The 144,179-nt window shown below is 37.2% G+C and overlaps 5 protein-coding genes and 1 non-coding gene across 8 annotated transcripts; 2 read left to right on the forward strand and 4 right to left on the reverse strand.

The window, feature by feature from the left end:
- Window positions 1-28,427: 28,427 nt before the first annotated feature.
- On the reverse strand, window positions 28,428-28,499 carry TRNAP-AGG (transfer RNA proline (anticodon AGG)). The gene has a single exon. It is a non-coding gene; the product is annotated as a tRNA-Pro (tRNA).
- A 31-nt stretch (window positions 28,500-28,530) lies between these two features.
- LOC107808588 (uncharacterized) lies at window positions 28,531-30,769 on the forward strand. Its single transcript, XM_016633114.2, has 2 exons — window positions 28,531-28,689; window positions 29,912-30,769. Exons 1-2 carry the CDS (start codon window positions 28,548-28,550, stop codon window positions 30,562-30,564), a joined length of 795 nt encoding a protein of 264 aa, XP_016488600.1. The 5' UTR covers window positions 28,531-28,547; the 3' UTR covers window positions 30,565-30,769.
- A 4,764-nt stretch (window positions 30,770-35,533) lies between these two features.
- On the forward strand, window positions 35,534-39,995 carry LOC107808595 (double-stranded RNA-binding protein 2). Its single transcript, XM_016633116.2, has 3 exons — window positions 35,534-36,060; window positions 37,058-37,277; window positions 38,810-39,995. Exons 1-3 carry the CDS (start codon window positions 35,815-35,817, stop codon window positions 39,760-39,762), a joined length of 1,419 nt encoding a protein of 472 aa, XP_016488602.1. The 5' UTR covers window positions 35,534-35,814; the 3' UTR covers window positions 39,763-39,995.
- A 545-nt stretch (window positions 39,996-40,540) lies between these two features.
- LOC107808596 (mRNA-decapping enzyme subunit 2) lies at window positions 40,541-54,552 on the reverse strand. The gene is made up of 8 exons (XM_016633117.2): window positions 54,256-54,552; window positions 51,247-51,398; window positions 50,482-50,609; window positions 48,749-48,844; window positions 44,922-45,074; window positions 43,897-44,000; window positions 43,751-43,818; window positions 40,541-40,937 (listed from the first exon to the last, which is right to left on the reverse strand). The coding sequence occupies exons 1-8, from the start codon at window positions 54,333-54,335 to the stop codon at window positions 40,753-40,755; spliced, it is 966 nt and encodes a 321-aa protein (XP_016488603.1). The 5' UTR covers window positions 54,336-54,552; the 3' UTR covers window positions 40,541-40,752.
- A 19,287-nt stretch (window positions 54,553-73,839) lies between these two features.
- On the reverse strand, window positions 73,840-78,124 carry LOC107808597 (GATA transcription factor 8-like). 2 transcript variants are annotated; one of them, NM_001325825.2, is given in 3 exon segments: window positions 73,840-75,038; window positions 76,520-76,768; window positions 77,976-78,121. In NM_001325825.2, coding segments are annotated over 2 exon segments (1,032 nt in total). In that variant the 5' UTR covers window positions 76,742-76,768; window positions 77,976-78,121; the 3' UTR covers window positions 73,840-74,228.
- Window positions 78,125-116,374: 38,250 nt separating this feature from the next.
- Window positions 116,375-124,702, reverse strand: LOC107814825 (dolichyl-diphosphooligosaccharide--protein glycosyltransferase subunit 1B). 2 transcript variants are annotated; one of them, XM_016640291.2, is made up of 9 exons: window positions 124,497-124,702; window positions 122,231-122,275; window positions 121,214-121,845; window positions 120,612-120,759; window positions 120,308-120,487; window positions 120,120-120,188; window positions 119,434-119,523; window positions 116,671-116,825; window positions 116,375-116,581 (listed from the first exon to the last, which is right to left on the reverse strand). In XM_016640291.2, exons 1-8 carry the CDS (start codon window positions 124,611-124,613, stop codon window positions 116,691-116,693), a joined length of 1,416 nt encoding a protein of 471 aa, XP_016495777.1. In that variant the 5' UTR covers window positions 124,614-124,702; the 3' UTR covers window positions 116,375-116,581; window positions 116,671-116,690. The 2 variants fall into 2 exon arrangements, with proteins under 2 accessions (XP_016495777.1, XP_016495776.1); XM_016640290.2 differs by having other exon boundaries at window positions 116,375-116,587.
- Window positions 124,703-144,179: the final 19,477 nt, after the last annotated feature.

Consider the following 144,179-nt stretch of genomic DNA (forward strand, 5'->3'; position numbering starts at 1 on the left):
ATTGTTCAAATGTGTTTTTTAGATTGATTAGCCAAACACAAACTGTTTTTTCTCCAAAAGTACTAAAAAGTACTTCTTAAAATGAGCTGATTTTTTCACTATTAGGCTAAGTTGTGCTTCTTCTAATTTGGGGAGAGAGAAATGAAAAATAACAAGGGAAAAAATCCAAATAGTGACATGACCTAAAAAGTTAAATATTAGAAGGAAAAAAATAATTGTGGCATTTTAAAACCGACTAAAATACTTAAAACCGTTGTAATTACATATGCTAATTATGGCACTCAAAACCAACATAATATGATGTGTATTGTGGTTTAAAAGCCATTTTGACTTAAAAGTCACTTAAAATAAACTCATCCAAACGGGTTCTAAACCAATCTTTTATTAAGGCATTGGTTTTCTTAGAATGTGTGTCAAAACTCAATAATGAAACTCAAACTTTTTATACATTTTCTTAGTACTTCTTATACATTGAACATGTCAGTTATGTAAATTTTCTTAATTATTATTAACAAATATTTCACACTTCATCCTTTGTTATTGTTCTTTTCATCTTCCACTATAATAATATTTTTGCACAATCTTTTTGTATGCGTCAAAATCTATCTTTAGAATACTTAAGTCAAAATAGTATTGGTGGAACATTCTCAGATGTCACTTGCCAAAGTAATCTAAGAAATGGTGAAGTCTGTGGTCGAAGAGTCAGCAAGGGCTTAAGTCGAAGAGTCATCAAGGATTGAGGCGAAGGTCGAGCACCCTTGACAGAGTTATAACGGCTAGTTTTAAGATAGGACATAAAAGATAATATTTTAGTAGATATTCTCTACACTTGTACTGTTAGGGTTTTAGGAACATGTTCCCGATAAATAGAAGAGACACAATGATACGGGACATGTGATATTCATTTGTAAAATTACACTTTGATTTTAAAGGAGAGAATCGGATATTATTGCAAGCATTCAAACACAACCTTTTCACTAAGATTCATGCCTACACTTTTCCACTAGATCCGAGAATAACTCGGATATTTAAAGTATTGTCCATCACTCATCATTGTCAGAAAGAACATTCACCGATTCCATCTTTTCTTGGGTGACTCATTCATTCTATTTACTTAAGTGACATTTATTGATATTCATCAATATTTAATGCTACATTATTTCCTTTGACTTCTTAAATATTGGTTGTGTGTTGCCGCTACTATTAAAATATATCTATGTAGTATTCATTACACTTCTGAGAACTTCATATTTGGGATATTACTGTTAACTAAGATTAACCATCCTTTATATAAATTTAATTAGTTGAACCAAGATCTATATTTTTTGGTCAAACAATTTGGAGTCGTCTGTGGGGATATTTTAGTTAAATTTTTAGTTTTCTCTAGATCTGCAGCTACTGCAAGTCACTGACCACACAAATCCTGAGATATTCTCTCTTTGTACGTACAAAAACAAACATTGCAAGTAACCAAGGAGAAAGGATAAAAATAGTAAGTGATTTCTCTAGCAACCTCATGACCGCTATCAACGAGAGCTGCGAAACAGTAGGCGAGGACGTGACACCCAATGCTTTCCCTAGGCGCGAGAGGTCACCCCACTCACTGCAGCATAACAAAACACAGTGGAAAAGGAGCCTCCACGTCCTCAAAAGAAGGGACACCCCCAGCTGTGAAAAAACTCCTCGAAGCATGGTTGACCGACACGCTAGCGAGCATCCTCAACAAGTCCTCCACATGCATGACTATAGAAATCGCAAGAGCTTGCATAATATAACAAACAGACAAGCAACGCAACTGGCCGAGCCCTCCGACGACATATATAACTCACAATATTACTAATAGTGCAGGTGACAGCGCCCTCGCTGCCGTCTTAAAGAGGATGGAACAAATGGAGAATGAAAACAAAGCACTCCGAATCCATATGAAAGCACACCAAGAATGAGTCGACAAGATATCGGACGCTCCTAAGTTGCTGCCAAAAAGGCACACCGACACGTTCATAGAGCAGTCGTACAACGATGACGCAACCATGCATGCCATACCAAAGACCTTCAAAATGTCGCCCTACCTCAGGATATACGACGGAATGACCGATCCTGGGGATTATGCGACTCATTACATCACCTTCGTGATAGGCAACGACCTCGCTAAGGAACAAGTGTCCTCTATTTTGCTGAAGAAGTTTGGCGAAACCCTTACGGGAGGGGAATTAACACGGTATTCACAACTACCAGCCCGATTCATAGAAACTTTTGAGGAAATGGCCGATAAGTTTGTAACTACCCATGCCGGAGCCAAGAAGGCCGAAGCAAGCATAAATGACATATTCGCTATCAAGCAGTCCTTGGGAGAGGGACTAAGGGACTTCCTCTCCCGATTCAACAGAGTAAGGATGACTCTGTCGAATGTATCCGAAGGGATAGCGGTCGCAGCTTCCAGAATGGGTTGAGTAGAGATGGTTCAAGAGCGACTAGAAAACTGTTGAGCCAATTGATGAAATATCCCCTAGCCACTTGGGACGAGGTCCGTAATACTTATTGCGTCGAGGTCCGAGAAGATGAAGACGACCTTAATGGGCCAACTCACCGGCTAATATCATTGCACCTTCCCCCATGAAGAAGGCCCATCCAGACCAAGGACATGGACTCCCCCCCTTCCCTCCCCACCCACACCTTTATTATTTGCTCACAATTTTTGTATGTCACCTACATAAATAGTCTATGCTCTTGAAAAACTCGGAACAAAGGTGAAGTGGCTGTCGAAGATGAGATCAGACCCGAACACCAGGAAATCTGGCGCCCTCTTTGAGTTCCACCAGGAACATCGGCACAAAACAAAAGATTGCATCGCCCTCAGAGAAGAAGTCGTAAACATGTTGCGGCAAGGGAACCTCAAAGAGCTGTTAAGCGATAAGGGGAGAACCAACTTCGCTAGAGGGCGTGAACATCAAGGACCGCCGAAGCTGTCACCGCCAGCTCGTACTATCAACATGATCATTGGCGGCGGCGATGATGCCTCTATCAACTACATGAAATTCACCACCACGTGAATTGGTCTCCAAACGCCTCGAATCTGGTCATAAATAATTCGTTTCAGTCAATAAAATTCATTGGAATTAATTCCACAAGATAATAATGATTTTCCATAAAAATCCGAAAATTAGCTCAAAAATCGCCCGTGGGGCCCACGTCTCGCAACTCGACCAAAGTTACAAAATCCGAAAATCCATTCAACTACGAGTCTAACCATACCAATTTTACAAAAATCCGACCCCAACTCGACCCTCAAATCGTCGATTTAAACCAAGAGGGTTTTCAAATTTACCCAACTCAATTCACCAATTAAATGATAAAAACAATCATGGATTCGGGTAATTTAACCAATATTGAGTTAAGAACACTTACCCCGTTGTTTCCTCTGAAAATCACCCAAAATCGCCTCACTTCCGAGCTCCAAATTGCCAAAAAACTGAAAATGGGACAAAGTCCCATTTTCAGAACTTAAACTCATTGCCCAGACGTTTCTTCTTCGCGAATGCGATCAGTGCCTCGCGTTCGCGAAGTACAAAATAGCTCCCGTCCAAATTCCTCCTTCACGAACGTGACATCACTCTCGCGTACGCAAAGCACAAAAATGCCTCTGCCTCAATGCCTTCTATGCGAAAGCGTTCGAGCCATCGCGAACGCAATGCTTCTTTACCCCTCACTACGCGAATGCGACATCCCCTACGCGAACGCGTAGACCAATTGCCTGGGGTCTTTTGCTGCTTCCTCTCTTCTTCGCGAATGCGCAACACCTCCCGCGTCCGCGATGCACACCCAGTCCACCCTTCGCGAACGCGAAGAGAAAATATTGCCAGCCTCTCAGTTCCCCTTCGCGAACGCGAGGCTCCACTCGCGAACGCGATGAAGAAAACCAGATAGTGCATCAGAAAAATTCCAGCAGAGTTCCAAGTCAAAAATCCAACCCGTTAACCATTCGAAACTCACCCGAGCCCCTCGGGACCTCAACCAAGTATACCAACAAGTCCTAAAACATCATACGGACTTAGCTGAACCCTCAAATCACCTCAAACAATACTAAAACCATGAATTACACCCCAATTCAAGCCTAATGAACTTTGAAATTTCTAATTTCTACATACAACTCCGGAACCTATCAAATCACGTCCGATTGACATCAAATTTTGCACACAAGTCCTAAATGACATAACAGAGGTATTCTAATTTTCAGAATCGGATTCCAACCCCGATATTAAAAAGTCAACCCCCCGGTCAAACTTCTCAAAAAAAAAATAAAACTTTCGGCATTTCAAGCATAATTCCTCTACGAACTTCCAAATAATATTTCGGACACGCTCCTAAGCCCAAAAATACCATACAGAGCTATTGCAATTATCAAAATTCAAATCTGAGGTCATTTACACATAGGTCCATATCCGATCCACTTTTCTAACTTAAAATTTTCAATTATGAGACTAAGTGTCTCATTTCACTCCGAGTTCCTTCCGGACCCGAACCAACTTACCCGATATAACATAATATAGCTGAATAACACAAAAGAAGTAGGAATGGGGAAAATGAGGTTATAACTCTCGAAACGACCGGCCGGGTTATTACATCCTCCCCCTCTTAAACATCCGTTCGTCCTCGAACGGGTCTAGAAACATACCTGGAGTCTCGAATAGGCGTGGATATCTGCTCCGCATCTCTGGCTCGGTCTCCCAGGTGGCCTCCTCCACAGGCTGACCTCTCCATTGCACCTTCACTGAAGCTATATCCTTTGACCTCAACCTTTAAACTTCCCGATCCAAAATAGCCACCGGCTCCACATCGTAAGTCATATCACCCTCCAACTGAACCGTGCTGAAATCTAAAACATGGGACGGATCTCCAATATACTTCCGGAGCATGGAAACATGAAACACTAGATGCACACTCGACAAGCTGGGTGGCAAGGCAAGCTTATAAGCCACATCTCATATCCTCTGAAGCACCTCAAAAGGCCTAATGAACCGGGGGCTCAACTTGCCCCTCTTCCCAAACCTCATAACAGCTTTCACGGGTGATACATTCAGCAAAACCTTCTCCCCAACCATAAAATACACATCACGGACCTTCCTATCCGCATAGATCTTCTGCCTAGACTACGTCGTGCGAAGCAGCTCCTGAATCAATTTCACCATATCTAATGCGTCTTGGACCAAGTCTGTACCTAAGAGCCTAACCTCACCCGGCTCAAACCATCCAACCGGAGATCTACATCTCCTCCTATACAAAGCCTCATACGGATCCATCTGAATGCTCGACTGATAACCGTTGTTATATACAAACTCCGCGAGTGGCAGAAACTGGTCTCATGAACCCCCAAAGTCAATGACACAAGCACACAACATGTCCTTCAATATCTGAATAGTGCGCTCGGACTGCCCGTCCGTCTGAGGGTGAAAAGTTGTGCTTAACTCAACCTGAGTACCCAACTCTCACTGTACGACCCTCCAAAACTACGATGTGAACTGAGTACCCTTATCTGAAATGATGGAAACTGGGACATCATGTAGGCAAACGATCTCTCGAATATAAATCTCAACCAACCGCTCTGAAGAGTAAGTAGTACCAACTGGAATGAAGTGCGCGGACTTGGTCAGCCGATCCACAATAGCCCAAATAGCGTCGAACTTCCTCGAAGTCCGTGGGAGCCCAACTACAAAGTCCATAGTGATCTGCTCCCACTTCTACTCTGGGATATCTAACCTCTGAAGCAAGCCACCCGGTCTCTGATGCGCATACTTAACCTGCTGACAGTTTAGACACCGAGCCACAAAACCAACTATATCCTTCTTCATCCGACTCCACTAATAGTGCTACCTCAAATCGTGGTACATCTTTGCGGCACCCGGATGGATAGAATACCACGAGCTGTGGGCCTCCTCAAGAATCAGCTCTCGAAGCCCATCTACATTAGGCACACATATCCGGCCTTGTATTCTCAGCACCCCGTCATCACCAATAGTCACATCCCTAGCATCACCTCTCCGAACCCTGTCTTGAAGAACAAGCAAGTAAGGGTCATCATACTGACGCTCCTTGATACGGTCATTAAGAGAAGACCTGGAGACCACACAAGCCAATACCCGACTAGGCTCCGAAATATCCAATCTGACAAGCTGGCCTGCCAAGGTCTGAACATCTAATGCCAAAGGTCTCTCTGCTGCTGGAAGATATGCTAAACTCCCCAAACTCTCTGCTTGGCGACTCAAAGCATCGACCACCACATTGGCCTTCCCCGGATGGTACAAAATAGTGATATCATAGTCCTTAAGAAGCTCCAACCATCTCCGCTGATGCAAATTAGGATCCTTCTGCTTTAACAGATACTGTAGACTCCGGTGTTCAGTATAGATCTCACAATGAACCCCATACAAATAATGACGCCAAATCTTCAAGGCGTGAACAATGGCTGATAACTCAAGATCATGGACATGATAGTTATTCTCATGGGTCTTCAATTGGCGCGAGGCATAGGCAATCACCCTACCCTCTTGCATAAAAAAACAACCAATGCCTATCCTTGAGGCATCACAATACACGGTGTAAGAACCTGAAGCTGATGGCAGAACTAACACTGGAGCTGTGGTCAAAGCAGTCTTGAGCTTCTGAAAGCTCTCCTCACATTCATCCGACCACCTGAATGGAGCACCCTTTTGGGTCAATTTGGTCAAGGGAGATGCAATAGATGAAAATCCCTCCACAAAGCGATGGTAGTAACCCGCCAAACCAAGAAAGATCCTAATCTCCGTGGCTGAGGACGGTCTGGGCCAACTCTGCACCGCCTCTATCTTCTTCGGATCCACCTGAATACCCTCACTGGACACCACGTGCCCCAAGAATGCTACTAAACTGAGCCAAAACTCACATTTAGAGAACTTTGCATAAAGCTTCTCCTCCCTCAATCTCTGCAATACAACCCTCAAATGCTTAGTGTGCTCTTCCTGGCTACGAGAGTACACCAGGATGTAGTCAATGAATACAACGACGAATGAGTCCAAATAGGACTGGAATACACTGTTCATCAGATGCATGAATGCTGCTGGGGCATTGGTCAGCCCAAAAGACATCACCAAGAACTTATAATGGCCATATCGGGTTCTAAAAGCCGTCTTGAGAATATCTGAATCCCAAATCTTCAGCTGGTGATAACCGGACCTCAAATCAATCTTGGAGAACACCCTCGCTCCCTGAAGCTGGTCGAATAAATCATCAATACGAGGCAAAGGATACTTGTTCTTGACTGTGACCTTGTTCAACTGCCTGTAATCAATATACACTCTCATGGAACCATCCTTCTTCTTCACAAATAGAACCAGTGCACCCCAAAGAGACACACTAGGCCGAATAAACCCCTTATCAAGGAGTTCCTGAAGCTGTTCTTTCAGTTCCTTCAACTCCATCGGTGCCATACGATATGGTGGAATAGAAATGGGCTGAGTGCCCGGCACCAAATCAATACCAAAGTCAATATCCCTGTCAGGCGGCATGCCCGGCAGGTCTACAGGAAACATATCTGAAAAATCACGTACCACCGGAATAGACAGGAGTTTCTGCACTAACATCCCTCACTAAAGCCAAATAAGATAGGCAACCCTTCTCAACCATGCGGTGAGCCTTCAAATATGAAATCACCCTACTTGGTACATAATCTACAGAACCGCTCCACTCAACCCTCGGAATTTCTGGCATATCCAACATCACCATCTTAGTGTGACAATCTAGAACAACATGACATGGAGATAACCAATCCATACCCAATATCACATCAAAGTCAACCATACTGAGCAACAATAGATCCACTCAGGTCTCCAAACCCCCAATAGTCACCACACATGATCGATATACGCGGTCCACAATAATAGTATCGCCCATAGGAGTAGATACATGTACAGATGAAACTAAGGACTCATGGGACATATCCAGAAAATGGGCAAAATACGAGGAATACGTGGAACCAGGGTCAAATAATACTAAGGCATCTCTGTGGAAAACTGGGACAATACCTGTAATCACATCATCTGAAGCAATAGCATCTGGTCTGGTAGGGAGATCATAGAAACGGGCCTGACCACCCCCTGATCTGCCTCCCCCTCTAGGGCGACCCCTAGCTGACTGACCTCTACCCCGAGCTGACTGGGCGAGTGGTGAGGTAGCTAGTGTTGTAGTCGGAGGCTGACTCCTCTGCTGAGATAGACCTCTATGATGACGAGGACACTACCTCCACATATGCCCAAGCTCCCCACACTCAAAATAACTCCCTGGTGCTTGCAGCGGAAACTGAAGGGAACCCCTGGCACCCGGATAACTGATAGAAGAACCTAGCATGGAAGAGCCCTGAACAGGTGGAGCACGGGACGAACTCTGAACTGGAAGGGCACTAAGTGATGAGTGGTCCTGATGAGAACTATGAGAACCATGGCCAGATGATGCATCCCGATAAAATGGTCGAGCTGACTGAGCCTGTCTGAAATGACGGCCTCTACCGTGCTGGAACTGACCCTCAAAAGGAGCATCGTTGAATCCACCCTGACCACGAGGCCTCTTGGCCTCCCTCTCAACCCTCTCCTGACCGCGAACCATCTCAATCTGCCGAGCAATGTCGACAACCTCATCAAAGGTAGCACCTGAAACCCGCTCCCTGGTCATGAGCAACTATAGCTGATAAGTGAGGCCATCAATAAACCTCATGATCCTCTCTCTGTCCGTGGGAACCAACCAGATAGCATGATGGGCCAACTCGGAGAACCGCATCTCATACTGCATCACAGACATATCACCCTGGCGGAGCCGCTCAAACTCTCTACACAGCTCCTCTCTGCGGGATCGAGGCACGAACTTCTCCAAAAAGACCACAGAGAACTGCTGCCAACTAAGGGGTGCTGCGCCAACAGTTCTACGCCTCTCGTAAGTCTCCCACCATCTGAGTGCATCCCTAGAAAATTGAAAGGTAGTGAATGAGACCCCACAAGTCTCCAAAATATCAGCAGTACGGAGTATCCTCTGACACCTGTCCAAAAAGTCCTGAGCATCCTCTCTCTCTGTGCCACTGAAAGGTGGTGGCTGAAGTCTCCCAAACCTTTCCAACCTACGCTGATCATCCTTAGGCATAGTAGGAACCACATAATTCTGAGCAACAACAACCGGCTGGGCTAATGGTGCCTTTGGTGTCTGAAGTCCCTGAATAACCTGGTCGGGTGTGCAAGCGACGGGAGTCTGAGTGCCTCCCCTGGCCTGAGAAGTAGTTGCGGCCGTCGAAATAGAGACCGCCTGAGCAAGGCCAGTACACGTTGTCAGAATCTGAGCAAGGGCCTCCTGAAGGCCTGGAATCATAGTAGGCACAAGTGGTGCCTTAGCTGGTGCATCAACAACTGGAACTTGATCCTGATCTGGGACAACCGGTGGATCTGTAGGTACTGCCCCAACTGTTGTACGAGCTGCACCCCTGCCCCTACCACGGCCTCTACCTCGGCCTCTCGCGGCCCTGGCTGGTAGTACTGGTGACTGGCCCTCCTGACCGGTAGTACGAGTCCTCACCATCTGTGAGAGAATGAAACAACATATGTTTAATTACTAGAATCAATAAATTCGCACGACAAGAATTCAAGAATGTGAAGTTTCCTAAAGGTTCTGCAACCTCTCGAAGATAAGTACAGATATCTCTGTACCGATCCGCAAGACTCTACTAAACCCGCTCATGACTCGCGAGACCTATGTAACCTAGGCTATGATACCAATGTGTCACGACCCAAAACTAACCCCTGTCATGATTGCGCCTATCGTGGAACTAGGCAAGCCGACTCATTTCCAAAACAAACTGATATTTTTATTTCAAAGATAATTTCAAGGTTATTTAACACACAACCTTCATTTAAAGAGTTCAAATCAAAGAAAAATAGAAGTGCGAAAAAGAAAAGCCTGACATCGAGGTATCACTAGTCATGAGCATATACTACAATATGTCTAACAATATCAAGGCTAACTCAGCCCGGAAAATAGCTAAATACAACTAGAGGAAGATAAGAGGGAGAAGAGCAGAGGCTGCGATCGCCAAACAGCTACCTCGCTATCTCCAAGAAAATTTGCAACCAGAACACTCAATAACCGCTACCGTGTCCAGCTACACCTGGATCTGCACACGAGGTACAAGGAGTAACGTGAGTACGCCAACTCAGTAAGTAACAACAATAAATAAAGACTGAGCAGTAGTGACGAGCATTAAAGCATGTAACGTTCATATCAGGAAATCTCAGTAAAATACCACATGCTCTTAAAAATCAGGATTTGAATCAAACATCTCGTTTAAACCCAGTTCCAGTTAAAATCATTTTTAAAGACATTTTTCCAACAGTTTTCAAACAAAGGCTCAATGCAAAGGAGAGAAAAAATGATTAAATAATGAACATCCCCTCGGGCAAACCTCACAGTCACTCGTGCCACTCGGGCATACCTCATAATCACTCTTGCCACTCGGGAATACCTCACAATCACTCTTGCCACTCGGGCATACCTTACAATCACTCTTGCCTCCCAGTCACTCGGCACTCGGCACTCGCACTTAGTAGGTACTTGCGCTCACTAAGGGTGTGTACAGACTCTGAAGGGGCTCCTTCAACCCAAGCGCTATAATCTGAGAGGATGGTAAGAAACAGCCCCTAAGGGTCCAAACAGCATTGGCGCAAGGCCCAAACATGGCATTCAGCCCAATTTACAGAAATTCCTTCTAAAACATATAAGTATCAAATGGTTTCAACAAAGTATGCAACTTTACAATTGCTATAGGACGGACCAAGTCACAATTCCCCAATAGTGCACGCTCACACGCCCGTCACCTAGCATGTGCGTAACTTCAAAATAGTAGAATGATACGAAATCCGGGGTTTCATACCCTCAGGACCAGATTTACAATCGTTACTTACCTCAACCCACGAAATTCTTATTCTGCAATGCCCTTTCCTCGTGAATTGATCTCCAAACGTCTCGAATCTGGTCATAAATAATTCGTTTCAGTCAATAAAATTCATTGGAATTAATTCCACAAGATAATAATGATTTTCCATAAAAATCCAAAAATTAGCTCAAAAATTGCCTGTAGGGCCCACATCTCGGAACTCGACAAAAGTTACAAAATCTGGAAACCCATTCAACCACGAGTCTAACCATACCAATTTTACAAAAATCCGACCCCAACTCGACCCTCAAATCTTCGATTTAAACTAATAGGGTTTTCAAATTTACCCAAATCAATTCACCAATTAAATGATAAAACAACCATGGATTCAGGTAATTTAACCAATATTGAGTTAAGAATACTTACCCCATTGTTTCCTCTGAAAATCACCCAAAATCGCCTCACTTCCGAGCTCCAAATCGCCAAAAAACTGAAAATGGGACGAAGTCCCATTTTCAAAACTTAAACTCACTGTCCAGACGTTTCTTCTTCGCGAACGCGGTCAGTGCCTCGCGTTCGCGAAGCACAAAATAGCTCCCGTCCAAATTCCTCCTTCGCGAACGCGACATTACCCTCGCGTTCGCGAAGTACAAAAATGCCTCTGCCTCAATGCCTTTTATGCGAATGCGTTCGAGCCATCGCGAACGCGATGCTTCTTTCCCCCTCACTATGCAAACGCGACACCCCCTACGCGAACGCGTAGACCAATTGCCTGGGGTCTTTGGCTGCTTCCTCTCTTCTTCGCGAACACGCAACACCTCCCGCGTCTGCGATGCACACCCCGTCCACCCTTCGCAAACGCGAAGAGAAAATATTGCCAGCCTCTCAGTTCCCCTTTGATAACGCGAGGCTCCACTTGCGAACACGATGAAGGAAACCAGATGGTGCATCAGAAAAATTCCAGCAGAGTTCCAAGTCAAAAATCCAACCCGTTAACCATTCGAAACTCACCCGAGCCCCTCGGGACCTCAACCAAATATACAAACAAGTCCTAAATATCATACGGACTTAGTCGGACCCTCAAATCACCTCAAACAACACTAAAACCATGAATTACACCCCAATTCAAGCCTAATGAACTTTGAAATTTCTAATTTCTACAAACAACTCCGGAACCTATCAAATCACGTCCGATTGACCTCAAATTTTGCACACAAGTCCTAAATACCATAACAAAGGTATTCCAATTTCCAGAATCGGATTCCGACTCCGATATCAAAAAGTCAACCCTCCGGTCAAACTTTTCAAAAAAATAAAACTTTCGACATTTCAAGCCTAATTCCTCTACGGACTTCCAAATAATATTCCGGACACGCTCCTAAGCCCAAAATCACCATACAGAGCTATTGGAATCATCAAAATTCAAATCCAAGGTCGTTTACACATAGGTCCATATCTGGTCCACTTTTCTCACTTAAAATTTTTAATTATGAGACTAAGTGTCTCATTTCACTCCGATTTCCTTTCGGACCCGAACCAACTTACCCGATATAACATAATATAGCTGAATAACACAAAAAGAAGTAGGAATGGGGAAAAGAGGGTTATAACTCTTGAAACGATCGGCCGGGTCGTTACAAGTTTCCTCCTAATTTCAAGTTTACCAAAGGCAAGAGAATTGCAACCAATATAACTACAGAAAGTGAATTTCCCAATGATTCCAACTCAAATTCATCTGGCCTCACTCCTAATGCCAACAGTGGTGTTATTGTGTCTTCTAAGGGTCAAAGGTCTGCAGTACCTGGTCTAACACAACAGCAGTACACTCAATTGATAAATCTGCTTCAGCAATCTCAACTATCTGATTCAATCACTCCACCTCATCTCATGGCATCTGCCAATTTTGCTGGTATATTATTGTCTGATCCTATAGTGTCTGGTTCTAATTCTTGTATGCTGACAAAAACTACCAACTCTACAAACTCTACAAAATTAATCTGATTCTTGTGCCACTGATCACAAGACCTCAAATAAAGTTGTCCTTTTCAATATAATTCCCTTAACTATTCCTTATCTAGTATCTCTTCCAAATGGCTATATCTCTTCTGGGTTCCATCTCACTCTCTTTTGGTCCGAAGCTGATAGGAAGTGAAAGTCGCTGAGGTAAGTTCCGATAGAGCTAGGTTCCGAGTATTCCTATCATTTTTTCTTAAAGGTTACTCTTTGAACTTACTCACTTCTTACCTACTAGACCGATTGCCATGAATGGATGAAGAGGCTTGACTTTAGCTACAGGGCCGGGGGAACAAATAGGCATGGGGAAGAGTCTGCAACAAAATCAATTGAATAGACAGAGAAGTCCGGTAAGCCTATCGATTCAAGCAAGTCCGATTAGTTTAGGCGCCACCTTCCATACTTCTAAAAGTGGGTGATTTTAAGTCCTGAGCCTATTCCGGTTACAGAGTGCGGGTAGCCGACAAGTAGGTTAGCAAACTGGTTAATCAATAGGCAGATGTCACACCTTATCATTCCTAAATATCTTACTAATTGAATTAGGTCAGTTATTAATTTTAATACCTGTGATAACTTACATTCTCAGGTGTAGGGTTTGGGATATACCAAACTTAGCTGATCTAATCATTGATTATTTAAAACACTTTCAATTCTAGATAGTTTTCCATGACCAGTATAGGTTCCTACTCATTAAATGAATCTATCACTTTACACAATGTCCTTTATGTCCCTTCTTTTCATCATAACTTAATATCTGTGAATAAAATGGTACAATAATTGCGTTGTATAGTTCTGTTCACTCATATTGGATATTTTATCCAGGGCCATTTTCTGAAGAAGCCTCTGGAGCTTGGTAGAATGGATGATGGACTCTACAAGTGAGAGTTGCCTTTGACATCTCTCCCACACAACTCTGTTGCTGAAAATTTTAATTCTTGCAGCTTATATTCTGATCTTTCTAATCACACTCCCACCTCTGTAAATACTTCCATTTCCACTTGTAATAAAGCTGCACAAGATGATATGGACATTGTTTGGCACCAAAGACTTGCACATGTTCCTTTGTGAGAATGAAAATTATTTCTGTTATCTATGTTTCTTCTAAACAATGTTTTCCTTGTAATGTATGTCCTATGGCTAGACAAACTAGGTTGCCCTTCCCTGATAGTAGTATTCAGACTAATAAACCTTTCCAACTTATTCATGTTGACACTTGGGGACCTTATCACACCCCTACTTACTATGGCTCTAGATACTTTCTAACAATTGTGGATGATTTTAGTAGATCTACTTAGACTCACTTAATGGGGTCTAAAAGTAATGCATTTTCTATTCTAAAAGCTTTTGTTCTCATGGTCAAAATTCAATTCAATATGAATGTTCAAACCATTAGAAGTGACAATGCCTTGGAGCTTGGGTCCAGTCACTTGGCCATTTCCCTCTTGGGTCCAGTCACTTGGCCATTTCCCTCTTCTCTGATAATTGCATCATTCATCAAACCAGCTGCCCTCACTCACCACAACAAAATGGTGTGGTAGAGAGGAAGCATAGAACTCTACTTGAAGCGTCTAGATCACTTCTCTTTCAGTCCAAACTACCACTTAGATTCTGGGGTGATTGCCTATTAACAACCACTTACATCATCAATAGACTTCCTTCTAAATTACTCAACAACAAATCACCTTTTGAAATATTATATGGGAAAGTCCCATATTATTCTCACCTAAGATCCTTTGGTTGCTGGTGTTATGCAACTGTACCAATTCCACAAAGAGATAAGCTCCAACCAAGGGCCATGAGACGTATATTTCTGGGATACCCTTTTGCCAAAAAGGGATACAAGCTGTATTGTTTAGATACTCACAAATTTTTCATTTCTAGAGATGTTGTCTTTCATGAGCTTGTATTTCCTTTTGATAAATCTTCTCCTTCTCCATCTCCTGCTCTACAGTCCCATACTCTTCCTCCCAGTGTTGTGCTGGATCCTTTTAATGACACTATTAATTCTGCACCTTCTCAGCCACCTACTCTTGTTGTTCATGTCAACAGTCCCTATCCATCCTCTCATGTATCACCCTCTATTACTTATACTATTTATAGTTCTAATTCTCCAGCTGCACCTTCTGCTTATCTACATACTCCACCTAATTCTCCTACTGTTTCCAATCCTTCTTTCTCTATTCAATCCCCAACTTTCAATCCTGACATCCTTCCTCCTATTCTTGTACATAATGCCCCTCCATTAAGGAGATCTGACAAACCACACCATCTTCCATCCTATTTACATGACTATAAATGTCAGCTACCTGCCTCTTTTTCTTGTTCTTCTGCTCAGCCTACTGAATCTGAACCATACACTTATGATCAGGTAGCACCTATTCCAGCCTGGCAAGAAGCAATGAGAAAGGAGTTTGAGGCACTAGATGCCGGTAAGACTTGTGATATTGTTGAACTACCTGCTGGAAAAAAACCTATTGGGTGCAAGTGGGTCTATAAAATAAAGTATAAAGCAGATGGTAGTGTAGAAAGGTATAAAGGAAGGCTTGTGATTAGGGGTGATACACATGTTGAGGGAGTGGATTTCACTGAAACTTTTTCACATGTTGTGAAGTTGTCTACTGTTAAATGTCTTATAGTTGTTGCTATCAAGCAAGGTGGGTCTCTGTTTCACCTTGATATGAATAATGCTTTCCTTCATGGTGATTTATATGAAGAGGTTTAAATGAAGCTTCCTCAAGGTCTTTCCATTTCTTCATCTTCCTCATCCGCCCCCTTAGTTTGCAAGCTAAAGAAATCCCTCTATGGCTTGAGGCAAGCTTCCAAACAATGGTATGCAAAGTTGTCCCAAACTTTTATGTTCAAGAGGGCACTCATTCCTTAAATGACTATTCCTTATTTGTAAAAGGGTCTTCTGGTGATATTGTAATTCTTGCTGTATATGTAGATGATATCATCTTAACAGGGAACAATCTTGTTGAGATTTTTGCTTAAAAGGAATTTTTGGATAATGAGTTTAAAATAAAAGATTTGGGTCTGTTACACTATTTCTTGGGCATTGACGTCAGTACTTCTCCTGATGATGTCTTCCTAAATCAAAGAAAGTTTGTCTTGGATTTACTTAAAGAATATAACTGTTTGGAGGTGACCCCTGTTGTTTCTCCTTTGGATTTGAATTCCAAGTTAAAAGCTGGTTCTGGGGAGTTGTTTGCTCATCCTGAAAGGTATAAGAGTCTAATTGGCAAGCTTCTATTCTTGACTCATACTTGACCTGATCTCTGCTTTGGTGTGACTGTTGCCTTCCATATGTTGGGATACATGAAAGGCACCATTGATGTTGGGCTATTCTACTCTAACTCTCCTGATTGCACTCTCACATCATATTCTGATAGTGATTGGACAGCTTGTCCTGATACTCGCAAGTAGGGATGTTTATAAAAAACTGATATTTTTAGGTTTGGTTTGGTTTTGGTTTTAAATTTTAAAAACTGATCAAATTTGGTTTGATTTTGGTTTTAATCAAAAAATAACCGAAAAAATCGAACCAAACCGACTATATAGGTAGCTATTTAAATTTATTATTACACCTATATATATGTATATTTTTATATAAAGTTTCTAAAATTTTATGGTACATATTAGCCATTTGTATTTTTAGTCTAGTTCTTTGCTATTATAATAATCTAATTCTTTGCCTTCTAGTTTGATTGGTAGTTTTCTTTTACTAAGTACAAAAATTTATTTCATGTTAAAAATAATCGATTTTTAATTGAGTACTTAAGTTATTCATCACTATTTGAATCATTTATCATCAATATATCTTGGTAAATGATGGATTTCTCAAAGAGCAATTGGTTTGATAGCATTACGTTGAAAATGTAGTCGCCGGAATATGCTGTTGGTAGTATATGTCTCATATTTAAGAAAAAAGTCGACAAATAACTGAAAAAACAAATAACCGACAAAAACCGAATCGATAAAAACTGACTTAATTGGTTTGGTTTGGTTCCAATATTTGAAAAACCGACTTACTTGGTTTGGTTTTTTTTAAGGGAAAAATCGACCCAAACCGAAATATGAACATCCTTACTCGCAAGTCTGTTTCTGGTTTTTGTGTTTTTTTGGGTGACTGTTTGGTGGCCTGGAAATCTAAGAAACAACATGTTGTTTCCCTCTCCTCATCTGAGGCAAAATATAGGGCTCTCTAGAAAAAGTGGTGGCTGAACTAACTTGGCTCACTATGCTGCTTCTTGACCTTTCTGTTCCTATTTCTTATCCTGTTTCTGTTTTTTGTGACAATCAGGTTGCCATTCACATTGCTAAGAACCCTGTGTTTCATGAGAGAACCAAGCAAATCGAAATGGATTGTCATTTTGTCAGGAAGAAGTTAGCAGATGGCTTGATCCAGTTGTTTCATGTTTCCACATCGAATCAACTTGCCGACATCTTCACTAAGCCTCTTACTGGTATACTTCATCAGTCCTTCTTGTCCAAGTTGAAGGTGTTCTCCCCCTCCAACTTGAAGGGGGGGAGGGGGATTGGTCTATCCGACTACTTGGCCGCGGGCCCAATAAGGCAGCCTTAATGACTTTGCCAGATACTATTTTATTTGTACATAGCCATTAGTTGATTAGTTAGGCTTCTTTTGTAATGAACACTTATTTGTAAAAGAAATACATATAAATAGAAAAGGGCTGAATGGATAATTCAGTTTTTGAGCCACAAATCACTTTCTCTTATTTTCTTTCTTCTCGAACATTCTACAGAAAACCCTAACCAGCTTCTTCCCAAAATCCCGCTTGATTCAGGATGTTCACAATGTCCAAAACCGAACCGTAACCATTAATCGAACTGCAAAAATGGCTTATTGGCTTATTGGTATCGGATTATCATGGTAATAGTTGGTGAACATATTAAAATTTTATAATTAATGGCTTAACGGTTTGTGGTCGAATTACTCAATTTCCTTATCGGATAAACCGTTAACCCGTTATGAATTTTTATATTTATACTTTTACCTCTATGGTCTTCTACATGGTTGATCAGAGATTTGCTGCCATTGTCTTCTGCATCAATATTCAGCTGGTCATTTTCCCCTACTTGTTCTGCTCATATTTTTAGTCATAATATCCATGTTTGATAAGAGGAAGCAGCTGGTAGTCACATTTCTCAGGTTTTCGTGATCTTTCGTATTCATATAACTGTTAAGCATGGGCGGATTTAGGAGGCCGGATCGGGGTGTGAACCCCCTTTCGCTGAAAAATTACACTGTATATATAAGGCAAAATTTATTTTTTACCTCTATATATTAAGTTTTGAATCCCCTTGACATAACCCAAAAGTGTAGCTTAGTGGTCAAGGGGGTTCAAAATCTTTGAAAGATTCATAGGTTCAATTCCCACTAACCACGATCTTTTTTTTTCTTGAACCCCCTTCGCGGAGATCCTGGCTCCGCCACTGCTGATAAGGTAGCCAACGCGTAGAACATGTTAGGTTCAAAAATAAATCTTCTAACATATTTGCTTAGCTAGATAGCGATAGCTTCATTTGAAGTCTGAAGTCACACAAAATGACAAATTCTCTCGTTCTTTACTTTTCTTTTATTGTCTGTTTTGTTTAGCCGATAAACCGTCCGATAATCATTAATCTGATACCAATTCGTCTGATGTCTTATTGGATCCCTTGTGGATTACTACATTTATAAAGCGATAAACCGATAAGTCGAACTGTTAAGTATAAATAACCGCTCGATCCGTCTGATAAGCACCCCTACAGCATAATGCATCCTTCTCTTTTGGTGGAATTTCAGGAAAAAGAAATTTACGTGGAATAATTCATGTATGATTGATAAAGAGAAAACTTTCAGTTTAATTCTCTATAAATAAATGAATTTCTATGGTACACATATATGATTACCGTCTCTTTAAAATTTGTTATGAATAAATACGATTTAGACATGAGTTTCATAATTTTTTTTATGGGGTACTCATTTTTTTTTTTTATGAATGTAAAATTTATAACAAGTATATTCTCTCTCTTTTTCTTCCCAACTTGACTAGGTGGAAGATATGAGAAACCATTTTTAAAAGTGAAGTTACAAGAGTTTCAAAAAGAGAATAGTATTACCCAAAAAATGGTTACAATATTTTTCTTTCTTTTTCTTTGAGAACTTGAACGTTGAAGTGTTTAAAAAGAAATAACCCTAGAGCAGAACATTTAAATTACCATTACGAAAAAATATATGTCCAATATCATAAATTTATCCAAAAAGTAGTAAAGAATATAGGGCAAAAAGTTGTACTCCGCTGCTAACAAATTTATGATTTTCTTGCGCTTTCAAATAAAGTTTTTCCAAATAACGCAAAAAATTAACTCATCGCACCGACCTAACTAAATTTAATTGTTCAATATTTTAGGTTTAGAAGATGTCTACTCAATTAGCATACAGTAATCAAGTTATTCAAATAATTAAATTGATTGTTCGTCACTTTGAATTAGTAACTTTTCTCTTCAAATTTACTGTTTTACTAATTGACATGGGATTATATATGCAACGCACGTGTTCAGAAACTAGTTATGTGTTAAATGTGTGTAAAAACAAATAAATTTTTATGGGGGGATTTTTTTTGTCCAACTAAACTAATATGCAATTACCAATATTATTATGAGAAATAATTGTTATTGTGTATTAACACATTTCAATATTTCATACTTCCTTAGAGTACGTAACAATATCAAGTGGTTGTAAAATTGTAGTCGTTGTATTGTACAACGTTACCAGATCTCTTTTAGTATGTTCTAAAAAGAATAATATCTTTCAATATAAATAATTTAAATTTAAACCTCTCATCTTATTCTTAATGAAATGATTTATAGCAATATAAATATTTGGACCATTAAAATTTTATTATTGTTTCTTAAACTTTGTGCTCAATCAAACATTCTCACCTAAATTAAAACAAAGAATGTATATGAGTTTATTGTTGGTATTTTAAGTTTGTGTAGCTTAAAAATGGTGAATGAGAAATGGAGGAAAAATGAAATATTTGAGTTTCCCTCCTTGGCAAGGGACATTGTCCCATATTGGAGGAAGAAAAAGCTTTTGATGGGTATATATATAATTGTTCTTCTTCTAGCTCTTAATGAGCTAAGAAGAAGGCAAGCCTTGCGTCGTCGTCGTTCGCTCGGCTTTGGATTTGGATTTGGTCAAAGATTGATTGATTAATCTTTTTGGACAAAATTCCTTTTAATTATTTAATTAATTAATTAAATAATTAACAAAAAATTCAATCCGGAATAACCCGCGACCCGGTCATTTCAGGCCCGTTTTCTTTCCCAAATTATTTTAAATCCGTTTTCCCGCAATATTTCAAACAACTTGTTCCAACAGCCATGGCTGTTTCTGAAAGGTTGCAAACCTTTTCAGAAACAATGCCAGCAACTCTATAAATATACTTTGAATCTCAGAATCTTTCCTTACAAAATTTTCTGATCTTCTTCTTCTTCTTCTTCTTCTTCTTCTTCTTTTGCACAACAATTCCAGTATATTTTACAGCCTTCGAGTGGCTCGTTGTTCACCGGCGTTTTTGGTACCAACACTCCGGTGAGTTAAATCGTTCTATCCTGGAAGGATATATTCCAGCACCTCGGGTACTTGAGGGGAATAATTTCTTTAAGGACACACTGCGTATTCAGTGGGCTCGATTTATTCCTATACTATTTTTCCAGAATTTATTTTGTTAAACAAGTATTACTAACTTTTTGTTTTGTTTATATATTTCAGAAAGTTTAATAGTTTAATTGTTTATTACAGCAATACAGATTGATAACAATCTTAAGAAAATTAGTTTATTATATTCTTTATTTTATTTGTGGAGATTAAAACCTGTGTGTTTTTTACTCCTTCTGAATTTTACTATTTTGATTTGAAGATATAAAAACTTCATCAGAGTATTAAAATTCAGAAAACGATTTGAAGAACATAAAAACTTTATCGTTTTCTATGAAACAGTATATAAAAACTTCGGTTTTATTTATTATACATACTGGTTGTTGTTAATAACAGTATTGTTTACGGTTCTGGTTTTGCCACTAATTGAACGCTTCTATTGTTTACAGTGAGAAATGGCAAATGATAACGGAAATTCTTCTGTGACTGTTGCTGCAACGACGATAGCCTCGTCAAGCCGGACTATTGTTCCACCGGCAGAGAAACCGGGGAAATTTTTCGAAGCCAACTTCAAAGGATGGCAGCAAAGGGTGTTCTTCTGGCTTACCATACTTGGTATGCAGAAATTCACTAGTGAAGAACCTCCAGTGCATGCTGCGGATATGCCGGACAATGAGAAATTCATGATTGTTGAGGCGTGGAAGCAGGCAGATTTTCTTTGCAAATGTTATATCTTAAGCGCTTTAGAGGATGATTTGTACAATGTGTACAGTGCGATGAATACTTCGAAAGAATTATGGGACGTACTTGAAAAGAAGTACAAGACTGAAGATGTATGCTTGAAGAAGTTCGTGGTTGCCAAGTTTCTAGACTATAAAATGATAGACAGCAAAACTATTGGAACCCAAGTACAGGAGATTCAACTTATTTTTCATGACCTTATTGCTGAAGGTATGGTCGTGAATGAAGCATTTCAAGTGGCTGCAATGATTGAAAAATTGCCTCCTTTGTGGAGAGATTTCAAGAACTATCTTAAGCACAAGTGCAAAGAAATGAAGTTGGAAGATCTTGTGATTCGTCTCAATATTAAGGAAGACAACAAAACAGCCGAGAAGAAGTCTCGTGGGAATTCAACGATCATGGGAGCTAATATCGTTGAGGAGACTGCTCCAAAAAGTAAGAAGAGAAAGAGGTCTTCTGGACAGACTAAGGAGAGAACAAAAAGAAATTCAAGGGCAGCTGCTACAATTGTGGAAAAAACGATCACAAAGCCCCTGATTGTCGTCTCCCGAAAAAGTATAAGAAGAAGGGACAGGCCAACATAGTGGAGAAGAATAATGACATTGATGATCTGTGTGCAATGCTTTCGGAATGCAACCTAGTTGGAAATCCGAAAGAGTGGTGGATTGACTCTGGAGCCACTCGACATATTTGTGCTATCAAGGAAGCATTTGCGACTTACTCTACTGCTGGTCCCGAAGAAGAGCTTTCCATGGGAAATACTGCAACAGCCAAGATTGAAGGTTATGGGAAGATATTCCTGAAGATGACTTCCGGCAAGGTGTTAACGCTCAACAACGTTCTTCATGTTCCTACCATTAGGAAGAATTTAGTTTATACTTCTTTACTTATTAAGAATGGATTCAAATGTTTATTTGTTTCTGATAAAGTTGTTGTAAGTAAGAATGAAATGTATGTTAGAAATGGCTACCTCACAGAGGGCCTCTTCAAACTAAATGTAATAGTTGTTGACAGTATGAATAAAATTCCAGCTTCTTCTTATTTATTGGAGTCAAATGATTTATGGTATATTCGTTTAGGACATGTCAATTACAAAACCTTGCGGAAGTTAATTAATTTAGAAGTATTGCCTAAATTCGAGTGTAATAAATCAAAATATCAAATATGGATTGAGTCTAAGTCTGTAAAAAATCCTTATAAGTCTATTGAAAGGAATGCAAATCCTTTATACTTAATTCAGACTGACATTTGTGATATGAAGTCGACACCATCTCGAGGTGGGAAAAAATATTTTATTACTTTTATTGATGATTGCACTCGATATTGTTATGTTTATTTGCTTGATAGTAAGGATGAAGCAATTGAAGCATTTAAGCAATACAAAAATAAAGTGGAGAATCAATTGAATAAAAAGATCAAAATGATTAGAAGTGGTAGGGGTGGAGAATATGAATTTTTGTTTGCAGAAATATGTTCGGAATATGGAATTATCCATCAAACTACTGCACCTTACACACCTCAATCCAATGGAATTGCGGAAAGGAAAAATCGGACATTAAAGGAAATGATGAATTCTTTATTAATAAGTTCCGGATTACCGTAGAGTTTGTGGGGCGAAGCTATCCTTACAGCTAACCGAATACTCAACAGAGTACCCCACAACAAAACACAATCTATTCCATATGAAAAATGGAAAAGAAGAAAACCTAACTTGAAATATTTCAAAGCGTGGGGGTGTCTAGCAAAGGTACAAGTTCCTTTACCTAAAAGGGTTAAAATCGGACCAAAACTGTTGATTGCGTTTTCATTGGATATGCTACAAACAGTAAAGCATGTCGGTTTTTGGTTCATAAATCCGATAATCCCGAAATTCACGTTAATACGATAATGGAATCAGATAATGCTGAATTCTTTGAAAGCATCTATCCGTATAAAACTGAATGTGAGTCGTTAAGTGAAAGACCTAAACGACCTCGGAAAGAACCAAAGAAAAATACTCCAAGTATAGAAGATCCAAGGCGTAGCAAATGTCAAAGAACATTTACTTCCTTTGGACCAGATTTTGTGACATTCTTGCTTGAAAATGAGCCTCAAACTTTTAAAGCAGTTATGTCATCTTCTGATTCAGCGTTTTAGAAAGAGACAGTCAATAGTGAGATTCAATCAATTTTGGATAACCATACATGGGAATTGGTAGATCTTCCTCCGGGAAATAAGCCTTTAGATTCGAAATGGATCTTTAAACGGAAAGTAAAAGCTGATGGCCTTAATAACAAATATAAGGTAAGACTTGTTGTCAAAGGTTATAGACAAAAGGAAGGCCTTGATTACTTTGACACTTACTCGCCAGTAACGAGGATAACATCTATTAGGGTGTTAGTGGCACTAGCGGCCGTGTATGGTCTTGAAATCCATTAAATGGATGTTAAAATAACTTTCTTAAATGGAGAATTAGAGGAAGAGATTTACATGGAACAACCTGAGGGTTTTGTGGTTCCTGGTAAAGAAAAGAAAGTGTGCAAACTTGTTAAGTCGCTTTATGGACTTAAACAAGCACCCAAGCAATGGCATGCCAAATTTGACCAAACAATGTTGGCAAGTGGGTTTGAAATCAACGAGTGCGACAAATGTATTTACATTAAAAATACTCCAGGTCATGAAGTCATTGTTTGTTTATATATTGATGACATGTTGATAATGAGCAAAAACATGGTAGATATAAATGCTACTAAGCGCATGTTGGCTAGCAAATTCGATATGAAAAACTTAGAAGTTGCTGATGTGATCATAGGAATCAGAATTCACAAGACTCCACAAGGTCTAGCATTATCACAATCTCACTACATTGACAAGGTACTTGACAAGTTCTTGACAAGTTCAAGTATTTGGATTTCAAAATTGTCAAGACTCCAATTGACGTGAGTTATGCACTTCAAAAGAATGAAGGTGAAAGTGACTCACAACTGGCCTATGCAAGAGTATTGGGAAGTTTGATGTATATCATAAATTGTACGCGACCAGATATAGCATGTGCTATTAGTAAACTGAGTCGGTTTACAAGTAATCCCAATCACATACATTGGATGGCAAGAAACGAGTTTTGGGGTATCTCAAACATACCCAAAATTACGCTTTACATTATAATAAATATCCCTCTGTGATCGAGGAATATAGTGATGCAAATTGGATCACTGGATCATCTGAAGTTAAATCCACGAGTGGATATGTTTTCACAAATAGGGGTAGAGCAGTGTCTTGGAAATCATCCAAACAAACATGCATCGCCCGTTCTACAATAGAATCTGAATTCATAGCTTTAGATAAGGCCGGTGAAGAAGCTGAATGGCTTCGAAATTTCTTGGAAGATATTCCATTTTGGCCCAAACCTTTGGCACCTATTTGTATACATTGTGATAGTCAAGCGGCAATAGGCAAGGCAGGGAGCATTATGTATAATGAAAAATCTCGTCATATACGACGGAGATACAATACCGTTAGGAAACTAATCTCTAGTGGTGTTATCACAATTGACTACGTAAAGTCAAGAGATAACGTGTCAGATCCACTTACAAAAGGCCTATCTAGAGAGGCAATTGAAAGATCATCAAAGGGAATGGGGTTAAGGCCTAGGACAAGTCATCATGACGGTAACTCTACCTAGCAGACTGGAGATCCCACGAGATAGGTTCAAAGAGATCAAACAAAGTTATGAATGACGGTTAAAAATTATCAAATAACTCAACCCATTCTCGTGATGAAGACAATGTTCAGAAATCGAGGTAAAGTATTAAGACTTTTTGATGAGTCAACAAAGCTTAAAGGTTTTTTAATGATTTGCTAAGTCTGGCAGGATATGACTAGATAGTGTGTCTATAGGATTACACGTTTAGAAATCACCTATGTGAGTGTGAAGTGTAAGCCGCTTCAAGGGGAATGAAAGTAAAGGCCCATTCTCTAAGCACTCATGAAACCAGGCGGTGTTCATGGCTGAAACGAACATAACCGTGAGAACCATGGATGGTTAAGGATTGATTGTGTGACTTATGTTGTCTAGGTATACAACAAAGCTCGACGGTTCAAAGATATCAAATCTATCGATTGACCGAGTATATCCGATATAAGTTCACTACGGAAAGTTCAAAGGGAAACCTACTTATCCAGATGCAATTAATTCTTGCATGTAAAACACACACGCGTCCGTGCATTCCTTTATTTTATAGCCATTCCCCATTCATGTGGGGGATTGTTGGGATTTTAAGCTTGTGTAGCTTAAACAGGGTGAATGAGAAATGGAGAAAAAATAAAATATTTGAGTTTTCCTCCTTGGCAAAAGGACATTGTCCCATATTGGAGGAAGAAAAAACTTTTGATGGGTATATATATAATTGTTCTTCTTCTAGCTCTTAATGAGCTAAGAATAAGGCAAACCTCGCGCCGTCGTCGTCGCTCGCTTGCTCGGCTTTGGATTTGGATTTGATCAAAGATCGATTGATTAATCTTTTTGGACAAAATTCCTTTCAATTATTTAATTGATTAATTAAATAATTAATGAAAAATTCAATCAGGAATAACTCCCGGATTATTTTAAATCCGTTTTCCCGTAATATTTCAAATAAACTGTTCCAACAGCCATGGCTATTTTCTGAAAGGTTGCGAACCTTTTCAGAAACAATGCCAGCAACTCTATAAATATACTTTGAATCTCAGAATCTTTCCTTACGAAATTTTCTGATCTTCTTCTTCTTCTGCACAAAAATTTCAGTGTGTTTTACAGCCTTCGAGTGGCTCGCTGTTCACCGACGTATTTAGTACCAACACTCCGGTGAGTTAAATAGTTCTATCCTGGGAGGATATATTCCAGCACCTCGGGTACTTGAGGGAAATAATTTCTTTAAGGACATACTGTGTATTCAGTTGGCTCGATTTATTCATACACTGTTTTTTCAGAATTTATTTCGTTAAATAAGTATTACTAACTTTTTGTTTTGTTTATATATTTCAGAAAGTTTAATAGTTTAAGTGTTTATTACAGCAATACAGATTGATAACATTTATTGGTCGTAAAAGCTAGTGATATGGAGTACTCGACAATTTTATTTCTTTTTAAAATACCAAACATTTGGTTATCTAACTTATTATTTTTGTATCACTCCTCTATAACTACGTATATAAGGTAAAATCAGATTTGATACCTTAAACTTTTTTCTCTCGAACATTATCCTATAAAACAAAATAAAGAGCAATTAAAAGAAGTGAGATCGTAAAAAGAAACAACCGTACAATAATTTTACTATTTTAATTTCTTTATTCCCAGAAGGTATAATGCAATGCAACATCTTAATTCTTAAACGTTGTTCTATTAAATATTATTTCAAAATGTGACCTAGTGGCCATTGAAGAGGGTAAAAAACATAGGAGGATTGAAGACTAAAATTTAAATCCCAAACAAACACAAGGTGAATTTTTTTTCTTTTTTGGTTAAACGAGCAAAATTTTATTTAACCAAATATAAATATATACACCGCTATCTCATTTTAACTCTAGAGCTAGACCAAAGAAATAAAACAATTCCTCAACGATCAACATGCATTTTTAATCCCGTACTAGGTAGGCTAGTTATTTAAGAGCCCGTTTGGACATAAGAATTTTTTTATTTTTTCGAATTTTTTTTACTTTTACCCATAAAATTTTCAATTTTCACTTGAAGATGAATTTTGAAATTTTTCGAAAATTTGAAAAACTCCAAAAAGATATTTTTCAAAATTTTCACTCACAAAACTTCAAAAACAACCCAAAATTATATTTATGTCCAAACACAACTCTAATTTTCAAATACCATTTTCATGGAAAACTTTTCACTTTTGTTTTGGAATTTTACAATTCTTATGTCCAAACGCCCACTTAGCTTTCCAAAACGGTATGCCATTTCAATTCATTCTGCCCTCGGAGATGTAATCCAGTACAATATCTTTAATTCACTGAGTGCATAAGGTCATTTTCCCTTGAAATCCTCGTTGGAGAACTTCGCCCATATATGGTAGACCGCAGCTGCGAAGAAATACTAGTATGTGAGCTCGAATTATGTAGGTACACCTTTTAGTTAGCCATTCAATTTCCTCATTCCAACTTCCAATCTAGTGTGTTTCTCCCATCTGTTGTAGCAGTGTCGCCCATATGATTCTGGAGTAATCACATTCAAACAAGAGATGTTCCAAGTTCCATTGTCTCCTTGGTATTCCTTCCACGAGGTGATTTATTACCATCATGGACGACTCAAGCACATACTCTAAAGTCAAAGTTTAATACGAAGCCTAAATTTTTAAAAGAAAGTTATAATATATGTTTTTATTTGAAATCTTTTTTTCTAACTTTTTGAGATATAAAGTTATTAATAATTTTTTTTGTAATCGATTTTCTCTAATAATTCTTGCTTGATTGATAATATAGCTAACTTATTTAATCTTTCTTGAGATATTGTTGATCTTAGATAAGATTTTACAAAGTAATAGAAGTGGAGTATAGAAATATTGAAAGTTTAAAAGTATTGCTGAACACTTGAACTAGTAAAATCTTAGAAAAAGAAGGTGAGTAATAAAATTTTGGAGAAAGAAGTGAGTAAGAATATATAAGAGAAACACAAAAGAATATGTAGGGTTTTCTGAAATATGGAGAGAATGAAACAAAAGAAAGATTGACTTGACAAATTAAGGAACAAAAGGCAAAATTTTTAATAGAGTAAAAAATAGAAAACTAAAAGTTATGAAAACTATTCATCTACACATTTTTAAGTCAGTCAAATTATTATTTTATTTATATATCTAAAAAAATTCTTTCCTTTATATTAAAAACTCTAGTTTTGCATTAAAAATACTAAATATTATTTTTTAAATACCTATGAACCTATTAATTTTTTAAAATGAGGCTCCCTAAATTTGGGAGCTAAGGCACAAGCCTTACTCCACATAAGGTTGGAGCCGGCCTGCAGTTACCATGATCTGGACATCACCATAATCAAAATGAAATTACGATTAGAAAATATGAAAGAAATTGGATCGTCTAAAAAAGGAAGGGGCATTCCGAGAATTGAACTCGGGACCTCTCGCACCCTAAGCGAGAATCATACCACTAGACCAAATGCCCAACTCGTTTGTACAAAAAGAAAATAATATATATTGTACTAGCCAACTGATGAAGGAACCCAAAAACCTTTCTGGAAAGCGGAGATTCCAGTTGTGGGTTTTTGCATCAGAATTGACGATGCCAAGAGGAGCCCTTTTTCGCTTGGTTCGATCTCAAGCGAATTATCTAAAATCCAGGAATTTCCAATCAGGTTTTGCGTTTAATCCTCTTCTAGCTCTTTTTACCAGTTTCATTTCTGTATAATTTCCCCTTCTATTTAATTTTTTCTGTGTCCACATATATATTTGGTCACTAGGAAAGAAAATGAATGCAAGAAACACCCTTCTCTTTATCTTTTCGTGCCCTCCCCCATTACAAATGGTTTGATGACTCCAGTTTTTGCTTTTAATAAATGCTGAACTCTTAGTTCCGCATATTTAGGACTTGAGAATTGGGACGGATCATGAGTATTAGATGGCAATATTCATATTTGACTCTAAATTTCTTTAGAAACATATTTGTGGAAAGGAAAGCATGATTCTTTGAGGTGAAACTTGGAATAGCTATAAATGGAACTTCTGGTTTATTGCAGTTTGTTATTGTAGATTCTCAGCCCTAATTCTAACTTATTTTTATTCCTAACAGCTTGTTTGGATGGTTGTTATGTATCGTTTCATAATGTACCGTATCGTATTGTATTATATTGTACTGTGTTGTTTTGATGTATACAATGTATGAATAGATTGTATTGTTTGCCGTTGTTTCACGATGTCATGAACAATAATATGAAGAATAAATTTGCAATTTTATAAAGAAAAAGTAACGTACGAGGTAGAATTACTATATAAAAAGGTAGGGTAAAGGATAAAATAGTATTATTTAATAATAATGAAGGGCAAGATGGGAGAAAAAATAAGGTAACGACGTGACCACACGAAATCGGTCGTTACATAAAGTGGCACTTCTCGTCGTTATGAATGACGAATTTAACGATATGATACAATAAAATTTAAGTAACAACCAAAACAAACTGTGTATTTAAAGTAACAATACAATACAATACAATACAATAGGTAACAACTATCCAAAAAGCTAAATTTTATGTTTTAGGGATGTCAAATGCTGGACTTTGCTCGTTTTCTTTCTGGCCTTTTCTTGTGATGAATTTGTATAGATTGGCCTTTCCTCGCTTTTTTCATACCATTCCTTGGTGAATTTTTATTTTCAGCCTCTCTGTTTATGTTAGAATATCAAATTTTTACCAAGATCTGTCAAATATTCAGATCAATTCGTTAACTACTTATTTTTTGTAAACCTTAGCTACAACATCTCACATCCGTTTCTGCCTCTCGCTTTATTTACTCTATGTTTGATGACTTGTTCATGATGATTGTGCTCAATCGTCTGCTTGTTGCTCCCCTTTACCTTCTCAGGTGGTCGTCGGGCTAGTTATGGAATTTGGCCACTTGTCGGTGGTACCAAAACTAACCTTAATTGTGCGACACAGCCAGCTGCTGTTCATAAAAGGTGGCTATCACTGTCCGCAACAGCACAAGAGGACAATAAGATCAGCATAGGGCCTCGTAAAGGAGGAGAAGCGGGAAATGACGAAAAGGATGGTGGAGTTGTCTACTATGGTCCTATCTCGAACACGATCAAGAAAGTGAAGCTTCTCTCCCTTTCAACTTGTTGTCTCTCTGTGTCTTTAGGCCCCGTCATAACCTTCATGACGTCTACTGATTCGAATGTGATACTAAAGGGAGCAGTTGCGTCTACTGTTATATTCTTCAGTGCTTCTACTACCGCTGCGCTTCACTGGTTTGTGAGCCCTTATATTCACAAACTGACGTGGAAACCAGGTTCAGATTCTTTTGAAGTGGAGATGATGTCTTGGCTGGCAACTTATATTCCAAAGACAATTAAGTTTTCAGATATCAGACCTCCTGAAACCAATAGACCTTTCGTTACATTCAAGGCTAACGGAAGCTTCTACTTTGTTGATGCCGAGCATTGTCACAACAAGGCGCTATTGGCAAAACTTACCCCGCAGAAACCAACTCATGAGTCAGCTTTTAAGAACTTGTGATGATGAGAAGAACATCTAGAATAATTTGAGGTTTGAGGTTTTTAAGATATTGTAATGCATGCGCACTATAAGTTTCAATACTTGGAGTCTTAGATATATAAGCTTAGGTGGCTGTCATCTTTATTATTGTTATTATTATCTTTTTATAATGGTGGTCTTTACACCAGCTTACGTGTACCTAAACTAGCTTTGGTGGCTATTATATTTTGTCATGCTGTTGCAGTTTTTTTTAAGGGGAGCCTTGGAGCAACGGTCAAGTTGTCTTCGCGTGATATATAGGTCACGTGTTCGAGCCGTGGAATCAGCCATTGATACTTGTATCAGGGTAGGTTACATCACACCCCCTTGGGGAGCGGCCCTTTTTCGGACCGTGAACGTGGAATGATTTATGCACCGGAATCGGATTGCCCTTTTAATGCCGTTGCAGTTTTCTTTCATAGTTCCTTTTGCTAGTGTCCAGAAATGGATGAAGAATGGGGGTCAGGGTGGTTGATTAGTCGGATTCATTTGTTTGAAAAACTCAGCATCAAATAAACTAATCTTGAATGCTCGAGAGACTATTGGTAGATAAGATAACTTACACAGGATGTATTTAACCAGTAGCAGCTAGCTGGTTTTTTCATGCACTAAATGCAAAATTGCTCCTAGTGGATAAGAAACGTTCGGTGATATCTTGGCCAAACATGTTGGACATATAATTTTTTGTTTGGTGGAAGACTAAGGTTGTGGCCTAGCGATAAATAACACGGGGTAAAAAATTGTAGACTATATGTCAAAATCCAATAGAGACAAAAATTATTAAGTGATTTCTTTTTATCTGCCTAAGTCTTGATGGGCAGAGTTACTCGATACCTACACTAACGCGAAGTAGCAGTTACTCAATGAAAAAGTCGAGGTGCACAAAAACTGACTCGAAACTTCGTGGACAAAAAGATGGTGTTGAGAAAATCAATGAGGTAGATTCTGCTTACCCATATATCAGCAGCTAATAAGTCACTTTTGAGTTGCTTAAATTGGAAAGTGAAAAAGATCTTGAGAATCTTGTTGGGTCATCGATAAGTTTTATTGAGATAATATTAGGTACTTCTAGAAAACCAAATAGTAAATATTTGAACAATTGAAAAACTATCCAGGAGTCTATGTATTCAAAAGTAGGTGAATCTGCTGCCGTCATGTAGGATTGACCATTAAACGATCTACATTTTTAACTCAAAGTCAACTTAGACCATTTGATTTCTTAAGACATGAGTTTGTTTTTATACTACTAGAGTTGTGGAGCATATGGTCAAATTTTGGCTCCTCAACACCCACCCACCCACTCATTCACCCAAATAAAGAATAAATGTAGAATCTAATTTTTAAATGATAATATAAAAAAATGTTACACTATTAAATTCATTAAATTAAACTATAATATATCTGCTCATAATAAGCATAAATTGGTAAATAAAAAAGCTAGCTTATGAACATATTAAAGATGTACATAAAAACTCCTCTTCTTAGCTTTGATTGTGTATTGGTAAAATCTGGCTTTGACATGTGAGTAGTTTATATAGCGAGATGAATGAACGACAGAAGTCTGTCCCCACAAGAAATATCTTTAATCGGTAGCTTCTTTTTGGGGAGACAGAAGCAATGCCTCGGTGAAGCACTACGAGAACGACCCGGTAAATCTAGTGATGCAGTTGTAACCCAGAGTCTTGCTTGGTTTTCAATCATTTCCAAAATATTCGAGATCTACTTATATCCACTATGCCTGACGCTTATTTCACAACTGGCGAGTACCTCGGTAACTAATAACCATCCAGAGCAACATGTGGGAGTTAAATTAAGGATATGAACGTTAGGCTTAGGCTATAAATACCTCCAACCCGCACTTGTAATTCATTTAGATTCTGCTCTACTCATCCATTATTATAAGCTATTGTATTTCGCTCTTGTCAAACCGGGCAATCGATCTTTACTTTGTAGTACTGTGTCTCGTAAACAATCTCAATAAGATTATTTTTCTTTTGCTTATTCACTTTGACGATCATATTATCATTATCATTTATTACTTATTTAGCCTAGTCAAGTGATTTATTTAATTAAGCTCTAATTTGAACCGATTATTAGTGACCTCATCAAATATAGATTCAACTATTTTATCCTGAAATTATTTTTGGGTTAAACATATTGAAATTGATAGTTGTTGTGACCTTGTAATCTGTAAAATTGTTCTGATATATTGTTAGTATTATATCTCTTAAATTCGTAAAAGGAAAAAGTATAAAAAATTGCCATGAGTTAAAGATTATATATCTATACTATATTAAAAGCACGAAGGCCCTTAGCAAAATATCGTTTGCCTTTTTTACCCTTTTAAAATAGAGTTCACACTAGACAAAATAGTCATTTAATTATTATCCTAATATTTAGGACTTTAAAAGAAACTAAAATTTCGATTATTAAATTTTTCCTTATTGAATTAAGTAAGAAATCCTAATATTAAGGACTTTAAAATAGATATTATTTAAGAGAAGTAAGAGTATTACGTTTCTTTTCCTTATGTATACTCACGGTAATTTCCATAGAAATATGCTCACATTGATTCCTCTTATTAGGGAACCTATAATTCTAACAACATGTTTCTATATATTGTTAGCAAGAGGTTTTGTACCTAATTAAATATTTATTCTAATTATTAAATGTAGTTTTCAATATTACATAAACCGATAAAGAGAATGATATTATGTTCGAGTACCAAAAAAGTTCGAAAATAATTTGTATCTTTTATACTATCATAAAAGCATGAAATCTCAACAAATAATTAAGTCTTTGAATTAATAAAGCAGCAAAAAAGTCAATTCAATTTTGTTTCAAAATTATCATGTAAGTAAACTTATTTGCCAAGTTGATAAAACTCTTAAGGTACACAAATTGTTTTACACGATAAGAGCATTTACCGTGAAATAAATAAGAAAATAGAGCAGAATTTATTATAATATAGTATTAAAAGTTAAATTGATAAAATGCTATGTTGAAGTAATAAGGATATAACATAAGACAAAAAGTATTCAAAAAAGTGCCATTATCATTTTCCTTTCTTTTTATATTCATTTCAATAAATGATAGCTCCCTATATTTTTCATATCGTATTGCATTATTTTTTATAATTCAATATCAGCTACTAAGACTTTATATTGTTATTTATCAATATTTTTCTAGGGGCTATAGTTGTATCTCTTCACTCACAAATTTCTAAAAGACCAAAAGATTCAAATTCTTCAATTTGTTTTATTATCTTTGAATAATTATTGTAAAGTATTTTTTTTGTTATTTGTTTATAGTATTTGGTAATAAAGATAAGAATAATTTTCATAAGATACATATTTCATGTATCATAAATCATAATAAGACACATAAAGACTTATGTGGAGTAGGATTTATTTATTTAATGAGCTAGCTTAGTGAGATTAACATTCATTATATTTAGAAACTTACATTTTTTTCTTTGTTTTTCAATAACTCAAACACATTATTTAACAAATATATATATAATTTTAAAAAAAAATTATATTTATTGCTATAGGTACACGCGCGTACCCTAAAACTAGTTATATATATACACACACGAGGAAAAGCATGAAGTTGGCTGCATTCAGATTAGGAGAATCCCATTTCAACTTTTTCCTCTGTTCATTTATTAAGGTGTTGTTTATCAGTAATCTAACAAATAAAAGGACGGCAGATGAGTTATTTAATAAGTAGTATCTCTTTCCCTCGCTTATCCACTCCCTAGCTTCTCATTAATAACCAACGAATTTACTTTTTATACAAAAAAAAAAAGTTCGGTTTACTGATCTCCTGCTATGCGAAAGGTCCTGGGAAAGGTCGGACCACAAGGATCTATTGTACGCAGCCTTACCCTATATTTCTGCAAGAGGCTGTTTCCACGGCTTGAAACCGTGACTTCCTGATCACATGTCAACAACTTTACCAATTACATTTATAAAAAAAACAAGAAAGAAAACGATCACTTTTTACACTATTAAATTATTTAAAACCAACTACACATACTTTCTTAATGGCAAGTGCAAGTTGACAATAAAAAAAATGGTAACTTGCAATATTCAATTAAACTAAGACAAACCCCTTTTTCTTAGCAAAGTATTCACCGATTCTTCAAAAAATTATATTATATAAAAATTATTTATACTATTAATAGAAATCCACATTTTCTTACCATCATCTCCATTGAAAAAAGTAAATTTTAATTATGCACTTTTGACTTATATAACTTTAAGAGCCCGTTTAGATGAACTTGTTGTAAGTGATTTTTAAATCAAAAGTCATAAGTTAGAAATTCTAATTTTTGGCTTATTTTTATCATTTTAGCTTAAAACGAGTGCTTAAAAGTATTTTTTTACTTTATTCAAACACTACAAAATGGCTTAAAAGCGATTTTGGTTTAAAAACAGTTAAAATAAGCCAATCCAAAGGGGCTCAAAGTCTGTAACAACTCAATTCATTTTGTTCTTATGAATAATTATTGTCACTTCTAGTAAGATCAAAATTATTATTCATGCCGATAAAACTACATTCATCTCGTGGAATAAAATTTTCAACACATATTGCCTTCAATTATTCAACGAATAGTTTTTCAATATCATTTTATGTTGTCCTCTATTTTAATCTGTTTAAAAGAAAAACCATTTGATATATGAAAACTGTTTAGCTTTGAAAAATTTCTATTATGCTCAATATTATATTCTTATAATTATAAAAATATCATTTCACGCTTAAATCACACATTATATGGTGCTTTTAATATGTATTTAACGGATATTGTTTTTGAATTTTATATCCAGTCAACAAACCATATAAAATTAAGCTGATGCAAATTTATCCTTCTGTAACTTGTCATATGGACGCGTGCAGAGAATTAATGCACAATCTAATGAATGCGAACAAAAAGCAAAGGCTACATTTTAATTCTAGCTTACGAAGAAAAAGCTCAACATCTCTCTCCACTCTCTCTCAGTAAAACTTCTGATATTTAGCGTTCTCTCTCTAGAAAATCATTACATACAACACTCACATTTTATACATACAAAACCCTAGCAACTCTCCGATCCTCTTCCGACGATCGTCCTCCATGCCGCCGGCGAGAGGAAACGGAGCTCCGATTCACTTCATTGATCTCAGCTGATTTCATTTTGATCCTTGCTCCTGAGTATTTTTGTGCTTTTGTCTAAGATTCTAGAAGAAATGTACAAAAACCAGCTGCAGGAGCTGGCACAAAGGAGTTGCTTCAACTTGCCGTCTTACACTTGTATTAGAGAAGGTCCGGATCACGCGCCGCGGTTCAAGGCTACTGTTAACTTCAATGGAGAAATCTTTGAGAGTCCGAATTACTGCTCTACACTTCGCCAGGCTGAGCACTCTGCTGCTGAGGTTGCATTAAATGCACTCGCTAATCGCGGTCCTTCCTACTCGCTTGCTGCTAGAATTCTGGTATTTATTTCCCCATTTTAGTGGCAAAATATTGGGGGTTTTCCCCAATCATTTGTTTCAGATGGACTTTTTACGCTTTGCCTTTTGCGATTGATTTTACTGAAATGAATCTCTTTTTTAAGTTTTTAGAATATTTAGGAGGTTTTGCTTGCGAGTATAAAAAGTATTTTACACAATCAGGTCACTTATTAGTTAATTACAGGTAAATCTCTTGATAAGCATTATTTGGTAAGTTGGTGAAAATGATAATTAATCTGCTATCAAAGGTGAAGGTAATTTACACTGTAAGTGTATATAATTGAAATCCTTTGCCTAAATATATATGCATTAGTGACTTTTCGATTATAGTTCCAGTGAATATTGGTCATCTAGATTAAGAAGGTGGAATAAGTGTAGCCGTGTGAGGTAGCAAGGCTATTTTTAAGGGGGGAAATTTAGTTTTTTCTTTCTGGTTTTTATAATTGTAGTGGCTAGGGTAGCTTGCATGGGATACCTGCTATCTTCCAACAATACGGGTACCGGGTAACTCTGCCAACCAAGGTTATGGGAGAATTCACCTAATGTTGCTTCTAACAGGATTCAAACCATTAATGTATTTTCTTGATCACTACTACAGTTTTTCTTTATAAAACTTTTTTGCTAGATTTTTGGAGTCCAGAACTTTTGGAAGATAGTGCCAACTTCTAATGGTCTGTAGGCATTGGGTCTCATCATGTATTGCTGCATCATTTTTGTATCGTGCTCAATTTTGTAGTTAGGTAAACTTAATCCCCAAACAAATCTGAATCCCTGGCCAATATCACAAATATGCAGTAAAAATGACAGTGCAGGTAAGTAAGTCCGACATTTGTAAATCACAAATTGTGGCCTCCATGGATTTTATGTCATGACTAATTGTTTTGACTTAAAATATGGTTCTTACCATTAGTTGTGACAGTAGAAGGCTCATGGTTACTTTGGCATTTTGGTTTCTGATTCTTTAAACACTGATTTGCAGGATGAGACAGGGGTGTATAAGAATCTGTTACAGGAAGTTTCACAAAGAGTGGGAGCATCATTGCCAGCATATACGACTTTTAGATCTGGTCTAGGACATCTTCCTGTCTTTACCTGCACGGTAGAGTTGGCAGGCGTCACATTTACTGGCGAGCCAGCAAAAAATAAAAAGCAAGCTGAAAAGAATGCAGCCATGGCAGCTTGGTCGTCTCTGAAATTATGTAAGTGATTCCAATGTCTATTAACCAACTCATACTTGCTGCATGGATTATTTGGGAACCTTATTTCTTTATGAAGAAGTTATTGTAAAGCTGCATGTATGCATGTGTGTGGTGGCAGGGCTTATGGAGTTGTTATAAATGCCAAATCATGAATTGTGTGTGGATTTAGGGTTTTTTTTTTTGGGGAGGGGGTTACCTTCTAAACTTATTTTACATCTGGTGTGAGACTCTGCATGTAAGATGAATATATATATATATATATATATATATGTGTATATATATATATGTGTGTGTGTGTGTGTGTTGGTTTAATATCAACTTTTAGTTTATCAAGTACTTGAATCTCTAACGGAATTCTTTTAAGGGTAAGTGGTAGATTTTTTAGGCTGACGGAACTGCAAAGATACGCAGAACAATAGCTGAGGTGAAACTACAGCAGAAGCAGAAGAGGGAGGAGCAAGAACGAAGAGACAATTGAAAGAGTGAATTCAGAATCTAGGGCTGGCAAATGGATGTATCTATTTGGATTGTAGTGGAAGCACAGAATATATACCTGATATTATCAGCTCTTTAGAAAATAATAAATATATACCTGCTTATATAAAAGAATTAGCTTGTTGAAAAACTGATGAACAAAATCAGGATGGCTTCCATACAGACTAGCATATAGATGTTTAGATAGATAAGAGGATCAACAGTTAGCTAAGAGCTTAAGGTAAGACCTGGAGAATGAGGCTTCTTGGGAATCATGCAAAAAGTTATACGAGGATGAAAACCGGTCTTATCCTTAAAAAAAATAGAAGAATATGAAGTAGAAATCAGTGAACCTAGTGAACTTGGAAATTTTCTGTGAAGTATTTAGCTAGGCTCTTGTTGATTCCAAATTTACCCCTCCCAACCGCCACCACCCCAATCCAAAAAGGGGCTAGAAATTACATTGACCCAATCCACCACCTGCCTGTTTTTCCTTTGTACAAAGTTGCATACATCACAATTACCACCACCCCAACCCAAAAAGGGGGTAGAATCTTGACCCAACCCACCACCTGCCTGTTTGCCTTTTATATATGGTTGCATACATTACAATTACCCAGACACTTTCTTCTGGTCTTCCCAGCATTGCTGAATATTCGAGCAATTAAAAAGATTAAACCAGATATTTCTCTTCTATCTGAGCTTCGTGACTTTCTTGTCCGGCATATTCATTAAAAATGATAAGCTTAGGAGGTCCAGGGATTTCCAACCTTCTAGTAACGACCTTGTTGAGAAGGATTTAAGTGCTAGAATATCATCAGTGCTGGCATGGCGTATCAAATTTTGGAAGTTCTATGGTACGAAAACTTTCAGTGCTGCAATCTAATGGTTTCCTGAATGCTTGTGCTTGCAAATCATTACATTTTTAGTTTCTATTTTTTTTTAATTAGATAGATATTCACTTTGTACACTGATGATAAGCTTTAATCTGTATTTTACTTTCATGAATTATAAGTTGCACTATTCTGCATGACATTCTTCTATTATTTGTCTATCAGTAGCGCAGCAGTCTGAAAGTTCAAAACCAGACCGAGGAAGAAATGATGAGCAAGAGCATGTAACTGTTGCACGTGCACTACAAAGGTATATTATGAAGGCAAGGCTGGCTAGAATATCATTCCCAATTAAATTTCCAACACCCAATCCAAGACCAAGTGTACAACAGGCTCCATCTACAACGTCAAAACTCCTTCCCCTAATATGTCCTAGAACAGCTCCTCGCAGTAGGCCGGTCAGTCCATTATGTCTAAAACCTGCTACTCAAAGTAGACCCTTTGATACTACAGAAAGCGACACATCATTGAGTCCAAGGACTGCTCAAGCCATAAGTGCCATTTTAAGTGACAGCTTTTCTGTAGATAGCCACAAGGTTCGAGCGGAGAAGTTCCCCGCTGCTAGTGCAGCCCCATATATTCCTGTCAGGCATTTTGGCCCACACCATCGAATGGCTCCTCCAGTGACCATACGGAATGCAATTCATGTTTACTCTGCACCACCGCTTCCTCCACCATCTAGGTCGCCAAGTGTTATAAGGTCTCCGGGTCTGGGAGTGGCACCACCTGTCTGTGTAAGACAGGCAATGCCGGTTTATGCTGCACCCCCTATTCGGGCAGAAAAGCTCCCCACATTAGATACAGCACTTCAAGTAGTGGAGCCTACCTTTTCTAAAGCTCCACCTGTTCAAGTTGAAGAACCAGTAGCTTCAGAGGGACCTGAAATTCCGGTACATGAATTACCAACTTGTAAAGCAGTGCCAGGCAAGCCAGAATTGGCACATGAACATTCTGAAGAGCAACCATGTTCCCAACTCCAACCGACTAAGAGAGAGGAGCCAGTTGACTTTGAAATTTCAAGGAGCGTGACAATACCTGTGGAAGGAACAAAGACTGCAGCTGAGGAGAAGCCACAGGAGTCTCTAGAAATTGAGAATTTGAAACAACTAAAGATATGATGTATTGTCAGGCATGGGATGGTTCGGACTGCAGAACCTTCAATAGGCTTTCGTACTAGGATTTAGTTTGTATGTTCTTATGTAGTCTTTAAAAAAAAGTCTAAATCTGTCAGTCTGCTTTCACAATTTTCATTTGGAATAGTTTTATTGAGATAGTTGTAGCTACCTTTTTACCGCAGTTCCTTTACAGTTCAATACCAGCAATTCTATGAAATTACTTGCAGCTAGTTGGATATATAGTTATAATACCAGTCAAAGGGCTTTATCGAATAACAGTTAGTAGCAAAAATGCCAAAAAAGAGACCTCTCAAAACTAGAGTTTCACCTCATGTGTATATGCTTGTAGCTTCGGTAATCCGTTGAAAATGCAGTATCGTTTCACTTTATTAAAAAGTAAGATGTCGAGTTCTCTTACTGTTCCTTTAAATCCCTCTTTGCTGGCGATTGTAGTAGATTTCATTAGGAACTGTCCTTCGAGCTTCATCCAACTTAAATGTATAGATAAATCGAAAAAGGCCTAAAATTACCCTTATACTATTTGAAATATACCACTTTTGTCCTGCGTTAAATTTTAGTACCAAGAATATTTGCATAAATATCCGAAATTTGCCAGAGTCTGAAAAAATACATAACTCGAGTTTAAGGCCTCCATGCTAGAACTGTCATTGCTCGAGAAGAAAGACAGCAAGATGGAAGTACGGACTCAGTTAGGAGTTCAGGCAACACTGATACGTAGGAAAATATAGTGTCCAAATTAAAAGGAGTGTTTTTGCATCTACTAAAGAACATGCTTGACTATTCAATACAAAAGGTTCCTGTACATACTGTACATGCATCACAAACCTTTACCTGAACAGAACAGCCACAAAAGTACGAACTTGTCTGGCGGATTAACATGAAGAGACCTAGATTTTGTCGACAATTGATGTAGTAACTGAAGCTATATGTGCACATGAAACTTGACAATCGACCGTGACTACACTCTACACTTCAAGAAGAGAAGCCAGCTTCCATTGCACGATATATTGAAGCAGTGTCAAACCGGAAGTTTCTGAAGCTTTTGCCAGGACCTGTGTCTGGGGGATGTGCATCAGCTGCAGGCTTGTTCAATTGAATCTCAGTTAAAACTGAGCTGCTCCCAGTGGAACTATTCTTTGCGTTCCATACACTTTTTCCTACATAAAAGAACTAAACCTTATCAGCAAATTGTATAAAAATTAATATGCTGTGTCCTAAGCACAAGATATTAAACGAAAGTTAGCATTATAACTCCCACTGGACTAATGTAATGCATAAAGCTTAGGCTTTTGATAAAATGCTGACTGAGCTTTTCTTTCTATAGCTAGTTGAATGTATTGGAGGTAAGTGTAACTACTATCATACTTCCCAACTTTTTTCTTTAAGCAACTGAGAGGGTGGGTGACATTTTCTTAATCAGATTAGATTTGGTGAGCTCAATTTAGACCTTATGCAATCACATTCTACTCTTTCCTGTAAGTCATTGACTATTCATAGTTATTAATCCCTCTGTTTCAGTTTATACGGCGTTGTTTGATTGGGCACAAAATGTAAGAGAGAAATGAAGACTTTGAAGGTCGTGGTTTTTTAATTTCTTTTGAGAAAGACTTTGAAACTTGTGGTCATTTTTTATTTCTTTTGAGAAAGACTTTGAAACTTGTGGTCTTTTTTTTTTTTTTTTGAGAAAGACTTTGAAACTTGTGATTTTAAATATGCTTAATATTTCTGTGGCTATAAGACTTTTAAAACTACTAGTCTTAACTCTTAAACATGCCATAACATTTGTGTGGTTATCATTAAGGGTAAAATGGAAAGTTCAAGTTAAATTATTTCTTCTAAATTTAGAAAGGCGTCGCTCCTTTTTAAACAGACTAATAAGGAAATAGTGCCAATCCTTTTGAAGTAGAGGGAGTACCTTTTAGACCAAAGAAGAGTAGATGAACTAGAGGGGAAAGTTGGAAGGAGAACATTCTAACATTCTTTCATTCTGCTTTGTCTTGGTGAGAGGGCTTCAAGTAAGGTTAGAAGTATCATTAAACGACAGTCGACAGCTGGTGTATCTTCCTTCTACTTAGTACATCTCAGGTTTAACGACATGGTGTATCTTCCCTGTACTTATTAAATCTCAGGGGTCCCTAATGAGTAATGAAGTCATCTTAAATAAAATATACCTTGGATCTTACAAAACACCTCACATAAAGAAACAGAGAGGAGAGGGACCATTATCCACTACCATAAGTCCATAACAAACTGAATCATACGATATCCTTTACCAATTAAAAAGAAGGTGAAGGGGCGCTGTGGAGAAGAAAATTGGATCAGTTATGCAATGTAGTCACTGGTTTCATGATTATTGAGATCAACCAACCAACAAAAAAGAAAAATGAACAATTCCCTCTACACCCCACCCCCGTTTTTTTCCTTCAAGGGTGGAAGAGATTTAGATAGATGCATTTAACCCAAGAGAAAGGTTTATTATATTAACAATATAGGGGTACGGAGTAGGGACTTGAGTGGGTGGGTTTGGGGAGGGGGGGGGTGTTGAGGTGGTTTAAATGGTGGGAGAAAGGGAATTAAATAAGGAACCAGTTATGTCAGCTCATAAGTTAGTATAAAAATTAGCCAATTCATAAATTATTACCCATATTAGCCAATTAGCTATTTGTCGCGGAAAAAAATGTCAATCTTTTGCTTTCTTCTGAGTGGGTGTTGTTGGAATAGATTGGATACATCTTAAGGAGTTTAAATCCCAGTTTTGGGATGATTTAGTAGAGTTTTGAGTTGGTTTGAATTGAAAATTCGAAGTAGAAGATGAACATGGAAAAAAATTATGTGTATCACACTGTGTATCATTTGTGTATCACATATGTATCATATTTGTATCAAATGTGTATCACATATATATCCATGTATACCTGTGTGAGATATATGCGTTATACATGTGTCGCAGAAAAAAAATTTGAACTGGATTTTAACTACGAATTTTGATACCAAATCAGTCCAAATCACCTCCAATCTTCCTCAAATTTTGCATATTGACTCATCTATATGTTTTCAATGAATTTCGACCATAGCTATTGAAAAAAGTCCATTTTTGCTTAGATTTTTGGATTTTGTATATATATACTTTTTTGTATTACATCACCTTGTTTGCTACTTCATCCATGAAATTTCCTTTTCGTCTTGCATCTAATGTTGCTGATCACGCTTAAAAATATGGAAGGAGATCTTTGCGTGTGATTCTTGGAGAGAAAAAATCCTTATGCAAGTTTTGTATGTGCTTTGGCAAGTTTTGGTAAGTCTATGATTAATGGCTATAGGTTGGTAAGTTAGAACTTATTTGGGACATTTCCGTATGATTCCCATTAAATAACCCAAGAGAAAGGTCAAGGGACTAAAAGGCAGAGATCCACTTTAAGGGCAGCCCGGTGCACTAAGATCCCGCTATGCGTGGGTCTGGGGAAGGATCGACCACAACGGTCTATTGTACGCAAGCTTACCCTGCATTTCTGCAAGAGGTTGTTTCCACGGCTTGAACCCGTGACCCGCTGGTCACATGGCAACAACTTTACTAGCTACGCCAAGGCTCCCCCTTCAGAGATCCACCTTACCCTATTTATATGTTCCAAACTATTTATAATCTTTGAAATGCGTACTTGGATCATCATCTTAGTTACCTTACTGTCTCATAGTTTGATGCAAAGGGTAAAGTTTCCACTTTATCTTGATGTTAGATATACAAGTAATCTGCAGTAAAATATGACTATTCAACTCAAATGGGAGAAATATAAAATTGGCCAGCATTCTAACCCAACCAACTTGATGTAAATTGAAACTTCATTAAGCTAGTTTCCCGGAGGACAGATAAGTAATCGAATTCAAACAACAGTCAAGATCAACCAGCTAGATGACGTGTTAGCTAGTAGCTACTACAGAAGAGAGGATTTGGGGAAATGGAGAAAGAATGCACCTCTTGAAGGCCTATCCAGTCTAGGTGCTACTGGAGGCTGATGTGCTGAAATCCATGATCTCAAAGATCTGTGAGAAGTATTTGGAATCATTAGCGAAACAACTAAAGGGCATCCTCCAGGTTTACAAACTAAGCATTTCACTCACGTTAAAAATGGAGAAACCATGTAGAGCTTGAGGCCAGTCATCCCACGAGATATGACGTCATTACTTGCTGGTTGAAGTTCATCCAGTCTTTGCCATGCAATTTCCTGAATTCAACATGCAAACCAACAAATTTTAATTCCCAGAGGAAGCAGTCACAGTCGGATTCTCGTATTTGAAAATGAGCTTTGCATATGTACAACCTAAGTGATTATACCATGCCAGCTCCATATACAATCCGTAAATTTTAGAACACATGCACGTGTTTGCATGCAATTTGTGCGTTGTGTAGAGAATGATCATCAATGTTAAAGTAACCAATGGGAGAGCAAAAGAATGTGCATGTTACAAAAACTAACTTATAAAGATTCCTGCAGACATCAACCAATTAAAGAAGTGTAATTCTAGATAGCATCTTAAGTATCAACTTCATGCAAAATCATGAGAGGAAAGACAATCCTTAGCATATCTTTAGTGATCGACATTGCAAGAGTAACTCAATTTTCCTCCGAAAATAAAGTTCAATACTTCATCCAAAAAATAATGGCTATAAAATCCAGCTGAAATGTATCAGCATGACATACCTACATAACATAAATCTCATCCAACAGGTCATCACTAAACTTGATATACATAATACATGTCATATGACACTGAGAAATGTGAAGTTCAATGGCAAGTAAAATTCCATAGGAATCTGCTGCTCCATATAGTCGTATTAAATTAAGGTAGTAAGCTCAGAAAATTATCTATTAGCATGGGCTCCAAAAAAACAAAATTCTTACACAAAATGCTAAAGTCAACAAAGGCAAGCAAATGATATACCATCACTCTAAAAAACAAGTGTGCTGGTAGACCATACAGTAATTCAACATTAGCAATATTTTCATTTAGCTGGGACAGCATAAATCCATCTATTAAAGATAACAAGAAAAGGACATTGATGAACAGATTACACTTTGCCACGAGTGTTTCTGCGATACTGATCTCCTTTTCAGCTTTTAACTTGCACAAAGTATTTCACTTACACTAATTTCTTTTTTAGTTTGTGGGGCAAATGATGTATCCTCTTTCACTCCAGCTATTATGTAAAGCCGCACTCTTTGCTGTCCAAAAGTCATTTCAAGGAATTCATCTTTCTGAAGAAGTTTTGATACATCAAATCCTGTTTCTTCCAAGACCTGCATCCAATACAAAGCATAATTTAGATATTTGAAGTCAAACTGGGCACTGTATAAAGATAAACCATGGAAGGTAATTACTTAAGGTTGTCAAAAGGGCAAGAGAACAAAATAAATAGAAATAAACTGTTGCTGCCAGCTCCTCAAAGGATAATCTTAATCACATATAGTACCACCAAGATTTCATAACAGTTACAATCTTCAATTTGGAGCAGTCAGATTCAGTACCAACTTATTAAATCAGAGTTTCCCTCTCATCTAATCCTAGATCCTATCCATGCATTTATGCTCATTGTATCCTTACTCAACTACTTTAAAAGTAAACTATTGCAGACTTTCGGTGACTCCTAGATAGCTTGTAACTTAGTTTCTGATAAACTGATCCATTCACAATAAAGAAATTAAATCAGTTCCTGCTCTTTTCCCTTTGAACCACAAAGCTCTGATCCAAAAAACAGAGGAACCAAAAATGCTACTCCCTCCGTTTCAATTTTTGTGACACACTTTCCTTATTAGACCGTTCCAAAAAGGATGACACATTTTTATATTTGAAAATAATTAACTTTAAACTTTTCAGTTTACCCATTTTACCCGTAATGAGAAGTTTCATAGCCACACAAATATTATGGCCCCACAAAGCTTTTATCTTTCAGCTTTTACGACCACAAGTTTCATCTTAGGCCATTGCTCCTCCTTTAACCATCATCTTCGGCCATTGCTCCTCCTTTATACCATGATACACCAGTACCACCATGGGACATTAAGTATAAACCACATACTACCCATTCCTCATGTAGAACATAAATTGAATTTTCTTCATGGACTGGTCCAACCAGCTTTCTCCATAATTACAAAATATTTGATGTCTCTTCTTTGCACAAAAGATTCAAATTCAACAAGTCACAACTACCCCTCAATCAATATTGAACAAGTTGGAGTTGGTGGTATGAATCCTCATTGTCCATATTGCTCCATTTTAATCTATCTCAGACAAATGAAAAATTAGTTTCTCTAACACTAGAAGTTATCTACATTTTCAATTGGCACGTAAATCTCTAACAATACTTAAAAACTCCTAGCAACCAATGGACCTGCAGAACGTATTAACATGACTAATTCTTTTTTTGTTTTGGATAAAAGGTAAGGGTATCAAAATATCGATTACTGAAGCACCAACAAGGTGCATGTTTACAAAAGCATATACAAACTGGTCATAAGACCAATTATTTATCATTAACACAGATAGGTAGGGAAATCCATCAATTATCTATGATATTTACATATTCATGTTTTGACCAAAATGACAAGGTATAAACTAAAATGTTTGAGTTGGTGCACAGAATAGCAAATTCCTCTGATGCATCTTTGATTCTGCTCCTCCCATACGGACCCAAATTATACAAAAAAGGAATTGTTTGCCATTGCTTCCTGTAAGTCTTTTGGATCGGCATTCCAGTCCAGCTGCTAAAGACCTTCGTCACCCTACTGGCTATCGCTAATCTGATATTGAACAGCTGTTGGAAAATGTTCCATAACCCCATGCTGTTTTGTAATGCAAAAACAGATGATTTGAAATTTCAACACAGGTAGTATCTGCTGCAGGGGAATAGCCTCTTTTAGCCAAATTTTGATGAGTGAGACGGGCTTCATTTAAAGCTTTCCACCCAAAAACATGCAACTCTAAGAGGAGCTTTTGCTTTCCACAATAATTGCCGTGGCCAGTCAACTATTTCGCCCTCTAAAAGACAGAGCGTCTTTGTAACCAGACTTAGATATCTGCGCCTGCTGTATGCAAGCCAAAACAAAGAATCCCCACTTTCATCAATCCACCTTTCTCCCCAAGTCTTTTGAGCAAATCTAACAAGCTGTCCATTTCGCAATCGTGGCAATTTCTTCCAAACTTTAAATTCCAAGAACTTGGTATCACCTAAAACTCAATTCCCACTAACTGGTAATGCCTATACCAATCTTTTTTCTTCCACTATGCTCTATTTTTTGCTAGGTTTGCATGGATTCAAAGAGATTGTAGGTCTTCTAAGATAACTTCTTTTTATGTGATTTTAGGTCTACCTCGTCCCCATTTAACACCTTCATTCACCATTGTTTTAGGCCTATGGAACGGTCCATCTAGAGGTCGACTTAGTACATGACCAAATTATCTCAAGAAACATCTCAGTTTATCCTCTATATATGCTACTTGCACCTTATGCCGAAGTGGCCATTTTTAATTTTGTCTAATCTTGTATGACCGCACATCCATCTTAGAATTTGCATTTCTTCGACACACATCTTGTGGATGTGTTGGACCTTAGAGGCCCAACATTCACTCTCGTATCACATTGTTAAATCTTACAATTGTTCTATAAAACTTGAATTTCATTTCAATAGGTATCTTTCTATTAACATTCCGGTAGCACTTCTCCATTTAAGCCACCTTAATTTGATTCCATGTTTATATCTTCATCAATCATACCATACCATTTTGCCGGATCATTGAACATAGGTATCTATTTTTTTGCATTTACGCACCACAATACAATACCTCACTTCACTCTTCTTATGTTGGCTAAACTTGCAATGCATCTATTGAATCTTACTTCTACTTATCCTAAAATCCTTACTCTTTATTGTGGTTCGCCATCAAACTTTGATTGACACCCTAGTATCGTCAATTAACACAATATAGTGCGCAAATAGCATACACCATCGGATCTCATCATGTATAGCATGTTAACTTCACTTGTACAGCTTTAAAAGTAAAATTAGGTGACCTTAGTACTGGCATTTACCAGATATGAGGAGACGTACATAAAATTGGATAAACTTTTATCCCAAGTGCGATTAATGTCATTAGGGTTGGCACTGATTTCTGATTAATGCTGTTATAATTATATTAAGCCCCTGAGAAATTACAAGTTAAAATAAAAGTTAAATAAGAAATCTAGGTAAGAAAGGAAAAGAGAGTTGGTAGTAGGTGCAGAAGAACAGACCCCTCGGTGCTTATCCAATCCCCATCACATTTCTTAGGATTGTGTTTCTCTCACGATCTCCTTTTAATGTGATCTTACAATAGTAAGGTCACGTGCTCATAGTTAGAAATATGAAACAATCGACAAAATTTTGGATCACAACTCAATAACTGAAAGACGAACCAAAAGCCAACTTACATCGGCTGATGAAATCCCTCCTAATAGCCCCAACTATATGCAACGAAACCGCCCCTCCCTCCCCCCCCCCCCAAATATCTTTGCAAAAGGTCTAAGATAGTTCGAGCTAAGTAATTTTTGCAAATAAAGATATCTCCTGCATAAGAAGAACTGAAAACGGTACCAAAGAAACATGAATTTTAATGGGAAAAAAGGAATGAAACCTTACTTTAATAATTCAAAGAAGAAGTTCAGCTTTTTATTCAGTAAGATATTTATATGTGCATATCTAATGATGATGGAACTCAGAAAGGTGGGGTGAGCCATTATATCATCGCTACCAAACTTTATCCTTCACTGTCATCTCTTAGGCAAAATCAGTCACCTTAAATCAACTAAAACCAATCAAGTAACAGATAGCCTTGTATGCTTCCACAAACATTTACAAGAATCTTCAATGTCAATTGGAGCATCGTTGAACTAAAGAGAATTTACTTCTTGGTTAAAAATAAGGTAAAGAGAATTTACTTCTCTAACTGCACAAGTGTGGTCCTCTTCATCCTTATTCTTTTTCCCACGTGGAAAACTCCAACTTGAACCCTTCCATCCCTTTACTAACAAGCACTGCATTTGACATAAATAATCTATCAGATACTCAAAATCCAAAAGACACAGTTTGAACAAGAACTTAACAGTACATCAGGAAATAGAACCTTGAAACATAACAACAAAAAGATGACCAAACAAGCACCATGGCCATAAGAGGAAAAAAAAACCTTCTGACATACCAATTATTACGTAACTCAATTTTCAACAGACTCAGGGAATTCAAGGAACTTTTGATGTCATAACAGAACTTCACTAAATTGAAATAGAATAGAAATCGGAGTGGCAAAATCTCGGCTCTTGGTTGCTTCACTGCCTAAGTATATTGTAACACATTTTCACCTGCATAACTATTTCCTTTTCATGAACTTCCAAGATTTTATATTGCTGGTAAAGAAGTATCAACTTGCAGTTTTCAGAAAAATGCTAGGATGCTAAAGGGTGAAGAATTCTGAAAACACAAGTTGGTAACAAATTATCATGTATAATTGGTACTCCCTCCGTCCCAATTTATGTGGTGGTGTTCGGATTTCGAGAGTCAAAGGAGTTTCTTTGTAACGTGATTTTTATATATGCCTTTTAAATATTTTAAAATATTAATTACTGTGACTTATAGTACTTTTTATGTAATTTACAAATATGTAAATTTTATTTCAAAAAACTTAAAAATTCTATGTCCGAATTCACAGTCAAAGTAACTCATTTGACTCTCGAAATCGGTAAATCGCCACATAAACCATGACGGGGGGAGCATAAGATATTAGATTACAGTGCTTCGTTTAAGATGGCATCATGTTTTCCATCGTCACTTGCTGATTTCACCAATTGCCATGATATCGTCAGCAAATAGCATACACCATGAGACCTCATCTAGTATTGTGGTGGATAACTAGGGTTAACAAGTAAAGGCTCAATGTTGATCCCTGGTGTAAACCCACAGTTATGAGAAACTCCTTATATCACCCTATTCTTGTTCTCACGCTAGTAACGGCTACTTCATACATGCCCTTTATGGCACTTATATATTAATATGAATTCCTTTCTTCACCAACACCACGAAAGGACACTTTTTGGTGCTCTATCATATGCTTTCTACAGGTTAAGGAACACCATGTGTAAGTTTTTCTTCCCCGTGCGATAAATTTCCATAGATCTTCTTAGCAAGAATATAGTCTCTGTCGTCTACGACAGGGCAAATCCAAACTGATTCTCGGCCATTCTTGTAATGTCCCTAAATCTATGCTCCCGCACTTTTCCAAAGTTTCATCATCTATGACTCAAAAGTTTAAGGCCTTGATAATTTGCAACAACTTTGAATATATCCTTTGTTCTTATAAATTAGAATAGGGATATTGAGGATAATCATCGGATTAAAAAGAATAGAGAGAGAAATGACTGCAGTTGAATGAATATAGGTCCTCAAAAAGTCAAAGCAGCAATGTTCTAAGTTCCAGTAGCATATTAATCACTGGGTCATACATGAATTTTTTGATAAGGGACTGGTTCATACATGAATATAGGTCCTAAAAGATCACAGGCTTAACAAAGCACAAAATGTTGAACACCAATCAACTATAAGAATCTGACAAAGATGGTATTTATCTCTTAAGGAGAAGGAACTAGAATATGCAGCTCTCAAAGCAAACAAGACTTACCCTTTCAAAAGTTTCATCAAGGATGATGGCCCCAGTTACAGGAACTCGAACCTTGTAAGAGGTAAAGTCCTTGAATATGTCATCTATGTGAGGAACATATGGCTTTAAAACATCACAACTGTTAAACACTGTCATTGATTAAGGAAAGCCAGAATGCTCATATGCTCATCTCCAGATACGCAAGCCAGCATGGAATTAGTAAGCAAAACAACTTAGGAATGGAAGTAAAAAATAGTGACCCTATAATATATGTCCACCTTATACTATCAATATAATTCTTTCTTTAGATAATCTTATAAAAAAATACCCTTACTTATAAAAAGTAATTCTTTCTTTCGATTTTACATTTCCAATCTTCATGAAAATTTTGCATGTTCAAGGAGCTCCTCAAACAAATTTAAAAAAAAAAAAGAAAGAATACAAACAGAACACTCAGCCCTAAGTAAGCGAAACACCTAAACCTTGGCCCAACAATGACCATATATAAAAAAGGAAACAAGTATATATATTTTCCTCTGGAGGACAGTAGCAATATCACAGTTATCCCGCACCCTTCTTTTGGATTAGTAATATCAGCTTCATACTTTGCGATCAAATGGGTGGAAAGCCGGTCAAGTGGCTAATTATATGCAAAGAAAAAGAAGAGAGGCATTCAAGTTCAAAGAAGTAACAGCATGCAAATCCCAATGAAAGAGGTAAGTTGCGTGCAAGATAATACTCTGCATTTAAATAATTGTCGACCTAGGTCCTATCATCAAAGGATACTTAAGGATGTAAATTCCTTGAGAGTGAAAGACTTCAATGATGGATTTTTTTCTACAGAATTGTCTTCATAAAACCAATGTGCATACTCCACAAGAAATAAAATCCTCTCAAATGATTGCTGATCTTCTTTTGGCACGTTCAAAACAAACCGACTGCGTCAAAAGAAAAGGTAACATATTTATCAAGTAAAGATACAAAATGCATAATTTCACAATTATCTACCATAAACCAAGTAAAGTCAAATGATATAACAGGGTATTAGTACTAACTTTAAGTAATTGCAGATGAAATAGAATACACTATATGCCAGGAAAGAATGCATTTTTATTGAAGTCGTAAGCTTTCATTACCATGAGACAAAAAATTAGCTTACCATGGTATAATATTGACCAAAGAAGCAATATGTCTTCCTGTCCAAATAAAATACTGAAAAAATTGCAAACATTCATGAATGATTAATTATGGAAGCATTGTTATTATTCTATTGATCAACCGATCAACCACTCATCACTGCCAAACTATTTGGAGTGATCTATACTGACTACTATATCCATTTTACTCTACTGAACACCTTTTGATTCCAACACTGGATCTCCTTGCCCATTTAACACTACATGCAGGTGTCCTCGAATGTTAAATAGGCGGTACTTGTGTCAATCACGGGTGTGCAAAATCTGCTCTTACGTTTCTACCTTTTCCGTACTTTATCATTACTTGAGTCTTCCGGATGCCAATTTAACCTACCCACTCTCATTTTCATAATTCAACAGATGTCCCAAGCACTAGAGGCTGGCTGAGTGATTGAAACGTGAGTAACAACTTGGAAACTGTAGATCTGAATTCTAATTACAACACTTAGTGTGGGCAGATATCCTTTAGACTTGATGGGCAGAATTAACCAATACATATATTTGGATTATAGCAGGATCACCACTGGATTATTCTAAGTGTATACTAGCTAGTTCGGATGCCAGTCACCAAAAAAATAGATGTTGGTTTCAATGATGCACACCTAGGAGAACACATCTCAATGAATTCAATCATAAGTATAGAAACTATTGTCAGAACCAGTGTTTTAAAAGGCGTGGGCGTAAGGCGAGGCGTTTTACATATGCCTCAGCGAGGTGTAAGCCCCGAGGCACGGGGCGTAAGCCCCATAGGTATTTAATTTTTAATATTTTATAAAATAATATAATAACATAAATATTTATAAACAGGTAAAATTGCATAAAAATTGAAGAAAACTATAAATATGTGAAATATATATATGTGTGTGTGCGCGCGCGCGCGCGCTCCATCCCCACAAAAAACTAGTCAAAACAATCTATTATACGCTACTTACTTACAAGCACAATTAATTTGAGTCTAAAAGAATAAAGTTTTCTACATGGAGGAACAAAAAAGATGATTAACCTGCAATTTAAACTTTGAACTTGCTGCTATGAAGGAGAATGGAGTTCTCTTTGTATTTTTAAAAAAAAAATATTCGTTGCTTTTGGGAGATATTAGCAGACTAGCGTACAAGATAAAAAATTGGGAAAGACCATGAATTAGAGCTTCAATCAATAAAAAAGGTCTTAACTTTTAAATTTAATACTTTTGAGTTCCTTTTTAAACCTTTTAAGTAATTACCAAACTGATTTTTGAGAATTTGGGTATTATATGAAGGACTTATTCAACAAATTTTGTTTTAATTTTAAAAAGTCTCTGGGGCTTACTCCTCACTAAAAAAAACGCGCCACAAACGCCCGGGCGTACGCCCTGAACACCCGAGCGTACGCCCCGAATTGTTGGGCGTACGCCTCTTGAGACTTTCGCCCCACAACATCGCCCCGGGTCGTTTTTCGTACGCCTCGCCCTGGGACTCGCCCCGAAAACGCCTTTTAAAACACTGGTCAGAACAAGCAATAGATCTATAACGCAGTGAGAAAAAAGAGTTTAAAGAAAGTATTTGTTTTAAGCAGGGCACAAAATACTCGAGTAGAATTATATATTCCTTCCTTTATTCAGTCCCAACAGTCTCAGCAACTAAGAAATTGAACTTGCCCTTACATTCAAGAAATTAGAAATTCCATTTCCCACATTTATTAATTTATCTTGGGTAGTCATAATTCTACAACCAAACAGAGAACTCTCATCACATGAAGCTGTCGAATTACATGCAACTAATACGACCCAATCAATCAATAACCTTCAATTCAAATACCAAATTAGTAGGTCATTATATGAATCTACTACTTCTTATAACATCTGCGACCAGGTCAGCTTGCTTGCACTTCGATTATTCCCTTGACTACCTGCATCCCCTAACCTGTACAAGTACCAAATGACGCTAAGCACCAAAACTTACATAGATCTCAAGAATTAACCTAACTTTCCTGCTTTCTCGGGGTTCTAACTCTGATCTCCCATGGTATTCATTCCAACTACATCACTAACCCACATCATTGGATGCTAATCTTCTATATTTTAAATTGAGGTCCATTTCATTCTCTATTGGATCGTCCTTATTTACACTAGCTTTTAACTCTATGATCAACCTACCGGCTACCACAACCATCCTCTTTTATCCTAACTCAAGACCACTAACCATTGGGTAGCTCGCATAGGCAAAGGTAACACTAATATTTTTTTTATGACACCAATGTTCGGGCCAGCTTGCACTCGCCTCGACCATTCCCCAGGATACCTACTACCTCCCACCAACAGAGGTATCCGAGATAATTCTATCCACCAAGGCTATAAGCAAAAATCACCTAGTAGTATTGCCTCCACCGGGATCTGAACAGAGACACCATGGTTCTCTTACCACTTCATTAACCAGGTCACACCCTTGAGTGCACGAAGTTAACACCAATTAACACTACTAAAGCTAAATTTTGAAATTATGATCGCTACAAGTACACTATTTTACAGCCAAGTCCGAAAAATAGCTTGAATCACTAAAAATTGCAACAACAAAAAAGCGTAAACAAAGTTTTGCACAATAACATAAAGAGCAACAGGCACCTGCAAAGATCGTCAAGGAGTTCCTGAGGAGGAAGGCCATTTTTTGAAGGAGCACTAGAAGATCGATGAAGTCCTGACATTTTGAAGACCTAAAAAACTAAAACCCTAACTTCGATCTGGAGATTTTCACGTACGTATATACATATACTACTACGTATTTTTGTATGCTCAGCGTACACGCATATGAGTATACATACGGAGAGAGAGAAAAGAGAGAGTCGGAGTCAAAGTCGAGAGGAAAGAGCTCTTATTATTCTTAAAAATTGAACCCAAAAAGCTCTTCCTCCTGATTTTCCCTCTTTCTGCTTCTGAACTTGTTGAATACTGAGTGATGATGGTGAGGGTATTCTCGGAAATTCATTATCTGTGATTTACTTTCCTTTTTCTTTAATCATCATAATTGACGTTCACTACTAAAATCCAATCGCGGGTATGGCAATAGATAATGTTAACTTGCATACCTTTTTTAATCATAATTAAGTTAAGTACTAAAATCAACTTATGCAATTAATGTTTAAACTTGTAACAACTATTCATGGTATGAGGTCGAAGAATGTGTAATTTGCATACCTTTTTAAATCATAATTTACATATTAATATTAAACTTGTGACACTTTGATTTGTAGTACGATTTGCTTATTGCCATATTTCTTTCCTTTTCTTAATCAAAATTATGGTATACACAAAAATTCAATTGAGTGGTTAAGGTTTAAACTTGCGTTTTATAATTTGTTGTATGACGCCGGAGAATATGTGATTGCCTTCCTTTTTTAATCACAATCAACATTATGTTGTAAATCCGATTGAATAGGCAAGCTTCAACTTGTGAGATTTGATAGATTATCCTACAACAAACAGTCTTAATTATTGGTAGACGTTTGTTCGTTAGATATACTTTGATTCGTTGTATATGTATAGGCCAAAATCTGTCTTCAGAATATTTAGCGTAATATGACATTAAAGAAAGTTATCGGTCGAGCTCGCCCAAGACGCAGCGAGGTCGATGGCCGAGGTGCCGACATAAGTCGTGGTCAAGATATCGACAGAGATCGCAGTCAAGATGTCAACAAGAGTCGCAGTCGAGATTGACTATTGATGATAAGACTTGTAAAAGCTAATTTGTCATGATAGGGTACTAAAAGAGAATATTCTAGTGAATATTCCGTATATTTGTACTATTAGGGTTTTCTAAGAAAAATGCCACATATATATAGAAAGAGGAGACAATGATAGGGGCATGTAATATTGATTTTTGATAAGAACACTTTTGAGAAGAAGACTTTCTCTCTCACAAAAATACAAAGACTACCTTTTGATAAAGATTTTTGTCCGTATTATTCCCACCTTTCCACTAGATCCGAGGATTGTTCATATGAATCTTGAACCTATTTGTCATTCATCTTTGTCAGGAGAAATATTCATTCAACCCACTCATTATTGGGTTAATCTTTCTCTTTATTTACTTAAATGTCATTTATTGCCATTTATTGTTAGTTATATCTCCATTAATATTCAGGCTTTGAGAATATTTCACATTTATTGTCGTCAATCGTTCATGGGGTCTGTCCCGTCTACTGTACGTTTTCAAGATTAGTGTCTAGAGTTATTATCCTTAACTAGATTTAACCTTGTTATATAAATTTGATAGTTTAACCAAAAGTTATACTTTTTGGTCAAACATTTTGGCGTCGTCTGTGGGGATCTTCTAGCTAAGTCTCTTAGTTTCTTCTAGATCTAGAACCGACACTGGTTACTGACGCAAAAAAAATGAGAAGAACCTTCTTCTCTTTGTATGCATAGATCTAACATGGCAGGTAAAAGGGAAGAAAGAACGAGAATAATGAGTGACATCCCAACCAACCTCATGGACATCATCCACGAAAGCTCTGAAGTAGTGGACGAAGACACAATGCCCAATGCCTCCCCTAGGCGAGGCGGATCACATTCTCCACACTGCAGCATCACAAAATCCCATGGCAAGACAGACTCCACGTCCGTGGGAGAGGAGACACCACCAGCGATAAAGAAGCTCCTTGAGGATTGGCTAACTGATACACTGACTAGCGTCCTCCATAAGACCGCTCAGGACGCGGCCGCAGTAAAGGCGAGAACTTGTGCCGCACTATCAGTGGACGAGCAACATGATCAGCCTCATCCTTCACCCACAACGACAGGTATTATTCACAGTGTTGTTAACAATGCAGGCGACGACGCTCTCATAGCTATTCTGAAAATGATGGAGAAAATGAAAAATGAGAACAAGACACTTAGGGATCAAATGAGGGAGCACCAAGAAAGGGTCAATAAAATACCGGGCGCTCCTAAGTTATTGTCGAAAAGAGACGCTAGCCGGTTCATCGAGCAGTCGTACAGTGATAGCGCTGCCCCCACGTGCCATACTAAAGACCTTTAAACTGTCGTCTTATCTGAAAATATACGATGGCACAACCGACCTCGAGCATCATGTGACCCATTACGTCACCGTCGTGAAAGGCAATGACCTCGCCAAAGAACAAGTATTCTCCATTCTGCTAAAGAAATTCGGCGAAACCCTCACGGGAGGTGCATTAACCTGGTACTCACAACTGCCACCACGTTCCATAGAAACCTTTGAGGAAATGGCTGATAAGTTCGTAATGGCACATGCCTGGTCCAAGAAGGCCGAGGCAAGAGTGAATGACATCTTTGCCATCAAGAAGTCCCCGGGAGAAGGACTGAGGGACTTCCTCGCCCGTTTTAACTGAGTAAGAATGACTTTGCCCAATGTATCTGAAGGAATGACGATAGCTGCTTTTCAAAAGGGGCTGAATAGAAATGATTCAAGGGCGACAAGAAAATTATTAAGTTGGCTTATGAAATAACCCCCAACAACTTGGGATAAAATACATAATGCATACTGTACCGAAGTCCGAACAGACGAAGACGACCTCAATAGGCCAACTCATCGACTGACCTTAGTACAAGTAGAATCCAGAAAAGATCAGAGAAGTGATATCAAAAGATATCCAGTGTCCCTACGGCCAAACCGAGAACGACATCTCCCATATGTCAGAACTACCGCGGTATCCTCATCTCGCCATGAAGAAAGCACACTCCGATCAAGAATAGGGACTCACCAGAATGAAAGAGGTATGCCACATTCACTATCCGCTCACAATTTTTGCGTGTCACCTACAGAGATCGCCTACGCCTTGGAGAAGTTTGGACCAAAGGTAAAGTGGCCAAAAAAGATGAGGTCAGACCCGAATACTAGAAAATCAGACGCCCTCTGCGAGATCTATCAAGAGCGAGGACATAAAATCGAAGATTGCATCGCCCTAAGATAAGAGGTTGTAAACATGCTGCGACACGGACACCTCAAAGAATTGTTGAGCGATCAGGGAAGAACCAACTTTGCCAGGAGACACGAACAACATCAAGGGCCGCCGAAGCCTCCCTCGCCAACTTGCACCATCTATATGATCATAGGTGGCGGGGACGATGCTTTCATCAATATCGTGAAGTTCACCATAACCCACAAGCTCAAACAGTCGATCACCCACGAACGGTATAATGAACTCGAAGAAAGTATCATATTTGATAAGTTAGATACTGACGGTTCGACATTCCTTCACTATGACGCTCTCGTTATTAATTTACAAATTTTAGATACCGATGTAAGACGAATTATGGTAGATGATGGGAGCGGCGCGTGTATTATCCATCCCCGAGTACTCACACAAATGAATCTCGAGGACAAGATAGTACTATGCTGCATCACGCTAACAGGCTTTAACAATGCAGTTGAACGAACATCTGGCGAGATCACACTCCTTGTCCCGGTGGGAGGCGTCACTCTGGAGACCACTTTCCACATCATGGACCAAAACACGACATACAACGCCATAATAGGGTGACCATGGATACACACCATGAGACCTATACCCTCCAGCTAGTACCAAGTCATCAAATACCCAACTCCATGGGACATATTCAGGATACGCGGGGAGCAACGCATATCCCAAGAGTGCTACCGCATCGATCTAGATTGCACGGTCACCCAACAAATGAGAGATAGAGAGAAAGAGGCATAGCAATCAACAAGGTCAAGGTCAGTAAGCGATGACAGCGGGGACATCATCACAGATCCCAATACGGTCGAGGCCGCAGGATCGACCATAGAGGGTCGCGACCCCGTTCAACTAGACAGTAATGACGACAACAAGAAAGCTTACATCGGCTGCAAACTTCAAGAAACATGTGAGTTTCGTGAATTTTTAACTACTAACGCGGACTTGTTTGATTTTAGCCATACAGATATGCCAGGTATCCCAAAGGAGATCGCCACACACAAATTAAACGTGGATCCACTCTCCCCCCGGTGAGGCAGGTTCGACGTAAGTTCAACTTCGCAATCAATGATGCAGTGCGCGAAGAAGTGGAAACATTATTGGAAAATGGCTCCGTCAGAGAGTCGAAGTACCCCCCAATGGGTCGCCAACGTGTTCATGGTGAAAAATAAGAACGACAAATGGCGTATGTGTGTAGATTTCATCGATCTGAACAAAGCTTGCCCCAAAGATTTATTTCCACTACCTTATATTGACCAGCTCATCGATGCGATAGCCGGGCACGAGTTGCTAAGTTTCTTGGATGTTTACTCGGGCTACAATCAGATCCTTATGGAGGAAGAGGAAGAGGAAAAGACCACCTTTATCACCCACCAGGGGACTTACTGCTACAGGGTCATGCCTTTCGGATTGAAAAATGCAAGGGCAACTTACTAGAGGCTGGTGACGAAGATGTTCAAAGAACAACTCGGAAAAATGGTGGAGGTATACATCGACGACATGTTGGTCAAATCCAAAAAGGAAGAAGATCACACCGACCGTTTAAGAGAAGTCGTCGGCATACACAAACAATACGGCATGAAACTGAACCTTGAAAAATATGCATTCGGCGTGGACTCAGGGAAATTCTTTGGTTTCCTAGTATCGCAGCGGGGTATCGAGGTCCATCCCGACCAAATCAAGGCCATCGAGGGTATACCAGAGCACTTGATCACCAAAAAACAAATCTAGAAACTAACGGGCCGTATCGCCGCTCTATCAAGGTTTATCTCGCGATCCTCTGATAGGTGCCACAAGTTCTTCGGCATACTCAAAAAGGAGAACGACCTCCAATGGATCCCTGAGTGCGTCCAAGCACTGAAGGAGTTAAAGGTGTACCTGTCCTTGCCACTGTTGCTCTCAAAACTGGAACCAGGATAGCCTCTCCTCGTCTATGTAGCCGTGTTCGAAAGCTGTGAACGCAGTCCTAGTCCAAGAAAATAAAGGTACGCAATCTCCCATCTATTATATTAGCAAGACACTAGTCGACGCCGAGACAAGGTACCCCCACCTTGAAAAACTGGCTCTGGCTTTAGGCGTAGCTTCACGAAAGCTTAGACCGTATTTCCAATGACATCCCATCTCGGCCGTCACGACTTTCCCCTTAAGAAGCATTTTACACAAACCCGAACTATCGGGCAGATTGGCCAAATGGGCCATCGAACTAAGCGAGCATGATATTACATATCGACCGCGAACGACGATAAAGTTTGAGGTCCTCACCGACTTCGTTGTCGACTTCAGTGCGCATATACTGCCCGAAATCGAAAAGAAAGCCGTCCACACTTCTTCCCAAACACAAGACCTCTGGCATCTATACACCAACAATGCATCTAACGCGTCGGGGTCCGGGCCGGGACTCGTACTCGAAGTCCCAACAGGTGAAGTGATTCGCCAGTCCATAAGGTGCCCGTACATGACCAACAACGAGGACGAGTATTAGGCCGTAACTGTAGGACTAAGACTAGCACTCAAATATGGGGCAAATCGGCTAAGGTTACGCTGTGATTCTCAGCTCGTAGTCAACCAAGTCATAAGGACTTTCCAAATCAAGGAGCAAAGGTTACAAAAATACCAAACCAAAATCTGCTAACTACTACCCGAGTTCGATGAATGTCAGCTCGACCAGATTCCCCGAGCACACAATATCGAGGCGGATGGCCTCGCCAAACTAGCAGCAACCACCAAAAATGTCACAACCGGGGACCAAAATTTGGTCCACCTCCTCAACTCGTCGATAGACCAAATCGAGGTAAGAACCATAAACCTGACTTGGAACCAGCGCAAGCGTATTATTACATATTTGCAGGGCGACATACTCCCCAATGATAAAAAAGAGGCCAAGAAGTTACGAATGCAATCGGCCAGGTACAATATCGTTCACAACGACCTGTGCAAAAGGACATATGGCGGCCCCCTGGCGAAATGCTTGGGCCCAAATCAGACGTAGCACGTCTTTGAAGAAGTGCACGAAGGCCACTGTGGAGCTCACTACGGCAATCGAGCTTTGGTCAGATGCCTCATACGAGCAGGATATTACTCGTCCACCATGAAAAATGAGGCTGCAGATTTCGTGAAAAAATGTGAGCAATGCCAGAAGTACGCCCCAATGATCCACCAAGCAGGCGAACACCTACACTCGGTAACTTCCCCTTGGCCGTTCATCAAATGGGGAATGGATATTGTGGGCCCCCTCCCGGCTGGACAAGGTAACGTACAATTTCTCTTGGTTTTAACTGATTATTTATCTAAATGGGTGAAAGTATGAGCATTCACCCAAATACGTGAACATGAAGTAATCACCTTCATTTGGACGAACATCATATGTCGTTTGGTCACCCCAAAGAAATCAGTTGCGACAACGAACCTCAATTTGCAAGAAAGAAGGTTGCCGGCTTTTTTGAAAAATGGCACATCAAAAGAATATTGTCAACGCCTTACCACCCGGTGGGTAACAGGCAAGCGGAGTCCTAGGAAAAGTCAATACTTAACATCATGAAGAAGAAGCTCTAAGACACCAAGGGACTCTGGCCGAAAATATTACCAGAATTACTCTGGGCCTACCGGACAACGCCAAAAATGAGCACAGGGGAAACGCCATACTCGTTAGTCTATGGGTCTCATGCAGTAATACCAGTTGAGGTCGGGGAACCCAACCTAAGATACTCTCGTGAAAGCGAACCCAAGAACGATGACAGTAAAGGGCAAGAACTCGATGAAGTCGGTGAACGAAAAAATATGGCCTACGTAAGAATGGTCGCCCAAATGCAACAAGCAAAATGCTACTATAACAAGAGAGCAAAGATCATGCCACTTAAAGAAAGGGACTACGTGCTTAAAGCTAAAACACGACCAAGCAAAGACCCACGGGAAGGCAAACTAGGAACAAACTGGGACGGCCCTACAAAATCACGGCAGCAGGAAGCAAAGGGTCATTCACACTAGAAACAATGGAAGGAAAGCGACTACCAAACAACTGGAACATTACACACCTCAAGTACTTCAATTTTTAAAGGACGAGGTCCCAAAAGTCGCATTTTTTCCCTCACTCGAGTTTTGTCCCGATTGGGTTTTCTCGAGGAAGTTTTTAACGAGGCGATGACGGGGACACTTTAGGATTGAAGTGCGCACAAACGAAGACACTGGACAACCAGTTCATTGCTCGATCTCTCACTGTTTTTCCATCTCGACCAATGAATGGACTAGATAGACTGGGACTAGGACTGAACTACTAGCCATCGCCCGAAAAATATGTAAATCTCTCCAAGAATATGAACAAAGCACAAGTACATGAAGTTTATTTCTTCTCTCCCCAATTAAAAGTTGCATTCGACCTCGTTCAAATTAACACCTATTCGGCCCACAACCTCAATTAATTAAAGGTTACATTCGACCTCGTTCGAATTAACACCTATTCACCCCACGACCTCAATTAATTAAAGGTTACATTCGACCTCGTTCGAATTAACACCTATTCGACCACGACCTCAATTAATTAAAGGTTAAATTCGACCTCGTTCGAATTGACACCTACTTTGCCCACAACCTCAATTAATTAAAGGTTACATTCGACCTTGTTCGAATTAACACCTATTCGGTCCCACGATCTCAATTAATTAAAGGTTACATTCGACCTCGTTCGAATTAACACCTATTCGACCCACGACCTCAATTAATTAAAGATTACATTCGACCTCGTTCGAATTGACACCTACTTTGCCCACAACCTCAATTAATTAAAGGTTACATTCGACCTCATTCGAATTAACACCTATTCAGCCCTCGACCTTAATTAGTTAAAGGTTACATTCGACCTCGTTCGAATTGACACCTATTCGGCCCACGACCTCAATTAATTAAAGGTTATATTCGACCTCGTTCGAATTAACACCTACTCGGCACACAACCTAAATTAATTAAATGTTACATTCGAATTCGTTCGAATTAATACCTATTCGGCCCACGACCCCAATTGATTAAAGATTACATTCGACCTCGTTCGAATTAAAGGTTACGTTCGACCTCGATCAAGTTAACACCTAATCGGCCCATGACCCTAACTAAATATGTGATGTATTCGACCTTGAACCAACACCTGCTGGCCTTCAGAAATAATCAAACCTAGGCTTCGTTTCAACCTCGTTCATACTACTCAAACAAATTTGTTATGATAAAGGCAACCAAGCAACGAAATTAGAAAAACGCACAAACCCGAACAAAGAAAGAGAATCAGGTACGAATAACAAAACTAACACTTCATACTTTGAATGTTTTTTTACAAAGGCTACATGCATATAAAAAGTACACACAAGCCTACGGCTAAACAAAAAAGAAGAACAACTAATCACCACCTAGCCCAGCAACGCCACCAACTTGATCGCCCAGACCATCTCCACCTAGATCCTTGCTATGGCTATCTCCAGCGGGATATTCATCCTCATACAGGGCATCTTGTTCGATCCGATCCACGCCTACATCCTCTTCGTTGTCGTTGGCTTCCGGTGTAGCGGGATAATAGCCGTAAGAAAATCGAGCTTTACGTGCTTTATGTCATGGGCAGCTTTCCAGCCATGCTCCATGACCCCTTGGACGAGCCTCGTGGCATCCTGGCAAGCCTCCCAATGCATAGCGCCACGGTCGGCCCCGTGGTCTCGGCAGCTCTAAGTGACAAGCACGCATGTGCCTCTGTCGCCCCACCGCTATCTATCGCCATCGCCCATCCACAGGCAGACGCCAACAGCTCCGCGCGCACAGACCCTGATGCTAAAGACAAAGTTGCTACCAACGGACATGTTTCTACCTTGTAGAAGACTAAGTCTTTTTCATTGTAAATATAAAGTAGTTTTACTATATTTTCTTCAAGTGTGCTTTTATAGCTTATTTAGATCAAGTTATGTAACTTTAGTTTATTTTTTTTAAGCATTATTAAGGGGGATCAAGCAATCAAACTTTCTAGCAAGCAAACAATTCTCTGTACTGGTGTCTCCTCCCAACACCGTGTTGCTTTTCTATAATAGCTTTCCTTAATGCAATCAAGCTTTCTTTCATTCTCAATTCTCTTTTCTACTATCTCAGTTTTTCATGACATTGATTTTCCCGTACGTCACTAGCAATCTAGTCTAGCGTACGGAGGGGACTTCAGTTGGCGGACAACAATCACACTAACATCGATTGCTTAGCCTTACGTCGCCCTTCCAAAGAATCTTAGGAAGGCGCTGCGTAACTGTTGGTATCAGAGCCTAGGCACGACATCAGACGAGGGATTACATTGCAATTACCACCATTTCTGACCATGGTGAATCATGGGGATCACATCGTGATCCTTAAAGAGATGGTTGACATATTACAGCCCATCGTGGATATGGTGCCTGACCTAAAGACCAGCCTAGTATAAAGGTTGGATGACCTGGACCGCAGACTGCTCCAAGCCGAAGTTGACATAGAAAATATCAATCGTGACTCTGAAGGAGACCGACAAACGACAACCACAGAGGTAGCCAAAATTTTTAGTAAATTCAAGGTCCTCCAACAGGAGCGTGTAGAGGATTTAGCACATGAGGCAGATGGGGTGACTTCCATGCAACAAACTATATACAACGTGACAGGCTAGTTCAACGTTGTCAATGCTGCTTTACAAGGCCTGCTTCAAGGAGGCGAAAATCAAATCGGGGGTGTTGTGAACCTCGCCCATCTGGCACAAAAACTGAAATTCCTGAGCCAAAGCCATACAATAGAGCTCAGAATGCCAACGAAGTGGAAAACTTCATTTTCGATATTGAATAATACTTCAATGCCGTGGGGGACCTAGAAGAAGCTAAGAAGGTAGCAACTGCTGCCATGTATCTTCAGGGTGATGCCAAACTCTGGTGGCGGGTGAAATACAAAGCCATCATGGCTGGTGAAGATGACCTCGAGTCATGGGCAGAACTGAAGGCAACCATACGCCTACAGTTCTTCCCCAAAAATGTTGAGTACAATGCTAGGAGAAAGCTACGGGAGCTCCGCCAGACCAAATCAGTGCGGGAATTCTCTGCGCTCATGCTGAACATCCGTGACATGGGGGACAAAGACAAACTCTTCACCTTCTTGGAAGGGTTGAAACCTTATGCTCGCATGGAGCTACAAAGACAAAGGGTAGACATGTTACCTAAGGAGATCCAAGTAGCAGAGTGCCTTGGGGATTATCAAGTGGAAGCCCGGAAGGACAAGCCTCAACAGCTTGTCCGGAGAGGATATAAAGGGGGCCAGCCGAACACTGGTGGCCCTAGCAAAAGTGGAGGAGCCCGTAGTGCAACCAACTCTAAGGCCCCCTCCTCAGGCAGTACTAGCACTGGATCTAACAATAACGATCGGGGAGGAAACCCCCCTCAGGATGCCGTCATTGCGGCGAACCACAATGGAATAATGAATGCCCACATGCACAGATGAACACCCATCAAGCTTTTGATTATGGGACGGATGACGACGCAAATGATGCGTGCCAGACTGAACCAGTAGGTGCATTCAATGCAATTGTTGGCTCTATTTTTGAGTCCTTAGCGGGAATCAGTGCTGGTATACGTAAGAAAATGACCCCTGCCCAATCACCAAGAAAGGGAAAAATAAGGCAAATGAGAGGACTCCTCTTAAGAAAGAGAGAACCTTAATGTTTGTCGACGTGAAAGTAAATGGCAAGCCCATTCGGGAGATGATAGACACGGGTGCTACCCACAACTACTTAGCCTCGACTCAGGTAGAGTGCCTTAGCTTAGTTGTAGGAAAAGGCATAGGTCGTGTCAAGGCTATCAACTCATCTCCCCAGCCAGTGGGTGGAATAGCCAATGAAGTACCAGTGAAGCTTGGACCTTATGAAGGAAATTTCAACTTGCGCGTGGTGATCATAGATGACTTTGAGTTGATAGTGGGGTTGGAATTCCTGAGGCAAACCAACACCATGCCCGTACCGTATGCAGACCTGCTACTGATGATGGGAACAAATGGGGCCAATCCCTGTATTATTCCATGCATGCCCATGAAGATGGCCGCCGAGAACATCTCGGCCTTGCAGTTGAAGAAGGGGGTCAAAAGACATGAACTCACGTTCCTGGATACCCTTTGCATTGAAGATATAGAACCCTCCTCGGGTCCCATTCCTGCACCCATGAAGGAGCTGCTACTGGAATTTGAAGACATCATGCCACAAGACATGCCAAAACGACTCCCGCATAGGTGCACTGTGGACCATGAGATTGAGTTGGTGCCAGGTGAGAAGCCTCATGTCCGGGCGCCGTACAGAACGTCACAACCCGAACTCACCGAGCTTCGGAGACAATTGACGGAAATGCAAGATACAAAGATCATCGTACCCTCCAAGTCCCCACACGGGTCCCCTGTGTTATTCCAAAAGAAACATGATGGCAGTTTATGACTCTGTGTGGATTATCTGGCTCTAAACAAAATCACCGTGAAGAACAAGTACCCTATTCTGCTAATGGTAGACTTGTTCGATAGATAGGGTGGTGCGACGGTGTTCACCAAAATAGACCTGAGGACATGTTATTGGCAAGTTCGGATTGTAGAGGGTGATGAACACAAGACGACCTGCGTGACAAGATATAGGTCGTATGACTTCCTGGTTATGCCATTCGGCTTAACTAATGCGCCAACCACATTTTACACCCTGATGAACCAAGTCTTCCGAGAATACATTGATGAATTCGTGGTGGTATACTTGGATGACATTGGAAGAACACCTGGAGCACTTGCGGAAGGTCCTAGCCCGATTGTGGGAGTACAAATTATATGCGAAGATATCCAAGTTCTCCTTTGCTCAAGAACAAATTGACTTCCTCGGACATGTCATCAAGGAAGGGCAGATCAAGTTAAACCAAAAGAAGATTCAGGCCATAACAAATTGGCCGCCACCTAAGGATATACACGCCTTGAGGTCATTCCTAGGCCTATGCAACTTCTATCGGTGATTTGTGAAAAATTACTCACTCATTGCAGTACCACTGACATAACTTCTCAAGAAGGTCACACCCTGGGATTAGGGACCCAGGCGAGTAGAGGCCTTCAACACATTGAAAGCGGTTATGTCTAGTAGCCCCATCTTGGCTCTCCCTGATTTGGCCAAGCCATTCGAGGTACAAACGGATGCCTCCGACTATACCCTTGGTGGATTCTTGCTACAATAAGAGCATCATGTAGCGTACGAGAGCCGGAAACTGAATGATGCAAAGCGGCGCTATACCGGCCACGAGAAAGAATTATTGGTTGCCGCTCATTGATTACGTCTTTGGAGGCATTATCTACTAGGAACCCCGTTCGTGGTCAAGACAAACAACACAGATATTAGCCATTTCATGACCCAGCCGAAGCTGAATGGTCGACAGGCTAGGTGGAAGGAACTCCTAGCGAAATTTCACTTCAACCTAGAGTACCGAAGTGGGAAGACTAATCATGTTGTTGATGCGCTCAGTCAGAGAGCTGATCTAGCATCAGTGTGCCTACTCGCCACCCTAAGGGGGAGCAAAGTAACCACCGCCATAAAAGACCAGATACAGGATCTACTCATCAAGGATCTTGTTACTCAGTATTTGGTTGATTTGGTAGGACATGGAAAGACTCGCCAGTTCTACACAGAAGATGGTTTCCTGAAAGTGAAAGGGAACCGACTTTATGTTCCTAAAAGAGGAGATATGCGAAGGACTCTTCCGGCGGAATGCCATGATACTTTATGGGTTGGTCATCTCGTTGAAGAACGCACCATGGCATTACTTCGTCGTGCATATTATTGGCATCAAATGATAGATGACGTCGCTCCGTATGTGAAGACTTGTCTAGTATGCCAGAAGGATAAGTCGGACCGCTTGACGCAAGTAGGACTCTTGTAACCACTAGATGTCCCAAAAAGACCTTGGGAAAACATTTCCCTGGATTTCATCACCGGATTGACCAAGGTCGGAGATCTCACAACTATCCTGGTTGTGGTGGATTGATTTTCCAAGTATGCTACCTTTATAGCAGCCCCACAATATATATCAGCACAAGAAACAACTCGACTCTTCTTCTCTCATGTCGTCAAATAGTGGGGCCTGCCTAAAGACATCGTTAGTGATTGCGACTCACGCTTCACTAGCAACTTTTGGACCCAGCTCTTTAAGTGTCTCGGGTCAAAATTGAGTCATAGCTCAAGTTTTCATCCGCAATCTGATGGCTAGACGGAGCGATTCAATGGCATGCTGGAGGAATATCTCCGCTACTTTGTAACTGGATTGCAGAAGAACTGGGTGAAGCTTCTGGATGCTGCTCAGCTGTGTTTCAATTCACAAAAGAGCTCTAGTACCAATAAAAATGCTTTTGAAATTATTACCAGACAACAACCTCTACTCCCACACACTGTGAATGCACCGAACATGTCAAAATCACCTCAAGTTGCTAGTTTCTCAAAAGAATGGAAGCGAAATTTGGAGATAGTGCGGAGCTATCTTGTCAAAGCCCCAAAGCGGATGAAGAGGCATGCTGATCAAAATCATTGCTTTGTTGAATACCATGTAGGAGACAAAGTGATGGTCGAAATCCTAAAGCGGTACTTATTTGCAGGGGTCCATGACTCTCGCCTATTGCAAAAATATATTGGACTCTTGTCCATTGAAAGACGCATTGGGAAAGTTGCATACTGGGTGGATACCCCAGCTTGGTGGAAAATCCATCCCGTTTTCCATGTCAATCTCTTGAAACCTTTTTGGGAAGATATGGAGGATCCTTCGCGGAGCCAACTCACATTACCCAGTATTCGAGGACCCAATTTAACCGAGAAAAGGCGTGTTGAAGCTATTCTTGACGATCGAGTGATTCACGCCTCAAGGAAAGATCACCAAGAGTTCTTGGTGAAATGGTAGGGATGTGATGCAGAGGAGAACACATGTGAGAGGGGAACAAACCTCAAAGCCTACAGGAGCCTACTTGATGATTATCTTGCAAGTAAGGCACCGAGGACGTCGCCAACTCAGGTGGGGGAGAATTTCATGGGCGGCTTTCACGCCATGCCCCGTGACCCCTTGGACGCGTCCCGTGGCATCCTAGCAAGCCTCCCAACGCCACGGTCGGCCCCGTGGTCTCGGTAACTCCAAGTGACAAGCGCGCATGTGCCTCTGTCGCCCCACCGCTAGCCATCGCCAGCGCCCAGCCACAGGCAGACGCCAACAACGCCGCGTGCGCAAACCCTGATGCTAAAGAAAAAATTACTGCCAACAGACCTGTTTCTACCTTGTAGAAGACTAAGTCCTTTTCATTATAAATATAGAGTAGTTTTACTGCATTTTCTTTAAGTGTGCTTTTACAGCTTATTTAGGTCAAGTTATGTAACTTTGGTTTATTGTTTTTAAGCATTATTAAGGGGGATCAAGCAATCAAACTTTCTAGCAAGCAAACAATTCTCTGTACTACTGTCTCTCCCCCCGACACCGTATTGCTTTTTTGTAATAGCTTTCATTAATACAATTAAGCTTTCTTTCATTCTCAATTCTCTTTTATACTCTCTCAGTTGTTATTGACATTAGTTTTCCCGTATGACACTAACAATCTAGTCTAGCGTACGAAGGGGACCTCAGTTGGCGGACATCAATCGCACTGACATTTATTGCTTAGCCTTACATCGCCCTTCCAAAGAATCTCAGGAAGGCGCCGCGTAACATTTAGCACGAGCGTCCTCGAAGTCGGCTTCTGAAACAACCCCCGTACCCATTAGATCCTTGAATATATCCAGCTGGGCCTCGACGTGAATCCATTCCTCGTACAAATCCCGCGAAACATCAGGAAAGGCAGAAGTACAGGACGAGGACGGCTGAGCCAACAAGTGCGCCTTCCCAGCCTCGGGAACAATAACTCGGTCACTGAGGCTCGAAACCTCTTTCTCCAGCTCCCCTATCCACTCATCAAGCCGTTTTTTCCTGAGCCTGGCCATCGCCAAAGCGCACTCCCTCTCAGAATGAAGAATGCGGTTCACGATTGCAAAAGCCTCCACCTTCCTCGCAGCTGACAACTGAGCCAACTTCGCCTTCTCTAAGCTCGCCGCCTTATTAGCAACCTTGCCACTCAGAGCGTCCACTTTGAGTTGACACTCCTCAAGCTCGATGCGCAATGAAACCATCCGGGAATGAAGATCGGCACATTGGGCCTCAACCCCCTTGCTCACCTCGAGTTCTTCTTCCTTGTCCCTCAACGCCCCCTCTAGTTTGCTACATTTTCTGATGACCCTCACCAACTCGTCATCCTTCTCCTTCAGCTCGTCTCGGAGAGCCCGGAAATTGCTACTCCCACCAAGCCGCCTGCAAAGCTCACGGTGTTTATCACGGTATTCGCGATACTTTCGCTCCATCTTCTGAAAAATGGCCTTACTCCTCTCATCCCACCAGGCGCTCTCGATCTCCAAAATCACGGTCTGAAAGAAAGACAGAAAATGAGGAATAAGAATGAAACTGAGCTCAACAAAAAAAAAAGAACGAAGAAAAAATCAAAAGGCTTACCCTAAGAACGAGGCCGATTATACTCCTCAACAAAGTAGCATCTTTTAGCTTCTCAAGGGTTTTACCCTCCACATCAGAACAGAGGGGACCAAGAGTAGGGACCACGTCCTCGGTATTCACCAGCAAATCTCGGTCCAAGGGGATCATAATATTCCGCACGGTCCCCTCCAATCTCACCTCAACTCGGGTAAGCCTTTCCCCCATCATCCTCACCTCCTCAGCATCTATATAGGAGCCTGTCTAATAACCTTCTTCGTCTACGCGTTTCCCCTTTGTGTCAACCCGGGAAGAAGGATCCTCGGCTGGTAGCGAGGCCGACGGCTCATCCTGCCGTAAGGTGTCAAGGACTCTCATCGACGACCCCTCAAAATCCATCACGGCCTCAGGGAGAGACGTACCCTCCTCGGCCCCTGATGACGGCGGAATCATGGGTGGTAACTCGACGTCATCTCCAAGATCTATGGTCGCCGTTTCTCGAATGACGAAATACTCTATCATCGAGATCCCCGCACGGACAACTCTTTCTCCGACATCTACAGATCGCCTCTTACGGGGAAGCAAATTATCACCATTCGATGATGATTCCTCTTCATCATCCTCGTCTATTAGATGATGTATAGGACAGGTTGAGAGTCCCGCGGCAGGCGTAGTCGATGACCAAGCAGATCTCACAGCGACAGAAGGAACAGAAGCTTCCTTCCTTTTGCGGAACGCTGGAGCAGGAGCCTTCAGACTTTTCGAAGATCCTCAGGCTGCAAAAGAAAAGTTAGAATGTCACTTTCTGCACAAAATTGTAACGAGCAGGCGACCACGAGGTCAAAACGGCATGGACAAAAGATAACGAACGTATAGATGAATACGGATAGACGAACTCACTGGTCACTGAAGGCGCTGGCCCGAATTTCTTGATAAAAGCCGACCATTCACGAATCCCCACTGTGAGAGGTAAGACCTGGTTGACCCAGTCATGAATATCCTCAACCAAATGAGGGGGAAATGTCTCGGCTGCGCGAGATGTTAGACTACGACTAAAAATGGGCAAAACAAACGCTTAGAAAGAGATACTTACAGGCATAATTCCAAGCCTCAGGGAATTCGCTTGTGTTGGCCACCACTTCCTCGGTCTTGACGAAGATGTAGCTGAGCCAGAACTGACGATTTGCTTTGTCGTCCATCTTCACTACCAAACGTTTACTTCCTCGGTGACGAAGATGCAGCATCGTCCCCCTATAGAAACTAGGGGCGAAGAGGTGCATGAGGTGGCGAAGAGAGACCCCACGGCCAACCAACTCTGTATATTTCATCAATATGCGGATAAGCTTGTAGATGTGAAGGGGGAGTTGGGACGGGCAGACGTCGTAGTAGCGGCAAAGTTCCTCCGCCAATGGGAGGAGAGGAAAGGAATAGCCTACGTAGAACGGATACGTGTAAATCGCGCAATATCCTGGGCGGTGTATTTGTACCACGTCGCATCCTGCCGAAACCAAATCTATGTGAGTCGAAATTTTGAACTTTGCCTTAAATTCAGCGAGACCGACCTCGTTCATCACCGATTTCGAGGCCTCAGGGTCGTCTTCAGGTAACTTTGAAAAGTCAGATCTAGTCTTTTCACTACGAGGAATTATTTCCTCCACCGTAGGAAATCTATCATCTTCAAGGGCAACAAAAACACCGTCGCCGTGAGGAGGCATACGTACCGCCAATGGGGTAGGGTTAGCCGCCATACCGGAGCCAGAGGGTGCGTTAACCATATTCTTGAAGGAGGATGTTTTAAACACAAGAGTTAGAAGCAACGAAGATCGGTGGAATCAGGAGAGTGGACACGCAACGACAAAGAAAAAATGAGACTAGGATTCAGTATGGAGTATGAAGGAAAGAATACATGAGATTATATATTATGAGAATGCAAAACAAACACAAATGGCCTCAGGTCCCTATTTATAAGAGTTCAAGTACCATGACTGAGAAATCAGGCCACCATTACCCAGCGCAGGTATCGAAATGGCAGAGGCGCAAGAAACGACACAAAGCGTCGGAAAAACGCGTCATAATGACACATGATGTCATGACGTCATTCTGAAATAATGCATAACCAAAGTTTGCAACTCACGAAAAGTCATGTTGCCTCCTCGCCTAAAGCGTCGCTACCCAATTTGCTCGCCAAATTTCATCAACTACGACAAACAGAGTCCGCTCATCAAGGCCGTTCGAGCTCGGCCTTAATAAGCGGAGGGACTAACTATATAGGCAAAAATCTGTCTTCAGAATATTTAGCGTAATATGACATTAAAGAAAGTTATCGGTCGAGCTCGCCCAAGATGCAGCGAGGTCTATGGCCGAGGTGCCGACATGGGCCGTGGTCAAGATATCGACGGAGATCGCAGTCAAGATGTCACCAAGGATCGAGGTCGAGATTGACTATTGATGATAAGACTTGTAACGACTAATTTGTCAGGATAGGGTACTAAAAGGGAATATTCTAGGGTTTCCTAGAAAAAAATACCCCATATATATAGAAAGAGGAGACAATGATAGGGGCATGTAATATTGATTTTGATAAGAACACTTTTGAGAATAAGACTTTCTCTCTCGCAAAAATACAAAGACTATCTTTTGATAAAGATTCTTGTCCATATTATTCCCACCTTTCCACCAGATCTGAGGATTGTTCATACGAATCTTGAACTTATATGTCATTCATCTTTGTCAAGAGAAATATTCGTTTACCCACTCATTATTGGATTAATCTTTCTCCTTATTTACTTAAATGCCAGTTATTGTTAGTTATATCTCCATTAATATTCAGGCTTTGAGAATATTTCACATTCATAGTCGTCAATCGTTCATGGGGTCTGTCCCGTCTACTGTACGTTTTCAAGATTAGTGTCTAGAGTTATTATCCTTAACTAGATTTAACCCCTTGTTATATAAATTTGATAGTTTAACCGAAATTTATACTTTTTGGTCAAACCGTATAACCGCCAATTTGTAATTTGCATCCCTTTTAAATCATAATCAATGTTAAATACTAAAATCGGGTTGAGTAATTATGCTAAATAGTAAAATCTAATTGAACAATTAATATTTTAACTTTGACGCTAGAAATATCATGCGAGATTATTTCTTGATAACACGAAGAGTTTGACTAGTTTCTTCACCGTGAAATCCAAAACAAAACATGACAAGTACAAGGGATCAATTTTTTATTTTGTTTTAAGATTTTGGAAATCTAAGAAAAAGAAATGATACCAAACCACTTTAAAAGTTTCTTATAATTTAGACATGTCACTCTATAAAAAAGATAACTTGGATAATATTCGTCGTCTAGATTGATGTTTTTGTCAGAATTCGATGATTTTTTCTGATGTTTTCTCAAGTGAAAGATTATGATTGAAATAGTAGTAATTTATTTTTAAAAGAAAAATATCAAAGTTATTTGTAATTCAATCCTTACTCCTACTCCTCCATTAATCACACAAAAATTCGAAGTATCCTGTTTAATTTCGTGGAGACAAAATTTGTTTAGAGCACAAGACTGTATGATGTTGCCTTGCCATCACTTTTATAAAATTATTATCAAGGATTTTCTATCAAACCAAGGTGTATAATGTCGTTTAAAAAAACCGTGTACTATTATTACAGAATTAGAGTTCTAATTCATTCAATTAATTATTTTAGGAAAGCAATTAAACAAAAACAACACTGACAAAAAAAAAATTACTTAGAAAATAAACCATTACTCATTTCAGAGTTGCCTAATAACAAATGAACTGCAAAAAGAATTCCCATTTAAAGGACAAAGAAAAGAAGGCATTAATATCTAACAAAAAGACCAACACTGACCCCAAACCTAATTTAACTTTAAAAGAAACTTAAGTAACACTGATGCTTAGCCCTTAAATCTAATCTCCATATTTGCTCTCTACCACCTAACATATGATCTTCTATTTCTTCACTATCTACCCATTACAACTCTATACAAACAACAATGAACAAAGAAATGAAATACACAAATAACACTAAGAATTGAAATGCGAAGGCAGGGAGATGACTACAACACTATGGACTAGGGAAAACTGTTCTCTGCTTCTTTCCTTCATTTGTTCTCTTCCTCCACTGAGTCTTCATTACTCGGGTTGAACTCCGGTTGGGTGACTGTTGCTGGTGGCGCGGTCCTGGCTATGGTGGCATTGTTGTCCGGGACAACCTTAGTTCTCATTTCAATAACTTTCTTGTGAGAGTTTGAGTGAATTGCTGGAACAAATGTAGGACTTGCAGCAGGCCGGTATTCAGGAAAGAGTCGTCCTGACTTGTAACGAACACCACACGCGTTGCACAGAGTTTTTGGTCCCATTGGACCTGCCCTCCATTGAGGAGTTTTTGTTATCTCGCAATGCTGGCATTTCCTAATTGTCTGTGCCACTGGATTCTGATTTGTCTTGACCAGAGATGAAGGAAATGACAACTTGAGTTTCTTTTTCGTCTTCTGTTCTGCTACAGCAGGTTTCAGAATCTTCTTCATGGGAGACTCCGCGAAATTCTCCGATTCTGAAGTAATTTTTGGAGCAACAAATGGCTGGGGAATCTCAGTAAAAGATGATGTTGGAGAGATAAGTTGAATTGCTGGCGCGGGATTAAATGTTGCAGGGCGAGGACGCTTGCTACGAGCACGTTGTGGACCTCGATGGCATGGACTACTAAGTGGAACAGTTTTTTCAACTGAACAAGAAGAGGAAGAGCTACTGCTGCTGCTCTCAAGCACAGAGACAGGACTCGAAGTCTGGAATTTGGCTTCGGATGTCTCTTTGTTAAGAGGAAAGTTGTCTTTCCCGAGAGTTAATCCTCCGCCTGAAAAGGAATCCTCCACAAATGCTGAAAGCCATTCAAGCTGGACAATATCCTCATACTGTAACACAAGATCACAAATATATCAGACAAAGAGTTCAGAGTTGTAGTATATGATATCAAACTCAAAACATTATGCTATTCTAAGCAACAATAGTTTGAGAAATATCACTTAATAGATACAATGTCCTTTTCAATGATGACAATGACTTTCAATAGAAAGTTGGTTCAGCTTTGCTTATAGTTGCACAATCATGCTGGTGCAAATTGAATGTTATTATCTGTCATTAATTATGATGGTCATTCCTTGTTATACAACAACCACCTCTCCAACTACCACATGCGAGTGGCAAGGGATGGGAGTCGAAATAGACAGGACTTTCCAACTACCTACACGGCGTGAATCCAGATTACTCGGGCCAGTGGGTTTCCAATACCGGATGCATAAAAAGGACAGTCCAGTACACTAAGCTCCCGATATTTTGAGAAGTCATTTTTCTCAAAAGTGTTTTTTCAAAAGTACTTTTGGTGATAAACAGTTTGTGTTTGGCTAATTTATTTGAAAAGCACTTCTGAGCAGCAATTAGTGTTTGGTCGAGCTTTTACAAACTGCTTCTAAGTGTATTTTTCTCAAAAGTACTTTTCAAAAAAGTGCTTTAGAAGGGAAACTACTTTTTTCTGCTTCTGTTTCTACTCAAAAGCACTTTTTTCATCTAAAAGCTTGGCCAAACACTTTAACTTTGGAAAAAAACACTTTTCAAATTTTTTTTTTTTTTTTTAGCCAAACAGGCTATAAGTCTCATAACTCTAACAGGGATTCTAGTAGTCCCTCTATCTCTCTATCTGTTGCAGGACCAAAGGGGATACTCCTTTTTCAGCTTGAACACAGTTAACAAAATGGTAAATGCTCTCACAATAATACAAGGTTTGAAAATGAGATTGAAATAAAAATTCAAATTAATTCCACCAATCAACAAACTTTTATCTATAGAATGATTGGACAACTGCAAAAAGTTATGATGCGGTCCCAAATGAAGAATTGACTGCAGCTTCAGCAAATTGTTTGAAATGGACTATTTTTTTCCTTCCTGAAATGGAGCAAATTGTTTGAATTTTGAGCATAAAATGTAGTGTACTTCTTTAGCACCGACAGCCCAGCTGGCAGTCAGATACAAAACATATCTTAATCCATCATTAAATAGCCGATCTCTCCAATCATGATACAATTCTTTAATCAAGTACTAAGCAATACATATTTAAAACTCTACGTCCAATTCACGTGATGAGACATAAAAAGAAATCAGCCCCATAGGAATCACTTAAAGTATGAAGTAGTTCGGTGCATAAATTATTTCGCGTTTGAGCAAAATCCGTGAAAGTATCGCATTTCTTGAGATGTAAGGTAACTAGCCTATCCTACACGTAACCTTACAGGAATCACTTAAACTTTGACCATTTTTTATTTAATTATAACGGTAATATATAAATAAAGATTTAAGTTACATATTGTGGGACATAAGTGGCTACAAAAAGAATACTCACCGGAACTGAGAGCTCGGCCGAGAAATCGGAGGCTGAATTCCGGTGGCTGCCTGAGAAAAGTGAGTCGGAATCCGGCAAGGGGTCATTCCAAATGGTTGGAAAATCTTTGCAATCAGTAGAACTAAGGCCAGCACTTTCATTCTCTAGAGGGAAATCAATCAAATCATCAATGTGGTCAAAGAAGCTACCACAGTCTATCTCATCCACCAAATTTGACCCCATTTTTACTCTTTCTTTTTTCTACTCTAACTGCAAAAAATAATACAAACACATTAATAATTACCACCAACTAAGAAAATTCATCAAACTTTCATACCAACAAATGATAACAATTTCTGAGCGCAACACATAGGTACAGGAAGCAAAAATACAAATGCTCATTTAGTCATTTTATAAGGAAAAAAATGAAAATTAATGTGAAGGGTAGGGGCCAACCCCACCAAGTGCTCTAGCTGGAGCCAAGGTGTCAAAAATGAGGCGTGGCACATTTTATTAGAAAAAGGTTGATTTTTTTTTTTGGAATTTTGTCAATCCACAACAAAAAATCAAGATTCTGAGAGTGGGATTTTTGTAATATTTAGCAAATTATTTTAAAAAGAAAAATTGGGAAATTCAGAAGAAGAAAAAAACAAAAACTGGGATGAGAATGAACTGAAGTAGAGCGTTCACACTGAGTGTACCGACACATTGAGAAAATTACAAGAAAAGAAGATTATTTTAAAAAAAATTGAAAACCCAAAAGCAAATGTTAAAAATGCAAGAACTTGTAGACCCAATATGCAGAAAAAGCTTCAGAGTCTCCAAATTTTCTCAGAAAATTCCTCTGCAATTATATTCCAAAATTGTTCAGAAAAGTATAAAAACAATGCAAAACAGCAAAAAGTTGGAGTAAAATTTCAATTTTTATGCCTAGACATCTCTAAGAAACCAAGTTTTTTTTACTTCATTTGAAGCAAAACACAGCAAAAAAGACTCAAAAAAATTTCTCTATGCTTCTCTGTTTTCCAAAAATGTAACTGAAAGTCCAAAAAAATTGTACAGCCTAACACCTTAAAAGCACCAAATACATGAAATTTGAAAAGAAAAAAAACAAACACCGAAAACAGAACTAACACTTAAACCCTCAAACCTCCGGCCCAAATCTGAGAAGAGAGTAACAGGTAACTGGAATTAGTACTAGTACTACTATTTTTGATAGGCTCAAGTCCCAAGGAAACTCTGCAGAATTCCTAGTCTCTGAGAAAATGAACCCAAAAAAAAGACAAAAACTTTACAACACCCACACCAAAAAAGAAAATTACTCCACTTATGAACTATAGCTGGTTGTGAATGTACCTTAAAGAAGACAAAAGCAAAAAATCCACACACAAAAAAAAAGCCTATAGTTTGGCCAGGAATGAGAATGAATGAGAGTAGTATATATGATCAAATAGAAAGAATGAACTATATGTAATACCTTAGAAGAAAGTAGTAGTACCAGAAGAAGAAGAAGAGGAGATATGAAGGGGTTTTAATTAGGAGAGAAATGGAAAGAAGAAAGTTAAAAAGGAGAAGTAGAAGGAGAGAGTGATGGTTGGTAAGGGGTATCTATTGTTTCATTGCTAGCTGTATACTTACTATTTTAGTTAGTTATATCACCACTCCATTGTCGTGATCTTTAAGTCTTCCCTCCTCCCTTCAATACGCTCTTCTCATTGCACTCTGGTCCCACACCTCTCCCTCTGATTTTCTTTATTTTTTTTTGAAAAAAAATTGTTTCCCTCAACAGTACTTAGTTATTAATGTAATTTGATTTAGATTTTCCGGCGTGAATCCGAATATAATCGATCCCAACGTAAACCAGAAAAATATATTTGATTGAGATTTAAGTTATACACAATGTAAGTGTATTTTTAACGTTTTATAGCAAATTATACTCAATAGTATATATACATTTTAGGTTGAAAATCAATACCTATTAAATGTAGCTGATTATGTAAATATCTCTTAGATTATAAGTGCATAATTTAAGTACTATCCAATGTAATTTGATATAGAATTAAGTTTTATATAACGATAGTGTAAAATTATTTATAAGTGTGATCTAACATTGATAATATATATTCTAGGTCGTCAATCAAATTATATTAACGGGTTATTCCATTTAATAAACACTTAATTGGTAGACTATAACTAATAGTAATAAATAATAGTAATAACTTGTTATAGTATATATATATATATATATATATATATATATATATATATATATATATATATATAGTTGTATTGTATGAAAAATAATTCTAAGCTAATAGATATAAGTTTTATCATAAGTACTACTAATAATAGATAGCTTGATAAAGTACAAATTAATAAAGATAAAATTTTACATTGTATATAACTTAAATTCATTTTGATATTGATAAACAGATCTTACGCGTATATGTAACTATATAGGTGCTTTTAGCTGTAATGTACTTGTTTTGTACTTGTTGTGAATGGATTGAGTGATGTATAGTTTGTATGTTACTTGAGTTTTATGTGTTTGCTTTTCACAGATTTTCGTTAAATATAAAAAGGGAAAGTAGGATTCTCAGTTACTTGTATTTTTGCCCCTTTGCTTTTATTGCTACGTATTAAATTAATTAGAGATAATTTAAGAAACCTCCTCACATTTTGCTCCGGCACACTAATTTTCCTTGTAGTTTACAATATTACTCTTATTTTACTTTTTTAAATTTTTTTAATTTTCTTTTACTTTTTTTTTATTAATATAACTATATTGTGATGTGAATAATTTGTCATTTTAAATAGGTAAAAGATTTGTTATACAAAATTAAAATAAGGGAGATAAGAGTAATATTACAAACTACGGGTTCAATTGTTATAACTATAATAATTAACCCAAATAATTATTATTAGTGTATCATATCTTTTTACAATCTTAAAGCTGCTTACTTGCCAGAGAAAGTGTAGCTTTTTTCTTTCTTTTATTTTAGATTAGAAAATATATATAGTAAGAAACTATGAAAGAATATAAGATGAATCAAGGCATAACGGTCAAATCCAGTGATAATTAACTCAAAAGTCTTAAAACGAATAAACCATCTCTAGAAAGCAAAACTATTAAGATACTATACTATCACATAAATGTATTTGCTGATTTAAGATTCCAAGTGTAGTTTAATATTCCTAGAATTTTCCTCTCAAAATCAAAACACTTATATCTTCAAAATGTTCAAAAGAATTTAATTAGTTCCAAAAATACTTTATGTACACTCAATCAAGTATCAAAAAGTGAATTACTTACCACACAGAAGAATAATAATAATAATAATATATATATATATATATATATATATATATATATATATATATATATATATATATATATATCGGACGATTCTCTTTTTAGTTAAGTATTCACGTTATTTACGAGTTTTTGCAACAGTTTACATATGATGCATGCATGCATGCATTTTTCTGTAGGTTCTATAGTTTCTTTTTTAGATTCTTTTTTAGATAATCCTAATTATAATAGTTGAATAACCAGAAAGTTCATTAACCTCAACAATACTTGAGGTGTAGTCTTTATATCGTTCTAGTTCGTGCATATTTGTATGAACTTAAGTTTTTATGGGCTAATACTGTAAAAATATTATAAAACAAACCATTTATAAGGTAATATTACAGATGTATCTTTAAAATAAGTATTATCTGATACATAATCTAAATAGATCTTAAACAAATCTAATCTATATATATATATATATATATATATATATCTATCTATACTATATTAAAATCACGAAGGCCATTAGCGAAATGTCGTTCACCTTTTTTGTCATATAAAAATAGAGTTCGCACTAAACAAAATAGTTATTTAACTATTTTTCTTTTATTTAGCGATAGTAATTTAATTATTTACCTAATATTTAGGAGTTCAAAACCAACTAAATTTTATCTATTAAATTATTCCTTATTTGAACTATGTAAAAAGTCCTAAATATAAATTTTCCCCTTACTTGAATTATGTAAAGTAAATATAAAGTACACATATCCCAAAGAAAATCTTATAATGCATAAATTATGTCTAGACGAATCCAAGGTTTGATACGTTAGATATGCAGAATTATTCATGGAACTGCAAGCTTCGGCTGATATATCTGCCAAACTTGCTGATGTCGGAGAAAAAAATCAAACAAAATATGCAAAAGTTATTCTTTCTTATTAGCCAATATAATTGTGAGTAAATTAGTTGTCCCACAAAATACACCCATCTTCGCCCGGCCTTATTCCGCACAAATCATATCACAAATGGTGCACTCATCTATACTATATTAAAAGCATGAAGGTCCTTAGCGAAATGTCATTCGATTTTTTTACCCTTTTAAAATAGATTCACATTGGATAAAATAGTCATTTAATTATTTACCTAATATATTTAGGATTTATAATCACCTAAAATTTTGTATATTGAATCCTTCCTTATTTAAAATGGTACTATATAAGAAGTCCAAATATTTAGGACTTTCAATGCAATTAAAATAAAAATAATAACTAATACAAATCCTTTCCAAACATGAACTGTGTAACATGTCGACTTAAAAATGTAAAGTTTACATGGAAACTTTACGTCATTAATATGATGGTAAAACTAGAGCATCTTTTATGAGCTATATTTTAAAATTCAAATTTATGTTACATCAATTAGATAATAATATGTATGATTGATTTTTTGTTTTGTTTGAGTATTTAAATGATTGGTTCTTAGGTAAAATATGTCTATTCATTCATATATTAACATTTATTTTACAAATTGAAACTAGATAAAAAGGGAAATATCAGATATATAATTATTAAACCAAACAAAAAGCACGATTGAGTTGAATTTAAAATAACATACCACAAAAATTATATAGTGTTGGATTTAATCTCAAAATTCTTTTGAATCGCAATACCTTGAAAGTTACGGATTCCAATCTCAAGCTACATTAAAAATATAAAAAAAAAACTAATGCAAACACATACATCTTATTGGAAATTTATTTAATATGTCACAACTCAATTTCAACTATAGGTCGTGATGGCGCCCAACACTACAGCTAGGCAAGCCAAATAATTAATCAAACGTACATTGGTTAAACTTTTAATCCAAGAAAATAATAAAATACCAAATTCTACCAATGTGTGTGCCAAGACCCGGTGTCATAAGTGCATGAACATCTAATAGATTATACAAAACTCTGAATACTGTCTGAAATGAAATAGACAGAATGTAAATATAAGAAGAGATACTGGTAGCTGCAGAACGGCTCAGAAAGAAGAGATACACAATTAATTCATGCTTTGAGTTCTAAACTACCCGGACTTTAGCATTAATAGTAACTATGCACGGACTCTCGTCACCTCGTACGTACGTAGTCCCCACAATTAGCAATAATTATTTAATTTTAATCACCTATGAGGTAATTTCCCCCTCAAAAGATTAGACAAGAAACTTACCTCGTCTTGCTCCAATTTAATCCACTAGAAGGCCTTTTCCACGATTATCCAACTCTGTCTCGCTCGAATCTAGCCAAAATAATTCGATACAATCACTAAAAATTATATGAATCAATTCTATAAGAAAATACTACATTTTTAATAAAAATCTCGAAATTAATTAAAAATTCGTCAGTGGGGCCCAAGTCTCGAAATCCGGCGAAAGTTACGAAATCCGACAACCCAATAAATTACGAGTCCAACCATACCAGTTTCACTCAAATCCAACTCCGAATCGATACCGAAATCTCAAAAAAATATTTGTATAAGATTTCTAAAAAATTTCCAAATTTCCATCTCAAAATACTAATTAAATGATAAGAACAATGATATATTTATGTTTATAGACCAAATCCAAATTAGAATCATTTACCCCAATATCTATTCCTTGAAAATCTATCAAAAATCGCATCTCCTCAAGCTCCAATTTGTTAAAAATGGCGAATGGGACGAATGTCCTCTTTTATAAACTGCCCAGGCAGCCTTCGGAATTGGGCCTCGATCGTGGCTTCGATCGTGGCCCTCGAGCCTGTGGCTTCGATCGTGGCCCTCGAGCCTGGGCTTCGGTCATGGCCTCGATCATGTCCTCGAGCTTGGGACTTGGTCATGGCCTCGATCAGGGCCTCGAGCCTGGGACTCGGTCATGGCCTCGATCATGGCATCGGGCCTGGGACTTCGATCGTGGCCTCGATCTTGGATCTTGATCCTGGCCCTCGAGCCTTGCCTTCGATCATGGCCCTCGAGCTAGACCTTCGATCGTGGCTTCGATACTGAACATCGTCCCTGGCTTCGACTCAGGCCTCGATCGTGGGCTCGATATCTGGGGCTCGATCTAGGGCTCGATCACAGCCCAGAATGTACAGCAGAAGGGAAAATTGCAGCAGCTTTTTAAGTCCAACTTTTGATCCGTTAACCATCCGAAACTCACCTGAGGCCCTCGGGACCTCAACCAAATATACCAACAAGTCTTAAAATATCATACGAACTTATTTGAACCCTCAAATCACCTAAAACGATGCTAAAACCACGAATTATGCTCCAATTCAAGCTTAATGAAACTTCGAATTTTTAACTTCTACCTTCGATGTCGAAACCTATCAAATCAACTCCGATTGACCTTAAATTTTGTACACAAGTCATAAATGACATAACGGAGCTATAAAAATTTTTAGAACTGGATTCCGACCCCGATATCAAAAGGTCAACTTCTCGGTCAAACTTCCAAACTTTAAATTCCTATTGTAGCTATTTCAAGCCTAATTTCACTACGGACTTCCAAATAAAATTCTGATCACGCTCCTAAGTCCAAAATCAACATACGGAGCTGTTGAAATCATCAAAATTCTATTCCGGGGTCGTTTGCACATAATTAGACATCCGAACACTATTTGAACGTAAACTTTTAATTTTTCATCGAAATTCCATATCTTGGGCTAGGGACCTCGGAATTTGATTCCGGACATACGCCCGAGTCCCAAATCACGATACGGACCTACCGGAACTGTCAAAATACTTATCTGAGTCCTTTGCTCAAAATATTGAACAAAGTCAACTCAATTGAGTTTTAAAGCTCTAATTCACATTTTAATCCATTTTTCACATAAAAACTTTTCAAAAATCTCTACGGATTACGCACGCAATTCGAGAAATGATAAATAGTACTTTTCGAGGTCTTAGAATACATAATTAATTATTAAATTTAAAGATGACATTTTGGGTCATCACATTCTCCACCTCTTAAACAAACGTTCGCCCTCGAACGGGTTTAGAATTATACCTGAAGTGCTGAATTAGTGTGGATATCTGTTCCGCATATTTTCCTCGGCCTCCCAAGTCACTTCCTCGACTGGTTGGCCCCTCCACTAGACTTTTACTGCAGAAATCCTCTTGGACCTCAACTGGCGAATCTGTTTATCAACAATGGCAATTGGCTCCTCTTTATAACCCAAGCTATTATCTAGCTAAACTGTGCTGAAGTCTAACACATGTGATAGGTCAGCATGATACTTCCGGAGCATAGATACGTGGAAAATCGGATGAACTCCCGATAGGCTGGGAGGCAATGCAAGCTCATAAGCAACCTCCCCAACTCGTTTCAACACCTCAAATGGGCCTATAAACCTTGGGCTCAACTTGCCCTCCTTCCCGAATCTCATAATTCCCTTCATCGGCGAAACTTTCAAGAGAACTTTTTCACCTACCATAAATGATATATCACGCGCTTTCTGATCCGCGTAACTTTTTTGTCTGGATTGTGCTGTACGAAGTCGCTCCTGAAGCAACTTTACCTTTTCCAAGGCACCCCTTACCAAATCAGTACCATATAACTTAGCTTCACCTAGCTCAAACCATCCGATAGGTGAACGACATCGCCGACCATATCCTCAAATGGAGCCATCTCGATGCTGGATTTGTAACTGTTATTATAAGCAAACTCGGCCAAAGGCAGGAAACGATCCCACTGACCTCCAAAGTCGATCACACATGCCCTGAGCATATCCTCCAAAATCAGAATTGTCCGCTCTGACTGCCCGTCGGTCTGCGGATGAAAAGGCTGTGCTGAGCTCTACACGGGTCCCCAACTCACTATGTACTGCTCTCCAGAAATGTGAAGTAAACAGAGGGCCTCTATCTGATATGATAGAAATTGGCACACCGTGCAACCGAACTATCTCCTGAATATAAATCTGGGCCAACCTCTCTGAAGTATACGTAGTCACAACACGAATAAAATGTGCCGACTTGGTCAACCTATCAACAATCACCCAAACTGCATCAAACTTCCTCAAGGTCCGCGGAAACCCAACAACAAAGTCCATAGTAATTCGTTCCCATTTCCACTCTGGTATAGTCATCTGCTGAAGTAGGCCACCTGGTCTCTGGTGCTCATATTTAACTTGCTGGCAATTTAGACACCTAGATACATACTCAACTATATCATTTTTCATTCGTCGCCACCAATAATGTTGCCTCAAGTCACGATACATCTTAGTAGCACCTGGATGAATAGAATGCCGAGAACTGTGTGCCTCCTCCAGGATCTTTTTCCTCAGTCCATCCATATTAGGAACACATAGACGATCCTGGAGTCGCAGAACACCATCCGCTCTAATAGTAACTTCCTTGGCACCACCTCGTAGTACCGTTTCACGAAGAACCATCAAGTATAGGCCATCATACTGGCGAGCCTTGATCTGCTCAAATAGTGAAGATTGGGCCACCACACATGCAAGAACTCGACTGGGCTCTGAAATATCCAGCCTCACAAGTTTGTTAGCCAAGGACTGAATATCTGAGGCTAATGGCCTTTCCTCTGCTGAAATGAAAGCCAAACTACCCATACTCTCCGCCTTCCTGCTCAAGGTATCTGTAACCACATTTGCTTTGCCCGGATGATATAAGATAGTAATATCATAATCTTTTAGTAACTCCAGCCATCTGCGCTGCCTCAAATTTAGATCCCTCTGCTTGAACAAATGTTGCAAACTGCGATGATCAGTGTAAACTTCACAAGACACCCCATAAAGATAATGCCTCCAAATCGTTAGAGCGTGAACAATCGCAGCTAACTCCAAATCATGTATTGGATAATTCTTCTCGTGGGGCTTCAGCTAACGTGAAGCATATGTAATAACTCGCCTTTCCTGCATTAATACACAACCCAAGCCAATGCGTGACGCATCACAATACACTGTATATATTCCCGAACCAGATGGTAACACTAACACGGGTGCTGTAGTCAGTGCTGTCTTGAGCTTCTGAAAGCTTGACTCACAATCATCGGACCATCAGAACTGAACACCCTTCTGGGTTAATTTGGTCAAAGGTGCTGCAATAGATGAAAAACCTTCCACGAATCGACGATAATAACCTGTTAAACCCAGAAAACTCCTGATCTCAGTCGCCGAAGTGGGACGATGCCAATTCTGAACGGCCTCAATCTTTTTGGGATAAACTTTAATACCTTCGCCCAATACAATATGTCCCAAAAATGATACAGACTCTAGCCAAAACTCACATTTAGAGAACTTAGCATATATCTTTTGTTCCCGCAATGTCTGAAGCACTACTCTCATATGCTGCTCATGTTCCTCCTTACTGCGCGAATAGATCAATATGTCATCAATGAAGATAATGACAAACGAATCAATATATGGCATGAATACCCTGTTCATCAGTTCCATAAACGCTGCCGGGGTATTAGTTAAACCGAAGGACATCACCAGAAACTCATAATGACCATATCTATTCCGAAAAGCAGTCTTCGGAACATCTGAATCCTGAATCTTCAACTGATGGTACCCCGACCTCAAGTCGATCTTAGAGAATACCCTAGCACCCTGCAACTAGTCAAATAGATCATCAATATGCGGCAACGAGTATTTGTTCTTAATAGTGACTTTGTTCAATTGGCGATAATCAATACACATCCGCATTGTTCCATCCTTCCTTTTCACAAATAATACTGGTGCACCCCAAGGCGATACACTCAGTCTGACGAACCCTTTGGCTAGTAACTCTTCAAGCTGTTCTTTCAATTCTTTCGGAGCCATGCGATACGGTGGGATAGATATAGGCTGGGTATCTGAAGCCAAGTCAATACAGAAATCAATATCACGATCAGGTGGCATACCTGGAAGATCTGACGGAAATACATCGGAGAACTCCCGAACTACAGGCACTGAATCAATAGCCGGAGTCTCTGTAGTAGTATCCCGAACATAGGCTAGATAAGCCAAACAACCCTTCTCAACCATGTGTTGAGCCTTTATAAAAGAAATAACTCGATTAAATGAACTAACATGCGAACCCTTCCACTCCAGCTTAGGCAATACTGGAATAGCCAAGGTAACAGTCTTAGCATGACAACCTAGAATAGCATGATATGGAGATAACCAGTCCATGCCCAGAATAATTTCAAAATCAGTCATCTCAAGCAATAAAAGATCTGCTCTAGTTTCATAATCACAGAATGTAATAATACAGGACCGGTAGATCCGGTTCACAACAACAGAATCGCCCACAGGAGTGGACACATAAACAGGAGTACTCAAGGACTCGCGAGAAACACCCAGGAATGGAGCAAATAGAGATGACACATATGAATATCTAGATCCTGGATCAAATAATACTGAGGCATCTTTGCCACAAACAGAAATAATACCTGTATTCATGGCATCTGAGGCCTCTGCATCTGGTCTAGCCGGAAAAGCATAGAACCGAGCTAGAACGCCAATTGGCCGGCCTCCGCCTGGCTGACCTCCACCTCTAGGATGGCCCCTACCCACCTGTCCTCCACCTCTCGGTGATCGGACTACTGGTGGAGCAACTGGTTCGGTAAGCATAGGCTGCTGACCCTGCTGTACTGGTCTACCCCGAAGCCTGGGGCAAAACCTCCGCATGTGACTGGGATCCCCGCACTCGTAATAACTCTTCGGTGCGATGGGCTGCTGACTAAGTGTCTGGCCCTGGGGACCTGAATACACACGGGAAGAACCTTGGATAGTGGGTGGGCGATAAGAACTCTCTGGTATAGCACTGAAATAAGGTCGTACTGGAGCACCCCGAGGAGGCTGGGGTACTGGATATGGGGGTCTGCTGGACTGCCCTCTCACGAACTGACCTCTGCCCCCAGACGGAGCACCTCTGAACTCTCCAGAATACCTAAACCACTTATCTCTAGTAACCTGCTCTTGGCTACGCTGACGTACACCCTCAATCCTCCGGGCTATCTCCACGACTAGCTCATAAGAAGTACCCATCTCAACCTCTCGAGCCATAGTGGCCTTAATGCCAGTATGTAAACCCGCAACAAACCTCCGCACTCTCTCCGCCTCAGTAGGGAGTATCATAAGTGCATGGCAAGATAACTCAGAAAACCTTGCCTCATAATCGGTCACTGACATCTGACCCTGCTGGAGCTGCTCAAACTGAAACCTCAACTCTTCCCTCTGGCAGGGTGGAATATACTTGTCCAGGAATATACGGGTGAACCTGTCCCAAGTTATGGGAGGAGAATCTACTGGTCTGCCAAGAACATAAGACTACCACCATCTACGGGCTCTGCCCTATAGCTGAAAAGTTGCAAAGTCTACCCCATTAGACTCCAATATCCTCATGTTGTGCAGTCTGTCCCTGCAACGATCAATGAAGTCCTGTGGATCCTCATGTCGCTCATCCCCAAAGACATGAGGATGTAGTCTAGTCCATCGGTCCAATAATTTCTGAGGATCGGAGGCTACAGCTGGCCTGGGTTCAGGTGTAGCTGCTGCCACTGGCTGGGCTCCACCCACGGGTAGTGCACCATGGGTCTGATATACAATAGTTGCTTGTCCATGAGCCTGGGTGGTTGGGGTCTGTGCTCCCCCGCCCACCTGAGATGTGGCTGGGTCTGCCGGAAATAAACCGGCCTGAGTCATATTGTCCATGAACCGCAACATACGACCCATGACGTCCTGAAATCCTGGTACAGATGTGAAATCCATCGGAGCTGGCTCTGCCACAGGCACCTCTCCCTGCTCCTCAATAATGGGATTCTCTGCTGGACCCACTGGCGGTATAACTGGAACAGTCCTGGGACGTCCTCGCCCTCTACCATGGCCTGGAGCCCTCCCTCGGCCTCTAGCAACTGGGGGAGTAGCTCTTCCCTGGTCTGGAATCTCATTAGAGCGTGTTCTCACCATCTGTGAGAGAATAAGAGAAGGATATTTAGTACTACATCAATTGCACGATGGAATATGAAGAAAGGTAGTTTCCTAACACCATATAGCCTCTCGAAGATAAGTACAGACGTCTCTGTACCGATCCGCAAGACTCTATTAGGTCTGCTCATAACTTGTGAGACCTACGTGAACCAAGTTCTCTGATACCATATTGTCACGACCCAATTTTAACTATAGGTCGTGATGGCGCCCAACACTACAGCTAGGCAAGCCAAATGATAAATCAAACGTACATTGGTTAAACTTTTAATCCAAGAAAATAATAAAATACCAAATTCTACCAATATGTGTGCTAAGACCCGGTGTCACAAGTGCATGCGCATCTAATAGATTATACAAAACTCTAAATACTCTCTAGAATGAAATAGACAGAATGTAAATATAAGAAGAGATACTGGTAGCTGCAGAACGGCTCAGAAAGGCAGCTAACCACTATGCCTCGGGATGACGTGGATATGTGATGATAGGTCCTCCACTAGTACCTGTCTCAGATCCTGCACAAAAAGTATAGCAAGTGTAGTATGAGTACGTAAACAACGTGTACCCTCGATAAGTATCAAGCCTAATCTCGAAGTGGTAGAGACGAGATGGCCAACTTTGACACTCACTATGGGTCAATAATAATAATTAAAATAAGACTAGAATATTTAAATCAGCATGATTCCCAGAATATAACAATAATTTATTTAACCAGCAGAAATAATTAATTCCTTCAAAATGCAATAGTGTGTGTGTATATATATATATATATATATATATATATATATATATATATATATATATATATATATATATATATATATATATATATATATATAATCCTCAATTTCAATAAATTTCCAATTTATCAAATAGCTTTACAAGCTGCAATTCAATTTCAATGAATTTTCAAATTATCAAATAGCTTTACAAGCTACAATAAACCGTCAAAGTATCGTGTAATTATTATTATTATTAAGCACGATTTCTGCCGAGGTCGTTCGGCCCGATTCAGAATATTGTTTACACTGCCGAGGGATGTGCGACACGATCCATAGATGCATCTATCCTGCCGAGGCGTTCGGCCCGCTCCACAGAAAAGGAGGACATTTTCTTATGTACTTCTGTAATGAGAGTATATTTGTTAAAAGATAAATTCAGGAGGAAGAACAAATTCTCTTAACAATTAAATAAATTTAAACAGAACAAAAAAAATCAAGTATATGAGATTTTCATCCTCTAATATTTTTATCTTACAATTCACAATATATATGTATATATATGTCAAATAATATTAATTAAACAAAGAATACAATTTACACAATTAATTTATGCTTTGAGTTCTAAACTACCCGGACTTTAGCATTAATAGTAACTACGCACAGATTCTCGTCACCTCGTACGTACGTAGTCCCCACAATTAGCAATAATTATTTAATTTTAATCACCTATGAGGTAATTTCCCCCTCACAAGATTAGACAAGAAACTTACCACGTCTTGCTCCAATTTAATCCACTAGAAGGCCTTTTCCACGATTATTCAACTCTGTGTAGCTCGAATCTAGCCAAAATAATTCGATACAATCACTAAAAATTATACGAATCAATTATATAAGAAAATACTATATTTTTAATAAAAATCTCGAAATTAATTAAAAATTCGTCCGTGGGGCCCAAGTCTCGGAATCCGACGAAAGTTACGAAATCCGATAACCCATTAAATTACGAGTCCAACCATACCAGTTTCACTCAAATCCGACTCCGAATCGATACCGAAATCTCAAAAATTCGTTTGTATAAGATTTCTAAAAATTTCCCAAATTTTTATCTCAAAACACTAATTAAATGATGAGAACAATGATATATTTATATTTATAGACCAAATCCAAGTTAGAACCACTTACCCCAATGTCCTTTCCTTGAAAATCTATCAAAAATCGTCTCTGCTCAAGCTCCAATTTGTTAAAAATGGCGAATGTGACGAATGTCCTCTTTTATAAACTGCCCAGGCAGCCTTCGGAATTGGGCCTCGAGCCTGTGGCTTCGATCGTGGCCCTCGAGCCTGGGCTTCGGTCATGGCCTCGATCATGTCCTCGAGCTTGGGACTTGGTCATGGCCTCGATCAGGGCCTCGATCCTGGGACTCGATCATGGCCTCGATCATGGCATCGGGCCTGGGACTTCGATCGTGGCCTCGATCTTGGATCTTGATCCTGGCTCTCGAGGCTTGCCTTCGATCATGGCCCTCGAGCTGGACCTTCGATAGTGGCTTCGATACTGAACATCAACCCTGGCTTCGATTCAGGCCTCGATCGTGGGCTCGATATCTGGGGCTCGACTCGATCACAGCCCAGAATGTACAGCAGAAGGAAAAATTGCAGCAGCTTTTTAAGTCCAACTTTTGATCCGTTAACCATCCGAAACTCACCTGAGGCCCTCGGGACCTCAACCAAATATACCAACAAGTCTTAAAACATCATACGAACTTATTTGAACCCTTAAATCACCTAAAACGATGCTAAAACCACGAATTATGCTCCAATTCAAGCTTAATGAAACTTCGAATTTTCAACTTCTACCTTCGATGTCGAAACCTATCAAATCAACTCTGATTGACCTCAAATTTTGTACACAAGTCATAAATGACATAACGGAGCTATAAAGATTTTTAGAACTGGATTCCGACCCCGATATCAAAAGGTCAACTTCTCGGTCAAACTTCCAAACTTTAAATTCCTATTGTAGCCATTTCAAGCCTAATTTCACTACGGACTTCCAAATAAAATTCTGATCACGCTCCTAAGTCCAAAATCAACATACGGAGCTGTTGAAATCATCAAAATTCTATTCCGGGGTCGTTTGCACATAATTAGACATCCGGACACTATTTGAACGTAAACTTTTAATTTTTCATCGAAATTCCATATCTCGGGCTAGGGACCTCGGAATTTGATTCCGGACATACGCCCGAGTCCCAAATCACGATACGGACCTACCGGAACTATCAAAATACTTATCTGAGTCCTTTGCTCAAAATATTGAACAAAGTCAACTCAATTGAGTTTTAAAGCTCTAATTCACATTTTAATCCATTTTTCACATAAAAACTTTTCAAAAATCTCTACGGATTACGCACGCAAGTCGAGAAATGATAAATAGTACTTTTTGAGGTCTTAGAACACATAATTAATTATTAAATTTAAAGATGACATTTTGGGTCATCACATTCTCCACCTCTTAAACAAACGTTCGCCCTCGAACGGGTTTAGAATTATACCTGAAGTGCTGAATTAGTGTGGATATCTGTTCCGCATATTTTCCTCGGCCTCCCAAGTCGCTTCCTCGACTGGTTGGCCCCTCCACTGGACTTTTACTGCAGAAATCCTCTTGGACCTCAACTGGCGAATCTGTTTATCAACAATGGCAATTGGCTCCTCTTCATAACCCAAGCTATTTTCTAGCTAAACTGTGCTGAAGTCTAACATATGTGATAGGTAAGCATGATACATCCGGAGCATAGATACGTGGAAAATCGGATGAACTCCCGATAGGCTGGGAGGCAATGCAAGCTCATAAGCAACCTCCCCAACTCGTTTCAACACCTCAAATGGGCCTATAAACCTTGGGCTCAACTTGCCCTCCTTCCCGAATCTCATAATTCCCTTCATCGGCGAAACTTTCAAGAGAACTTTTTCACCTACCATAAATGATATATCACGCGCTTTCTGATCCGCGTAACTTTTTTGTCTGGATTGTGCTGTACGAAGTCGCTCCTGAAGCAACTTTACCTTTTCCAAGGCACCCCTTACCAAATCAGTACCATATAACTTAGCTTCACCTGGCTCAAACCATCCGATAGGTGAACGACATCGCCGACCATATCCTCAAATGGAGCCATCTCGATGCTGGATTTGTAACTGTTATTATAAGCAAACTCGGCCAAAGGCAGGAAACGATCCCATTGACCTCCAAAGTTGATCACACATGCCCTAAGCATATCCTCCAAAATCTGAATTGTCCGCTCTGACTGCCCGTCGGTCTGCGGATGAAAGGCTGTGCTGAGCTCTACACGGGTCCCCAACTCACTATGCATTGCTCTCCAGAAATGTGAAGTAAACAGAGGGCCTCTATCTGATATGATGGAAATTGGCACACCGTGCCATCGAACTATCTCCTGAATATAAATCTGGGCCAACCTCTCTGAAGTATATGTAGTCACAACAGGAATAAAATATGCCGACTTGGTCAACCTGTCAACAATCACCCAAACTGCATCAAACTTCCTCAAGGTTCGCGGAAACCCAACAACAAAGTCCATAGTAATTCGTTCTCATTTCCACTCTGGTATAGTCATCTGCTGAATTAGGCCACCTGGCCTCTGGTGCTCATATTTAACTTGCTGGCAATTTAGACACCTATATACATACTCAACTATATCCTTTTTCATTCGTCGCCACCAATAATGTTGCCTCAAGTCACGATACATCTTAGTAGCACCTGGATGAATAGAATGCCGAGAACTGTGTGCCTCCTCCAGGATCTTTTTCCTCAGTCCATCCATATTAGGAACACATAGACGATCCTGGAGTCGCAGAACACCATCCGCTCTAATAGTAACTTCCTTGGCACCACCTCGTAGTACCGTTTCACGAAGAACCATCAAGTATAGGTCATCATACTGGCGAGCCTTGATCTGCTCAAATAGTGAAGATTGGGCCACCACACATGCAAGAACTCGACTGGGCTCTGAAATATCCAGCCTCATAAGTTTGTTAGCCAAGGACTGAATATCCGAGGCTAATGGCCTTTCCTCTGCTGAAATGAAAGCCAAACTACCCATACTCTCCGCCTTCCTGCTCAAGGTATCTGCAACCACATTTGCTTTGCCCGGATGATACAAGATAGTAATATCATAATCTTTTAGTAACTCCAGCCATCTGCGCTGCCTCAAATTTAGATCCCTCTGCTTGAACAAATGTTGCAAACTGCGATGATCAGTGTAAACTTCACAAGACACCCCATAAAGATAATGCCTCCAAATCGTTAGAGCGTGAACAATCGCAGCTAACTCCAAATCATGTACTGGATAATTCTTCTCGTGGGGCTTCAGCTGACGTGAAGCATATGCAATAACTCGCCTTTCCTGCATCAATACACAACCCAAGCCAATGCGTGACGCATCACAATACACTGTATATATTCCCGAACCAGATGGTAACACTAACACGGGTGCTGTAGTCAGTGCTGTCTTGAGCTTCTGAAAGCTTGACTCACAATCATCGGACCATCGGAACTGAACACCCTTCTGGGTTAATTTGGTCAAAGGTGCTGCAATAGATGAAAAACCTTCCACGAATCGACGATAATAACCTGTTAAACCCAGAAAACTCCTGATCTCAGTTGCCGAAGTGGGACGATGCCAATTCTGAACGGCCTCAATCTTTTTGGGATCAACTTTAATACCTTCGCCCGATACAATATGTCCCAAAAATGATACAGACTCTAGCCAAAACTCACATTTAGAGAACTTAGCATATATCTTTTGTTCCCGCAATGTCTGAAGCACTACTCTCATATGCTGCTCATGTTCCTCCTTACTGCGCGAATAGATCAATATGTCATCAATGAAGACAATGACAAACGAATTAATATATGGCATGAATACCCTGTTCATCAGATCCATAAATTCTTCAATTTTAATAAAATTTCAATATATCAAATAGCTTTACAAGCTACAATTCAATTTCAATGGATTTTCAAATTATCAAATAGCTTTACAAGCTGCAATAAACCGTCAAAGTATCGTGTAATTATTATTATTATTAAGCACGATTTCTACCGAGGTCGTTCGGTCCGATCCAGAATATTGTGTACACTGCCGAGGGACGTGTGGCACGATCCATAGATGCATCTATCATGCCGAGGCGTTCGGCTCGCTCCACAGGAAAGGGGGACATTTTCTTATGTACCTCCGAAATTAGAGTATATTTGTTAAAAGATAAATTCAGGAGGGAGAACAAATTCTCTTAACAATTAAATAAATTTAAACAGAACAAAAAAAATCAAGTATATGAGATTTCCATCCTCTAATATTTTTATCTTACAATTCACAATATATATGTATATATATGTCAAATAATATTAATTAAACAAAGAATATAATTTACACAATTAATTCATGCTTTGAGTCCTAAACTACCCGGACTTTAGCATTAATAGTAACTACGCACGAACTCTCGTCACCTCGTACGTACGTAGTCCCCACAATTAGCAACAATTATTTAGTTTTAATCACCTATGAGGTAATTTCCCCCTCAAAAGATTAGACAAGAAACTTACCTCGTCTTGCTCCAATTTAATCCACTAGAAGGCCTTTTCCACGATTATCCAACTCTGTCTCGCTCGAATCTACCCAAAATAATTCGATACAATCACTAAAAATTATTCGAATCAATTCTATAAGAAAATACTACATTTTTAATAAAAATCTCGAAATTAATTAAAAATTCGTCAGTGGGGCCCAAGTCTCGGAATCCGGCGAAAGTTACGAAATCCGATAACCCAATAAATTACGAGTCCAACCATACCAGTTTCACTCAAATCCGACTCCGAATCGATACCGAAATCTCAAAAAAATATTTGTATAAGATTTCTAAAAATTTCTCAAATTTCCATCTCAAAACACTAATTAAATGATGAGAACAATGATATATTTATGTTTATAGACCAAATCCAAATTAGAATCATTTACCCCAATGTCTATTCCTTGAAAATCTATTAAAAATCGCCTCTGCTCAAGCTCCAATTTGTTAAAAATGGCGAATGGGACGAATGTCCTCTTTTATAAACTGCCCAGGCAGCCTTCGGAATTGGGCCTCGATCGTGGCTTCGATCGTGGCCCTCGAGCCTGTGGCTTCGATCGTGGCCCTCGAGCCTGGGCTTCGGTCATGGCCTCGATCATGTCCTCGAGCTTGGGACTTGGTCATGGCCTCGATCAGGGCCTCGAGCCTGGGACTCGGTCATGGCCTCGATCATGGCATCGGGCCTGGGACTTCGATCGTGGCCTCGATCTTGGATCTTGATCCTGGCCCTCGAGCCTTGCCTTCGATCATGGCCCTCGAGCTGGACCTTCGATCGTGGCTTCGATACTGAACCTCGTCCCTGGCTTCGACTCAGGCCTCAATCTTGGGCTCGATCTAGGGCTCGATCACAGCCCAGAATGTACAGCAGAAGGGAAAATTGCAGCAGTTTTTTAAGTCCAACTTTTGATCCGTTAAGCATCCGAAACTCACCTGAGGCCCTCGGGACCTCAACCAAATATACCAACAAGTCTTAAAACATCATTATGAACTTATTTGAACCCTCAAATCACCTAAAACGATGCTAAAACGATGAATTATGCTCCAATTCAAGTTTAATGAAACTTAGAATTTCCAACTTCTACCTTCGATGTCGAAACCTATCAAATCAACTCTGATTGATCTCAAATTTTGCACACAAGTTATAAATGACATAACAGAGCTATAAAAATTTTCAGAAGTGGATTCCGACCCCGATATCAAAAAGTCAACTTCCCGGTCAAACTTCCAAACTTTAAATTCCTATTGTAGCCATTTCAGGCCTAATTTTATTACGGACTTCCAAATAAAATTTTGATCACGCTCCTAAGTCCAAAATCAACATGCGGAACTGTTGAAATCATCAAAATTCTATTCTGAGGTCGTTTGCACATAATTAGACATCCACTATTTGAACTTAAATTTTTAATTTTTTATCGAAATTCTATATCTCGGGCTAGGGACCTCGGAATTTGATTTCGGGCATACGCCCAAGTCCCAAATCACGATACGGACCTACCGGAACTGTCAAAATACTTATCCGAGTCCGTTTGCTCCAAATATTGACCAACGTCAACTCAATTGAGTTTTAAAGCTATAATTCACATTTTAATCCATTTTTCACATAAAAACTTTCCAGAAATCTCTACGGATTGTGCACGCAAGTCGAGAAATGATAAATAATATTTTTTGAGGCCTTAAAATACATAATTAATTATTAAATTTAAATATGACATTCTGGGTCATCACATAATATTTCAACTAAATCTTGCGCATTAGATCCTTTCCTTATTTTAATTATGTGATATAATACCAAAAATGAAAATATTCACAGAGAATAAGTAAAACCATAATTATTACTTGCTGTAGGTTAGAATTATTCGTTGTATAAAATTATAATCAATTAAAACATAATATTTCAACTAAATCTTGCGCATTAGATCCTTTCCTTATTTTAATTATGTGATATAATACCAAAAATGAAAATATTCACAGAGAATAAGTAAAACCATAATTATTACTTGCTGTAGGTTAGAATTATTCGTTGTATAAAATTATAATCAATTAGTTTTATATAATTTAATTATCTTTAAATAAAAAATGAAAGTGAAAAAAACTAATTAGTAGGAAGCTATAACTAAATTAGATAGTGCCATCGGCTCTCCTTCGATTTTTTTATTCTTCATTACAGATATATAATCGGTCATAAAATTAAAACCAATTAGTTTATATAATTTAATTATCTTAGTAAAAATAAAAAAATAGAGAAATTATTTTGTGAAAATTTATGTTTAATTGTCCGGGTATAAAATAGTATGTCGTTAGCCTTTAATCAAAGATTCAAACTATAAAATATATGTACCAAAATATAAAATATTATAATAAATTCTATAATTAGATATATTTATAATTATTATACTCTTTAATCAACATCCAATGCTTAAAATACGTTCTAAATGACACTTAACAATTGCAGTTAGGTATACAAAATTTAATAATATTTATATAATTTTTTTTAAACTTCTTAATATGTGGTACACACGCAAAGCGCGTAGGAATGAATTCTTTTAGTCTTTTAGATTGTTTTAGATGTGCCATGTATTTCAAAATTATTCTAATTTTTTTATTGGCATGATGTCATAATCCTATTATTTTATGATCCACACTTTAGTTATTGATCTAAATTCCATGTTGCTTAGTATTTTTTATATTCATCTGTAATTTTATTCATATATTTGATATTTTTTTTATATTGTTCTCATGCCAATTTGGTTTTATAAACTTTTTTGATATAAGAATAAGCAAAAGAATCAAAAGAAGGGAACAAAAAAGGATTGAAATGGTGAGAATAACCCTAAATATTTTTAGATGACTAGATTAATTTTTCTTATTCGAAAACTATAATTTTCCATATTGTTTTTCTAAATATTTTCCCTTTGAAATTACAACAATTGAAAATGTAATACAAAATTAGTCTATATAGAAATTATCACAAATATATCAACGCTAAATTGATAAGAAAAAAAATACAAAATCGGGATGAAACATCTGTAGTCAAACACATTGTTCTTGCATATATATTTACCTGACGCGAGGCACACGTGCAACACACATACACTAAACTAGTAATTCAAAAAATATAAGAATAATATTAGTTAATTTCAAATCCCTAAATATTCGACAAAGTAATCCTAACAAGGGAGAATTATTTGAAAATACCTTTTTGGTTATTTTATTTTATTTGGAGCTCGAAAAATAAATATTCTCAAGGAATAAAAATAATTGTTGACGTTAAAGAAACCTAACAAAAAAAATATAAATATTTACGGTACCCAACAAATTAAAAATATGTACAGTTAATTGCCATAGTCAAAATTAATTGACATACCAACTTTTATAACTTTTGAAAAACAAAATTATTTCTTCAAAAAAATAAAACGTCAAAAAATTGTAGCATTATATATAAGATATTGTCTAACATTTAGTATTAACATAGTCCTTTCAGAACCCGTCAACTGCACGTAATTTTATTATAATTATAGACTATTACTTCTAGAGAAAGAAAATATATGATCATGCATCGAAATGTATGCATGGTTATATGCTTGGCAGAGAAAGAAAGTTCTCTCCACAACACAAAAAGTGTAGATAAATCAAAATATCACGCGCTACTTTTACGGTAGTTCTTTCTAATTTGTTGGAAATAATTTCTTATTGGTTAAATTAATAGAACAATTTGCATTTTCTCACTGAGAAAAAGGAAGACGTCTTCTATCAATTAGTTGATCTTGTTTGTGTCTTCTAGAACAAACTTCTCAAATAAAAATCACGGGAGAACTCTTAAATCTTCAAGGATTAAGTATTCTTACTAAAATTAAAAACGAAGCATGATAACTTGTAAAATTAAAATAATTATACAATAGAATTTATAATGTATTTAAGTTGAATATATATGGGGCATAAATAGCCCCTTCATTAGAGTTAGCTAAATAGGATTAATAATTAGTTTTTCAAAAATTTACACTCCTTCACTTTTATTGTATAACTTAAGCATAAGTTTTAATAATATTTATATAATTTTTTATATATTTGAGATTAGGCACTATATTAAAAGCACGAGACTCTTAGCGAAATGTCGTTCGCCTTTTTTACCCTTTAAAAATTGATTTCACACTAGATAAAATAGTCATTTCATTATTTCATATATTTAGGAATTTAAGATCAATTAAAATTTTTGGTTATAAGATTACTCCTTATTTAAACTCTGTAGAAACTCCTAATATTTAGGAATTCATAATCAATTTAAGTTTTACATTATATAAATTATTTCTTTATTTGAAATACTAACATAAGTATAATTAATTTGTTTCACGTTAATTTTATTACTATTTAGGAGATTAAAATCAACTTGACTTAATTTTACCTCATTACGGAAACAAGTTACGTACAAATATGTATTCACACTTTTTAAAAAGTTAAAGATAATTGTATATATAATATTCAAACTAATTAATCAGTATGTATTAGTTTTGAAGTCAAAATTCACCATCTTTACAAACAGATATACGTAGATATACTATTAAATATTTTGTTCAAAAACGCTATCAACTAATCATTCAGAAATAGTATGCAATATAGTAGAGTGAAAGAAGATATAGGATTTTTTTACATATTATAATCAGATAAACTAACAAAAAAAACTAAAAGGCATATTGCACGTTCATTTTACACTTAACTCAAACAATATCATAGTTTAGAAGTCCTTTTCTGTTACTCATAGTTTAACATGTTTTCATATTAGTTTTTTAAATTAAATTTTAATCGATTACATGTAAACATTTCGCCCACTTTCGGTATCTTTTAGATTTTGAAGTCCTTTTCTTTGTCATATTTTAGCATGATCGTAATTTCTCCCCTTTAGCTATCTAAATAGAAAGTATAATATGTTATTTCCTTTGCCATAAATAATTACTAACTAGTTATATCATTAAGTTTGAGCCATGAAATTCCGAAAATATATGGCATGAACATGAAAACGTTATACGTTTGAACTTTAGATCACAATCTTTTGAACTCCTCGCCTTCTTATCCAGTCATTTTAGTGTTTAAGTTTTTCATATAGTACCTTTATTTTATATGCTGCTTCTTAAAAATATAGAGTTACAATATACTTCTTGTGACTATGTTATATTAATTTGTTTGATACGTACAATATTTATATTATTACATTACAAAACATACTATTGATGTGATACATGTTATCTTGGGGAATATTTTCAATGTTTAGATAAAGTACAAGCACATTAATAATATGAATTTTTTTATAAATAATTGCAAATTAAAAGGGTTTCAATTGTACATGTTAATATATTTCTTGCACATGTGGCATATATATATCCATTACATTGAAGATTAATGGAGCTAACATCACAGGAGCTAATCTCTTCCCAACATAAAATTGGTTAGACATTTTAACTTATACGACCAAAATAAAAATAATTCATATCAAAATATTTTTTAAAAAATAAACATGCAAAGTATGTTTGTACTAACTTATTTCTCATACAAATGTTTTTACAAATATAAAAAATTATTTTTTTTAAAGCAAATCAGACTTACTTTTAAAATTTTCTAATTAAATGAGAACTAATTATGTAGATACAACAAAACAATTTTTTTTAAAAATATGTGGGAATTGGTTGAAAGAATAAATTGCAATCATAATTAATTTTAACATGAGGTTCATATTTTTACTCCTCTAGAGTAGTATTAACTTAGTCTTTTGATTAGAACCCATCAACTGTAAGTAATTTCATTACAATTGTTGTTGCACATGGTTATATGCTTGGATAGACAAAGAAAGTTCTCTTCAAGATGAAAAAAATAGATTAATCAGATGCAGTAGTTGTATTCTATTTTTGCATGATTTGTTCTTTTCTAATCTGTAGGAAACAATTTATCTATTATTTCTTACTGATTGAAGAAATAGAACAATTAGTATTTTTTTTTACGAGAAAAAAAATAAAAGAAGACGTCTTTTGTCAGTTAGTTGACCATGTTTGTGTCTTTTAGAGCGCGTCCAAACCCCGTCCATGATTACTATTTAATTATCATTTTTAGGAACATGTAATTTTTTGTTACTCAGTATTTTTTTTATAAAGCAAATACAACTTTTGAATATTATTTATGTTATTTTTAAAAAGTTATTCTTATCAACACGAGGTACACGCACAAAATGCGTGCTTTATTACTAATAGTCTAAATTATACTTCATAAATAGAAGCTTTTTTTTCAAGAAAAAAAAGGGAAAGAAAATGGGTTTCATGATGCATCCCTTCCCTTTTAACTAACTTGGGTTGCACTCATCGAATCACTTTCTCCTAAAAGACTTTTCCACTTTTCATAAAGTAAATAACGTTTAATTTTATGTTAATTTGTTATTTTTCCTCTTCATGCACCATTACTGCATAATTTCATCGCAAATTTGTTTTGTACTTTCTTTTTCTTGTGATTAATCAATTAATGCAAGAGTAGTATTTTGGACGAATAAGTATATTTTATTGAAAAGAAACCCAAAAGATATACACACGATAGGTTGCTTGGGAATTGAATTTCTTTGTAAATCCAAATGATATACATATCATAATGAGTAATTTTATAAATCACACTATTTTGATAAATTTCTAATTGTTAATAAAATCTTATAATTTTACACAATCACTAAAAATGAAAAAAATGACCAATAATGAATGACAAAGAAAAATTAAAGTAACAGACTTCATACATGTCAAGGAAATTTGGAAAAAAAAGAGGAAGTTCTTTTAATGATCGTTAAGTGTATGAGTGCCTATCAAAGTATATATTATTTTTCTTTTTTGTTTGATAAATACAGTCATTTAAGTAAGCTATCAATCAACATTTTATGTAAATGCATTAGGACGGAGGAGTAGAAGAGAGAAAAAGAAGAATGAATGAATGAAACTAAACCGTGTTTCTATTAAAACAAGAAGAAATTAGAAGAGAACAATGAAGCGCGAATTCGAGTTATAATCAGGGCTCTAATGCAGATACATGCCAAATATTGAAAACCAAAAATAAAAAAGAACCACACGTTAATGTAACAAAGATAAATAAGAATAAGAAGAATGGAGAAGTAGAAATGAAAAAACTAAAACCAAATGATTGCCATTTTTATACCTTCTCTTCAAAGATAAGGAAATAGCAATCAGGTAGTTGTGGCACCCCAATTCTCTAACAAATATAATGTTAGCAAATGAAAATGAATACTTATCTGAAAACTTAACCCCTGTTGGAGTACTATTGTGTTATCTACAAAGTCTAATAACATTTTTGTTTCTTTTTCCTTCTTTTTTTTCCTTTTTCCAAATGAGTTTCTTGTTAAAAAACTTTAAGATGAATTTCAAAAATAATAATAATAATTAAAAGACTAAATGGAGCTCTATTTTAACTTTAAGATTCTTTTTTTCTTACTCTTTCTTTATTCATTTCTTATTTGTTTTCTGTGAACTCCATTCTAACCAAATTTTGGTAAAGCCGTTTCTAATAGTAACCTTTTAATTTATTCGGGGACCAATTTTTCTCCGCTAAGTACTTCTTTATTTGTTACAGACAATTATGTGCTACACGTATGTTGTATCTAATTTTTCATCGTGAAATTTCGAAAGACATGATTTAATCAATAAACAACTTGAAACACGACGTAGGTTGACGTTAAATTACTCAAATAACGACTAAATAAATCAAATACTAATATTCCTTTAACAATTTTACAAATAACATCAATTGTAATATTTTGTACGTATTGTTATATTCTGTAACCTTTTTTTCTGTTTTGTACTACGACGATCAAAATTTTTATATTTATTTGATCTAGTGAATGGAGTATAGAAAGAATAAATAGAAGAATAATGTCAATAGACAGTGAGGTCATGTTCAGAAAATTGGGGGCATGAGCACATGGAATTACATGCAATCAAGGAATAGATTACTCCTTTGCCTTATTGTCTTATTTGACCTTGTTAATTGTATATTATTACTCCAACGCATTAAAAGCGGATCCAAAATTTTAAGTTTTATAATTATAAATACAAATTTATATATTCGAGTTTAAAGTAATGAGTTCACTCACACTCAGTTCGTTATTAAAAAGTTATATTACTTCTGTCTTGGCTAGTTATCTAACTTCAAAGCACTCATAGATAAAGTTTCATTTTCTTCTTCCGTTTAATTTAAAACTAGTATTAGTACCCGTGCGATGCGCGGACACATACCATATTAAAATTACATGAGTTATTTGAAAATATGCAAATAACCTTAAAATATAAACATTCTAGATAAAAGTTAGTATATATAATCATTAGATATTAATTAAGAAGCAAGATATGATATTATTTCTCAAATCTCGTAGTGGCCAACATATTTTTTTCTATATTTGTAACATCCTAACCTCTTGATTTTAGTACTTATATTTCGTTTCGCTGTCAATATTAAATAATACTAAATATATCATGTTGTGATCTGTCTTGTTTGAGCACATTAGATCATTATATTTTAACAAAATTACTACCACTTTGTTTTTCATTTCAAAGTCAATTACGTCTTATTCATCAAAATTTTACACAAATTCTTCTTTTTCTTTTGTTCTTTTCTTATAGTTATTGTATAATTTATTATTTAATATTGTTATACCATCATATAATCTTTTATTAGCTTACTAATTGACTTATTGTCTTTCTTATTACCTTTTTAATAGTCATCAATAAATAAAAAAAAAATATTCTTAATATTTAATATACTTTTATACTTTTATCCTCTTACTCGGTACTTTTTTATCATTTATATATATTAGTAATATTTTTAAGTATTATTTAATTATTTATTTTATTTATTTTTAAATTAATTTAAAGTATAAGTAATCTCACATTATCTTTATTTTCTTCTTTATACATTCTCTTTCCTACTATAAAATTTTAATTAGTTTTTTACATTAATATTTTACCTATAACCAAAATATTATCACATTTTATTTTAAGTTGTAACTTTGAATCAGTCTAAATATTAAAACATAAGTTCTTCGATTATTATGTTCCAAATCTATTGAGTTTTTCTATATTTGTATTACATGTAATTAAATTTTCTTTCTCTTTTAATTTTAAGATACAAATTTAAATTTAAATTTTTGTTAGTAAAATTACCTACCTTAGACATTTATTTTCTATTTATAAAACTTAACTTGTTATCAATTTTTTAAAATTTTTAATAGGGCTTTAATTTTGTGGTCTTATCCATAGTTTGAGCGTTCTCATCATAATTTTGAGAACTTTCTAATCTCAAATTCAAATAGTCCTCCCCTTTCATTTCTAATAGTAAATTATTAATTATTTTCCTTAATTTGGCTATTATATTATCTAATATATAGTATTATCACGTTTTATGTGGCTTTACACTAACTTGTCACTTTATTTAATATTATCATCCATTAATATTCTTTTTAATATAATATAGATTTAATTTTATTTGTGTAAGGTTTATAATTACCAATTTAATTTTTTTGGGAGTAATTGCTCACCATAATCTTAGCAGTAGATTAAGCTTCTTAGTTGTTTTCAAGTAGAATTGTTATGTAACTTGTAGGAGATATGGATTTGTCGTTAGATGTACAATTTGATATTATCATTCACACTTGTTGTCACCTCACTATCTCCTAACTCCTTTGAAATCGGACTTTTAATACTTATATTATTATTTTTTAATTATTACATATGTGATTGTTACATAACTGCGAAGTTGTTTGAGTAATAAGACAGGTAAACTTCAAGTTTTGACCTTGAACTCATTGATTTTTTTAATTTTTTTTTTGGTTGAAAAAAAAAGGCAAATAATTTTTCAGAATCAGAAAGGCTTTTTCAGAATTTCAAATTTTATTGAAACTGAAAGCAATCTAAGTCACGTGAGGAGAGCGTGTGATCAAGCATACTACTATGACCCCACGTTCTTTCTGTGTGGTAGGTCCCACAAAGCACGTTACGGCGTCGGTGATGGACCCCGTTTAAACAATCAGCCACGTGGCAGAACTATGTGGAGCCCACACGGGGAGGAATCTACTGGGATCATGCCAGCTTGGCACTTACCAGTATACTTTAGGACAAGGTCACATGATTTGGCCTTGGCATCCACATCTGATATTTCTTACTCTTTTTTCGTAAAATACATCGTACACACTAGCTTAATTCAGACGAAAGTTTACTATTTAAAACATTTTAATGTTAAATTATTAAGATGTTTTCAGAAGAACCAAATAAGTTTAATCAAGATTAAGAAATGTTATAAGTAGTCTTTGAATTAATAAGCTTTCAGTTGTGGTGGTATGATCGAAATATCTTCATTTTAATCCAAAGTATCGAATTCGATCCCGGGAAGAATAAATAATAGTTCGGTAAATGCAATTTGCCTTTTTTCTTTTTGAAGGCAACAAATTTTATTTAAAAAACCAAGTCAAAATAATGTTACCTCAGGCAAACAATATTAATATTCTCTAAATGAAAATCCTAAGAACAAATAATAGAAGAGCAATCTTAAGTCACACGAGTTGCATACTATAAAGCAACCTAAACAAAAAAATTAGCCATTTTATTAACATCCCGCCTAGTCTAATGAAAGGACAAATCATGCAATTAATTCTTTGGAGACAAATAATATCCAATAATAGTACCAAATTCGGACAAGTTAAGCATAATCGAATTAAGAACAGTTAACACCTCTTGATAATCGAATTCAACCATCACCTTGTCAATATTTAAGCCATTGAGCCATAAAAGGACTTCACCAAGGAAGAAATTTTCTACATTATGGGTATCCAAATAACCAGAAAGATGAATTACTGATTTACCGTTCTTAGTGGTTCTATTCTATGTGAATCTAAATTATTAATTTACATTTAACTTAGTAGAGACAAAACGAAAATAATTATTCATCCATATTATTCACTAAAAAATGAGTTAGATAATAAATTTTTTTTAAAAGTGATCAAATATGAATAAGATATATATTATCCACTTAAAAATGGATAATCAATGTATTTAACTTTTACATTTACAAAGAGACAAAATGAGGGTTCTTAAAGTTTGGGAAACTAGGAATTCTCCCAAAAGTGATCATATCAAAAAATCAGTCGGTTAACTCATTTTTTATCTATATTAAATATTAGTCGGGTCGAATATTTTATCTGTTTTTGCATTATCAATTTTTGACCCGCACATATCTAATGTGAAATACAAAATAATTAAATTTAAAAAGAAAAAGAAAAAGCCCCATGATGACTATTGAGATGTAGGTCCCAAAAACAATGTAGGGTCCAATTAACTATTGCTTTAGAACCTCAGTTTGAAGACTGTATTTTGGACCATACTTTCATGTGGATATCATTATATTTATGTTTTCATGTTCTTTTACCATTTTCTAAATATTTACTCAATTTTTTGTTTGTTGTCTCCTTGTCAGGATATTTTACCTTTTGCGGTATGGTCAAAGAATTTCAACATGATAGTAAGTTATTAATATGTGTCACAATTCGATTTACAGTGTTACGAATTTGAATTTTAACGACTTATTGACCATAGTTGTCTCTTTGTATTTCCAATTTAAATTTATATTAAACACAAAAAATAATATACGCGTGCCTTTCTTAATAGTAATTTTTTGCTTTAATTAGGTAGTGAGATGATTAAAATGCCTCTGACTTTCCATGAATTATACCTAGTTGCATACTTGAATCTCGTTAAGCACTTATATTGCATACTACACAGTTCACAGTAATATATTCTAAGTTTGTCTAGAGTTAATATTGAATTTAAGTTGTAATGAGAATGATATATTATCAGAAAGGCATTAAAGAATCAGTTTAAAAATTAGGGTGTGTTTTCCTCCCTACCAAACACACCCTTAGTCGATCGCTTAACTCACTTGTTAGGATTTATTTTTTACCACGTTACGAAACAACCAGCAGCGGAGTCAAGATCTGAAGTTTATAGGTTTAGAATTTTAGCCAGTTTAAGTTACTGAGTTCTAAATTAATAATTTAAATATATTAAATGAATTTTTAAGACAAATATAGAGTTTGAACCAAAATTACTGAGTTCAGCCGAACCCGCGCTCTGGTCTCTAGCTTCACCCCTGGAAACAACAACAACAACAACAACAACAATAACAAACCCAGTATAATCTCATCATGTGGGGTGTGGGGATGATAGTGTGTACTCATATCTTGTGAAAGTAGAAAAATTATTTCTGATAGACTTTCGGCTCAAACAAATACAAATATAGAAAAATGAGAAAAGCATGAAAATTCTTCTAATATTTCTTTTTCATTAATTTAATAGTTGTATTGTTTGGGTATTAAGTCTTGTTTGATGTGGGAAAAGAACAATTGGGAAAGAATGGACCAATAGTGGAAGAAAGAAAAAAGGGCTTTCAAAAATGAGAAATTAAATGCATGATTTACTCAAAATTATAAAAATTGACAAGTGATTGGTGTATATGGTGGTTCAAAAACGTTCACCGACGCACCAAAAGAGGCGTAACAACATCCATAAAGTGCACATGCCGCATCAAGGAGACTCCTAGCTTTGTCCTCCATACCACTATTCAACATTCTCTGCATTTTCAAGAAAATATTAATGAATAATTAATCTAAATAGGTATTCATGCGGTCATTTAAACTAATAATAGAGAATATATATAAATCATATATAAACCATGTATAATTAACGTATAATCTATGTATACTGGTTAAAAAATTAAATAGTAAATTCGGACAACTATTTGTGTAAAAAACCCAATGAAGAAATAAAAACAAAAGTAATTGAAACTTTATGTGTAGATAGATATATGCTTTACCTCAAGTTCTAATGTCCTATACCAGGAGAAATTTCAAATTTCCGATATGCTAAGATTAAATTTATTATTTGTGTGTATTCTTATCCTGAAGTTATTATCTCTTTGTATTCTAAGACATTAATAGGAGGTTTAACTAGACACACGAAAAGGGTTATCCCGCATTATAATACTAGTATCATTTTTCAACTAGTGATAATTATCTCTCGTTACTGTAATCCCTCTTTAAACAAGAACCTTTTCCACTTTCTATAAGTTGATTAATCATAAATTTACCAAGAAAAAGACAATAATACTAAATCCTATGAATAATAAAACATAATAAATCCTTTTTGAAAAAAAAAAGATTGTAAAGTAGGTTAGCTAAGTGACCTAACCCTCCTAGTTTTGAGAAAAAATATAAGTTTAAAACAAGACGCGATAAAGTAAATATAGATCTTTGTTTTGGTATTTATTTTTTCTAAAGGGGCACATTCAGCAAAATGTGCAAATATCATACACAGAGGATAAATAAAAGAAGATAACATCAATCTATTAGACATATTTATAATAATTGAAGGTGTTAAAAGAGGACAATATAGACCTAAGCTTCCAAAATAAAAGGAAATACACATACAAAATCATTGAAAGATTATGCATAATGGAAAAATTATCTATATAAGTAATATTAATTAATCTATCTATACTATATTAAAAGCACGAAGACCCTTAGTGAAATGTCGTTCGACTTTTTTACCCTTTAAAAATAGAGCTCGCATCGGATAAAATAGTCATTTGATTATTTTTCTATAATATTTAAAAATAGTCATTTAATTAATTCCCTAAAATCTAGGAGTTTGATAGTATTTTTTTTCCTTGTTTAAACTGTATTAAAAAACCTGTCATTTAGAACTTTAAAATCATTAATATTTTACCTTATATAATTTTTACACTTAAATTATATATAAATGATAAATAAAATAAATAAAAGAGAGAATGAGAACATTAAAGAAAGAGGAAGTACGTTTGGCTTTGGATAATAATGGAAGTGGTCGAATTTTGTAAATTTTTTATACATTCTGATTTTATGAAACTTTTCTATATTATAATATTTAAAAATATATACAAGACTATTCCACTAATAATAGTATTCTATATTATATTTTTCGTTTTCAAAGCTTTTAAATTAGCAATTACAATTATTTGGAATATTAAGCAGAAATCAATAACAAACTCCAAAATTATCAATTATTCCAACAAGATAATTTGTGAGATCTTTAACTTCTCTACATAATATTAAATTTAGCTGAATATCGCGAGTTTCTTGACTATAATTACGGCTTCTAAAAGGGCATTTCAATTGTAGACTTTATTAATGGTATAAAGTGATTCTTACATTTTTTTAGATTTATAAAGTCATTTGCTTTACTTTTTTTTAGAACATGTTGTGCATGGATGATTTTTCACCTAATCGGGTTTTTACTATCTGAAAAAGAATTCTTATTGAATAAAAATATAATTATAATTAAATACTTAAAATTGGTATGAGCTAGCTTAATTAGTATTATTTAAATACTAATCTCACTTGAATAATGATACTTCCAAACTAAATACATACTTCCCGTTCTAACTTCGGCCATTCTTTGATATACATTTTAAGTTGAATTATTTGACTGGAGATTAAGTTTTACGTGGAGCAGTTTTATTTTTTATTTAGTTAGTTATATAAAACAAACAATTTTTTTCCAGAACTTATATTTTTATTTTATAACTCAAAGATAAATTTTAAATAATTTTTTCATTGAATTAGGTACACGCGCAAAGCGCGTAAACTAAAACTAGTTAGATTTAAATTTTAGTCGTGTGTTAGTACTTTAGGTTTAATGTCTGCAAGGATTTTTTTAGCCTTGTTAGTCATTTATATGGTAACAAAAAATGTAGAGTAATTTTAATAGTGGGAAAAATAAAAATTTATAATATTAAAATAAGATAAAATTTAAATGAAACAACATTAATAATAATAAATAAAAAGGGAAATGGGTAGGGCATGGGGGTAGCATAACAGGAGGTTGAGAGGTCAAATATCATGTTGGTATGTCAAATACCTTTTACTCGTTGTAATTCACGTGCATACGTTATTATGCACCTACAAAAACTATTTATGATTTTGATACTTCCACCTCTCCTCTTCGCTCTTTAAAATTCGTGAAAATAATATGTGTTAGCTAGTTTTTGAATTGGTAATTAAAAAATATCTAGTATTTGTAAAGTATCGAAAAATAATCAATATTTTAGTTGAAACACAAAAAGTTCTAAGCATAATATGCTAGTTTTTGGAGCTCGTACGTATAAACTTCTAGCATATTATGTTGGAACTCCAACACATTATTTGGAATTTCATATGTAACAAATTCGAACTACGGCATATTATGTTGAAGTTTTTCCGGATTTTAAGGGTGTTTTTGTTCAAATTTTATCTTTACATAAAAATGACTAAATTTCGATTACTTTTGAAACTATGGCTATTTTTTAATTACAGTTGTAAATTAAGGTATTTCTGATTTTTTTTTCCATTGATGAAATAAAAGCGTAATCTCAATATTTACGTGTTAAAATAATATACTATATTTTTTGAATTGAAAATACCTTTCCAGTATTACTGGATGTTTTCTGAAGTGCGAATGTGTTATTCGAGACATATACATTAATAACATGAATTATTAACTTATGCGATCGAACTGTTAAGCATTCGTGCATCTGGTATTACAAATGAATGTTTAAACTTATATTTCTTGTATTTCAAACTTAATGCCTGATTAAGATTATCTATATTCAAACTTGAACAATTTTTAAAAATGAATCATAAAGATTACCAATATACATCAGGGTAATACTCTCTCTTGACATGGAAAAGACTTTGTCTATTAACATGGATGATAAAATGAGCTATGATTTCTAACGATCAAATTAGAGTATTCAAATTAATTAAAACCTAGAATTTTCAATTATATAACTTTTCTATGACAACACTTTTAGTTTATATTATTATTTGCTACACTCATGATTTCCCCTATAAATTTAGTAAATAGTATATTCATTTGAAACAAGAATGCAGAAAGGATTTTGTTAAATCTAGAGACATGTTTCACAGGGTTAGTTGTTTCAAGATTTTGTGCAATACCTCACACGATTGAGAAGTGATAAATATGCTTACTCGAAATCAATGTTATATCAAACTAAATAATTTAGCTTAATTTTCAAAATTAAAGTAAGAACGGCCATCGGGTTGAGAATAAAAGAATGTGCGATAGCACTTACTGAAAAGATTATTTTACAACTAGTTGCCTACTTAATAACTATTTCATTAGTGAGAAATATATGTATAAATAAGTGTCTTACATACGTAAATATTGAATGAGGTTAAGTTTTTAACAACAAGATATATCTGGTCAAAACAAGAGAAGCATATGTACTTTGCAGTCATTAACTCGTTATTTTTGTGTCTTCGGTAGATGATCTAATAATCAAGAGCAGTGGTGGCAAAGTGGATAAGAAAAACAATTATTATACATATTATCCACTAAAAATGAGTTGAATAACGAATTTTTTAAAACGAGTCAAATATGAATAAAAATCATATATATTATCTATTTAGAAAATAGATAACGAATGAATAACTAATGAGTTTAACTTTTACATTTGTACAGAGACTCAAATTGGGATTCCTCAAGTTTGGGAGATTAGAAATTCTTCCAAAAATGATCATATTCAAAAAATTATACATAACATGGATATTCATATTATATATCCACAAGTTAACTCATTTTCTATCCGTACCAAATATGAGTTGCACCACCCATTTCTACCGGACATGTTCGTTTGTCACCCTTAATCAGGAGGAATATAGTACTAACATGTGAATTCCCAAAGATATTACCCCATACATTATTTTATACTATACAACCTACTATGGGTGTACATAGGTCGGGTTGATTCAGATTTTTCAATTATCAAACCAAACCAATGGTGTCAGGTTTTTAAATTTATAAACCAACCCAAACCAACAAAGTCGGGTTTTTCAATCTCGGTTTTTTCTTGAGGGTTTCGGATTTTTTTCCTGTAAAGTCTTCATAACATAAAATATGTAATTTGTGCTCTAAATATTTCTTAAGTCCTAGTAAAATACAACTATATAATGTGTTTTCCAAGAAACTAATACAATAATATGAGATAAGTCATAACATTATACAAATATATTCAATAACAAAAATAAAATAATAAAATTACATAAAATAAATATTGCTAATTAATAAGCCATAATGAAAATTAACATAATCTAAAAATACTATATAGGTCATGCTAAAATAAGTATAGCTAATAAGTACTAATATTAATTACATAACTAAGCACTAAAGAAAAAGATAAACTAAGTTATGCATTTTCATTATAAACCAATATAAAACTAAAATAATTATCCAACACTATCGTCATTCCTATTATTTAATTGAATTTCTTTTGTTAGCATTAGTATTAATTTGAACTTTGTTTGAGTTACTACATTTATGGGCTATAAAATTTATTTACCATTCAAGAATGTTAAATCTAAACTTGAAATAATACGTTAAAAGATAAAACAGTGAAAAAGTTTAAGAAATATTTATAAATTACATTACAATAAATATTTTTATATATATAAAATATTTTTAAAAATTATATAAATGTACTATCGGGTTAGTTTGGTTTCGATTTGACTTTTTTAGTTAAAACCAAACCAAACCAATTATGATCAGATTTTATTTTCTAATACCAAACTAAATCAAACCAAATTACATTGAATTTTTTTTTCCGATTTGACTCGTATTATCGATTTTCTTTGTACACCCCTATAACCTACCATAATAAATACTCCATACATGAGGTACATGGACAAAGTGTTCCAATGTACTACCGATTGACGCTATAAAAACTCAACCAGACAATAAAACCAAAAAACTTCTGTACCCACACAATTTCAGAAGCTCCAAAATTAGTACAACTTTATAGAAAATTAAAAAATAATAGTAAATCGTATTATTTTTCTAAGAAATAAACCGGGAATGAATATGGCGTGTCGGTGCCGACACTCGTTCTTGCCGACAGATTAACCGGTAATACCAGGTTACAAACACTGTCCGACACTATTAAACTTAACCGGCAAGTGAAATTCACCGGTTTTCGAGTTTTCCGATGCCTTATCCCCCTGTGTCGGTGACCGCGAAATGTTGACTTTTATGTCACAACTCACAACGCCGTGGCCCCAACGGTTTTCTTCAAATTTTCTACCCCGGATACAAATTAGCACTCGTGGGGGTCTCATTGGTAGTTATAGAGTATTATATAAACTATAAAAATGGTTGTTACCCAAAGTATTAATTACTCATTTGAGTTCCTCCTATAAAATATATGAGAGTAAACGAGGATTTTCATATTTTACTTTGCCTTTACTCAAATGTTTGGCTATTATCGTACTAGGGATAAAAGATACGTTAATTTTGGAATTAAATTTGAGATGAGTTTATTCCATACTTGGCTAGAATAAAATTATCGTATAACTAATTTCGGAAAAGTTTAGCAAATACCCATGCAACAGAAAATAATTACCCGCCCCTGCCCATCCCTTTTCCCCCTACCCATAATATTTTTAATACGCAGCCAAAGCCAATCAAATGAAGTCAAATTAAGCTACTAAACCAAGCCAAGCAAAGCCAGACGAAGCGAAACGAAGCCAATTCAAGCCAAACCAAGCCAAGCCAAATGTGTAATGAGTGGTAGGCAGTGTTAATTAGTTTTAATTGGGTAAGTATATATTATAAGTAGTTTTTAAATGGATAGAAAAGGGTAATTATTTTAAGCTCAATGGATATTTTGCATAAATTGCTCTTATTTATTTTTATCCCTATGGAAAGGCGGGATAATAATATCGGGATAACTTGTTTCCCAACCAAATGACCCCTCAATGGATTAACAAGATCTTTGACTAGGTTTTTCAAACATATTAAATAATGTCCAGAATGTCAACAAACATATATATATATATATATATATATATATATATATATATATATTATATATGCTTCTACTGAGTTGACTTCTTTTGCAATTAAAATTATAGCCAAGGGTGAGTATTTGCTGATTCATACTAAAGTAACTGCATCATTAACTCTTAAATATATGTGAAGTTGTGTACCACTAGATTGCAACAGGTACAATCCCACTAGATTAAAGCCAAAAACAAAATAAATAAAGGAAATTAACAGTTATGCCCATTTATAAGTAGTTTATTATAAAAATTGGTCAATTCATAAAATATTGCTAATATTAGTCAGATATTACTAATATTAGCCAATTAGCTATTTGTAGCCAAAAAATGTCAAAATATTGCTTTCTTTTGAGTGGTGTTATTAGAATAGATTAGGTACATCTTAAGGAGCTTGAATCTCACTTTTGGGATGAATGAATGATTTGGTGGAGTTTTGAGGTGATTTGAATTGAAAATTCGAAGTAGAAGATGAACATGTATCACACTATGTATCATTTATGTATCACATATGTATTATATTTGTATCAAATGTGTATCATATGTATACCTGTGTGTGAGATACATGCGTGATACATGTGTCGCAGAAGAATTTTTTGAACTTGATTTAACTACGAATTTTGATACCAGATCAGTCCAAATCACCTCCAATCTTCCTCAAAATTTGTATATCAACTCATCTATATGTTTTCGATGAATTTCAACCATACCCGTTGAAAAAGATCCTTTTTTGTTTAGATTTTTGGAATCTTGTATATATATATTTTTTTGTATTTCATCACCTTATTTGCTACCTCATCCATAAAATTTCCTTTCCGTCTTGCATCTAATGTTTCATGCTTAAAACTATGGGTATGAGATCTTTGGGTGTGATTCTTGGAGAGAAAGAACCTTATTTATTTGAGTTTTTAATTTTTATATTTGTTTGACTAATTTTGGTAAGTCTATGATTAATTGTTAGATGTTTGTAAGTTGAAATTTATTTGGAACATTTCTGTAAGATTTCCAATAAATAATTTAGTGTCCAATGCAACTATTCGATTTATGCACTTTGAAATAACCGAGTGACAAATCCAAGATTTAGAGTTAGTGAATTTTGATTTTTTATATATGCCATTTTTTCGCAGTAGGGGTTGTGTTGAACCCGCTGCATCTAGTCTAGATCCCACCCTCGGCATGGCATCCCAAGAAAAGATTAAGTCCATGATTTAGAGTCAGTGAATTTTGATTTTTACATTTACCATTTTTTTTTGCGCACACACATAATCCGAGCTAGATGCAGTGGGGGTTCTGTCTAACACAGTGCATCTAGTCTAGATCCCGCCCTCGGCGTGGCATCCCAAGAAAAGATTAAGTCCTTTATGAGAATAATATAGTATGCAGATACATTTAGACTAGTGTTTTAAAAGGCGTTTTCAGGGCAAGGCGCACCAAAAACGTCCCGAGACAATGGTGTGGGGCGAAAGTCTCCGGAGGCATACGCCCAGCAATTTGGGGCGTACGCTCGGGGCGTTTCCCGGACGTTTTTTTAGTGAGGCGTAAGCCCTAGAGGCTTTTTCAAATTAAAACAAAATTTGTTGAATAAGTCTTTCATATAATACCCAAATTCTCAAAAGTCAGCTTGGTAATTACTCAAAAGTTTTAAAAAGGAACTTAAATGTATTAAATTTAAAAGTCAAGACCTTTTTGATTGATTGAAACCCTAATATCATGGTCTTTTATAATTCTTTATCTTGTCCGCTACTTTGTTAATATATCCCAAAAACAACGAATATTCATTTTTTTTTACAAACACAAAGAGAAATTCATTTTCCTTCATAGCAATAAGTTCAAAGTTCAAATTGCAGATTAATCATCCTTTTTGTTCCTCCATGTAAAAAACTTTATTCTTTTCGACTCAAGTTACTTGTGCTTATAAGTAGCGTATAATAGATTGTTTTGAACTAGTTATATATATATATATATATATATATATATATATATATATATATATATATATCACATATTTATAGAGTTTTCTTCAATATTTATGCAATTTTACCTGTTTATAAATATTTACTGTAATTATTTTTTTATAAAATATTAAAAATTAAATACCTATGGGGCGTAAGCCCCATGGCCGCCCCATGCCTCGGGGCTTACGCCTCGTTGATGCACATGTAAAACGTCTCGCCTTATGCCCACGCTTTTTAAAACACTGATTCAGACAACATTTCAATTTTTCTCTAGCTGGCTATATTTAGTGCTCAATGTCCATTTAACTGATTTCGCATCCCAGAAGGTCCAAGAAGAGAAGTTTGGTTTGATTATCATAGCTGTGTATATCAGATGAAAAGAGCTTGATATATAGTTCTGCATTTCCTTTGTTGGATGTAAGACCAATACAGTTGTAAGAAGTCATGTTCTAAGGTAAACAACAACAGATGTTCTCAAAATCCAGTGTAGTTGGCTACAATTCAAACAATGTGTTCTACCTTTGCTTAATTGGAAGTTCCAGCTGCTTCTACTAATCTTTGATCTCACAATCAAAACTGCTTCTACACAGAAAAGAAACAGAGGAAATTAACAGTGTACTGGTTTATATAAACTATAAGTGATCATTTTAGCTTAGGGAAAGTACCTCTCAAGAGTGTCAAAAACTCATGTTTGCTTGATTTTGCTAATTGAAAGATCTACTTGCAGATAAGTGACACAAACCATAAAGAAAAGGAAAAAGACAGAAATCAACATCAACGGCTCTGCAAGCATGTAAATGGGGCTGAATTGGTAGTAGACCTGCACAGAGAGTTTAGTTAGGGAGTTGGCTAAGTCCATGGTCAACTACAACAAAAAGGAAACACTAACTGGTGGAATCTTCTATATTTTAGCAGCTTCCCATCTTTCTTTTGATAAATACTTTAAGAGCTTCCCAAAAGTTCAATTTCTAACAGAGACAACATTTTCAAGAACAACGCTAAAGTTAAATTCGAGGAAGCAATAAATCTGTTGCTGCGTGCAACTTTCTAACTTAATATTTGAATAACCTGTATCAAACTCTATATAATTTGTGAATTACAAGAAAGCCAAAATGATTCTCACATAGAAGTTATCTAGATCTATTTTATGAAACCAATCATTTTGTTTTCGTAGCCAGAAAACTCATCTCGGGTTGCTTTCACTGTGATTTCAGGAAATAATCATTGGTCTTTTTAGGATCTCCCAGGTGAAGAAGTTAAACTCAAACATACCACACTTTACCATCTAAAAATATTACACGAAATATTACTCCTCTTATTTCAGAATCTTCACCCTAGTTTTACATTTTTATAATAAATCACAAAACGCAGTGCACTTTCTGCAATTGAAAACTACTCATTCACTATTCAATGTTTTTTTTAGACATTATAGTATTTCAAAGATAACATAGTACCCACATTTATCCTTATAAAATCTCATATATAAGAAACTTAAACTTATAAGCCCATCCTTTTTTTTTCTTCTGATAACTGATTAATCCCGAGGGCCAGTTGGCACATGGTTCGGAATATGGTGGATAATGGGCCATCCCTCTGCCCTTCAGTTGAATACCAGATTTTTGTCTGCACCAGGGTTCGAAATCGTGACGTGCCTCTAATCCACACATCATGCGTTGTGCTCTTACCACTAGACGAAAGCTCCATGGCAACCCCATCCCCTTTTATGTCAAAAATAATTTCATATGCGCCAAGAAGATGCCAAAAGATTTATGACGGCTAAAAATGGATTAGAAGTAACCTATGGGCAGAATGTTCTTTGAAATACAATGGAAATTCACCTTTACTCTTAAACTTAACACTTGCCAAACTCTAATGAACAGAAATGGGAGGAAAGTAGAAAATAAAATGGTCATGAATCAGTTATTTCCTATAAAAAAGATCCAGTGCTTTTAAAAATAAAAATAAGAAACACAACCATTGCAATGCCTTTAAAATTCTGCCAAAATCAAAGAATCCATTTAAATTGTTCTGATCAAAATCCTTGATCAATTTTTGACTTTATTTCAGATGCTCTTACAGTTTTCCAACTTTGCCAATTCTCATATTCAAATAAAACTCCGTCAATCAGACCTTCGCGAAGCATAACTGGTAAAGGAAGTGGCTAGTGTAGGTTGACAATCCATGTAAAACAGTTTAATTAAGATTAACATCTGAATACTTGGATGCAGAGGATTCATACAGCCGACCCCAACTAATCTAGGATTGAGACATAGTTGATTGATTCACCACGATTCAAAAACAGTTTTCCTTTTGGACAATCTTACCAGAAAGGATAATTTGTCAGTAAAGTTTATATCCCAGCCAAAAGGCAGAAAAGAAGAAAAAAAGGCTTAAAAAAAAAGATTACAACAACGATACCACGTTTATAGTATTCAACTTAACCTGATATCAAACCCCATGAAAGTTCTAAAACTGCTTCCTTTGGAAGAACATCACGAGGTCCCATACCTGGGAGACTACAAAATTATTTTCCCTCTCCTAACTTAACCTGATATTAGTGTTGTCAAAGGCGCGCTTAAAGTGCGAAGCCCTGAAGCGAGGCTCAAAACATGTTGAGCGCTTCGCCTCGCTTAGCGGGAGCTTCCGTGTTGTCATCAAAGCTCTAAGGCATACTTTTCCTAGCCAATGAGCATGATCCCGAAGAGGTGACACTAAATAATTGATATTTCACTTTATTATAAATTTTCTTCAAATTCTTTGTCCATATATTTGGTATTCATGCTTATAGATATTAGTCTTGGACTACACATACATATTTGTCGTTTTTCCCATTTGCGCCTTTCTTCATTAAAGCCCACGCTTTATTTGCACTTTGCGCTTAAAGCCCCAACAGACCTTCGAGCTTTTTTGTGCTTTTCGCCTTTGATAACACTGCCTGATATCAAACCCCATGAAAGTTCTAAAACTGCTTCCTTTGGGAGAACATCACGAGTTTCCATACCGGGGAGACAAAAAAATTATTTTCCTTCTCCTTACCGATTCGTTAGGCATTAAACAAGGTGCGGTTTCGTTAAAGAAAAGCACAATTTAACTGGTGATTGTTTTGCACAAAATCAAGCAAATTGTTATATGTCAATGCATACAACAATACAACAATAACAACCCAGTGGAATCCCACAAGTGGGGTCTGGGGAGGGTAGTGTGTACGCAGACCTTACCCCTACTCCGGAGGAGTAAATATATGTCAATACATGAAAGATACTTTTCAAGTAGGTTAGAGGTCTTGGTCTAGTTGAGCTACGTTCGTTTTACCAGATGCCCCAGAATGGCGAATAGACAAGGAGGGTTTTAACTAATTCCACAAATCGCGTTCTTTTCAAAAGACAATAAGATAAAGTAAATCAGCATATAAAAGTCAGCAAGATCACCTGGAAAGGAGAGTTGTGCTCAGGAACTACATTTTCCTTTTCTAGGACCACCACTGTCCTTCCCACAACATCAAGATATGAGTATTTCTTCTGAAAAATCAAAGTAAGCACTCGATTTTAACATGTGTGAAGACAAATATGCTCATCTAAGTTGGCAGTAAAGTATTTATTACCTGACAAATAAGAAGAACAAAGAAATGAAAAACATATGTTTGATCCTTTTACCTCAGTTAACTTGCTAGACACTTATGCATTAACCCTTTGACTGGAAACTAAGGGAAGAATAGAAAGTAAGGGGGGATAGAATAGACGTGGAGAAAAAAGTAAGAGAAAAAGAAAAATAGTTCTCTTACTATCTTCTCCACTTCTATTCTATTTTCCCTTGCTTCTTATTTGGAAACTGCTTTCTTTCTTTTATTTGGCTTTGGATAGAAAGTAATACGGTAAGGATAACTAAAAATACATTATACTTTTCTTCTCTTTCATAACGGGTTTCACTCCTTTGAGCATCTATCATTCTTTCTCATGATATTAGTTGTGCTATCTGTGTACTTCGATGGAATCATCAAAGACATTACACGCCAAAGATGATTTGCTACAGGGACTAGAGGTTATGTTAACGTATGAACAAATACCAAAGTTCTACTATATGAGAAATAAGATCTGTTATGTTACATACGAGTTACCTCAAATCGTTGTTCCACAGGAAAAGGAACTACAGCGGATGGGTTCTTTGATCCTTCTGGCAACACAACCTGAAATTTGATATTCTTGCACCATTACTTGCATGTTGCAAACAAAGACTACAGAGAACTGACGCAACAAATATCAACCAAACATGGTTAACCAAATTAATTCAACAGGGAGCACCCACTTTGACGGTCAACTTATCAACAACAGTCTGTCCAAGAGGGCATCCAAAACTGTAATTCAGGTAACGTGTGCCATCAGCTGCCTCAAAAAGGAAGTCCTCTAGAGGAACCCCATATCCGATGACAAAAGTAGATTTCCAGCCTCCAAATAAAGGATATCGTGGTTCTATTAACAGCTCTGACTGAAAAGGAAATTCAGGGAAATCATAAAATCAAGAGAGTCATTTATAACCTTGCCACAAAAGAGGAAAGCAAGACAATGAAAGATTTCCCAAAGAAATTATATGGAGGGAACATGATTGATACCTTCTTAAGATTTGTGCGTAAGCGAGAGGATGAAATGTTCCCTATGTTATCCCTGTAGTAGACAGAATGGACCCTTGGGGGTAATTCTGCAAGAAGATGCTTGAATGAGGAGACACCACTGTGCGAGGGCCTAGACTGATATTCAACCCTGCCAGGAGCACCAAAATAATTGAGCAACTAATACATATAATGAATCTGAACTTGTAAATGGTAAAAAAGACAGAAATATATTCTAGACATCAGTGAAACTCAAACCACCTAAAGATGGGGATTCTAATTCCAGAAATCATTTGTCTCAGAAAGCTAACAAGGACAACTTGTTGATTATCTGTATTAGGTTTTTGCTTATGTTACTGTTTTTTATTGTTCTTGCATCATAAAGAATGGAAAGAAGGAAGAGCTTGCATCATAAAGAATGAAAAGAAGGAAGAGCTTTCCTTTACCTGTATTATTTCAGTGTATTCATTCTTTACTCAATTTTGTTAAATACCAGCTTTATTTCTCCGACTGAATTATAAGCTTACAGAACCTACTGGATTTTCAATTTTAAAATTTATTTAAAAATATAAAAGCATCGCTGCATATAATAATTGGAAACTGACCTTGAAAAAACACCTTTATGTCGAGCACCAGCATGTACCAATTTGTAATGCTCAGTGACCTGTACGCTGCCCCAGTGAGAGATTTCAATTTCACGCACAAGCTCCTCAACCACAGCAAACGCATTATTGTTCTCAAAATGGACAATTACAGGTGAATATGAATATGGACGTTGTTCCTCATATGGCCCATATCTCAGTTCTGTGTTTGCACGATCTGTAGGCTCAACCCTTGTGAATGACTCAACCCTGCTAGTTGGTGTTTTTAGAAACGTTGCCTGCTGTTTAACAGGATATGGTGACAGAATTTTTGCACTGTCCCGGTAATAAACTAATTGAGACTCCGACTGGCTTATTTCTACTGGGAAAGGCTCGAGAGGATGTGTTAATATATAAAGAACTTCTAGCGAGATGGCTTCATCTTTGACCAATGGTTTAAGCAAATATAATAAATAATACTTAGTCCCATTTGGTCCATCAACCAGGTTAATTGGCTTCACATCAAGTGGCAAATAAGATTTCTTTTTCTTCTTGCCAGTAACAGCTGCTGCTTTTACCAATGCCAGATGATCAGCTTCTGTGGGGGAGAAGGCAAGAAGGACTTCCGAAGCAGGCGATTCACCAATATTTTCAACCTGAAACGCCAGGCAATCAGATATCCAGTTTTATTATGCTAATTAAAAGTCTGTAAAATGAATATTCTTTCCAGGTTTATGGTAATAGGCCAATAAAAATATGGTCGCAACATTTCCAGTGACTCTTCGCTGTAACAATAATTTAACATTGAAATTTCATTAATTCTGTTTTTATATTATTGAAATCTTATAACTGTAAAATCTCAAATGCAACCAAATTCACATGTTGCCTTTATGGATCTTCCCTGTGCAGATGAGATCTTTATAAGGAATATTAAAGGATGAATTTGAAGCTATATATAGAAGGTGATCAACATAGTAAACAGAAAATAAGTCAAAACTCAACAAAAGACCAGTTAAAGTAGTTCCGAATTCAGATTGATACCTTCAATGTCAAAAAAACCCTCACAATGTGTGCAGTCAAGTCAATCTGCAGCAATTCAATACAACCAGTGAGTAGTTGGAGTCATAGTGGACAAAAATACTAACAAAGACGGAAGTTTTTAAGCATAGATGCAAAAATGAGGAGCTTCTTCTGATTACCAATAAAAAGTTGGCTAAAGACATGAGAATGAAAGATCACAAGAAAACTTTTTTCTTTAAATTCTTCTTCCTTTTTTTCTCGTGGAAGGGGAAGGAATAGAGATGCAAGCATTCGTCTGCAACACCATGCACACACAAACATTAAGAAGCAGAAAAAAGTTACTACCTCCATTCCAGTTTATGTGAACCTATTTCCTTTTTGGTCCGTTCCAAAAAGAATGACCCCTTTCTAAATTTGGAAACAATTTTGCTTAAACTTACAATTCTATCCTTAATGAGAAACTTTTATAACCATACAAATACTCTGGGCTCCTTTTTGAATTGTTTAGGACCACAAATTCCAAAAGTCTTCATTTTTTCTTAAACTCCGTGCCCGGTCAAACATGTTCACGTAAATTGGAACGGAGGGAGTAATATTTTTGTGTTCGAATAATGATCTAGAATATAAAATCTTTGCAGTTTTCATCTTGAGGAAGTTTGATGAAACAACCTCTTTAGCTTCACAAGGTAGGATCTACAGTATCGGGTACGGGTTCCCGGGAACCCAGTAACTTTTATCCGGATCCTGTATTTAGAAATACACTAAATGTATAAATAATTTTAGCTGGGAACCCAGTACTAGAGACGACTGTTGGTTCGGCGGCAAATGAGGATCCTGCTTAGACTATGTTTTTATAAGTTGGTTTACGAGGATTCGAATCCAATATTTGACAGTTTTTTAATTTCACCTTTGGTTTTTTCACAAAACAACATACGCAGGCACTTGTGTTGTTTCTTTTTTTTTTTTCTTAAAAAACACTACAAATGAAATTAAACCAGCCAAATAAAAAAGCTTGCTGAAATTTTTTGTAAGGTTCAAATCCTGGATCCGCCTCTGGGGAGGGTAGTGTGTACGCAGATCTTCCTCCTACCCAGAGGCGGATCCAGGATTTGAACCTTATGGGTTCCCACTTCATCTCAAATAATATACAATAATAATTGATTGGGACAAAATATTTCAGCAAGCTTTTTTATTTGGCTGGTTTAATTTCATTTGTAGTATTTTTTTAAGGAAAAGAAACAACACAAGTGCCTGCGGATGTTGTTTTGTGAAAAAACCAAAGGTGAAATTAAAAAACTGTCAAATATTGGATTCGAATCCTCATCAACCAACTTACAAAAACATAGTTTAAGCAGGGTCCTCATTTGCCGCTGAACCAACAATCGTTTCTAGTACTGGGTTCCCAGCTAAAATTATTTATACATTTAGTGTATTTCTCAATACAAATACAGGATCCGGATAAAAGTTACTGGTTCCCGGGAACCCGTACCCGATACTGTAGATCCGCCCCTTACCCTCCCCATACTCCACTTGTGGGACCGCACTAGGCATGTTGTTGTATCTTGAGGAAGTTTGATATGGAGGACAATGGTTTCCATGGAAATTTTTTGGATCATTTCCAAGAGTTTGGTGGGATAATAGAAGTTAACAACAGATCAGAATGTACGTTATAAGGACAATGTTCTGTTGATATCTTTTAGTATCAAAGGTTCACGAAAATGTAAGAATGTTGGTTGAAACTATAATTAACGGAGCCAGGAATTTGAGTAAGGAGATTCAAAAAAATGTAAAAATGTCACATTTAAGTTATAAACTATGTCAAGGGGATTCAATACTTTACCTATACAAGAGATATTGTTTTACCCATTTTGCACGAAGCAATTTTCCAGCGAAGGGGTTTCAACTGAACCCCCTTTAGCTCCGCCACTGATTTATAAGGATAGTGTTTTCTTTATATATTTTTGGTATCAACATCTACAAAAGTGTCTGAAGTATAAGCTAAAATAAGCAATATGCAGTAAAATTTGAGATATTTGTAACTTCCAAATATATTTTTCTTACAAAATTTATAATTGGTAGGTAACAAAAATATTATCAGAAAATAGCATCTTCCGCCCAATACCAAACACAAAATTGATCAAAAAACTCAGCTACTTCAGAATAGAAATCTAAAATTAGAACCAGAAAAACTCAGAACATTACAGAAAATTAAATAAGATAACAATCTTTAATCAATGATGTGTAGATAAATTGAAATTGAGATATTAAGGGGAAGGTGAGAGCTTACTCTACGTTCGGCGTTGACGATCTGCAACTGCGGCGACGGAGAAGATCTGGTGAGTAATGAAAGCGAGGTGAAGATAGAGAAAACTAGGGCTAGTCGAAGGATCGCCATAGCTCCCATTGCTTTCTTCTCTTTGAGGAAAATGGTTAAGACTTCCCTTCAGTCTTTAGTCAGTCTCCTCTTTAACTGATTCATACACTTGAAAAGTGTAAACTCAGCATTGTATTTTGGACTTTGGGCTTTTATGGTCCTTGAGTCATGGGCTTCCTCTATGTACATAGATAGCCGATTTGAGGACCATTATTTAAGTCATAGCCGAAGTTCTTATGAAGTTTTATAAAGTTTAGCCATTTCAAAAGTTTGTAATTTCGTACATAAACAGGTTCGAAGTTTTGCATATTGCTTGCGCAAGCAAACTTTATATGATTTCTTTAGATTTTTCACATTTGTGCTCTGCATTCATATAAATATGAACCTTGCTGCTAACTTAACTCATACTAATATTTATAATAAGAGTTTAACTTTTAACATGAAGAATTTAAGATGAATGCACTAATATTGTAAAAAATAGACTCATTACTTATACTTTAATAAGTTTGGTAACTTGATAACAAAGGAATATATATTTGCTATAATAGGTTAAGCTACAGAAATATTATTAGTTATATTTACACAATATGTAAGTATTCATTATTTTTCATTTCAAAGCTTTTGTTTTGAGGTCTTAAGCTTTCGTTATTGATTCTCCCCTTGCAATAAGGAATACAGAATGTAAGATTTTCATTCTAAAAAGAGAAAAGTACGTAGTTTGATAGTCCAAAGCAAAAAGAAAATATCAATATTAATCTTAAAATGCTATCAATATCCTATGGAGTATATTACAAAATGGCTAAGCTTCCTTCTCTGCTTGGTGCTTCTTTGTTTTCCTCCTTTCTCTCTCACCTTATGCTCTCCTCGCCTTAGACCTGAATATTCTCAATTAATCATATTTCTTCAACTAAATAAGCCCTTTATTTAATACATCAAATCGGTCCCCTTCTGATAAGTGATATCTATCCTTCATCCTAATGCTAACACTTAACATCAATTAAAGTTACAGATATTTTTGTAACTTTCTTATTTGAAACTAATATTTGTGGTGATACTAATATTTACTAATATTGTCTCCCGTTGCCTTGCATCCTTATTCTGGATTTCATGGTGTTTCTATTTATCCTATGATTGTTGTTGTGATACTAATATTGTCTCCTTTTTGTCCTTTTGTCTTTTTTTTTTGAGCCGAGGGTCTTTCGGAAACAGCCTCTCTACTCCTTCGGGGTAGGGGTAAGGCCTGCGTACACACTACCCTCCCCAAACCTCATTAATGAGTTTTTACTGGGTTGTTGTTGTTGTTGTTGTTTCTTATTTGAAACATATACTATATTTTTTCAGTTTAGTTTCTTTCACAAATTAACAAAACGAGACAATAGATAAGTATAGATATTTGAAGGACGTGCTTCTTTTCATCAAGCAAATATTTTTTATAATTCATACATATGATGTTAAATCACACAAACACATGCACACACATAAATTTTTCATTAATATATAAATGGCTAAGTTGTACGAACACAACTTTCAAAACTTGTATAAGTTATTCTATAAATTATATTGAAAACTTGGCTCTATCTCATTGGTCTTTAAATTTTGTGACTCTGCATAGGTCAAAATCTGCCGCCGAGAATTTAGGGCGAGGTAGCATCAAGAGAAGAGTCAATCGAGGTCGATCCGTAAACAGCGAAACTCGTGGTCGGGATGTCAACAATGACCGAGGTCGAGCACCGTGGAAAGGGCTGTAACGAATAATTTTTAGAATAGTATAATAGAGGAAATATTCTAAAGAATATTCTGGGCACATGTACTATTAGGGTTTTTTAGGGATATGTCTCATATAAAGAGGAAAAAAAGATAAGAAAAAGGGGCATGTGATATTCACCGGATAAGAACAGACTTCTGATAAAGATTCTCTCTCTTGTAAAAGATACAAAGATTACCTTTTCATCAAGATTCTTGTTCATATTATTCCACACTTTTCCATTAGATCTGAGAATAGCTCGAACATTTATATGTCACTTATCATTGTCAGGAAGAACAATTATCTAGTTCATTCATTATTGGGTGAACCACTCCTCCTATTTACTTAAATGTCATTTATTGTTATTTATTGCTATTTACTCTTCCATTACTGCTCACACCTTTTAGAATATTTAATGTATATTATTGTTAGTCTCCCACTAGATTTGTTCCACATTATCCACATCTTCAGAATTCGCATTTAGAGACATTATCATTAACTAGGTTTAACCCATCATTACAACTCTCTCCCATAAACACGTATCACTTCTCTTTCTGCAGCCCCTTTCTTAATTCTTCTCAAGCTCCCCTTTCAGAAGCTCTCCTCATTCTCTCTAATTTTGATCGGATCGTACAACAATTAAGAGAGATGAAGATCAAGCGCATTTTCTGTATGCTTCAGGATCATATTGGACTTGGATGACTTTATCATCCCCCCCGGTTTTTCTTCCCGTAGCCCTAAATTAGTTTTTCTTTATTTTTTTCATATTGTCGAAAAAAAGAGCTCCCATTATGGTAGCTCCATAAATTATATATACTAATGAAGTTATAGTTTGATATATTGCATTATTTTTTGTTTTTGCTTTCTTTATTTTTTATTTTTATTTTTTTATAATCCACTGCCAGTTGTATATAGTAGATGAGTACAAATTATTTTAAACAAACGAGTTTGTTGGCGCAAGAAGGAGCTAGGCAATCCAATCATGATAACTTAGTTTGCTATGTCGTAACTCCTAGCTTCGTTGAGTCTAGGATGCGCAGACTGTTGGGAATTAACCCCCACAGAAATAATATTCACGGTACTAAAAGCGGAATAATAATGTAGCATCGAGATACGGTAATTAACAAGAATAAAAGAGTGACAACGACACCAAGATTTTTACGTGGAAAACCCTTTTGAATAAGGGAAAAAACCACGGCTCCGAAACGAGCAACTAATATCACTATAGCAAAGAATTTTATACTTTGTAGGTCTGAGTAAAATACTCCAAAGACCACTACAACACTCAAAAGAAATAACCCTCTTTTGATATTCCCACCTCACTACAATATCGCTCATTCTCTATTTTTCTCTACACAGTCTATTTCTCACAATGCCCGAGAAATACTCTGCAACTATTGTGTTACTTCTCTTTCTGTGTGGTAAAATGAAGAAGCTAAAATTCTCCTTTTATAGGAGATATAGCCTACATCTTCAACCAATCAGAATGAAGGATTGGTTAAAAATTTGTAATGCAAAGTTTTCTTTCTTCCGCCTAAGAAGTTTGACATTTTCCTTTTGCAACCTACTTTATTTGACAATAAGAAAGAAAAGATGGTTGCTAATCAATTTTTTTCTTAATTTATGAGATGGACCCCACAAATCTCCCCCTCCAGTCCTATTCACCTGAAGGAGGTAGCACTATCTTCTAGTTTGAGTGCATGCCGACAAGTTCTTTGCATAGCTCGAACTTGTCTTTTGGTACCACCTTGGTCAACATATCAGCAGAATTTTCACTCATGTGAATCTTTTTGACATGTAAAGATTAGTTCTCCACCTACTCACGAATCCAATGATATCTCACATCTATATGCTTTGTTCTTGCATGGTACATGGAGTTCTTGCTCAAGTCTATTGCACTTTGACTGTCACAATAGACGACATACTCCTTTTGATGTAATTCCTGCTCTTGAAGAAACCGCTTGAGCATCTCCTTGCAGCTTCTGTAGCGGCAATGTACTCTTCTTCAGTTGTTGAAAGTGCAACACACTTCTGCAATTTAGACTGCCATAATATAGCTCCCCTGAAAATGTAAACAAATATCCAGTAGTGGATTTTCTGTTATCAATATCACCTGCCATATCAGCATCTGTATAGCCCTTCAAGATTGGATGAGATCCTCCAAAGCACAAACAATCTCCCATGGTACCTCTCAGGTACCTGAGTATCCACTTGACTACTTCCCAATGTTCCTTTCCAGGAGTTTCAAGGAATCTGCTAACAACACCAACTGCATGAGCAATATGAGGTCTGGTGCATACCATTGCATACATCAAGCTTCCGACTGCTGAAGAATAAGGAACTCTAGCCATGTTCCCTTTCTCCTCCACACTTGTAGGACACATCTTCTTGCTCAACTTTAAATGACTAGCAAGAGGTGTGCTGACTGACTTAGCATTCTTCATGTTGAAGCGTTCCAGTACACATTCAATGTACTTCTCCTGAGACATCCACAACTTTCTGCTTGTTCGCTCTCGAACTATTTTCATACCCAGAATTCATTGTGTTGGGCCCAAGTCCTTCATATCAAATGACTTGGACAAATCTCCCATCAACTTTGCTATCAGCCCCTTATCTTTTCCTACAATTAACATGTCATCCACATACAACAACAATATAATAAAGTTATTTTCAGAAAATCTTTTGAAGTATACACATGGATCAAGATATGTCTTTGTGTAAGTTTGACTTTTCATGAATGAGTCAAGCTTCTTGTACCACTGCCTTGGTGCCTGCTTCAAACCATAAAGACTCTTATTCAGTTTACACACCATGTGTTTTCTTTCAGCTACTTCAAATCTTTCTGGCTACTCCATATAGATCTCCTCTTCTAAATCTCCGTGAAAAAATGCAGTTTTCACGTCCAACTGCTCCACTTCAAGATCTAGACTAGCTGCTAAGCTCAAGATTGTTCGAATATAAGTCATTTTGACAACATGTGAGAAAATTTTGTCAAAATCAATACATTTCTTCTGCTCGAAGCCTTTTACCACCAATCGCGCTTTGTATCTGACTAGCTTGCCATTTCTATCTTTCTTGAGTTTAAAGACCCACTTACATTTGAGTGGTCTTTTACCCTTTGGAAGTTCAACCAGCTTGTACGTGCCATTTTTCTGCAAAGATTCCATCTCCTCTTCCATGGCTTTCATCCACTAGTTCTTTTCTGGATGGGACATCACCTCCTCAAGACTTTCTGGCTCCCCCTCATCACTGATGAGGACATACTCCGCGGAAGGGTACCTGCATGACTCTACCCTTGGCCTTTCTGATCTCCTCAGAGGTTGAGGTTGTTCTTCTCCCTGAGTGGGGTGATCCACTTGCTCGACATCATCATCAAGTTGCTCCTTCTGCTCAATAACCTCACCAGGTTGCTCCCCCTGCTCGGCAACCTCGTCGGTCGTACTTTCTGCACTTGTGGTATTGTTAGAAGTAGAAGGAATAGTAACAAGGTTAGGAATAATACCATTCTTGGCCTTCTCTGACATATTATCAGCAGTTCCAACTTCACTTTCTCGGAAGACTATATCTCTGCTTCTGATGACCTTCTTCTTTATGGGATCCCACAATCTGTATCTGAATTCTTCATCTCCATATCCGATGAATATGCAAGGAACATATTTATCATCCACCTTTGTTCTCTGCTCCTTTGGTACATGTGCAAAAGCTTTGCAACCGAACACCTTCACATGCGAGCAGGACACCTTCTTGTTGGTCCAAACTCTCTCTGGGATGTCAAACGCCAACGGAACTGATGGACTCCTATTGATCAGGTAACAGGTTGTCTGAACTGCTTCACCCCAGAATGACTTAGGCGGTTTAGCCATTCTGAGCATGCTTCTCACCTTCTCCACAATGGTGCGGTTCATCTTTTCGGCTACGCCATTGTGTTGTGGGGTTCTAGGAACTGTCTTTTCATGTCTGATCCCATGGTTTGAACAATACTCTTCAAATTCCCTTGAAGTGTACTCACCTCCATTGTCACTTCGGAGACGCTTTAGCTTTTGGCCTGTCTCCCTTTCCACCATAGCATGAAATTTTTGGGAAACTTGAAACACCTGATCTTTGATTTTTAAAATATAAACCCACAATTTTCGTGAAGCATAATCAATAAAAGTAACAAAATATTTGTTACTGCCCATCGATTCAATTTCCATTGGACCACAAATATCAGAATATAACAAATCAAGTATATTCAATTTTCTTTCAGATGATGTCTGAAATGAGACTCTATGTTGCTTACCAAATAAACAATAGTCACAAGGTTTTACCGTTGTACCTTTGGCATAAGAAATGAGTGATTTCCTAGCAAGAATCTGCAATCCCTTCTCGCTCATATGACCCATCCTTTTGTGCTACAAATCTGCAAAAATCTCATCTTGTGCCGCGTTCAATTCACCTTGGCATATTTCTACATTTGTCCTGTACAACGTGCCACGAGCAACTCCCTTTGCAATCAACAATGATCCCTTGGCGAGTCTCCACTTTTGATTTGCAAAATAGTTCTCTTATCCATCTCGGTCTAAAGCAATTCCCGAGATCAAGTTCATTCGTAAATCAGGTACATGTCGCACGTACTTTAGAACCAATATGCATCCGACATTTGTCTTGATACAAATGTCACCGATCCCCGCAATCTTTGAGTAACTTGTGTTACCCCTTCTCACAAGGCCGAAACCTTTTACATATTTACAATAAAGATCTCTTACCGGTGTGGCATGGTAAGATGTTGCTGTATCAACCACCTATTTCAACTCTGGACATGATAAATGCATACATTCCTCTTCCTCGTTTATACAAAGGATAACATTATCATTGTTTTGCACTATGGCGGTTGTGTTGTCGTCATTCTTCTAGCCACTAGCTTCACCTTTGCCCTTCCTTGGATTTGGGCAATCTCTTTTGAAGTGACCTGGTTGATCATAATTATAAAAATTTCTAGCTCTTGATTTGGATCGGTTCTTAGACTTCCTACGAGCTCCGGATCTACCATAGTTGCCCGAACTCCTTTGAAAACTCCTGCCTCTACCTTCTGTGATGAGAGCATGTCCTTGATTTTCAAGCTTCTTTCTCATCTTCTCATTGAGTAAAAGAGCCGATGTGATATCTTTCAACTCAATGGTAGTCTTACCGTGCAGGATGGTTGTTGCCAGATTATCGTACGAAGATGGCAGCGAGTTCAACAACAAGATGGCTTTATTTTCTTCCTCAATTTTCACTCCGAGATTGGCGAGCTGTGTGATTAGTTCGTTAAACACATTTAAATGTGACAAAAAATTCGTACCTTCACCCATGTGTAGGGCGTATAACTGCTTCTTCAGGTACAATTTATTTGTTAGCGTTTTGGACATGTATAGGCTTTCCAACCTTGTTCAAATGTCACGTGCGGTGTCTTTATCAATGCTGTTATTTACCACATCATTTGATAAGTGCAACTTGATTGCACTAGCATCTCTTTCATCCAAGTTAGCCCAATCCTCAACTTTCATGGTATCAGGCATTTTGGCATCAACATCTAGTACCTTGTGTAATCCTTGTTGGATGAGCAGATCTCTCATCCTTATTTGCCATGTTGAGAAACCGCTATCTCCGTTAAATTTATTTACCTCGTACTTTATTCTGGACATTTTTATTTTTCACCCAGTATAGTACTACCGACAGTGAATAATATTTCTGTGAACGAGCAGAACCTGTGCTCTGATACAAGTTGTTGGGAATTAACCCCCACAGAAATAATATTCACGGTACTAAAAGCGGAATAATAATATAACACCGAGATACGGTAATTAACAACAATATAGTGACAATGATACCAAGATTTTTAAGTGAAAAATTCTTTTGAATAAGGAAAAAAATCACGGCCCCGAGACGAGCAACTAATATCACTATAGCAAGGAATTTTACACTTTGTAGGTCCGAATAAAATACTTCAAAGACCACTACAACACTCAAAAGAAATAACTCTCTTTTGATATTCTCACCTCACTACAATATCGCTCACTCTCTATTTTCCTCTACACAATCTATTTCTCACAATGCCTGAAAAATACTCTCTACAACTATTGTGTTACTTCTCTTTCTGTGTGGTAAAATGAAGAAGCCGAAACTCTCCTTTTATAGGAGAAATAGCCTATCTCTTCAACCAATCAGAATGAAGGATTGGTTAAAAATTTGCAATGCAATTTTTTTCTTTCTTCCGCCTAAGAAGTTTGACATTTTCCTTCTGCAGCCTACTTTATTTGACAATAAGAAAGAAAAGATGGCTGCCAATCAATTTCTTCTTTAATTTATGGGATGGACCCCACATGGACAAGGAGGGTCTTTTATCTACTAATAAGTTAGTTAGTAAAAGTAGTTGTGGGAAGCAATTTTATAATCTACTATCACTAATTTATAATATATAATACTTGTAATCTGCTTCTCCAAATTAAAGTGACAAGCAGAAATAATTTTATATAGAATAGTGGACGACTTATAGTTCACTACCATATGATTCATATTAAATAATACTTATAATCTAACTAAAATAGTTTGCAATCTTACAAATTATAACCAAATGTTCCAATTTATCCAATAAACCATGCATCACAAAAACAACTACAAATTAATTAGAATCTGCTTGACCATCATCAAGATCTCCAATGACAACATCAAGTCCACCTTTGAGTTTTTCTATGACATTATATATGTATTTTGGCGAATCTGATTCAATCGAATTATTAGTTCAAAAGAATTAGAATTAGAATTAATATGAGCATGCAGAGGACTAGAAGAGCCATCAAATCAACAAGACCTAAAGGATCCATCAACACATGATCAACCAACAAAGATTTGTCTTTAGGATCGTCGATATGATCAGCTAGAGGATCAACAAGATCATTCAATAGATCAAACTAGTTAATAGATAATTAATATGGTAGAATTTGATTATCTTGTAGCTTCTTACTCAGGGCAAATTACATATAATAATGTCTTCTTGATCCTCTTCGTGCTCGACCTCACAGGGCATATGCAATTTTTTCGAATATTAGCCAATTCTCTTACAATTAATAAAATTTTTTTCTCTTATATATATATATATATATATATACTAGAAATGGCTCCGAAACATTCTAGGATACTTTAAAACCTTAGGCTCTTAAACCATGTTTGTCTCACCCCAAACTCGGGGAGCGCGGCTGGCGCTCAACCGAGTGAACCCGGTCAAGCAAGCCTGTTAGATACTTTCTGCACAAACTCACTTATGAATACAAAACAAATACATATTTTTGTTAATTATACGATAAAGAGACCATGTATACAATACCAATTCATTACCATAAGTTACTTCATTTTAAAGTCTCCAATTACACACATTTTCATGGTCTAAAGTGGAACAAGTAATTCCAACACAACATAACATGGTTTGACTTCCCCAACACCAATATACAACCCACACTTTATCTACGGAGCCTCTAATAGATACAAAAGAGTACTATAATAATGCCGAAAATAAGACCCCGGCTATAACTCAAACACAATACACAAGGAACAAAAGATACATGACCCCGAAATGAAGTGGGGCTCACCAAATCAGCTGGAAAGAGGGTGTACCGCTATCACTGATCAATGTCTCCTACTGTGGAACTACCTGCATCCATTGAAGATGCAGCGCCCCCGGCAAAGGGGACGTTAGTACATATGGAATAGTACTAGTATGAATGACAAAACACTCTCTCAATAGAATGATAAATAATACAAGGAATAACAATCATAATCTCACTGGAAGCCACAAACAACATCAAACCTCAAATTAGGATCAAGACAGTGTTCAAATTAATTTTCATATCTTAAGTTAGGAGATCTTTAATACCAATATGCCACCGTTCACGATACCAATATTCACATTACCAATACTACCGTACTTTTAGCATAGAGTCTGATCATGACCCGATCGGTTAGGCTATCTCATTATAGACATCAACCACAAATTCAATTATAATTTCCAGCACAATCACCACCATGTGTGCGGCATGGTGTCCGATAACGACCCGATCGGCTAGGCTGTCTTATTCGAGACATCAACCTTTTTATGTCAATCATCGTATTTCATACTTCTTTTACATCTTTTCATTTCATTGGCACTAGTGGCCACAATTATAAAATCATTCTTGGCATGTTGGCCATATTTAGTATTTTATACTCACTTTTTTTACTTTCAAACATCATCATCATCATCCACAACAAGGTATTTCAAATCAATATTTTTAGCACACAAGTGAGCATTTAAGAGTCTTAGACACAAATAGATTTTTCACAAGATTTCGCATAATAACCTTCGTTTGGACTTGGCTTGAAGTCTAAACATTTTTAATGCATAACTCATACTTTGAACATATTCTCAAATGATAGCATAATATGATAAAAGCATTTGGTATACATATTGAACATATATCTTTCAACACAACTCATTCGGAATAACCAATATTTTTTATAGTGAACCACTTGGGACTTACATAAATTACATGAATACGGTGGGATTCAATTCTAAGAGAGGAGTTTAGCGAACATACCTCGATTTGAGCTTTCTTAAATTACTACAATGTTCCGAAAATCCTTGGAATCCCAATCTCAACCTTCAAGTTCCGAAAATACTACAATGCTCCAATTGATTAAAATGTCCAAATATCACCCACAATTTAATACCTACCATTAGATATCCCAACTATATCAAACTAAATACGAAAAGATTCATAAATATCCATTTAGGCTTAACAATTCGGCAACAAGCCTTCAACCATCCCAAATTATCCAATAGGCCCATCCATTACCCTATTCAATTTAATTCTTATCATTTAATAGTCATTTGGAGTCATTAATAATACTATGTTAATTACCCAACATCATCAAGTCACTATTCATTGCCTTCTCCAACAAAACTCTAGGTTCAAGAACATCCATTACAAGAACTAGTGTTGTATCTTATCCAAATGGTGATTCCCAATTAAATTCATTTATCAATTAAGTTATCAAGTCTATTGGAATCATTAGAAACTCAAGACATATGTATTTATATCAATTCATCACTATTCATCTTCTTCTTTACCCAAAAATGGCATTCTCAAGACCCACCCTTAGGGTTCATACAATATCCCTTTATAACTTCAAATAAAACTCATAAACATGCTACCCAAACTCCAATATGACATATATATGAAGTTCAAGTGAAGGGATTACCTCTTGGTGGAAGAATCTTACTTTTCCTCTTTTTGGTGTTCTTGAATATTCTACCCATTTTCTATGAATTTGATCTATAATAATGTTAGTGTTATCACTAAATGATGTTATATAATCATCCTTGTCCCAAAACAGCTTATATTAAAGTGTATCCATAGTGGAAAAGCTCTTCTTTCTCTCTAGAAATCCATTCCAAGATGAAGAACTAATACATTCTCTCTCTAAACCCACGTTTTCAGTTCCTTAAAATGACCCTTGAAGCTGCGTAGCCTCCTGCGTAGGCTACGCACAAAGTCTAGGCAAGGTGGACTTCCATTCCCCTCCAATTGGAAGTTTCTGGATTTGCCTACACAATGGTGTGTAGGCTACGCTGCTATGCTGCGTAGGCTATGCAAGACTCGCGTAGTTGTTCTGTCACTCTTTAGTAAAAACGTCATAACTATTACACAACATAACATTAAAACAATGCCAACCGTGACCTCACGTGCAGTGTACTACCAAAAAGGAACACCTTTAACATCAGCTATACAATTGATACATAATTCATAGAAGGTAACTCTTAGCATTTTCATAGAACACAACTTTATAAATACATGACTATTCGAACAAATGAGGTTACTTCTTATTCATTTCTTCCTCGACCTCCCAAGTGGCCTCTTCAACCTGCTGGTTTCGCCATAACACTTTCACGTAGGTAATTTCTTTATTTCTCAACTTTCGGACTTGCCAACAAATAATAAAAACTTAAATCTCTTCATAAGTCAATTCCTCATTAACCTCAATAGTCTCAACCGGAACAATGAATATCGGGTCTCCAACTACTTTCTTCAACATAGACACATGAAATATCGGGTGCACTAATGATATCTCAGGTGGCAACTCAAGCTTGTATTCCACCTCACCGATCCTTTGAATGATTTTGTACGGTCCGACATACCTCAGACTCAATTTTCCTTTCTTACCAAATCTCATTACACCCTTCATGGGGGAAACCTTCAAGAATACCCAATCATTTTCCTTGAACTCCAAATCCCTGCGATGAACATCCGAATAGGACTTATGGTGACTCTGAGCAGTCTTCAATATCTCCTTAATGATTTTAACGTTTTCCATAGCATGATGCACGAGGTCTAGCCCTATAAACTCTACTTCCCCAATTTCGAACCACCTAATGGGAGATCTATATCTCCTATTATATAAAGCCTCGAACGGTGCCATCTGAATGCTAGCATAATAACTATTGTTGTAGGCAAATTCTATGTGTGGCAAATGATAATCCGAGCTACCTTTAAAGTTAAGAACACAAGCGCGCAATATATCCTCAAGCGTCTAAATAGTTCGCTTTGCCTGCCCGTCAGTGTGCGGGTGGGCTGTACTAAGATTCACCTGAGTGCCCAAACCTTGCTGAAATTTCTTCCAAACATTAGTCGTGAACTGTACCCCCCGATCAAAAATGATGGAAACGGGAGTGCAATGTAGTATGATGATTTCTTTGATATACAACTGAGCATACTTTTCCACTGTGTCGGTAGCCTCAACATGTAAGAAGTGTGCTGATTTCGTGAGTCGATCCACAATCACCCAAATCGAGTCAAACTTACGAGGAGTGCGAGGTAGTCCTACCACAAAGTCCATATTAATCATTTCACACTTCCATATTGGAATTTCTATGTTCTGTGCCAACCCACCAGGCCTTTGGTGTTCGGCCTTCACTTGCTGACAATTTGGACATCTCGCCACAAAGTCCGCTACATTCCTATTCATATCATTCCACCAATAGACTTCCTTAACATCATGATACATTTTTGTAGAGCCTGGGTGCACGGAATACCTAGAGGTGTGAGCCTCGGTCATGATTCTCTGGTAGGGTCACAATATACTACAAACCCATTTGTACCCTCTGGTAGGGTTAACACTGGTGCAGTAGTCAATCTCAATTTCAACTGCTGAAAGCTCTTTTCACAAGCATATGACCATTGGAACTTAACCGCCTTCTGTGTCAATTTAGTCAATGGAGAGGCAAGAGTAGAGAACCCCACCACAAACTTTCTGTAATACCCAGCTAAGCCTAAGAAATTGCGAATCTCTATTAGAGTTGTAGGCCTCGGCCAAACAAGATATAGGCTGCGTGTCTGGCATCACATCAATCCCAAAATCAATCTCCTTGTCTGGTGGTATACCAGGGAGCTCAATCGGAAAGACTCCCAAAAATTCATTCAGAACAGGTACAGACTCAAGTGTAGGTGCCTCAACATTGATGTCTGTAACACTGACCAAATGGTAAATACACCCTTTGTTGATCATCTTCGTGGCCTTAAGTTAAGAAATAAACCTACCCTTAGGCACCACATCATCCCCCTTCCACTCAATAACTGGCTCATTTGGAAATTCGAACCTAACAGTCCTGGTTCGACAATTAAGCTTGGCAAAACATGAATAAAGCCAGTCCATCCCCATTATTACATCAAAATTGACCATCCTCAATTCAATGAGATCGGCCATAGTGTCCCGACCACACAACATGATAACATAATCCCTATAAACTCGCACGGCCAAAATAGATTCACCACTCGGAGTAGATACAGAGAACGACTCATGAAGCTGTTCCGGTTCTATCCCAAATTCCATAGCAACATATGGAGTGACATATGACAAAGTGGAACCGGGATCAATAAGAGTATACACATCATGAGATTGGACAGTCAATATACCTGTGACAACATCTGGAGAAGCTTCTAAATACTGGCAACCTCTTATAGCATAGAAATGGCCGAATCCTCCCAAATTCTGTGTTTCACCCCTAGCTGCACCACGCCCTGCGGTTGTTGGAGCACCTCGAGCTGGAGGAGGTGCTGCGGATGTAGTAGCTGCAGAACTGGCTGGTTGTGCCGTGCCCCTACCCGCACCCTAGCGGGACGAACAACAATCCCTCTGAATGTGACCCCTCAATCCGCACCCGTAGCATATGGGTAAGTCCATGTAGCATATCCATAAGTGCATCTTTCCACACCTAGGGCATAAGGGCTTCCGCTTGCTGCTGGAATCTACTACCTTGCCGACCTTGTTGGTAGGAACCCCTGTTGCCCTGACTGGGCCTGAAACAGCTCCACTGCTGCTGACTGGGCCCTGACGGCGGTGCACTAGCTGAAGACTGAGCAAAGGACTAAGATGGCCCTGACGACCCTCCCCTGAACGTTGACCTGCTGCCACCAGAAGAACCACCAAAGTTGCCCGCATACCAGGCCTTATTGCTACCCTCTCGCTCCATCCTGTTCTTCAATTTTCGGGTCTCTGTTGCATGAGCAAATGCCACCATCTTCCCATAGTTTATATCAGAATTCAAGGCAGTTGTAGCGGCCTCATTAATTACCAAGGGATTTAGGCCCTGCACAAACCGGCGCACTCTAGCCTCTATAGTGGGCAACATGTAAATAGCATACTTGGACAAGTACGCAAATCTCATATGGTATTCCCACACACTCAGGCTACCTTGCCTTAGGTTCTCAAACTCAGCGGCATGGGCTGCCTTAGTCTCGGCAGGCAAGAAATGATCAAAAAAGGCATCGGCAAACTCACCCCACCTTGCCGGAGGGCTCCCTTATTCACAGGACTACTCCCATAGTTCAAACCAAGAATATGCCACCACTTTCAGACGGTAGAAGGACAATTCCACTGCCTCCGTCTCAGTAGCATGCATAACTCGAAGTCTTGTGCATTTTATCAATGAAGTCATGGGGATCCTTCTCTACGTTAGTACCTGTGAATACTGCAGGATCCAACTGGAGAAACCTGTTCACCCTGGAACTAGCAGAATCCCCTGACGAATGGAAGAAGTGGGTGCAACATTCGATCTCTGGGCTTGGGAAGCCACTATCTAAGCCAACATCTGTATGGCTCCCCTAAGATCAACATCAGAAACATCAGAATCGAAAGCTGGAGCTGGAGGTGGAACTGAAATATCAGTGGAGGGACCGCTGGAATCCAGTAGGTGTAGGGACAAATGCAGTCTGATCAGTTGTAGTAGAATCAGGTAGTGTAGTAATTGGGGGAATATCCTCACCCCTTGAGTGCTCACCCGCATCATCAAATAGAGGATCAACAGCCACTCCCGGGGCGACATTGGCTCTCTGGATAGTTCTTGCATTCTTCTTAGGTGCCATGTACTGAAAATTAGAGCAACGCACGAGCTAAAGGAGGAACAATCTTACAATCAGATCTATTGCACGATCAACAACATGAAAGAAGGGTATCATTCCTAAATACCCAAGTAGTCTTCCCATTATAGATATGGTCGACAACACACCGATAAGAAGGACTCTACTAGACACGGCTCCGAGATATCCTAGGACACTTTAAAGCCTTAGGCTCTGATACCAAGTTTGTCATGCCCCGAACTCGGGGAGCGGGACCGACGCTCAACCGAGTGAACCCGGTCAAGCAAGCCTGTTAGATACTTTCTACCCAAACTCACTTAGGAATAAAAAACAAATACATATTTTCATTAATTATACGACAAAGAGACCATGTATAAAATACGAATTCATTACCATAAGTTACTTCATTTTAATGTCTCCAATTACACACATTTTCATGGTCTAAAGTGGAACAAGTAATTCTAACACAACATAACATGGTTTGACTTCCCCAGCACCAATATACAACCCACACTATGTATACGGAGCCTCTAATAGATACATAAGAGTACTATGATAATGCCGGCAACAAGATCCCGGCTATACCTCAAACATAATACACAAGGAACAAATGATACATGACCCCGAAATAAAGTGGGGTTCACCAAGTCAGCTGGGAAGAGGGTGTACCGCTATCACTGATCAATGTCTCCGACTGCGGAACCACCTGCATCAATTGAAGATGCAGCGCCCCCGACAAAAGGAATGTTAGTACATATGGAATAGTACTAGTATGAATGACAAAACACCCTCTCAATAGAATGATAAATAATATAAGGAATAACACTCATAATATCACTGGAAGCCACAAACAACATCAAACCTCAAATTAGGATCAAGACAGTATTCAAATTAATTTCCATATCTTAAGTTGGGAGATCTTTAATACCAATATGCCACTGTTCACGATACCAATATTCACAATGCCAATACTACCGTACTTTTAGCATGGAGTCCGATCACAACCTCATCGGCTAGGCCATCTCATTAGAGACATCAACCACGATCACAATTTTAATTTACAATCTCCAGCACAATCACCACCATGTGTGCGGTATAACATCCGATCATGACCTGATAGGCTAGGCCGTCTCATTCGATACATCATCCTTTTTATACCAATCATCTCATGTTATACTTATTTCACATCTTTTCATTTCACTGGCACTAGTGGCCACAATTATAAAATCATTCTTGGCACATCGACCGTATTTAGTATTTCATGCTCACCTTTTTCACTTTCAAACATCATCGTCATCATCCACAATAAGGCATTTCAAATCAACATTTTTAGTACACATGTGAGCACTTAAGAGTCTTAGGCACATTGAGAGTTTTCACAAGATTTGGCATAATAGCCTTCGTTTGGACTTGGCTTGAAGTCGAAATATTTTTAATGCACAACTTATACTTTGAACACATTCTCAAATGATAACATAGCATGATAAAAGCATTTGGTATACATATTGAACATATATCTTTCAACACAACTCATTCGGAATAGCCAATATTTTTTATAGTAAACCACTTGGGACTTACATAAATTATATGAATACAATGAGATTCAATTCTAAGAGAGGAGTTTAGCCAACATACCTCGATTTGAGCTTTTCTTAAATTAATACAATGTTTCGAAAATCCTAGGAATCCCAATCTCAACCTTCAAGCTCCGAAAAAACTACAATGCTCCAATTGATTAAAATATACAAATATCACCCACAATTCAATACCTACCATTAGATATACCAACTACATCAAAATAAATACGAAAAGATTCATAAATATCCATTTAGGCTTCACAATTCGGCAACAAGCCTTTAACCATCCCAAATTATCCAATAAACTCATCCATTAGCCTATTCAATTTATTTCTTATCATTTAATACTCATTTGGAGTCATTAATAGTACTATGTTAATTACCCAACATCATCAAGTCACTATTCATTGCCTTCTCCAACAAAACTCTAGGTTCAAGAACATCCATTTCAAGAACTAGTGTCGTATCTTATCCAAATGGTGATTCCCAATGAAATTCGTTCATCAATTAAGTTATCAAGTCTATTGGAATCATTAGAAACTCAAGATATATGTATTTATATCAATTCATCACTATTCATCTTCTTATTTACCCAAAAATGTCATTCTCAAGACCCACCCTTAGGGTTCATATAATATCCCTTTATAACTTCAAATAAAACTCATAAACATGCTACCCAAACTCCAATATGACATATATATGAAGTTCAAGTGAAGGGATTACCTCTTGGTGGAAGAATCTCACTTTTTCTCTTTTTGGTGTTCTTGAAGATTCAACCCATTTCCTATGGATTTGATCCATAATAATGTTAGTGTTATCACTAAATAATATTATATAATCATCCTTGTGCCAAAATAACTTACCTTGAAGTGTATCCATGGTGGAAGAGCTCCTCCCTCTCTCTAGAAATCCATTCCAAGATGAAGAACTAACGCATTCTCTCTCTAAACCCACGTTTTCAGCTCCTTAAAATGACCCTTGAAGCTGCGTAGACTTTTGCGTAGGCTATTCACAAAGGCTGCGTAGGGTGGACTTACATTCCCCTTCAATTGGAAGTTGCTGGATTTTCCTACGTAATGGTGCATAGGCTACACTGCTATGGTGTGTAGGCTGCGCTGCCATGCTGCGTAGGCTACGCAAGACTCGCGTAGTTATTTTTTCACAATTTAGTAAAAAGATCATAACTTCTTGTAGGAATCTCCAAATGACGAACGGTTTGAAGCATCAGAATTTAGACAGATAGACCTTTCATTTTGTAGGTCACAAACCATATAAAACTTCATATCTTGAGAGTTATGCTCGTTTGAAGGTAGGTCTTGTGCGAACTCACTTGAAACTTTACCCCATCATATAATTTCCAACTTGACTTAGCCTTGGGGTTCTTCTTAGACCATAAAACATTCTTAATGTACCTCATACATATATAATCATGATAAATTGATATTATTCATATTATTAGTCTTGTTCATACCCGATTTAATATAATTAGTACCTGGCAATCTTCTTAATAGTCTTAAAACACTTTAAAATTTTCTGGGGTGTTACATTCTCCCCCACTTAAGAACATTCGTCCTCGAATGTTTTACAAGTCATTATTAGGCACAACATTATTCTCCTTTCACCTTAACCATCATCTTTAGTCATTCTCGACTTCATATAGATCTTAGATATTCTTCCAACATTTCAACTTCCTTAAGGCCCCAAAATTTGGCTAATTCCCAAATTTTTCAGAAATTTCGGCAGAGTGTCCTCTGCAATTGGGCCTAACCACCTTCCAGAGAATCACCAAAACCAGTCCCTACGACGAACATCCGAATAGGACTTCTAACGACTATGAGAAGTCTTCAACCGCTCCTTAATGATTTTAACTTTTTCCATAGCCTAATGCACGAGGTCTGGCCCTATCAACTCTGCTTCCCCAATTTCAAACCACCTAATCGGAGATCTACATATCTTACCGTATAAAGCCTCGAACAGTACCATCTGAATGCTAGCATGATAATTATTATTGTAGGCAAATTCTATGAGAGGTAAATGATTATCCCATCTACCTTTGAAGTTAAGAACATAAGCGCACAGCATATCCTCAAGCATCTAAATAGTCCGCTCTTCCTGCCCGTCAGTTTGCGGGTGAAAGGCTGTACTAAGATTCACCTGAGTACCCAAACCTTGCTGAAATTTCTTCAAAAAATTAGCCGTGCACTGTGCCCCCAATCAGAAATGATGAAAACTGGAGTGCCATGCAGTTTGACAATTTACTTGATATACATCTGAGCATACTGTTCCGCTGTGTCGGTAGCCTTAACAGGTAAGAAGTGTGCTGATTTCGTGAGTCGATCCACAATCACCCAAATCGAGTCAAACTTACGAGGAGTGCGAGGTAGTCCTACCACAAAGTCCATATTAATCATTTCCCACTTCCACATTGGAATTTCTATGTTCTGTGCTAACCCACCATGCCTTTGGTGTCCGGACTTCACCTGCTGATAATTTGGACATCTTGCCACAAAGTCCTCTATATTCCTCTTCATATCATTCCACCAATAGACTTTTTTAAGATCATGTTACATTTTGGTAGAGCTCGGGTGCACGGAATACCTAGAGGTGTGAGCCTCTGTCATGATTCTCTCCCGGAGACCATATACATTTGGAACACATAGACGCCCTTGGTACCTTAGTGTACCATCACCCATGCCAAGAGAAAAAGCCATGGTCTTTTGTTTATGAATCTCCTCTTTCAATTGTGCCAACAATGGATCGTTGTATTGCTTCTCCTTAACTTCCACAACAAGTGATAATTCAACCCTATTTTGCACAATCACCCCTCCTTCACTAGAGTCCGCATGATGAACTCCCAAACTAGCCAATC

The sequence above is a fragment of the Nicotiana tabacum genome, chromosome 13 (assembly GCF_000715075.1).
Source record: "Nicotiana tabacum cultivar K326 chromosome 13, ASM71507v2, whole genome shotgun sequence".
Lineage (NCBI taxonomy): Eukaryota > Viridiplantae > Streptophyta > Magnoliopsida > Solanales > Solanaceae > Nicotiana > Nicotiana tabacum.

Bases quoted from the DNA above. Each gene is read 5' to 3' on its own strand.
- LOC107808588 (XM_016633114.2), top strand. From the start codon at position 28,548: ATGAAGGAACCCAAAAACCTTTCTGGAAAGCGGAGATTCCAGTTGTGG. The intron at 28,690-29,911 runs GTTTTGCGTTTA...TTACCTTCTCAG, and splicing joins ATCCAGGAATTTCCAATCAG to GTGGTCGTCGGGCTAGTTAT.
- LOC107808595 (XM_016633116.2), top strand. From the start codon at position 35,815: ATGTACAAAAACCAGCTGCAGGAGCTGGCACAAAGGAGTTGCTTCAAC. The intron at 36,061-37,057 runs GTATTTATTTCC...ACTGATTTGCAG, and splicing joins CGCTTGCTGCTAGAATTCTG to GATGAGACAGGGGTGTATAA. The intron at 37,278-38,809 runs GTAAGTGATTCC...TTTGTCTATCAG, and splicing joins TTGGTCGTCTCTGAAATTAT to TAGCGCAGCAGTCTGAAAGT.
- LOC107808596 (XM_016633117.2), bottom strand. From the start codon at position 54,335: ATGTCAGGACTTCATCGATCTTCTAGTGCTCCTTCAAAAAATGGCCTT. The intron at 48,845-50,481 runs GTAAGTCTTGTT...TGTCAAATGCAG, and splicing joins TTGATGAAACTTTTGAAAGG to TGCTTGTTAGTAAAGGGATG. The intron at 43,819-43,896 runs GTGAGTGAAATG...TACTTCTCACAG, and splicing joins ATGGTTTCTCCATTTTTAAC to ATCTTTGAGATCATGGATTT.
- LOC107808597 (XM_075227632.1), bottom strand. From the start codon at position 76,741: ATGGGGTCAAATTTGGTGGATGAGATAGACTGTGGTAGCTTCTTTGAC. The intron at 75,039-76,519 runs GTGAGTATTCTT...CTTGTGTTACAG, and splicing joins CGGCCGAGCTCTCAGTTCCG to TATGAGGATATTGTCCAGCT.
- LOC107814825 (XM_016640291.2), bottom strand. From the start codon at position 124,613: ATGGGAGCTATGGCGATCCTTCGACTAGCCCTAGTTTTCTCTATCTTC. The intron at 120,488-120,611 runs GTATCAATCATG...TTTCCTTTTCAG, and splicing joins TACGCACAAATCTTAAGAAG to TCAGAGCTGTTAATAGAACC. The intron at 120,189-120,307 runs GTGGGTGCTCCC...ATCAAATTTCAG, and splicing joins TTGATAAGTTGACCGTCAAA to GTTGTGTTGCCAGAAGGATC.